The 144,179-nt window shown below is 41.8% G+C and overlaps 2 protein-coding genes and 1 long non-coding RNA gene across 14 annotated transcripts; 2 read left to right on the top strand and 1 right to left on the bottom strand.

The window, feature by feature from the left end:
- The first annotated feature begins 2,807 nt into the window (after positions 1 to 2,807).
- LOC132685048 (uncharacterized) lies at positions 2,808 to 9,249 on the top strand. The gene is made up of 4 exons (XR_009612921.3): positions 2,808 to 3,120; positions 5,962 to 6,098; positions 6,995 to 7,927; positions 8,442 to 9,249. It is a non-coding gene; the product is annotated as an uncharacterized LOC132685048 (long non-coding RNA).
- Positions 9,250 to 23,560: 14,311 nt separating this feature from the next.
- Positions 23,561 to 117,383, top strand: R3HCC1L (R3H domain and coiled-coil containing 1 like). 10 transcript variants are annotated; one of them, XM_078434694.2, is made up of 9 exons: positions 23,682 to 25,017; positions 27,281 to 27,440; positions 48,523 to 48,631; positions 83,858 to 85,680; positions 101,361 to 101,536; positions 106,725 to 106,795; positions 107,724 to 107,819; positions 108,315 to 108,455; positions 116,603 to 117,383. In XM_078434694.2, exons 4-9 carry the CDS (start codon positions 83,872 to 83,874, stop codon positions 116,668 to 116,670), a joined length of 2,361 nt encoding a protein of 786 aa, XP_078290820.2. In that variant the 5' UTR covers positions 23,682 to 25,017; positions 27,281 to 27,440; positions 48,523 to 48,631; positions 83,858 to 83,871; the 3' UTR covers positions 116,671 to 117,383. The 10 variants fall into 10 exon arrangements, with proteins under 10 accessions (XP_078290827.2, XP_078290825.2, XP_078290820.2 ...); XM_078434699.2 differs by lacking the exons at positions 23,682 to 25,017; positions 27,281 to 27,440 and adding an exon at positions 23,563 to 23,675; XM_078434698.2 differs by lacking the exon at positions 27,281 to 27,440 and having other exon boundaries at positions 23,682 to 24,005.
- Positions 117,384 to 121,289: 3,906 nt separating this feature from the next.
- Positions 121,290 to 141,119, bottom strand: LOXL4 (lysyl oxidase like 4). 3 transcript variants are annotated; one of them, XM_060641815.3, is made up of 15 exons: positions 140,603 to 141,119; positions 135,794 to 136,108; positions 135,076 to 135,254; positions 133,990 to 134,195; positions 132,573 to 132,611; positions 132,209 to 132,428; positions 131,156 to 131,342; positions 130,828 to 130,982; positions 129,948 to 130,115; positions 128,729 to 128,891; positions 126,241 to 126,484; positions 125,042 to 125,157; positions 124,224 to 124,360; positions 123,745 to 123,856; positions 121,290 to 121,418 (listed from the first exon to the last, which is right to left on the bottom strand). In XM_060641815.3, the coding sequence occupies exons 2-15, from the start codon at positions 136,071 to 136,073 to the stop codon at positions 121,348 to 121,350; spliced, it is 2,277 nt and encodes a 758-aa protein (XP_060497798.1). In that variant the 5' UTR covers positions 136,074 to 136,108; positions 140,603 to 141,119; the 3' UTR covers positions 121,290 to 121,347. The 3 variants fall into 3 exon arrangements, with proteins under 3 accessions (XP_060497798.1, XP_060497799.1, XP_060497800.1); XM_060641816.3 differs by having other exon boundaries at positions 131,156 to 131,339; XM_060641817.3 differs by lacking the exon at positions 135,794 to 136,108.
- Between the last annotated feature and the right edge of the window lie 3,060 nt (positions 141,120 to 144,179).

Below are 144,179 nucleotides of genomic sequence, written 5' to 3'. Positions count from 1 at the left end.
AACTAGAATGTATTGTGCTAAGCGAAATAAGTCAGAGAAAGACAAATATCATATGATTTCCCTCATACGTGGAATTTAAGAAACAAAACAGATAACATAGGGAAGAGGAAGGAAAAATAAGATAAAAACAGAGAGGGAGACAAACCATAAGAGACTCTTAAATACAGAGAACAAACTGAGGATTGCTGGAGGGGTGTTGGGTGGGGTGATGGGCTAAATGGGTGATGGGCATTAAGGAGGGCACTTGTTGGGATGAGCACTGGGTGTTATATATAAGTAATGAATCACTAAATTCTTCTCCTGAAACCATTATTATACTATATGTTAACTGACTTGGATTTAGATTAAAAAAAAAAAATTCCCGAGACTCAAACTAGTACTATTGAAAATGAATCTTTGGAGAGAAGGCCTAGGGGTCTGCATTTGAGCAAGCTCCCCCGGTGGTTCTTATTCCTACTCAAGTTAAAAACCTCTAGAGTTTTGCAATCACAAGGTTTCTTCTGATCTAAGATGTGGGGGTTACCGGATTAAGTAATAATTTAAATTATTTTGCAGTGATAAGTAAAATGGATGAGTGAGTAATCCAGAGGCCTGCTTGCGCTAACAAAGTGTCTGTGGAACAAAAGGTTAAAACACCCATTCCGCGGCCTGCTACCTAGGCCACAGCCCCGCGGCCATGCTGCGCCTGCATGCCCGTCTGCTTGCTCACCTCCTTTCTCCTCCCTCCTTGCGTCTCTCCCTTTCTTTTCTCCTTTTCCTTTCTTCCCTTCTCTTCCCTTCCCCTCCCCCATCTTCCCTCCCTCCACTCTCCCTCCCACCCTCCCTCCTTTCTCTCTCTCTCCCTTCCTTCCTTCTTCCTTTTCTTTTTCATTTTTATTTCCCATTCTTTCCAAAATCCCATTGGCATCTGGGTAAACACATCATTAGCAGTACATTCATTTGCACTTACCTAATACACTTTTTTTTTGATGAAGTCTTTCCGGCTCCCTCAATCAGATGTGAACATTTCCTGCTCAGAACTCTCAAAGCACTTTGAACCTGTCTTATGCCATTAATCATACTTTGCCATGTGGTGTTTCTAGGTCTACTTTATCGTATGCCCCTGAGCAAAAGGCTGCTTTATTCATTTGTATTCCCCCCTTCTATCGTGCCTAGTGTGGGGACTTGCACATGTTGATAATATTTTGCATGTATGTAGTATATCCTGGTTTAATAAGGATTTTCACAGACATTAGTGAATAACAGACACTGAATAAGAATTTTTTGAATGGATCAATGAATGAATTCCTCTATTTTCCTTATCCTGGCACTGAGCTTGTCTTATCTCCTGTCTAAGAGGCAGGCTTGTGCCGTGGCAAGGCCACTGAGCTTGGAATTAGAGGCCTGAGTTTGAAAGCTTTCTCTATCTCTTAATAGCTGGGTAGTTCGGGCAAGTTGTTTAACCTCTCTGAACTATGATTTTATCTGTAAAGTACATATATGACTACCTTATTTTCAGGGTTGGGGATGATGAACTACAATTACTTGTGAAAACATCTGGTACATAGCAGATAATTTAAAAATACTGGTTAAATGAAATTCTTTCCTTCTCCTAACCCTTCACTTGTATTAGAATGTCCCTTAGGACAAACACAAGCTTTTCTAAATCTTTCCCTCCTGATTTGTATGCTGGGTCTTGGTGCCCTGCGTACAAAGATGTGCAGAATACATTTTGTGGGCTCTTAAAAATAGTCAATGTGATAAGGTGAAATACATATGGGAAACACACAAACTGAAATGAACAGACTGTATTTGTCAGGATTCTTTGCTGCAAGGTCTATAAGCCCAACTCAAACAAGCTTAAAGGAAAAAAAAAAAAGAATTTATCGACTCCCATAAATGAAATGTTCTAGAGTGGGTCTGGGTTTAAGCACTGCTGCATCCAGGGGTTAAAATACCGAAGTTGGCATGCTATCTCCTTTTCTCCAGCTTCGGGCCCTGCTTCTGTGGCTTCCTTCTGAGGCCGGATCTGTCTAGTTGGTGGGAAGGATGACTCCTTCTTATGAGCCAAAAGGACTCACAACCTATCTTTGCATCTGCATGCAGATCCCATGGAAGGATTCTTATTGACCCTACTTGGGTCCTGTACCCACATATGGACCAGACAGTGGGTCCAAAGGATATAGTGCTATAGTTGACTCGACCAGAGTCATATGCCCACCCCTGTGGCCCATGGTGAAGGATGCAGTGGTTGACCAACCGCAGGAATGAGGGAGACACAGTCCGTCTAAAGGAAGGGATGTCAGCAGACAAAACTTGTTTCGTGAACAAGTAGAAAATACATCCTTTCCCATAAGGTGCTTGATGCTTAAAACTGCCTGCTTTGTGTTATTCAAGAGGCCCAGCTTCATTCACTGTTATTGGGAAAAATAAAACCATTTTGAGTGTCTCTAAGCCCCAGGCTCAGGGCCAAGGTCTGGGGTAAAGCAGTGTTAAAATAAAAAACAAATGGAGACCAGCTTTGAAAATTCCCTCAACAGACAAAAGCAGTTTGGTCATAAAAACAAAGCTTAATTTAGCTTATTTTGTGAGACTAACTTGACCTGGGTCATTGCGTGGTAATGCCTCTGAAAACTATAAGCAAAACTGAAGCTGCTTCCCAAGGTTGTTATGAGGTGACCACTGACCAATTCCCTATCATGTAAGGAAATTCTAACATTATAACCAATCATTGTGAAGAATAAGCAGTGACCTCTTTCTCGCTGTATATGTGCTTTCTAACAATAGACCTCTGAGCCCCATTGCATGTTTTGGCTTGAGTGCTCCCAGTTTGCAAACTGCCTTTTTTGGTGTGTGCACACTCAACTTCTACTAATGACTACTTTGGTGAGTCATCGGTATTGCTGCTGTTATTTCTGAACTTTTGACATTTCATGGTGTGAGAAGTTGAATTCAGAGAAGACGCCTGATGACTAGGAGGCCGGTGAGCAAACAGGTGCCGGTGCCCACAGAGCCTGCTGAGCCCCGGGCTTTTTTGCGACCCCAGAATTTGAGGGTCAGTCTCTCTTGGATCCAAGCTCCACTTTCTTTGTGTTTGGAGCTCTCGGACTATATTGTGATTTTATTTGTAGAAGTGTCTTGGTAAGTCACCCTATTCTGTTTAAAAGGGTGGGGGCACGTGACTCTCTGTGTTTTGGAACTGCTGTTGAAAACTAGGACCCTTCATAGTTAAGACATTTTAGGAAACCTAAAGGTAAAGACGGGTTCCACGTGGTCTATGAACCAAAATCTTGTGCCTTTTTGGAAAATGGGTGAACTTTTGGAACTGTAGTGGCCACTTTGGGGAAACTTTAACTTAGATAAGTTTATCTTAAAGGGCATCCTTAAAAGAGAGATTCCAAACGTCTCAGAAACAATGAAATGCATTCTTTGATTGGTTTGCAGAAGCTTCTAAAAGATTAACTGACTCCACAAACAGCTCTAAGTGGGTCTTGACAGCATGCAAGTAAAAAATCTTTAGTGAAAACTCTTTGGCCATTGGAATAAATAGCCTTAACTTAGTCCCTCTGCCAGAAATGTAATTTGAATACAATTATTCTTTTAAGTTTTTTATCTGAGACATGGTTAAAAAAATTTTTAAACAACAGCTATGAGATCTGTTTGTATGTTGATGTATGTCCATGTATATATATTATAGATATGTGATATTTTCCTACTTCTGGATGGTATTGCAAAAATTAATTTGTAAAGAGCTCCATTTAATTGACTTCAAGAAAATCAAGCATTTATATACATCAAACATAGTCTCAGAAATATAGAAAGTAACCTAAAAAAAATTTTTTTTCAGTTTATTTATTTTGAGAGAGGGAGAGAGAGAGAGAGAGAAGAAAGGAGGGGCAGAGAGAGGGAGAGAGAGAATCCCTAACAGGCTCCTCACTGTCAGCGCAGAGCCCAACACGGGGCTGGGTCTCACAACCCATGAGATCATGACCTGAGCTGAAATCAAGAGTCTGATACTTTGACTGAGACACCCAAATACCCCAAACCTAAATGTTTTTTAAGTTCACACAATCTGGGATGTTTGATAAATAAAAGCTAGTTTGAATTTGTTGGTTTAATAAAAGCAGGCGTGTCTTCAAAATTTGTAAACAAGAAAGGGGCTCCTGGGTGGCTCAGTCGGTTGAACTTTGGACTTTGGCTCAGGTTGTGAACTTGCAGTTCCTGAGTTTGAGCCCCACATCAGGCTCCCTGCTGTCAGTGCAGAGGCCGCTTCAGATCCCCTGTCCCCTGCCTCTCTCTGCCCCTCCCTCTTTGGTGCTCTCTCTGTCTCAAAAATAAATAAACACTAAAAAAATTCGTCAATAAGAAAAATAACTTAAGGTGATGGTTAGCTGTTTAATATGTAATTAAAGAATAATTGTTGAAAACAAGTAATTTAAATGGCTGTAAATAAAATGAATGTTCATACTAAGTTAAACTAAATAATGAATAGTCATTAAATATCTAAATTATTTCCAAAGATGATAAACATTAAATGTTAAATATAAGTTTATCTACTTTTAGCTTGAAAATTTCTTTTACCTAGAGACAAAAGCTATTGGGGCCCATTAATAAACATGTTTTGTGCCACATTGAAAAATTTACTCTGAAGAAAATATACTCCCACAGATTATGAAATGTATTTATAAATTTGCCAGTCCACAATTGCTTACTTCTTAGTGTTCACTAGGAACTAAGGGTTCTCATAATTAAGAGTTCTAATAATATAAGTAATTAAAACCACTAGAGATAAGGGTGAAAGAAAATGACTATATAGGCAAATAGGTAAGGAAAATAGAATATGTTTTGTTTATTTGTTTGTTTTGTTTTGGGTAAGGAAAGATATGGAGGACATAGGAATTTTTTTTTTTAAACAGAGTACTTTTGTCCTAAAGTAAAATGTTTGTTCTAGAATAAGAAGGGAAAAGACAAGGGAAAAGCTGAATGAATATAGAAAGTTATAGATGGTTTATGGAAAAAGAACATTGAGAAAGGAATTTTAGGTGTAGTCAAATAGGATTGGAAAAGATTTGAGTTAAAAAGAAAAGGAGAATTTTAATATCTAAAGTACACTGGTAGGGGCACCAGGGTGGCTCCGTCTCTTGATTTCGGCTCAGGTCATGATCTCCCGGTTGGTGAGTTTGAGCCCCGCAGCAGGCTCCACCGTGCTGACAGTGTGGAGCCTGCTGGGAAATCCTCTTTCTCTCCCCCTCTCTCTCTGCCCCTCCATCCCTCCAAAATAAATAAATAAATAAACTGTAAAAAAAAAAAAAAAAAAAGTACGCTGGTGAAAAATCAGCATTGATTTTCTCTTTGTTAAAATCACAAACTTTTCGATTGTCTGCTCTTAATAAAAAAAAATTGTAAGCGAAGTTTGTTCACCTTTAATGTCATCTGCCTAGAAAACAAAGACTATGTTTTGTCTTTATCAGGTTTTCGATTACTTAAGAAAAATTAGTCTTCTCTATCAAAAGAACTGTTTTTTACAACCATGTAACTTTTTGTGTATGTTAAATTGCATGGGAAGCATTGTCAAATAGGAAGTGATGCCAAACTTTCTTTAGATATATATTTGTATGAAAAAAAATTTTAACCTTTTTTAAAAATTTTATTTATGGGGGGAGGGGCAGAGAGAAAGGGAGAGAGAAAGCCCCAAGCAGGGTCTATGCCATCAGCATGGAACACAACTTGGGGCTCAATCCCATGACCCACGAGATCATGACCTACCTGAGCCAAAAGCAAGAGTTGGATGCTTAACCAACTGAGCCACCCAGGCACCCCTATATTAGTATGAAATTCTTAAAAATCTGACATATCCTAGTATAATGTTTTTAATGATAACTCCAGCTACTATCTTAAAATATTGTACATCACAAAAACAACCAAATTTAGTTGCCAATTACATCCTTTTGGTGTGTGTGTGTATATGTGAACTCTCATCAGATCTTTCACCACGGCCATTTTTAAGTCTTTTGCCATATACAGACAGCTTTTCTCTGAGGCTTTTGCAAAGTGTTCCTGCAAAAACGCTTCATGTTCAAAAAGATCCATGGAAAAGCCCCTGATGAGTATTCTAAAAGGTAGGTTTTTGATAACTTTAAGATCATAACACTAAACTTGGTAAGAATTTCTAAAACTTTTATGGAAAACAGATTGATTTATAAAGCTGCTGACCCAAGATGAGGCAAAAATGAGAATTAATTGTATAACATTGAATGAACTGATGAACATGATTATAATTTTTATGACTTCGTTCAAAACATTCTAGTTCTTTTTTTTAAAATATAATTTATTGTCAAATTGGCTCACATACAGTGTGTAAAGTGTGCTCTTGGTTTTTGGAGTAGAGTCCTGTGGTGCATCGCTTATATACAACACCTAGTGCTCATCCCGACAAGTGCCCTCCTCAGGTATTATGCTAGTTCTTTAATATAGTGTTTTCCGAGTTAAAGGACATTTTTCCTCCTCTCTTTAAGCTGTCTATACCTTACAGCAATTTGATAAAGTGTATTTTTGCAATGAAGGTTGAAACATTTCTGTTTTTCTCCTTCTCTGATCCCTCCAGAATTCTGAAACTCTTTTTAAATATTCTTTTTTTAATGACAGTATATGTATTTGCATAACTTCAGTAAGAATCTATTCTCCTTGTTACAAGACACAATTGGACAAGTCCTTGGCTTGGCTTCCAAGCCTTGCGAAGCTTTTGAAAGTCCAATCTGAGATTCCTTATGAAAAGTTCCAGCAAAGCAGATTTAAAAGAGCCTCTATGTTCAATTACTATTCTTGCTGCACTTAAGTAAATAATCAGGCCAAATTTATTGAAACTAGAGTTCATTTGCAAACAAATTAGCCTTACTATGGCTATCATTGGTAGAAATGGGGATGATTATAGAGAGAAAAATTATGTTTCAGTAATGTGCCTTTGTGGATATCAGATTTGATTGCTGCTAATTGTCTTTGAGGTTTTGTTTTCTAGCTATAAGCTGGACAGGATTATGAATTCTTCCAGTTTCCTCTAATATTTGGCTAGAACTCTCCAAACAAACATTTCCAATCTTCTCCCATTCTTTGGACTTGGAATCACTATGAAACTAACATCGCCCTTTTCCAAAGCCATGCAAGCTGAAGCTGGACAATTTGATGTAAACTTCAGGGAAACCACTGCAACAGCTCACGTGTGGACAATCTTCATGCCTGTGGCTGTGTGGCCACTCAGAAAGATCACCAGAGACATTCACACTGCAAACCAGAAAAATTTGTCGGATTGCCGCTGCCTGCCCTCGCTCCACCGGAAGATGCTTAGAACCCGACATCTAGACATCTTCTCAACTGGCTGTGATCCAAACTCAGAAGCTGAATTTATAATTTTCCCAAACTATTAACCTTTGTTTTTCTTATGTTTCTGTAGAAATGCCTCTCATTAAGTCACCTGATTGCTCACATCATGTAGAGGTCTAACTTAATTGGAAGGTCACCAACAATAGCACCTCCTGAAAGGAAACACCCTCATGTTCATACTGTCCTGAGTAGTCATGAGGATGCGTGTTTACTAGCATATCGTTTTGTGCTTATGTAAATAACTTAAAAAAAAATTATAACCTGTTTGCGTTATATAACTGGTTAAACCTTGGCTCTTTTGGGGAATCTCTACTCTGGGGAATTTCTCAATCCTTGGCTGTTATTCTTACAGTCATCATCTTAACCTCTCTGGCGCGTGATATACTCGTGAGGGTTTTAGATGCCTGCCGGCAGCCACTCAAATGCCAAACGGTATCCATCAGATTCAGAGAACGGGACGAAATCAAAAATAACCACAAATAATGAAGACAGTGACTACATGGCCCTCTGTCCTGACAACTCAGTGGGAACACTGAAGGTGTAACTCTTCGATCTGGCTACATCAGCAGTGGTAAGTGAGAACAGCATTCCACGGGTTGGTCAGCTGCCTGAGAGCGTGACCAAAAGGGAAGAAATGTTAAAATAAAAATTGAATGCAGACCAGCTTTGAAAATTCCCTAAGCAGACAACACCACTTCAGTCATACAAACTGGGCTTAATTTAGTTTATTTTGCAAGATGAGCTTGACCTGGGTCATTTCTTGCTTATGCCTCTGAAAATTATAAGCAAAATTTAAACTGTTTCCCAAGGTTGATGTGAGGTAACCACTGACCAACTCCCTATCATGTAAGAAAATTCTAATATTATAATTAATCGCTGTGAAGAATAAGCAGTCACTGCTTTCTCACCATATATGCTGCTTTATAATGATATTCCCCTGAGCCCCATTCCATGTTTTGGTTTGAGCGCTCCCAGTTTGCAAAGTGACTTTTTGGTATGTGCACAACCAACTTTTACTAATCACTACTTTGGTGATTCGTTGGTTTTAATTCTATTTTTTTTTTCCTCCTGAATTTTGACAACAGTGATGAAAAGCACCAGCTTTCTCTCACAGAGCTTCCAGTCCAGTGAGGTCCCCCAAACCTCTCTCTGCAAGGACTACTGCAGCTCCTAAGTGTTCTCTGCTCCATACGACCCTTGGCTTCCAGGAATGATTTCCAGAAGATTCCAGTTACGGTGCACTATCTGGGAGAAGTATCACATTGTCCTGTTATCGTCCATTTCGAACGATCAGTTTGTTGGCTGAAATAGCATCTCTCTTGGCAGAGATCACAGGATCAGAGACAGTGAGATGTGAGGCCAGCTCCCTCCAGAAGATTGTGCTCAGTTCTGGAGGATCCCACCACGGGAAGATTGGGGGAGTTTTGCAATTTTTTTGGTTTCATTTTGTATTTATAATTTAAAAAATGTTGAATTGTGGTAAAATACACAAAGCATAAAGTTTAGCATATTAGCCATTTTAAGCATGTAGTTCAGTAGCAATATGGTACATTCCCACAGTGGTGTAACCAATCTCCAGAACTTTTTTGTCTTGCAAAACTGAACCTCTGTAAACATTAAACAACAACTTTCTATTCTCCCTCCCCACCCCACCCCCGCCCCACCTCAGCCCTGGCAACCACCATTCTACTTTGTTTCTATGAATCTGACTACTCATGTAAGGGAAATCGTACAGTATTTGTCCTTTCGGGATTGACTTATTTCACTTAGCATATGTCCTCAAGGGTCTCTCATGTAGCGTGTGTCAGATTTTCCTTCCTTTTTAAGGTTTGTTAACATTCCACTATAACATTATATATGTTTATATGAATATATAATATTCCATGTGTTTATACCACATTTGGTGTGCACTTGGTTGCTTCTACTTTTTGGTTATTGCGAATAATGCTGCCAGAAACATGGTGGGGAAGATCAGCTCTGATAGGAGCCTGAGTGTTCTGGAGTTTGGCAACATTCCCTTGAGGTGGGGCCCAAGCACAGCCGTAGTGGGCAAGCCCTGTGTTTGAAGGGGACCTTCAACATCGCATGAGGCCTCAGAGCGCCCTCTTCTGGTGTAGGCTGAGGTAGAGGAAGGGATGGTTTCCTGGGCCTGAAGAAGTGTGTCTCCTGCCGAGAGGATCCAGGAGGAAGGGAAATGCCAAACTTTATCTTCCTCACAACACGTCCAGCCCTGGCCCTGATTTCACACTTTGTTGACCAATCTTTGGAACTCTTGTCGGGTCGTTCGAGATGACTTCCAAACTGTAACATTGAACTAGTTACTTTAGGAGAGCTCTTTACTCATTCTCCTAGACCCACCTCCCTCCTCTTCGGAGCCTCCATCAAGGCACTCCCAGCAGCGGCTGGCCACCCCAGCCCTCTCCTCTGGCAGAGCATGGCCTCCCTCCTCTGCCATCGCCCAGCCACAGTTTCACTTTTGTTTGCCAGAGTTGCCTACGTCAGACTTGGTGATTTATCTGTTTATCTGTTATCTACATGAGACTGAGGTTTGGAGCCAACCATATGCCACGTGCTCGGTGCCCTTCCTGGCACTGAAGAGGCAGGTGTTCGATGTGGCTTTGTTGGAAGGTGGAAAAATAGTAGTTTTACGTACTGACGAAACTGGGGGCGGCTTGGTGGTGCCCAGCACGAGGAGACTGTTAGCTGGAGGCTGAGCCAAATAGAAGTAGAGTGTCTAGGGGACTTTGAAATGGCTGCCAAAGACAAGGGAATTGCTTGTTGGAACCAGGCGACCCAGGAGCAGGTTTCACGGTGCGGTAGATCAATACTGTTCTTTCTAAGGAAACAAACAGAATCAATGCCACCTGCCCCAGGTCTCTGAGCAGATCTGAAAGCCATGGAGCTCATGGATGGGGGCTTCATGCTGACTTTGCAGAATACAACCATGTGTACCCATTTGGGAGACTGGAAGACGCTTTATTGAATTTCATACTTGCATTTGTACTCAGGCCACCGAGGACCCAATACACAAGCATATAGCGACAGAGGAACATACAACTGAAGGGTCGAAAGAGCCCTTTGTTCTTATGGCTGGCATTCTTGCCGCCATTCCCTACTCCTCTACAGCAGACATTGCCCATTGACATCCACATGCTTGCTGAGCAGAGATGTAGAGTCAGAATGTTCTCACTAGTGTTTCAGGCAGCCACAGCCAAACATTCATGGCTGGACTTAATGCAAAAGCTTTCTACCTCCCCTGATTTAATTCAGTCTAACATCATTCCAGTAGGTGTCCCTTCTACAGCTCTCTGGAAGCTGCTCTAGAGGCTTTGTGAGACTATTTGGGTGTTGAATAGCTTGAACTGTTAAACCTCCCATTCAATTAAAACACACTGTTCCTACTGCAGGAAAGGCCTTGGTTAGGTGTTGAGAAGGGGCTTCTTTAAGCAGGACAAAAATCTGCCTTCTTTTAATTCTTCCCATTGACCTTACGCCTGCCTTATGAAGAGCACGCAGTATGGTTCTGCCCTGTTACATGAGAGCCCTTTCACTACCTGCAGATGTCTGTGCCTTCTGTACCTCCTCCCTCCCTCCTTAGTGTTGTTTTTTTGTTTTGTTTTGTTTTGTTGTTGTTGTTGTTGTTGTTGTTAGTTTGTTTTCCCTAGAGGAAATCTAAGTGCTTCTAGCTGTTTCTTACAGAATTTGGTTTTCAGACCCTTCACTCTCTGGTTAACCTCCTGTGGTCATGCCCTAATTTGTCTACTTTCCTCTCAAATTGTGGTGCCCAGAATACACACAGAATACAAGCCAACACAGAGGGACATTTAGGTAAAGGCTTGATCGATGAAAAGGAGTTCGCCAAGTTGACAAGGCACATCAAGGTGTCTCCAAGCACAACTTGTTTGGGGGTGAATCATGTAGACTCTTACATGGACCAACTCCTGTTAATTTTCAGGATTTAACAATTATTCTTACAATTATAAAAGCTCAGATTTCTGAAGATGCTTAAAAAGCATGATCACTCATCTGATGATTCAATTGCCAGGCTACACCATGCCCTACACACAGCGGAGGTCTTGAGTATCTTCTCTAAGAGAAAACTGTGATCTTTGAAGGCAGGCCATTCCATTTTTTTGACTCCTCTGTTCAAGAGTTCCTCCTTTTCAGTTGGAACCTGCCTCCTTGTCCTGTTAGTCATTTTTCAGAGTTATTGAGGGTTTCATTTGCTCAGCAATATTCTAGTCATTGTGTGTGCATGGGTGTACGTGTGCCAGTGGACCTGAGTGCTCCAGGGGTGGGGGGGCAGTCAAGGCCAAAGGACAAGGACAAGTAAACTTAGATTTTTCTCTCCAAGGAAACGCCACTCTTGTGGGGGTAGCGGAAGACACACACCCAGAAATCACAAAAACCAAGGCTAACAAGCATGGGCTAAATATTGTGGATGTACAAAGGAAATGTTACTTCCAACGAAGAGAGCAGAGATGCCTTGTTCTTGTGTCTACACAACAGCCAGAGTTATCTCTTCAAAAACCAAATCAGATGGCATTACTGTCCTGCTCAAAACCATCCATGGCTTCCTGTCATGCTCAGAAGTCAGGCTGAGGTCCTCACAGTGACCTGTAGGACCCGGCATGGCTGGGCACCAGGCCACCTTTCACTGCCCATGTGACCTCTTCCACTTTTCTGCTCTGGTCACACTGACCTCCTTGCTGTCCCTTAAACCCCCAGGTTCCTGTCTTAGGGGGCTCTCAGCTGTGTGCATTCCCTCAGGCCTCCCTGTGGCTTGTCTCCTCACTTCATTCAGTCTCTGTTCCATTGCCAGTTGTGCTGAGAGACTTAAAACACACCTCCCGCCATCCTTCCACCCTGCCTTATTTCCTGAATAACATTTATTACTACCCCAAATTATGTTTGTTTGTTTATTTATTTGTTAATGTTTATTTATTTATTTTGAGAGAGACAGAGACAGCATGAGTGGGGATGGGCAGAGAGAGAATCCCAAGCAGGCTCTGCGTTGTCAGCACAGAGCCTGACGCAGGGCTCAAACTCATGAACTGTGAGATCAGGACCTGAGCTGAAACCAAGAGTTGGTCCCTTACCTGACTGAGCCACCCAGGTGCCCCATGTTTATTTATTAATTAACAATCTCCTAGTGGAATAGAAGCTATAGGAAGACATGGGTCTGTTTTGTTCCTGTCTTTTCCCTAGTGCAACAAATAGGGCCTGACATGTAACAGGTAGCAAATAAATATTGGTGGAGTGAGCGAATGAGTTAACCTTCTTGATAACTTACTCTAAAAAACTAGCAGCAGTTGATATTAACATCCTGTGTACTTGATTACAGTTTCTAGAAACAAGTACAATCTCTTTGAAAATGAGCCCAAATAGTTTCTCATTTGAAATAGTGTGGTATGTCCTACTTTTCAGGATTTCTCAAAGATTATAACTGTGGCTCTGAGATCTGCAAATTCTTTCAGCTGTCTGGGAGATTTTCCAGCTAGGCCTAGGCACCTAGGCAAATTGCATGCACAGAGAATTCACTTCCAGCATGAGGGTTACATTCTCAAGTCAGCATAGAAAGCTAAAAGTGACATATCATTGGAAGTTTCCTTGAATATCCTTGGCATTGCAACAAATCACTGATTCTTTAGTTGTGCACCCAAGGAATTGGTTTGTCTGCATTAGGAGCCCTGCAGTATGAAAAAACATGGATCTCTGAATATCCAAATCACTCTCATCTGGTTTCATGCTTTTCCTATAGGAGGCGTTTGTGAGTGCTTGAGCCAGACTGTCTCTTTTTGAATCCCGGTTCCATCACTTACTTATTGCTATATGACTATAGGCAAGTTACTCAACCTGCATTAATTTCTTCATCTGTAAAATGGCATAATAGGATATCCCATTTCATATAATATGAAATTATAATGCTTATAACTTCATATAACCTCATAGGGTTGTACTGAGGACAAAGTTCATTAATGTATATAAGGTCCTTAGAGCGGCAACTTGGCACATAGTAAGTATTCCAGTTAATATCAACAATTATTTTATTGTCTCCCATCTCATGTTCAAACTGGGACATGATCTCAGTGAGTGGAAAGGCAGGCAGAATGTGCTAGACTATTTGAATTGTAATTGCTTGCTCATTTTCTCTCTGTTTCTCTCTTTCCCCAAATGCCAATAGTTGAATTTGTGTGATGTGACCCTGCTGTAAATTGTTTAGGGGCTTTCCTTCTGTTTGGATTCTATACATTCTTGTATTGATTATCATATGATTTCTAGTTTGTTTGAATACCTTCATAAATACTGGAAAGGTGGGGAAAAAACTAACAAGGAATAGCTCAACTTCCTCGTCTCTGTTACCTGTACATTCCATATTTTCCACTACCAGTGAGTTCAGCCTTTTCTTACTGTTCTCCTCCGAACAGAGCTATTGTGTCCTTTTGGCTCCTTTTAGCTCTTCCTGGACAACTGGCTCCTTCTCTAGCTTCAGCTTTTTGAACACTATTCTTACAGATTCATGTTCTTTCCTTTCTTTTAGCACTGAGAAAGTAAAAAAAAAGTGAGGAAGAAAGGCAACACTGCAGAAAATTCATGAAAAATAGCCAGCCAGTTTTTTTTTTTTTTTTTAATGTGAAGAACAGAAAAAAGAGAGGAGGCCTGAGGAATTGGCATGAGGAGGAAGAAGCATTTGCTGTTACATACAGCAGAAGCTGCTGTCATACCCCATGTGATAAATTCCCAGAGGCCAGAGTTGTGGGAGCCATGCAGGGCTCCCGGAGCAGCCTGCCTGGGATGTAAGCTAACCATGAGGGTGTGTAAGCAAGATTTGGCCACATCTGGTCAGTTCAGTTATTACAGGTATTTGTTTTCCTTCTAAGCCCTGGGACAAAATTCCTTGTTTCTGACCTCATATTGAGAATAGTGAGGGAAGAGCTTAGTAAGCACCAGGTAATATTATTAATATTATCCTTTGACCCAATACTTGACCCATTCATTGATTCATTCATTCAACAAATATTTACTGAGCACTTATGTTCCAGGCAGAGTGCAAAACATTGAGGATAGAAAGAGGAAGCAGACCAGTCTCTTCCCTTAAGTCACTTATGTCTAGTGAGCAAGAGAGGTACAAACAGGTAACGCTCACAGAGTGGTGTAAGTGCAGTGTACCCAGTTGGGTGCCCCAGAAGCAGTCCCCGGCGGGGATCCCTGGAAGTACCAGGAGAGGAGTGAGCAGCTGAGACAGGGAAGAAAAGGAAGCCAGGACAGGGTGTGTTGATGAGCAGGTTATGGCTGCGAATGATTGGGGCTCAGTCACTTTGGGATTTCTCAGAGCTGGTGCAGAAGCTGTTTCAGTGTCATCCCATCTGAGGGTGAGAATCTGGAGTATTTGTCCATTAACTCCCCCCTTCTGGCTCGCTTTGCCCTCTGGCAGAGCACATATATGGCCATAGGCAGCAGGAAGCCATGGGCGTGTAAGAGATGATGGTGGCAAGAGGTGGTAGGCAGGGTTCTGACAGCGTCAGGGCACTGCACCGTAAGCTGCACTTGTAGGAGGAAGCACAGGCCATACCCAAGCCCCAGCGAGGAGCTCTCAGCTCAACCTGGTTGGGTCCAAGAAGTCTTCCCGGAAGAGGAGACAGTTGAGCAGTGTCCTAAGGCCAGAGCTGTTTGGCGATGGCACGGGCAGAGAGAGCCTGATGTCTGATTCCACTAAAGATTTCAGATTGAGAGTTCTGGCTAAGGTAAAAAAAAAAAATTCCTATTTATCACCCTACCCATGGGGTTTGGAGGTTGAGAGCACGATAAGAACTCAGATGGCTGACATCCTCACAGTGCCGTCCTCTCCCAAACTGGACAGTGAGAGAGAGAAGAGCAAGCAGTGAGCTTGTGTTTGCTTTTTGTAAGGAAAGCCCGAAGGCTTTTCTGGGTTTGCCCCAAACGTACCCTAGGTTTCCGTCTATTTGTAATTGGTTGCTTCCTCAGAACATCCTTCCAGAGTTGCCATTCCACAGCCCTGCCCAGCCCCCAGACGCTCGCTGCACTCACTCCTTCCTCAGCACCACCTCCCAGTTAGACCAAGGATGTGGCCATCAGCTGCCCAGAATTGCTCTCCCCACTTTCAGCTTGCCCTGAGCAGAGTTCAGATTGCACATTTCCCGACATTCAGAGAGACCCATTAATATTTAGCATGTTACATTTCCAAAGCACTTTGCTAACATGAATTGATCTTTTCAGCACCCCCTTGTGAGACAGCTCAGTACTGCTGGCCCTACTGGGGACCTCAGGCTTTGGGAAGCGAAGCTACTCAGGCTAGGGCCATGGTTGATGAGTGATGGATCCAGATTAGAATCAAAGGTCGATGACACCAGTTGTCTCAGCCTCCAGACAGAACTCCAGAGTGGCCCCAACACCCCCTCCCTGCCCAGGATGTCCTGGAACAAACCCAGCCTTCTGAAGGTTTAAATAGAATGGGGTTGTCATCTTTAAGAGTAGATTGCTTACAAACCAGCTACTGCTTATGGAGCCCTTTTTATGTGCCCAAAGCTGGGTGCATATCATTTAGTTCCCACACCCCCTGTCCACCTCCTGTGATGTCACTACTATTATTATCACTGTGTGCATCTCCAAACTGGGGCACAGAAAGATTAAGTAACTTGCTTAAAGTTGCACAGCTAGTAATTGCTAAAGTTACGATTTAAACCTAGGATATTCCACTTCAGAAATCTTTAACTACGACGAACCAGCTTGAGGGTGGGTAATAGGGACCTAGTTAAGGAGAATTACTCTTTGAGAAGTTCTGCTTACTCCCAGGCAATTCATCATATGCTTTGCAAGATTATTTCTGGAGGTAAAGGAATTGGAGGCAGGAGGTTGTCAGCTAAAGTGTTCTCGAGGAACGGGAGTGTGAGCTGAATTTGTTGGTCACTTGATTTTGTCTGGTTTTACCCTTGGCTTTCTACTCCTAGCCTTAAAGGACAGAGAAAATCAGTTCATCCAATGAAGTAGTGTGGGACCCGTGTGCCATCCACCGTACTTGATTAAGGTACTCACTCTCGTGGGATAGAGACAAACTTTAATTATGATTTGGTGGGGAGCATTATGACCAAGGACTATGAGAGCTCACTGGGGGAGGATGCAGAAGTGACTTGGTCCAGAGAAGTTTTGAGGAGGTGATGTGAGTTGGATCCTGATGGAGGTGGAGGAAGGAGAGAATGGGCATTTCCGGCAGAGGGGCCAGCATGCGCAAAGGGAGGGAGGTGTGAAATAATGTGGATGTTTGGAGAGTAACAAGAAGTTCTCTCTGCCCAGAGTTGGGCTTCTTAAGTGGGCCAGTTTCGAGCCCTGCTGCCCTAGATAAAGGATTGGATTTTGAATTCTAGGATATCCCTGAGAATGCAATTCTTTGTGACATGCCTAGCCAAATCCTTGATGTTCTGTTGTTGAATAGAAAAGATTATTTGTGTAACAAATACTATCAAGTTTTTACTATATATGTAAGGCACTGTCCTGGGTGCTATCAATAAGGAATTACAGTTTTTTTGAGTGATATGGGGCAATGGGAAAATAGTCTGGGACTGGGAAGGAAATAGAAGAAGGGATGCTTTGCCTCTACCACTGTCTTAAGGGAAAAAAGAATTAGCTTTGAAATTAAAAAAATCTATTTGTTCCCTACTCATCTCTGTCTCTTATGAGCACAACTTTGTGTAACGCATATGCCCCTCTCCTTGTTTAGCCCAAACCATTTCCCATCCCTTTTATGACTTAATCCTCACTACCCAATGAGGTAGTAGCTTTGTTGGGTCTCCATTTTGCAGATGAGGAAACTGAGGTACAGTGAATCATCTAAGGTTTATATTGTATAACGTTAGAAATTCTAAGGGCCAGAATTTACTAGACTATTCCTCAGTTATAGCTCTAAGTAGTCAACTTGTTCTCAAATCAGAATGAGCATGCTGTCACCAAGCCCTTCTCTCCAAGTGGGCACTATGGCATTGGATAGTTTAGCCATACAAACCTTGAGATCAGGGGGCAGATAGAATAGCCCTGGTGCTGGAAAGCTAATTGTGAGGTTGTGTGTGCGTGTGTGTGTGTGCGTGTGCGTGTGTGCACGCGCTGGCACAGCCACAGTTGGATAATAGCATCAGATGCTGTGACATCACAGCCTAGAGAGGCAACCAAAACAATAACTGCTGCCGTCCGTACCTTTTGTAAGGTGGCTTCGATCAGAGCTGAAGAGTTGAGGGAGAGTTTTCTGGGCTCCTAACTTAGGCTTTGGGGGTTTGGAGTCCCTGCTGCACATCAGTGTTTGCTATTCTGCTCTTCTTCATGAATGAAGTGGGAGCTGTCTGTTGACACCATGCCCTCCTATTTACCTAAAAAGTCTCATCCTTGCTCCACTTGATGCTTAATATCCATACAATTCTAGATAGTAGTAGCATTTACTGATACTAGTCATGAGGGCAAGATCCAAGTACCCAAAACCCCAGTAACATTCGGGTCCTTCTGTACTTATTGGCTGAAAGTCACCAAAGGAAAGAATTCAGACGTTAGGAGGTACCAATCAGGCCCACGTTTCCAAGGGATAGACTAATTTACTCCCTCTCTCCTGAGAACATTTTCTCTTCTATCTTTCATATCATATGAGTAATTATGGTATTCTCTTGGGAGGATATTGAAACTCCAGGGAGACTGTGAAATGTACCCCCAGCAGAATTTTTCTCACATATGCTTTGTTCAAACTGTCCAAATGGACTGCTCAGCTGGAGATGACCATGCCCTAAATGTTGAGCAGACAGGCAACAGGGGATCGCTGGGTCTGAGAACCAGATATCCGAGGACTTCAAAGGGTCATGCTACTGACACGAGGGACCTGGCATCAGGAACATCTGTATGAGAGGCAGTGTAATTTAGTGGTGGAGAGCTCAGACTCAAGAGCCAGACTGTCTTGGTTTAAACCTCAGATTTGTCACATATTAGCTGCATAGCTTTGGGCCTCAGCTTCCTCCAGTGTAAGATGATGGTGCTGTTCCCCAGAGTTAGATGGAAAAGGAAAGAAGCCTCGGTTCTTTTTGCTGCCACTGGAAAGAATTACAGGACAGTGAAATGAAGGTAAAGCAGAGCCAAGTTTTATTCAAGTACACTTCAAGGGAGGAGTGGGCCAGTCAGGAGAGACAGAGGCCCCTAGGAACTCCGAGGTGTGGGCTTATATCAATATTTTGGGGGGGGGGGGGGTGGGTCCTAGGGTGGCAACATCTGAGTGACAGGCCTGGATTATGTAATAATTAGCCAACCATGCATGTCCTCTCCCAAGATGCACTCAAAATACCCGCAGGGTGTAGGAAACCACAACATTATTTCTATTCTAGAGACAGAGGTCAAATAAGAACAAGGCTGCTGTTTCTGCACAAGTGCAAGGAGCCCAACAAACTTAACTCTTCCTCTGCCGAGGTGCTGTAACCCCAACCAACTGCTAGAGGGGTGGAATGGGGTGGTCCCTGGGCTGCCCCTAGGTTGGGGCCCGCCATCAGGACATCTAAGGTCCATCGTCCTGTCACTCATGCCTAGCTTCCTGCCTAACAGTAATAATAGAAGGTACCTTGTAGGGTTGTGTGAAGATTGACTCACACCGGACACGTAAAGGGCTTAGCACATCTGGCACACGTTAAGCACTTGTTATATATTAAGTGCTGTTATTTACTGAAGGGACAATCCTTTTCTCCTCTCCGGGTGTTTCCTTCTCTTCCTTAGGTCCTTGACCTTTTCCCTAGTTTGCATTTCTGAAGCCAGCTGCTCTGGTATCCTCCCACTCCTGGTCCTGGACGCAAAGGAGAAACAGCTTGCACACAGGCATTTTTTTTTCTGTATTGTTTACGGTATCACCTTAAACCAATACACCACAGTGCATTTTAATCCAAGAGCTAAGGGCCCTTTAAACCAGCCATTCCTTATTTATTCTGTTCCTAAAAGAATCAAGACCCTTTGGTTTCATGTTCCTTTATTGTATTTTGTGAGGCACTGAGCACATATTGGATACTATGTAAATGTGTAACAGTCTAACAATAGTAACAGACACATGAGAAACTGAAGGAAGCAAAGTCACCATTTTGAATTTAGCCTTTTATTGATGGGCTGAGTGATTTGGGAGAGACAATGTGGCTCCAAGGCTAAAGAGCCCACAGGGATTCAGAGGGCAAAGGTTTGAATCTCAGTCACAGCAGCAGCTCCAGTGACCCCAGGCAGGCAGCTTTCTTTCTCTCCACCCCAAGTTCTCTCCAAGAGTACTGGGCTTAATGCCACAAAACCAGCTCCCAGGATTGTTAGGCCAGAGATGCTTGTATGTGGTTGTGCAGACTACACATACCACAAGGGTGCCAGCTGAGAAAGCAAGTGGGGGCTGAAATGTAGACTACAGGTTCATCAATCTGTACACCCTGGTGATGGGCTATGTGCACCTGTAGGAAGGGGCACCTTTTTTTTTTTTTTCTAATTTTCACAAAGTTACTATATGGGCTAGAGAGGCCCTGTACGAAGCAATGTGACATTGATAGGGCACAGAGCTTAGCATGTAGAATGGATAAAATTGTTCAACACGCGGTTATTGAACACCTACTACGAACCAGGCCCATTCTAGAGGTTGAGGATATGGAGATGAATGTGAGCAATCTCTGTCCCTGGGTCCTCGCTTCTCTTCACCAGCCCATTGTCCCCTACATTCAATCCATCGGCAAATCCTGTTGACTCAGTCTGCAAAATAGCTGTCCAATCCACCCATTTCGTTTGACTGCCAGCATTTCATTTCATGATTTCTCACCTAGACTATAGCAACAAGTGGGCTCCCACTTCTATTGTGGGCCTCCAAACAAAACCAAGAGTGATTGTATCAACACATGAATCCGCTAACATCATCCCCTTGTTTGAACCTTTTTGTGTTTATAATTTAACCCAGGGTCCTCACTGTGGCCTCAAGGCTATGCATACCTGGTTCCAATGACCTCATCTTGTAGTCTGGATCACTCAACCCACAATTAGTCAGGGTTCTCCAGAGAGTTAGGAACCAATAGGATATCCATCTATCTAACTATATATCATCTGTATTTGTATTTCCTATTTATGGAAATATGTGTATATAAACAGGAGATCTAGATCTCCTACTAATGTTTTTTATGTATATGTACACTTATACGTATATATAGAAGAGATTTATATATTTTTTATATTGTGAGGACTTGGTTCCTATGATTGTAGAGACTGAGAAGTCTCACAATCTGCCCTCAGCAAGCTGGAGACCCAGGAAAGCTGCTGGTGTAATTCTAGTCTGAGTCCAAAGGCCTGAGAACCAGGGGAGCTAATGGTGTGAATCCCAGTCCAAGGGCAGGTGAAGACCAACTGACCAAGGCCTCAGTTCAACAGACAGGCAAGGAGGGAATGAATCCTCCCTTCCCCAGATTTTTGTTTTATTCAGGGATTTAGTAGATGGGATGATGCCTGACCACACTGAAGAAGGGAATAATCTACTGAGTCCAACAAATGCTAATCTCACCAGAAACATCCTTGAAGACACAACTGGAAATAATGTTTAATCTAGGCACCCTGTGGCCCAGTCAAGTTGACAAATACAATTAATCATTACACCATCCCAGTAAAACTGACCATTCTGTCCTTCAAACAGCCTACCTCTCTTGTGTATAGCCTGATTCCTTTGGTTGGAACACTTTTCCCCTTGACCATCTCTTTCTAACCCTTTGGGGCCCAGTAGAAAGATCGTCTCCTCAGAGAGGTGTCCCTGGAGCACCTTGTTAAAGTAGTGTAGTATTCTCTGTCCACTACCATTCATTGCCAGGATGTTTTGTCACAAAGCAGCCCAGCTCAATTTGTAGAGGTCTTTGTTTATTTTCTGTCTAATCTGCTAGATTGCAAGCTCCTTCACAGTAGGGACCAGGCTTTTTTGTTCTCCACTGTATACCCATCCCTTCAGCATCTTGCTAGTTTCTGGTGCATAGTAATAAATAACAATAAAAATTTGCTAAGTGAAGCTGTTACAAGGGATTCATGTAATAGGGGAGTAATCACCACGATACAATGTAGAGATGCATGAGATGATAAAGGCAGTGATGTGCTGGCAAACTGGCTCTCCAAAAAGGAAAACAAAACAAAACAAAACCCAAAGGCCCTCATTTGTCATTTGCTTATTTCCATGGTGGTGTAAATACTCCCATCACTGCTGATTTCAAGCTTCCAATGCTTTAGAAACTGACTTGGAAAATTCCCGAATATTTAACAGTTGGCTCTTCAAACCTGGTGTGATCTGGGTCTAGTGTTTCACTGGAAGAGAGGTTGGCATGGATGCAATGAATACCCAGGAAAGAGGCAGTATTTCATCTTGGCGGAACTCGGCAAACACTTCCTGGAAGAGGTGACACGTGATCTGTGTTTTGAAGGATGGGTGTTGGCTCAGGCCCTGTGCTTCTAAATTGGCTAACGTAGCCCTGCGCCCAGTAGCCCACATTCAACTGTTCCTGGCTCCCCTGTTTGCCTAAGAGTTATCAGCTGACTCCGTTCAATCCTCAGAAAATCCTTCCATGTGGCTGGTGTTCTGTTGGGTTTGCTGTTAGTCCAACAGAGGAGAATTAGGGTAGAAGTTAGCACAGGGAGAAGGGAAAGGGTTTTCCAAACAGAGGGACAGCTTTTGCAAAGGTGAGTGAGCAAGTGTGATCAGGAAGTCTGGTAAATCTAGATGTATGTGGGAGGGAATGGAAGGAGATTAGCTCCTGACAGGTTTTGTTTGATAGGCTGAGGAGTCCCACCCTGGGCTGGAGCAGGTGTCAGAAAGAAAGGGAAAGGGACTGATTGTTTTTCCTGTACAATTCTTATCGCAGCTGGTAATTGTGTTTTTTGTTGTTATTGTTGGTTTTGTTTTTGGCATGTAATCATTTGATTAAAATCTGTCTCTTCCAAGAGAATGTAAACTCCACAAGGGCAGGGACTGTCTTGTTTACTAGTATTTTCTCAGTACCCAGAATAATGCCTGGTGTAGTCAATAAAAAACACCCTTGTTAAGTGATTCAATCACCTGGGGAATCTTTGAAGTTTGCCTATGCGCATCTACCCTAAAATAAGATCTGTTGTAAGTCTCCTTTCTTTGAACCTCCCAACCACAATACAGGATAGGGAGGGCGGGGAGTAGTGCGGCTGGCATTCTCATTTTATAAAAGCTACGGAAGGGATTCACCTCCATACCTCTTCCCAAATTCAATCAAGTGGATCCTCTAGGGGATATTACCAAAAGTGTGACATGATTAAATTTTCCATTTGCATAACTGGGCCAGACAGCAGTAGGGAGGACTAGAGGTGCTGAGGTGCTGAGACCAGTAAGGAAGCCAATGCAAGAAATATTGCAGGTCTGAGTTAAATCCCTGGCAGTGGTCGTGAGGAGAGAGCAGAGTCAAGAGATACTTGGGAGATAGACTCTACAAAATTTGGTGACCGTGTGGGCATGGGTGGAAGAGGAAGCAAGAGAAGGAGAAATGTAGGTTGGAAGTTGAAGTGAATATTAGTCAATAGGGGATGGGTGGTTTGCTTCACAAATTGCTACATTTGAGATGCCTGTGGGACATGGATGAAATGCGGTTGTTTATGATGTTGGGAAGCTCAGGTTTCTCGGCCTGCACCTTTCACTTCATTGCCAGGAACTCTGGAGAACACTACTAATAGTTAAGAGATGGTTTAGAAAAAGAATTCTTGAAGGAGACTGAGAAGGATGGCGTGAGAGGAAGAAAGAAAATCCAGAGAGTGACATAGAAAATAAATGATGAAGAATGTCCAACAGCCTCAAATGGCGTCTAAAGGTTAAGTTAGAAGACCTGGAAATTCCTCACGTGAGTTTGGCAATTAAGATAATGATGGCCACATTGCCATTTTCTTCGGGAGCAGAACCTACACGGCAGAGCACGAAGGAGGAAGTGGAGACGACGGATTATATTGCCTTTTTCAAAAAAACTTGGCCGTTAACGGAAAAGGGGGGATGGTGTAAGAGCGGGACGGGAGGACGTCTGAGCACGTTTATAGCTAAAGCGAAGCCCAGAGGGTTGAGCAGACGGAAGCGCAAACCCCTTCTCGCCCTTGCAGCTCTGCCAGCCCTCCCCCCACGTGACCGGGAGGCAGCCTGCGCAGCCCCGGCCTGGAGGGACTACAGCCCCCAGAAGGCCCCGCGGCGCGGGTGGGGGGAGGAGTCGAGGCCTGGCGCGCGCCCCAGCGGCGCGAGCGGAAGAGCAAGAGCTTCGAGGAGGTGGCGGAAGCGGAGAGCGACGGCGCGCCCGGTAACGAGCAGCCCCACGTCCCTGTCCTTTCCTACCTCTACACCTTTAGCTGGGGCTGGTCGCTCCCACTTCTCCCCACACACTTTGGACAAGACTTCCTTTCTCTTTTTGTTAGTTACCGGTATTTTTTTCCCCTCACGTGACTCACGGGGCGGGTCTCCGTCTGGGGCGGAGGTTACTGGGAAGCTGCCGCCCTTCGACCCCTGTGGGCCCTGGGTTGCAGGGATCCTCCCGAGGCCCTTTTGCTGTCCTAGAGGCTGAGCGCCCGCTTTGGGGCCTCTTCCCAAATACTCTCTGCGGAGAGGACATTCCTTTCCCGGGTTTCAACAGGTACTGAGCGGGTCCGTGGCGATCCCCCCAGGGGTCAACGGGGCTGTGGGCCTCAGAGGCCGCCCCGAGAAGACCCCGGGGCTGCTGGCGATTTCCGGGCTGCGAGCATTTTGAGGGAGTCCGCTCGGCTGTCCAGGAGCCCCGGGCTATGGGCATGAGCTGGGAGTGAGCTGTCTGAACGGGAGGATGTACTTCCTGGTTTGTTGGGCGGCCCTCGGAAACCCCCAAGTCCGATTATTAAAAGTTTTCTTTACTCAATAAAGCCGCCTCTCAGAGTTGACAAAGGAAAGAAGCACAGGGTTTGGAGACTAATGTCCTGAGACGAGTCTCAGGTCTGTCACTTTCTGGACTTGTGATCTTTTGTAACCCGTTTTCCGCAGCCTCGGTTTCTAGATCTGAAAAATGGGGCTACTAGTCTTTGGCCTGCCTGCCTTCCAGTGTTGTGGGCGTCAGCGGATAATATGTGATACGTGGGAGAAAGCATGTATCAGATATAACTTTATCCTCCTGTCTCCAGTCTAGGTCAGTTGAATTTTAAAACCACGTTCATGTCTTTGAAACTCGATTATAAACATGACCATGCTCTTTGTGAAAAGCAAATGATTTAATAAATAAGGGGAAGTGACTTTGGAAACGAATACAAGCCATGCAAACGTTAAGCCATGTACCTCTTGAAGAGGTGACTTGAAGGCCCTGTCACCTGTGGAGTCCGTTTTAAACTTCATCTGCAAATTAAGGTCTCCCAGAGTTAGGACACTTCCCTACCCCCAACACACTCGCCTGTCAACCCATTTTGCTCAGTTACAACCTTCCTTCACCACAAAAGTGCAAGGATCTCAGCACTTTCTGTTCATCAGTTGTGCTAAACTGATGCCTGTCTCCAGCAGGTCTTGTATTTTTTTACCCCCTTTAAGATACTTCTGGTGCTAAGTCTAGCTCTAATTCTAACACAGTTCCACTAACCTTGTGTGCATAGTAGCTGAAATACTGGGGTCATCTTCATCTGTCCTAGGTATGTATGCTAGAAGTCTGTTTCCTCATAGTTAGAATTCAGAATATAAATAGCCCATATTCCAGTCTTCTGGCAGTTAAGATCTGAGACTCTAAGCAGGTAGATTTTTTGTCTTATTTTTCCCCTTGTAGAGAATGGGATTTTACAATCAATATAAGGGTTTGGAGGTGTAGTAATAAGGTAATCCTAACTTGTATTTATACTGATATCGTCGGTTGGAAAAAGCTTAAATGTGGTTCAAAAAAACAGGATGGCGGTACAGTGAATTAGTCCAATGTACAAAGTTGAACAAATTGCGTTCAAATCCTGGTGTTGTGACTTACTTTATGACTTTTGGCAAATTAGTTGACCCCCCTGGGCCTGATGACTAGTTTCTAGGATAGATACAATAACATTTATCTTGCAAGGTGTTCATAAGGATTAAATGAGATGTTAATATAAGAAACTTAGTAGTGCATAGAGTAAGTGCTCATTGCTTTGTTGCTATTGTAATTGTTGACTATGATGATCAAAAAATGATAATTTAGATAATGTATTTTCTTGAGATTCTTTTTTTTCCCCAAAATACTGTAAATAGAAGTTCTCATTCTGCAGTGTGTTTCTTAGCAATTGTATTTTATATAAAGATTATATTAGGCTATTTTTCACTTTTAGAGGTTTCTAAAATGCTATTGTGAAAAGATTGTTGTTTGGGATGTGCTTTGGTGCTTCATTTGTAACCTGTCGTAAGGATGCTGTTTTCTGTCTGCACATTGTAGCTTGTAGTAGAACAATTATCTGTGTTTATGACTTAGTTATTGACTATTGACTAGGACATAGTTTTATAGAGCCATTTTTTGGTCCTTCCCCTCATTCCTGCCTTTTTTTTTTTCTTTTTTTTTTTTTTTTAAGTCAGACTGTTTGACTCTAAAAGTTAGTTAGCTTAGTGGGTAGGTTCCAGAGAGCTTGGTGACCTCATTTTTTATTAAGGTAAAACTCTTAGTGACATTGGTGTACACATTTGCAAGGAGTGAGAGTTGAGAGAAACCAAGAAGGATAGTCTAATAGAGAAAATTGATCTGTTGGTCAAAGCAAAATCTTAGGGTTAAGAATTGAAATATTTATTTTTATTTCCTACAAATGAATTTTGACTACAAGATACCTGCAGACTCAGATTTTTAGGAAATGTTTCCTTTACTCTGTTTTAATGTGGTATCCTCTGGCTCTGCCCTGGTAATTTCATTCTTCCAGTTATGAATCTGCAAGATAACTATTTTTTCACTATAGACTTTTATACAAAGCTATGACAATAGTCATTTCCATTAAAAATTACTTTGTATGCTATAATGTATTATTTTTTCCTTTGTTTTAAATGCTTGTGTTCTTAAAGAACAAGAATCTTTGCTGTTTTGCTTAAAGAAGTTTTGGAAGGTAAACTCATTCTCAGCTTTAGCATCTAAGTGTACGTAGTGGATATGCTCAGTAATGACTGTGCTGAATAGTTCTGAGTAAGAACATTTTGTTGATTGTCGTATGTCCCTAAGGCATGCTGTTGAGAAACTATATGGTATTGTGGAAATAACCTAAGCTTTGGAGTCAAATCAAAGTTTGAATTCAGGCTCCACCACTTAATAGGTTATGACTTTGGTTCATATTATCATTCTGAGTTCATTTTCTTATCATCTGTAAAACAAGGATAATAATAACCAATCTCGCATGACTGAAAAGATTAGAGATTTTTTGAACTAGGCACATACTAACCAGGCTTAGCAAAAGGTAGATTATGTTAGCATTACTTTAAAAAATTTTATTATTATATTTTTATGATAATCATTGATTTTGGTCAAACATTTATAATTCATTCCTCTAATACTTCACATGATCAGTGTATTTTGTTTTGTTTTGTTTCTGTTAGCCAAGGTTAAGGTTGTTGACTGTAACCATCAACCCATGAAACACAGCAAAGCTAATTGGCCAAGATTTTCCAATCTGTGACCCTGTCCTCATTAGCTCCATAGATTAACCATTCACAAAATAGCTCGCCAGAATGAATGATAAAACTGGTATATTGTCGATTCAGTACTTATGTACTCATTAGACATAATAGAGTTAAGTGAGCTAGTGCCAGAATAAAAGTATAGATTTTTAATGATAAACCTGTTTAAATATAAGACTAGCCCTCACACTCTGTATAAAATTGGGGACCTACAGGGTGATCTTTGACAATCATTAACCTGAATTATAATTTAGACATTTCTTCTTTGTTGAACTGTATTTGTTGCAGACTTCCCACTTATAGAAGTGGAAAGAAATGGAACTAGGCTATTGGTAGCTTGAAAGAGAACCCTACTTCTATGCCACCCATCAGAAAATGTGGTCTTAGCTAGTGGAGAAAACATTTAGAGTTCCTTGTTGATGAGCCCAGCAGGATGGATGAAGTCTGGGTAAGTCATAAGAGTTTATTGAATTACGGAAAAATTCCAGTTGACAGAGCTTTAGATAGAAGAGAAGTTATAGGGTGTTGCTCAGCAAGCTGTAAGCCTGCATTTGAAGAGGGTTTTCTACTCTCTCAATAAAACATAGACCAGTTGCTTCCAGTCTGTGGTGTGCATTTTTCACTTGTCTCGTGCTAGCTTTCTATATAGCTTTCCATTCTTCAGAATCACTCTTCAGTTTTATTAACATTTGTTGTCCCTCTTATATCTTTTTTTTTTTTTTTTTTTTTTTTTTTTATGTCAAACATGGTTGTTTCCAGACTAGGGATAAAAATAGAGAAGCACTGTTGGAAACAGCAGGTCTGGTGTCTAGTATTGTGAGATTCCCAAATAACACTGTTAACCTGTTAATATAATGGTATAGATTTCTGACAGCTCCTGACCATTTACTTGGTACAGAGGCAAAAACAGAGGCAAAAACAGAGGCAAAAGGTATGTGGCACTCCTTAATAGATTTCCTTCTTAGGAAAGAATACATGTAGTGTTAATACTGGCTTGCAGTTGGGCTGTTTCAAGTTTTTTTTTTTTTTTGCCATGGAATACCAGAAGAGTATTAAAGAAGAGAAGCACTTGGATATAAATCCTAAACTCTCAAATTTATATCAGTAGTCCAGTATGTGTTTTCTTATCATCTATAAAATAGGGATAATAATACCATTCCTGCTAGTTTGTCAAGATTAGAGGGAAAAGGTAACAGAAATGTCTTGGAAATGGGGTAGGTAGCTGTGGGGAAGAAACTGACCAAAAGGCAGAGTCCATGAGAGTAACACAAACACCTATCCACGCATATACACACAGACATACGCACTGGAGGGAAACAGAAGAACACACATGATAGGCAGAGAATGAGGGTCTTCTAGAGACGGGAAGTCAGAAACACTGAGAGAGACAGTCTGAGGCAGAGTTAGAAAGAAGAATAATCAGAGATGTAGAGAGAAGGGCCACCTTAGAAACGATAGATGCAGAGAGGGAGACAGAATGCTGGAGGGATCTGGGAGGGCATGACCAGGAGATGGAGAGCTTATTGAGGTAGTTGTTTTCTGTTACCTGAGGAGACCTTCTAAATATTTGTAATTAGCAAGGAAAGGGAAGAAAAGTAGATATTAATAGCAAACAAGTAACATGTTTATGCAGTTTTTATTCTACTGAAAATTCTCCTTAAATTCTAAATTTATTTTGTATATTTGGCATGCTGACACCAGAATAGCTTCTGTTACAGATCTATTAACCTCTTGCTTGACTCTCTTCATAGTGTATTTTAAACACATTTTTAAAAAATTAAATAAAACTATTGTTTTCTTTTGGAGTGCTTGGGTGGCTCAGTCAGTTAAGCATCCAACTCTTGGGGCACCTGGGTGGCTCAGTCGGTTAAGCGGCCGACTTCGGCTCAGGTCATGATCTCGCGGTCCGTGAGTTCGAGCCCCGCGTCGGGCTCTGGGCTGATGGCTCAGAGCCTGGAGCCTGTTTCAGATTCTGTGTCTCCCTCTCTCTCTGCCCCTCTTCAGTTCATGCTCTGTCTCTCCCTGTCTCAAAAATAAATAAATGTTAAAAAAATTAAAAAAAAAAAAGCATCCAACTCTTGATTTTGGCCCAGGTCATAATCTCATGGTTTGTGATATCAAGCCCCACATTGGGCTCCATGTGCTGTCAGCACAGAGCCTGCTTGGGATTCTCTCTCTCCATCCCTCCCCTGCTCCTGCTGCTCTTTCTCTCTCTCTCTCAAAATAAATAAAAAACATTTTTTTCTGAGGCACCTGGGTGGCTCAGTCTGTTAAGCGTCTGACTTGGGCTGAGGTTATGATCTCAGAGTTCCTGAGTTCAAACCCCACGTCGGGCTCTGTGCTGACAGCTCAGAGCCTGGAGCCTGCTTCAGATTCTGTGTCACCCTCTCTCCCTGCTCCTCCCCTGCTCAGGCTGTGTCTCTCCCAGAAAAATAAACGTTAAAAAAAATTAAAAATTTTTTAAAATGTTGTTTTTAATTAAAAAAAATTTTTTTAATGTTTATTTTTGAGAGAGAGAGAGAAAGAGACCGAGTGCAAAGCAGGTGAGGGGCAGAGAGAGAGAGGGAGACATTGAATCCAAAGCAGCCTCTAGGCTCTGAGCTGTCAGCACAGAGCTGGTCTGGGGACTGGAACTCGCGAACCTGGAGATCATGACCAGAGCCCAAGTCGGATGCTTAACTGACTGAGCCACCCAGGTGCCCCTCCCCCCCAAAATTTTTTTTCTTAATAAATCTGGTACATGGTTGCTGTAGAAAACTTGGGAAATAAAGAATTAAAACAACAAAAAACAGCCTTATAAGCACATAACGAAGGCCACATTTTTCATATGTTTTTTTAGTCTTTTTTTCTAGGCATCTGCAAAGCTCTTCTACTTTCCTAAAGAAATCAAAAAGCTTTTTATGAGTCCAAATGATTTTATAAATTAACTGTGGTGGAATTAACTTTATGTACCAGTTTTGGCACTTAAATACTTCTGTAAACTATTTGTATACTTGTTTTTATTTCCTCCCATTCTAGATTAGATTAATAACTATATGTTATTTACCTTTGTGTTTTAAACATTTAGCAAAGTGTTCTACATATGTCAGGTACTCAGAATATATTTGACATGAATTGTTGAGTTCCCAAGTGGAAACTGTCTTATTTAAACAGGTCTGTCCAATTTCTCATTGGCAGATTAGACCTTCTTCAGTGTTGAGAAAAGCTTGATATTAGAGTGTATGTGTGCACGTACGTGTATAGGTTTCATATGAATGGAGCTACTGAACTAGGGAAGGGCACTTTTTCTGGTTAGCTTTTTGTGTAGCAAGCCACTCCAAAACTTAGCGGTGTAAAATACCCATTTTATTATGCTGTGGATTTTGTCTGAATTCAGACAAGGTAGTGAGGAGATGGCTTACCTGACCTTTAGGTGGAAAGACTTATAATTAAAAGCTGGTGGTGACCTGCCGGCTCCTGGAGGTGTCAGCATTCATGTCTGGGGGCTAATGTGGCTGTCCCACAGAACACCTGCCTACAGTTTCTCCACATAGACCAGTGGAGCTCCTTGAGAGCAAGGTGGTGACTGTTTCCTAAGAATGAGCATCCTAAAAGAACCACGCAGAAACTGTATTGCCTTTTGGGACCTACTCGTGGAAGTTACATAGTGACATAAACTTGTCAGAGTCAAAAATAGCAGTTACACTGAACCCACTTCTCACGGGAGAAGTGTCAAAGTCACATTGTAAGAAAGACTGGGGACAGGAGATAGGTGCCATCTTTGGGAAAGACAGTCTGTCACAAGCACTTAATTGAACTGAAAAATAGTAAGTTACAAATGAGTTAATACAATTATCACATTTTGAATTTCAGTTCATAAATTTCCTGTTGAGTCTTAGTAAGGATTTCCCCCACTGTTGATAGCATTTTTATTCATTTATTTTAAATACTTATACTAAACTTGTAAAAACTTTTAAACTCAGAGCTATTTTAAGTTACTTTTTTGGCTTTTGAAATCTGAACAAGATCTTACTTCTTTTTTTAACCCAGTTTGCAAGTTGGTCAGTATCTGTATTTGGGCTTTTTCACATCCCTTTTTAAATTTCAAGTATTGTTTTGTAAATAATATGGTACATGTTCACTGTTGAATATGTGGAATATCAGGAAAGAAACAAAATCCATGCATAATTCCACCTCTTAGATGTAACCAGTTTCAGGTCCATAATTTCTTATCCATGTTTCCTAAATTCAAACTGTTACGAGAATGGGAAGTCTTTAAGAAGTTTGTGGCAAACTGTTGGCAGCAAAATTCAGTCTGCACTGATGTCAGGCTACTTGTAGTCTTTATTTTACATAGTATAGTGATTTATACTTTTCCCATACAAATATTAATGTGTTTAATTAGAGTTTTGCCCGAAGCCCTAGTTGGAATATTTTGTAACATATGGAATATATACCATATTAACCTTTGTAAAATATAAAAAAAGTTCGTGAATTGTGAAGCCTCTCTGGCCCCAGGTGTTTTGGGTAAGGGATGTTGGACTGGAATTAAAAAAACTAGTGCCAGGGAAAGATGAATTTATAGCCTATTTAGTGGTCCTAAATTTTTTTATCCTATGAATCTTTTCAGAACTTTTGTGCTTTCATTTCACATTTTCATTTTAGGAGACTACCCAGAAGGAAAATTAGTAGTCTTGATTTGTTTATGTGGTGTGTAATTCTCTACAACTATCCCAAATAACAGTTTCAATCTCAGTGTGACCATCTTTCAATACATTCAGAATTTCCATTGACCTTTTAGGCCTCTTGACTCTTCTAGTGTAAGAACCAATGATTTATTAAGTACTGGAGTCAACAAGCCCCAGGAGCCATGTAGCTCTTGGTTTCTGCGACCATTGTTGTTAATGTGACGTTGCTTTTCTTTCACTTATTGCTGTAGTGTTTCTTTTTTGTACTGTGCTTCTTGTTTATTTCCTTGGGTAGCCTGAAACTTTTCTTTGCTTCTGACACTTGAGTTCAATGTCAAGGAATTTATCTTTGACTTCATAATGTCATATAGTTTTAATTTTTAAGTATTTCTTATTATAAATTCAATATGTGCTCATTATAGAGGATTTGGAAAATATATCCATATTTTCACCATCTGGAAGTAACTATTAACATTTAAGATTATTTCCTTCCTATGTATGCCTATTAATGTAATACAGATGCACTTAAATTGGGATCTCTTGCTATTGTATATAAATTTTGTATCCTGATTTTTTTAAAGAAAGGTAACATGTTTATGAGTAGTGTCTGGCAGTTTCTGGAACTAGCGTGAATTATATTCTGGGCAGTGATCTTTAAATTTGTATTCACTTTGAGTGGGAACCTAGGAAATGGGTTCAAATTCTGGCTTTCCCATTGCCAATCTGAATACCAGGGAAAGTCGTATGATGAAAACAGTGAGAATGGTTGTCCTGGCAGCTTTGTGGGCTAACCTCTAGTTGAGAGTGGCTGGCGAGTATTTCAATACAGCAGTAGTGGGGTAATGTGGAAACAGAAAACATGATAGCTCGTGGAGGAAGAACAGTAAATATGGGGTTGGAAAATTTGAAAGAATCAGAATATCTCAAAGTTTTGAGCCGGACCTAGCAGGTATATTGTAGTGTCATTGATAGTGACATTGGGAAAAGAGCTCAGATAGGCCTAGGGAGAAAGATAATGAGTTCAAGTGCTAATATAAATTTTAGGTTTTAGATCATTTGAGTGCTAGTTAAAAAAAATCTGGTGCTTTAAAACTAAAGAACATAGGGGCGCCTGGGTGGCTCGGTCGGTTAAGCGTCTGACTTCGGCTCAGGTCATGATCTCATGGTCCGTGAGTTCGAGCCCCGCGTCGGGCTCTGTGCTGACAGCTCAGAGCCTGGAGCCTGTTTCAGATTCTGTGTCTCCTTCTCTCTCTGCCCCTCCCCCGGTCGTGCTCTGTCTCTCTCTGTCTCAAAAATAAATAAAACGTTAAAAAAACCAAAAACAAACAAAAAAACCCAAAAAACTAAAGAACATAAAAATGAAAGGTCTCACTTTTAAAGTATTTGTTTTTGAGGCCGTACATTTATTTTAGCAAATAAGTATTCTTTGGAATTTGTCTTTTGAAACTGCTTTCAGAAACAGTAGAGTCAATACAAGAAAACCAGTCTCGTTGCTTGATGATCATATCCTTTGTTTTCAAGAGAGTATTTTCTAGCTTGATCACTCATCTTAATTACTTATTTCTAAGTGATATTTGACAGTTTCTAAAAATGATTCTGCAGAGGCATAAAACTTATTACCATGGTGGATATTTAAATGACTGTCATGTGGTTGCTGAAGACAACTTAAAAAGTCTTAAGCTGTGATAGCATCCTTAGAATAAAGTACTAGTGTATATTGGGTTAGGAGGGTGGGTTCTGGACAGCCTAGGTTTGATCTCTTTGATACACTAGTTATATGTTTTGAGCAAGTTACTTAACATGTCTGGGTCTCGGTTTCCTCATTTTTAAAATGGATATGGCACAGTACTTCCTGCTTCATAGGATTGTTGTGAGGATTAGCTCTTAGACTTAGAACTGTGCCTAATAAATATTAAGAGCTCAGTAAATACTAGCTATTTATTACCCTCACAATAACTACTGCCATTGCTACCACCACTACTTTATTTAATATGTGCGTTTTAAAAATCACTTGTATTCCTGTTTAATTATGTCACATACAAGTGGAATGATAGGCAGCTGGAGATAAAACTAGAGCTCAAAGATCTGACACATAGAGATGTTATTTTAGAATGTTGGCCTAGAACCCAGTGGGAGAAGAGTGGAAAAGACCAACAATAGAGTATTGAGGAATACTCACAATAAAGGAGAGGCAGGAGAATGTTTAGAGAAACAGAACGAGGAGTGTGCCTTAGCCTAGCGGTTATACTAATTAGGATTAGATTTGGTTGCAACCAAATAGCAGAGATTTCAACATCATAGAAGTGTATTTCGCCCAACGTCAGGAATTCCCAAAGTAGTCTAGGACTGGTATGGTCTGTCTGTCATGGTGTCATGTTGCACTTCTCTGCATGGATTCTGTTCTTTCTGAAGTCACTTTATAGTCTAAGTTACTGGAGCTCCAGCTGTTTCATTCACATTCCATCCATCAGAAAGGAGGAAGAAAAGAACACATTTCCTTCCCCTTAAGGATACTTACTGAAAGTTACACGTACCACTTTTGCTCATATTCTATTGGTGAAAATTAGTCACATAGCGACACCTTTCTGCTGGAGAGATGGGTAAATGTAGACTATTCTGAGTGGTCAGTGCCTGGGAATAAAGAACAGGAACAATCAGGATAATCCAAGTGTGGCTAGATGAAGAATACAAGGTAGACAACAGAATTAATTGTCTTTAGGACAGTTTGTCATTATTGGTAATCCTTGATAGAGTTTCTGTACTTATAAAAATTATGAATATAAAACCACTCTTGTCAGATTGCGTTAACAGTACTTTGTTTTTAGGGTATAATCCTTTACAAATCCTTGTTTGTTTGTTTGTTTTTTAAGTTTATTTATTTTGAGAGAGAGCATGCACTCATGCCAGAGTGGGGGACGGGGGCAGGGGGAGAGAGAGAGAGAAAGAGAAAGAGAGACAGAATCAAAAGCAGGCTCCAGGTTCACTGCAGAGCTTGATCTCACCACTGTGAGAACACAGCCTGAGCCGAAATCAAGGGTTGGACACTTAACTGACTGAGCCACCCGGGTGCCCCACAGATCCTTGTTTAATTAGGATTATCAGTCTCTCATAAGGAAAAAATTATGTGTATGTACGTATATGTATGCTTGTGTGTGTACAAACATACATATACATAATGTGTGTGTTTTATGTATCTCCTCTTAACATTGGCATTGGCCAAAATTACTCCACGTTGCCACAGTGTGCCTTAAAATGGTGGTAAATAAGCCTCTGATACCTCTCTTTTGTTGTCTTTAGCCCCTAATTTTACTTAGCTTTCCATCCACTCTCCAATTTGGTTGTTTTGGGCAATGTTTTAATTCGTCTCTGTCCTTTTATGTTACTACTCTCTCTCACTGCTGTTAATCGTACTTCCCCAAATAGATAAATGAGCAAATTTAATTAAATGTGTTATTTGCACTCTCCTGATCATTAATGAATTTGTAAGTAAGATCAGACCTACAATCTTCCTGGTATTACAATTACTGAATTTTGTCCACTCAAGTGGTAATTATTTGCCTTAAAATTTTTTTATTTTTAAAGCTTCTATATTTTGTATGTTTGTGTTCTTTCAGTACTAGGAAAAAATGTGAAGGTCTCCCAACAAAAAGGGAGACCTTTTTCCTTAGGATGTTTTTTTTTTTTTTTTTTTACTCCTTTCAATTGAAAATATTTTATTTATATATTTTTTTAAATGATGAACAATACATTTAAGAAATTCGTCAGTTGCTGTTTTTTGTATTTTATCAACAGACATATAGTTTAAAATAGACAAGCTTTAAAAGTCAAATAGTAAAAACAATTTATAACAAAACATAGTGAATCCCCATGCTTTCTAGTTTCTTCCCTAAAGGTAACCACTTTCAGCTCTTCTTCTGGCATTTATGTATCCATATTTCCAAATAATATATGTGTAGTGCTGTCTTTTGAGTCACCAATTTTTTCATTATATGTTAAGTTTCTATTAAGATAGAGAAAGTTTTACTGTTCTTTTTAAAAAAAAAATTTTAATGTTTATTTTTGAGAGAGAGAGAGAGAGAGAGAGAGAGGGAGAGAGAGAGGCAGAGTGTGAGTGGGGAGGGGCAGAGAAAGAGGGAGACACAGAATCCGAAGCAGGCTCCAGGCTCTGAGCTGTCAGTACAGAGCCTGATGCAGGACTCGAACCCATGAACTGCGAGATCATGACCTAAACTAAAGTCGCTGTTTAAGTGACTGAGACACCCACATGCCTCTGTACTGTTTTTCAACCACCATCACCACTGCTATTCCTTCTCTACCTTCCCAATTTAGTTATATTACAATGTCTGGTTAAATGAAATAGTTAATCTTACGTTTACGTTACTGTGCCTGTGCAAATTTTATTTGCTGATAGTGTCTTGAAATAGTAGCCTCTCAGTGCAGTTTTCCATAAGGTCAGTCACAGTAATGTGTTCTAATTTTCTTCCTTTTTTGGCAACTTCTCTGCTAGAGACCTTCGTTGTCCTCCTATCTACACCTAATATCTGGGCCTGCTTCACAGCTCATTTCTGGGGAAGATTTCCCTTTGTTATTCTTAGACTTTTCTTTCCTTTTCAATTAGATTCCCAGTATTGTAACTCTTAACCTTCCTTATTCCTCATTTACCCTCTTGCTTAGGTAGAGCACATCCTCTGGTAGTTGTGTTGGATTTGAAAGATGCTACTGTGGCAGAGAACATGGGGACGACAGCCTTCAACATGCCTGGCTCTGTCTTAGAGCTTCAGTCTGGATTGGTTGCCTTCTACTTCTGGTGCAGTTAGCATCCTGGAATCCCATTCACCAATATTCCTTCACTTCTTTTTTGTATTGAATATCCTGTTTTCCATATCCATGCCTTTCTTTGTTGGGATTTATTTCTTCATTTGGTGTTAGGGTGATGATACCACTATCTAGAATATCTGATCAGGCACATCTTGAACAAAGCAGAGTGTTAATCATACATAGTGGTTTTTGGGAGTGTGGAGTTCAGGGATTGGAAGATTTTAAGAGGTGGAAGTAGGTTAACATCATCTGTAGATGCATGGTTACTTGGGTGACATTGTAGTTCATTTGTTGGCCCTCAGGTGGGGGTGTTTATTGGAGTGAATCTGTCCCTGATTGTTTGGCTTAAAAGAGTGCCTTTTGGGTTAAGTTGTCCTTATCAATTGAATGGATTTGAAACTGATTCTCTTGGCAGTTTACCCTGGCTAGGAACAATCCGTCTTTTCCTAAATTTGTTAGAACTTTAAATTCTTAGTCCTCTGGTGATTTTCTAAGAAAGTGTATTTATTATATGGGAGGTAATTTTTAAGCCTTTCCATGTCAGAGTGTCTTTTCTTTCTGTCCTTACATTTGGTAAATCTAGTTTGTGTGAGTGTAAAATTCTAGATTGAGAATATTTTTCTGTGGAATTTTGAAGGCATAATTATTTCTCCTTGTCCTCTGTTGCTATTGAGAAGTCCTCAGCAAATTTGAGTCCTCTTCTTTTGTTTGGACCTACTCATTGGAAACTTGTTCAATCTCTGCTTTGTCCCCAGTATTCCGAAATTTAATAGTGATGTGCCTTGGTGTAGGTCTTTGCCTGTTTGTATGTAGTACTGGGTATTTGTAGGTATTTGTAGGTCCTTCTAATTTACAACAATTTACCTTTTCTTTTCTTTTTTTTTTTGCAGCTAGTGTGTGGGAATGGGAGTGGGGAAGGGTAGATCTTAGCTTTCAACCATGTGCACTTCATCACAGGTTTTAAAGACCTCTGCACTTCCAGTTAGCCCCTAAACCAGAGATCATCCCTTTTTACATTCTGCAGAGATAACCTCAAGTCTTTTTTCAGGGAGCAGAAGAGATCTAAGGATCTAACTGCTCCTCAGACAGCTTTCACTCAGTGCCCTTTCTCCATTTCACTTCCAATTCCAGAGGCGGTGCTGTCCATTCCTGATCCTTGTGTAGGTTTCTGGCTATAAATTGGTTTGGGTCTCAGCATTCTCTACTGTTGGATTGGGATTGGACTCCCCAGGATCTGCTGTAAATATTTGCATATGTTCCAGCTTCCAAAGTTTTGTTACTTTTTTCTCCTTTTTCCACCCTTGTTGTTTTATATCTTTAAAAAAAACAACAAAAAACACTTTACTATCTAGGCTGTATTAGAGGGCATCATCTTCATTTATTATGGGGTGGTCCTTGCCCTTAATTCCCTGACTTTGGTTGTGACTATTCCTGACTGGTTTATAAAGTAACAGCATTCTTCTCCGAGGAAGATGCAGGTGCCCCCTTTCTTGGCAATGAGGAGGTCAAGTGCCCATCTGTTCTGGAGGGCAACTCCTGCCAGGGAACTTATTTGGCCCTGCAAGGACACTAGGGAGTCAGCCACTCGTTCCATGTCTTCATTGAGTTCTCGGGACAGTTTATGATATAGTTCCACAGAAGAGCCTGTGCCTCCTACCCTCGTGGCCAGTCCCTATCCCTGTGGCTATTCTTGTCCCTAGGAGGACGGGTAGTAACACCGCTCATTTATACTGGGCCTTAAGACTGAAGGTTTATGAATGGGGTCCAGATTAGAGGCAGTCAGTAAGAGGAAGGTGAGTGCGAACAGGAACCTCTCGATGTTTTCCCAGCTTTCTGAGGCAACCTCTGCCAATCTGATGGCAAGGAGTAAGGACGGTCTATTTATTTTATTGGACTGGCGATTCCTCAAGCTTCTGCCGTTTGTAGACCAGCCAGCTTCCTGGGTGTGGTTTGAGTAGGGCTGAAGATCCTAAAAATGTAGGACTCTCCAGAAGGTCACTTTGAGCGGTTTTGTCAGACTTGGGTCAGTCTTCCGAGTCTGGGGCTCCTCAGGTTTGGCCTTCTTGACTCTGGAGTGGTGGTCCCATGGAGTGATGTCCGTGACCTTGAGGCAGTAGGGAGGTCACAGTAACGGTATGAGGCTCAGTCCACTGTGGTTTGAGAGGGTCTTTTTTCCAATCTTTGACCCAGACCAAGTCCCCTGGTGAGAAGGGGTGTACAGGGGATCCTAGAGAGATTGGGGCCCTATCTGTGGTATATCGTTGTAACTCATTTAGGGTAGCCTCTAAAGCTTGAAGTTCTCTTATTCCCTTATCCCCTATTTGGTGTAGGTCCTCTGGGAGGCTCTCTAGACATGGAAGGGCCTTCCATGTATTAGTTCAAAAGGGGAGAAACCTTGAGTTTCTGGTGTGCAATGGACACGCAGGAGGTCCAGGGGCAATAGGTTGGGCCATGAGAGGTCTGTTTCCTGACAGAACTTGGCTAAGGTTCCATTGAGGGTGCGATTCATCCGCTCTACTTTCCCTGAGCTTTGAGACCAGTAAGCAGTCCAGGTGATGTTGAGGGAGTTGGTTAAAGTTTGTATAATGTCCACCATGAACGCAGGGCTGTTATCACTGTGGATTGTGGCTGGTAAGCCAAACCGGGGGACAGTTTCTTTCAGGAGGACTCTAGCTACTTCCTGGCTCCGTTCCGTCCTGGTTGGGAAGGCTTTGACCCATCCAGAGTGTGTACAGACTATCACTAGGAGGTATCTAAGTCCTTGGCTTGGCTGGACATCTGTGAAGTCTATTTCAAGGTCCTCAAAGTGGGTAGCTCCTATTTGGACTCCTGGTGGGAGTCGCGGCATAGATCAGGCATTATTCTTGGCACAAGTCACACATTGTTTGCTTATTGTCTGACACAACACGGGCAGCAGACTGATGTAATATTGTTTTTTGAGGAGGGCCTCTAATGCAGTTTTTCCTAGATGGGTGAGTTGGTGGTATTTGCTGACTAGATGCCCTCCCATTGTTGCTGGGACGAAGATGCGTCCATCTGGCAGTTTCCACCATCCTTTCTTGGCCTGGGTGGCCCCTTTGACCTCAACCCATTTATTTTCTTTTTTAGTGTATCTGGGTGGAGGGCTGGAGTTGTCAGACACCATAGGGCCATAGTAAGGGCCATATGTCATGGCCATAGTAAGGGAGGGAGCTGTGTCTACCTCCTTATTTTCCAATGTCCTTTCTCCTTGCAGTAGACACATTGATCCCTTGCTGAGGAGGCTCTGGGCTTCCCCCCTTTTGGCAGCTGGACCTTCCTTGTCCTTTTGTTGTCCTTTTCCTTCAGAGCAGCAGCAAGGAGGCTGACCTTTTTTCTCATCTTTTTTTCGGCTTCTCTCTCAGCAGTGACCTTCCTGTTCATGTAGACCTTGTTAGCAACCTCGATCAACTGGGTGATGTTCATTCCAGTGAAGCCCTCGAGTTTTTGGAGCTTCCTTCTGATATCTGGGGCAGCTTGGGCCACAAAAAGAGGTGTTTACCATCTGTTGGCTTTCTTGTGCCTCGGGATCAAACGGGGTATAAATGCGGTAAGCCTTGCATAGCCTCTCATAATAATCCCTGGGGATTCCCCTTGCTGCTGGATGATTGATGGTATCTTGGTCATATTCATGGTCTTCTTAGCCCCTGCTCAGATACCCCAGAGGGGAGCCTCTTCGTACCTGCGGTTGTGGACTTGTCCTTCTTCTGTAGTGAAGTCCCATGTAGGACGTTCTTCAGATGTGGCTGTCCTAGCTCAGGTGCCAGGATCGACAACCCTGCCTGGTGTACGTTCTTCAAGGTATTGCTGAGCTCCTCTCATAATTCTCCGTCTTTCTTCAGTGTTAAAGTGTGGAGCAGCTGTTGGCAGTCTTACCAAGTTGATCAGTGGGTCTGAAAGAGGGACTCCATTAGGTTTGTGGTTTTTTGGAATATGATGGTGTGTTAAGTTTCCAGTTGAGATCAGTAGTGGGAAAGGCTGGTAATGCATCATGGAGCTGCCAGGCTGGAGGGTTTTGTTTTCGTTGTGTCTCTCAGGTTCCCGCGTCTCTCGTACTAGTATCTGGAGAGCGCCTATGCCTGGCCAAGGGCACAATCTGGCCGCTGGTTCTGGGGGAGAGAGGATGTGCCGAGTCTGGAGGTGGTGGGAGACCGAAGGTGGCAGAGTATCGGGAACCAGGGGGTTAGGTGCTGATGGTCTCAGGGGAGCATATGGCAGGGGCAAGACTGGTTCTTTTGCCGGATCACTGGCGAGAATTTGTGGAAGTGGGGACTTCTGTACCCTAGCCTGTCCCTGTTCATTGCAGGTAAATCACACCCAAGGGGGAAGGGTTTGGGCAGTCTCTAACTAGGAGTCGATATATGGGAACTGATCTGGGTGACCTGGGTCTCTGGTGACAACACGCCAGACACAGCAGACTGTTGGGACATCTAAGGTTCCCTGTGAGGGCCATCCTACACCAAAAGTGGGCTGTTCCAAATCACATAGGGGCCTTAACTTGCCGGGGGTCGTCTTAATTCCATTGTCTCCCAAAAACTCCTTCTTGAAGTTCTTGATCATAGTCTCAAGAACTGTGGGTGTGCTCTGTCCCGACTTCATAATGTTCCCATGAGACGGAGTCACAAAGACAGACAGAGGGATAGGGGTGCCCCCTGAAATGAGGAGACCAGTCAGATGCCCGTCTGTCCATGTCCCAAAGGAACTTAGGTGAAGTGGTCTCAGCTTTGTGACTTACAATCGGAAACTATTCTGATGCCGCCATAGACTGTATGGTGTTCACTACGGAATCTGACGGACCCACTCAGACTCCGTGGGCTTTTGGGGACCTTAAGGGTGCCTGCCCGTGGAGCCACACATTAAGTCCTAACTGAAGGACCAGATTGGGCTGCACATTCACTCACACACTCAGACCAGAGGTTAATACATTCCCTCCCTGGGAATCCCTACCTGTGAAACCTCTGAACGGTCTCTGGGAGGTGATCAGGCTCCCCTTCCAACCTGATGGGTGGGTCTGACTGGGTCAGGAGCGCCAGGCCTTACAGATGTCTGACATTGGGTCCAGATCCTCACCTACCAAGTCTCCTCGAGTCTGGTGGGAACAGCGGAGCGGGGCTGGCCTGAGGTGACCAAGCAGGAGAGTGCCGAATATCAGGCAGGGCGCGCCTTCTCCATTGAGATTACTCACCGCCTCGTCATTTTCCCCAACCGGTGGCAACAATGGGCCAGTGCAGTTGGGTTTCCCGGTCAGGGAACCAAATGTTAGAGAACCTGGTCTGGATCACCCAATGGAAGAACCAAGCGGCGCTCAGAGATCTTGGAAGGCAGGAGGTTTATTTCACACAGGCAGGCTCAGAGGAGATCATTCTCCAGAGGTCTGAGACCCGAGCGCAAGAATGGGGGACAATTTATAGTCTGTTACTTCCACATTAGTAATAATTTGGTGCACGCTGCAAGTGGGGTAGGAGGAAGAACCCGGAAGGGGAGTCTTCGGGCGGGGACTGGAATTCCCCTATCAGTCCTGTCTGGCCATCTTATAACATAATTTTTCCCTATCAGAATGATACTACATGATCATTATAATTTTAATAAATGAAAGGCAAGTAACAATATGGTGCTCAAAAACAATAATTAAATATGGGTCTGCAAAGAGGGTATTGTTATAGAAAATGAAGAATGCCATGCCTTCCTTGATTGCAGGCTATCCTTTTAATTTCTATAAGTAATTTTTAGAAAAAACATAAAAATGATTCATCTTCATTATAAGAAAGCTAGCAAATACTGGTAAGTATGAGGAAGAAAATAAAAATCACTTTGATTCCTCAACCCAGTGCTAACCACTATTAACCATTTAGTGTATATTTTCTAGTCTTTCCTGTGCATTTACGTGTATTTGTGTGAGGATGTTTAAATGGAACATATTACATGTATTATTTTGCTTCTCTCCCCATTTTTTCCCACCATAAATGTGTATATCTGTTACGTCAAGAGAATTTTTTGTGTAGAATCTAGAGTCCATATTAACATCTAACAGCTGCTATTCATTTGACTGCAGATTATGTGCCAGGTACTGTGCTAACATCTTTTTCTTTTTTGAGGGGTGTTTAATTTATGTTGACATTATTTCAGACTGCAGAAAACTTACAAGAATCTACAAAAAATTTACTCAGATACCTCAAACATTAACACTTTACTACTTTTCCTTTTTCTCTCCCTCTCCCTTCCTCCCTTTCTCCTCTTTTTTTCCTACTTTTCCTCCCCTCCTCTTATTTATCCTCCTTCTCCCTCTCTGCCTCCCTCCCTCCCTCCCTCCCTCTCTCTCTCTCTCTCTCTCTCTCTCTTTCCATATACATACTATCTATTTCTTGAACTGTTTGACAATAAGGTGCTGACCTATTTCCCTGTATACCTAAATACTTGAGAGTGCATTTTCTAAAAATAAGGTTATTCTTTTATGTAACCAAAGTATAGTTGTGGAAATCAGGAAATTAACATTGATTTAATATTATTGTGTAATCTGCAGGCTTGTTCAAATTTCAGCCCTTGTCCCAATAATGTGCTTTCATGGCAAAAGAAAATTCTAGATCATGGAGTGCATTCAGTTGTCGTATCTCTTTAGTTTCCTTTAATCTGGAGCATTTCCTCAGTTTGTATTTTTTTTCATGACATTGACATTTTTGAAGCGTGCAGGCCAGTTATTTTGTAGAATGCCCCTAATTTGGGTTTATCTGATGTTTTCTCATGATTGGATTCAGACTATCCATTTTTGGCAGGAGTACTGTAGAAATAATGTTATGCTTCTCAGGACATCATGTCAGGTGGTGTAGGATGTTGAATTACTGGTAATGTGATCTTAGATCACTTCATTAAAAATCCATCCTTGCTGATTTATACCTTTAAAAAAAAAAGATTTTTTTTTAAAGTGTTTTAAATGGTACTGTCTGCCAGGTTTTCCCGTGTAGTTACTATTTTTCCTTTTGTAGTTTTGTTGGTAAAATACACATAATATAAAATTTACCAGATTAGCCATTTTTAGGTATATAGTTCAGTGGGGTTAAGTATTCACATTTTGTTTCTAATTTTGAAATACCTTTGAGAAAACACTTTGAGACTTTATAGATGTTACTTCTTGAACTTTTTTTTAAATTTTTTTTTTAACATTTATTTATTTTTGAGAGTGAGAGAGAGCATGAGTGGGGGAGGGGCAGAGAGAGAGGGAGACACAGAATCAGAAGCAGGCTCCATGTTCTGAGCTGTCGGCCCAGAGCCTGATGCGGGGCTCGAACTCACGGACTGCGAGATCATGACCTGAGCCGAAGTCGGACGCTCAACCGACTGAGCCACCCAGGCACCCCACTTCTTGAATTTTTACTCACCAATTTTAGTATTGATTGGTGATTTCTGCCTGAATCATTTTCATGATGGTTCCAAAATAGTAGATTTAGAAATTCAACATACAGAATATGTAAATCTACCATATCTTCTACACTTATTTGTAATAATACTTTATTTCATAATTATTTATTTTGATGCTGTTCCTCTTTTGGCCTTGCTGTCCCTTCAAGCCGATTCCTGTCTCCCTTTGGCTTACGCTACTCATTCTTTGAGCACTGCCTCACTTTTTACTGCAACAAAATGTAGGCTCATCTTGCACTTTCCCAGCCTGAGCCCTGGAATGAGTTATTTCTTTAAGGAGCTCTGGTTGCTTTTGGTAGAGAATAGTTTTAAAAGCCGGGATCTGGACCCTAGATGCCCTCGTTGCTCTAGGCCCTCTCAGCAGGCACATGGAAACAGTTGTATTGTGGTGTAAGTGTGTGTCCGTCCACACACACTCAGTACATCTTCATCTGTCTACTGAAAGCAGTGAGTTTATACTGATAACCTCTGATTCCAACCCAGTACTACAGGGTTTATTCTGTCCTTCCTTTATTCTGTATTTAGAACTCCGTCTTCCAACAGGGAAAAATCTAGCCCTGTTATTCATATTTTTACTTATTGGCTCAATCTTAGAATAAACTTAAGAATTGCTAACTCATACCACTATTTAAAAGACACCTAAGCAGAGTTCAGTATTTGTTGATAGGTTTTTCTTTAGCCTAAAGGTATATACTCTAAATCTCCAGTGTCCCAATAGGGTAGCCACTACACATGAATTGTTTTGTAAGTGTAAAGTATACACTGGATTTTGTAAATTTAGTATAAAATAAGGAAGGTCAAAGATCTTATTAGTATTTTAGTAATATTTTTATGTTGATTATATACTGAAATATTTTAGATATATTGGATAAGATATATTAATAAAGTTAATTCCACCTATTTTATTGAAATGTGGCTATCAGAAATACTAAATTACATATGTGATTCTCATGTTTCTGTTGGACAGTGCTGATCTAAAAACCATGCTTAAAAGTTACTTGGATTTGTTTTCTCTCCCTAGCATTCTTCCCATCCTCACATGGTTATGTTAGTCATTTGAAATACAGTTCCGTTTTTTTTAAATTTTTTAATCTTTATTTATTTTTGAGAGACAGAGACAGAGCATGAGTGGGGGAGGGGCAGAGAGAGAGAGGGAGACACAGAATCTGAAGCAGCTCCAGGCTCTGAGCTGTTAGCACAGAGCCCAATGTGGGGCTTGAACTCACGAAACGTGAGATCATGACCTGAGCCGAAGTCAGACACTTAACCGACTGAGCCACCCAGGAGCCCCTGAGATACAGTTCTGAGTTTATTTTTATTCTGAGTTTTTCTCCCCATCCTAATTGATCTTCCTTATTTTGGAATATGTGAAACGTTAACATGGTTCCAAAAGTAAGAATTGTACAAAAAAAATGTATACTCAGAGCAGTGTTCCCCCCCTTTTTTTTTCCCCCTTTCCACCGTTTTCTACCCCACTCTGTAGATAACCAGTTTCATCATTTTCTGAATTATCCTTACTGTGTGTTTTCCCTTCGGGAATGATGAGATACATGTATATTTTCTGATTTCTTCTGTTTTACACAGAAGATATATACTATAGAAAACTTTTGTGCTTGGTTTTTTCATTTAACACAACATATTTTGGAACCCATTCCATATCAATTTATAGACTCACCCTCTCTCCGTCTGTCTTTTCCTCCCTCTGACAGTTGTGTATCACTACTGTGTTGTGAGGATGTTAACCATTCTTTTATGATGTTTCCAATATTTTGCATTTACAAACAGTGCTGCAGTGGCTAACCTGGTCATATATATTTTTGTATGTTGGAAATATATCTTTGGGTGAATTCCTAAAATGGTATGTTTGGGTCAAAAGTTTAGAAGCACGTGTAAATTTCTTAAATATTGCTGTATCCCCTTCTGTGGAGGTTGTATAAATTTGAATTCTTACCAGCAGTATGTGAGAGTGTTTGTTTTCCCATAACCATCAGAGTGTTGTTATACTTCTTAATTTTTGCTAACCTTAAAGGTAAGAAGTAGTATCTCCATATAGTTTTAATGTTTATTTCTTTTGTTAGTAGTGAGGTTGAACATGTGTTCATATGTATAAAGGTCATTTAAATATCTTTTTTTGTGTTTGTTAATTGTTTTGTATCTTTTTATTTATTTCTCTATTAGATTTTTTTTCTCCCTCAATTTTTCTGAGTTCTTTTTTTTTAGGGATACTAGCTATTTTAAGTTCTATATGTTACAGGTATTTTCTCCCAGTTTGTCAGTTGTTTTTTGGTTATGTGTGTGTGTGTGTGTGTGTGTGTGTGTGTGTGCGCGCGCGTGTGCATGTGTGTGTCTGTTTCTAGGCTTTTATCTAGTTTAATTTTTCAGTCTTTTGTTGCATCTGAATTTTGGGTTGTAATTGGAATACCTTTCTCTTTCCCCAAGGTAGAGAAGAATTTACACGTTTTAGTTGTTACATTTGGATCCCTGCTTCGTTTAGAGGTTTTTTTTTTTTTTTAGTGAATATTATACAAATTTAAAAATCTTCCAAATTTTTTCTTTAAAAAGTACAGTTTTGCCCCAGTGTTTTGAGATGTCATGTTTAGCATACATTAAGTTTCCATTGAGTTTATTTCTGGACTTTCTACTCTTTTGCACTGATCTGTCTATTCCTGTACCATTATCACGCTGTTTTAACTATAGAGGCTTTGTAGTATATCAAGGGATAGCTTTTAACATTTTTAATGTGTCATGTTACATCTTTATTTTTCTGTTGAACTTTAGTGTCAGCTGTCTATCTCTAGAAGAAAGTTTGTTCAAAATGGGATTTTTATTGGGATTACGTTAAATTCATAAATTACTTGAGGGAGAACTGACGTCTTTATGATGTTGAGTTATGTTGAGTTTTTTTTTATCTGAGAACAAGGAAACAAGCTTTCCATTTGTTCACATCTACTCAGGAATGTTTCAAAGTTTTTATATTGGTTTTGTACACTTGTTAAATTTTTCCATTTTTAAAAAACTCAATATATTTGTAGATCTTTATATCAGTTTTTATAGAGCTACATTATTCTTTCTAATGACTATTTTTGTATAGCTTAGATATACCATAATTTAACCTTACCCATATAGGTGGACGTTAAAGTTGTTTATAATTTTTCACTATTATTTAAAAAAAATTTTTTTTTTTAACGTTTATTTATTTATTTATTTATTTATTTTTTTTTTTTTTAAATTTATTTTTGGGACAGAGAGAGACAGAGCATGAACGGGGGAGGGGCAGAGAGAGAGGGAGACACAGAATGGGAAACAGGCTCCAGGCTCCGAGCCATCAGCCCAGAGCCTGACGCGGGGCTCGAACTCACAGACCGCGAGATCGTGACCTGGCTGAAGTCGGACGCTCAACCGACTGCGCCACCCAGGCGCCCCTAACGTTTATTTATTTTTGAGACAGAGACACAGCATGAACGGGGGAGGGGCAGAGAGAGAGGGAGACACAGAATCGGAAGCAAGCTCCAGGCTCTGAGCCATCAGCCCAGAGCCCAACGCGGGGCTCGAACTCACAGACCGCGAGATCGTGACCTGAGCTGAAGTTGGACGCTTAACCGACTGAGCCACCCAGGCACCCTAATTTTTCACTATTATAAATAGTTTTGGGAGAAGTATTATGGTAGAGGTCAGTTATTACCTTATGATAAAGTATTTGAAGAATTGCCTGGTCCTAAGCCCCTTTGATATGTAAAAGATTCTGAAATATTGTTAAAATGCTTTATACGTTATTAAAAGGTATACCTCCATCAACAGTGTGTGAATTCTGTCTACATTTACCAAAATAGGACCTTATTGCTCTTTCTTTAAGTCTGTCAGTTTGATGGGCAAACAAAAGTACTGTGTATTTATATATTTATTTTGCATTTCTTTGGTAACTGATATGATTTATTTTTTCTTTGCTAGCTGATGAGGTTTATTTTTTATCCATCCATCCAACCATCTGGCATATTCTTATTGAGCATCCACCATATGCCATCCTGTAAGTTAGAACTGTAGTTATGACTAGAAGTTGAGCATCTTTTTGTGGTTTTCATCATTTGTATTATTCTGGTTTTTTTCTTAAAAAAAAATTTTTTTTTTTAACATTTATTCATTTTTGAGAGAGAGACATAGCCTGAGCAGGAGAGGGGCAGAGCGAGAGGGAGACACAGAATCTGAAGCAGGCTCTAGGCTCTGAGCTGTCAGCACAGAGCCCGATGTGGGGCTTGAGCTCATGGACCGTGAGGTCATGACCTGAGCTGCAGTTGGACACTTAACCGACTAAGCCACCCAGGTGCCCCACTTTCTCTCTTTTTTTTTAAAGGCAATTGATATGCATTTCTGTCCCCTCAGACTAGTTCTCACAGGACTGAGAATGAGAAAAGATGACATTTTCTTATTCTGTTTGGTTGATGAACTACTAAAAAGTATTTTCATCTGTTTGTGTTTATTTTCATTGCACATTCTATGGTAGGTAAATGTGTTAAACTCTTAGCATTCACGAAATGAGATAATGAAAGTTAAGTGCGTAGACTAGTGTCAAAGAAGTAATTATATATTTTTATAAAAATAACTTTTATTATTTTCCAGGTGAGACTGCTGTTTATCAGAAGGAAACTTTTGTACCATTTGCCTTCAGATAAAATCTGTCTGCATGTTCTAGAGTTTTATTATTCAAAAAATAAATGTCATTTATTTGGTAAGTCAGTTGACTATACTTGTGCGTATTTTATAGAACTATTGTTTATTTACTCTAAATATTTATTTGCTTATATTTTGTTTCTTTTAGTGTCATTTTAATTGTAACTCATTTAAAACAAGTTTGAGGGTGGCAATTTCCTGAAGGACTGAGGGTCTCTTAAAGATTTTCTTCTATTCACTGTTGTTCTTAATTTTGGTGTTTGCTGTAGAGAGAACAGGGGCTGGTTAAATATTAGAATTAGTTCTCAAAGCTGGGATACTGGTTTTGCTTTGTTTAGTCTCTTCCACTGTAGGAACAGAGAATTGACATCCTTTCAAGCTCTAGAACTTCCCTCTCGTTCATATATGGAGCAGTGAAGAAGCTATGTTATTATAGAGGTGTGAAGAACTGACTCAGGAAGATTATATCTTCAGTAAAGCATAAAGAAGCAGAGTGAATAATGCTATGAAAGAAATTAGAAATGAAAAATAATGAGATAGCTAGTGAAACTGATTTTAATTATTTCATATTACTCTATAGGTGTTCTTTTTCAATTAAATTTTTTTCCAAGAAGACTTAGTAAGTTGATATAACCACCGTTCTGTAAGACTTTCTTAGTCACATCCTCTTACGGTCTTTTCAGTCTGTTCCAGCTTCTGTTTCTAATGTTTTGCCAGTGTTAATTGGGCGGCTGATATGTAGGGTGAAGGCTTTAGTGGCAATAAGAGGGTCAGTCATAGCAAATGTTAGAAGATAATTGTACTTGGGTGCTGCTGAAGCATGTGGCAAAAAATTGGAAACTGTAATGAAATGATACTGGTGACTTGAAGAATTTTCTTTTAAATGGTTTTACACAAAAATAATAAGTAAATATTGACGTTCAGAGCTTAAAGTATTCTCAAATGGAATCTAAGGATGAGGACTATAGCTACAGAAAAAAGGGGAAAGAAGATTCTCCTTTGATATCTTTTTTGGTGGTGTCTTTCCTTTTGTTAGCATCAGAAAGCGTACTTCTGATATTCCTAGAGGGGGTATATGGCTGCTATGAGCAGAGGCATGAGATTTCATTGTGCATGAGTCTGAAATGGCCCCAATCTTAGAGCAAACCAAAATGAGTTTTAATCTTGGTTATTTAAAATCTCCTTGTACCTGTCTTATTAGGAGTATTATTTTTTTTAAGAAGAAACTAATTTGCAACTGGCTATAAAGAGTGACATTGTGTCCGTGAAAATGGTGTACTAACACACTGCGCTGTCCCACAAGAGTACTTCTCAAGTCCCTGAACGCAGTGCTGACAATCTGTGAGGGCCTGTGAATCGTTGGGCAGCAGTTGGGGAAGACGGCCAGCAGAGTGAGGTGGTTGTGTGTAAGTTACAGAGGAGGTGGAAGGGGAAGAAATGAGAGAAGAGCAGGGCAACTCTGGTTCTGTGGGCAGTTGGAATGGAAGCTATTCTTGTTGGTGCTACTGAAACGATTGTGAAGTGAACAGCCAGAGGTTGTGTGTGAGGTGGAGGGGTTTGGTGGAGTAGAAAATTCTGTCATCAAAACTGTAAGGCTGTGGGGTGTCTGGGTGGCTCAGTTGGGTGACTGACTTTGGCTCAGGTCATGATCTCACAGCCTGTGAGTTCGAGCCCAGCGTCGGGCTCTGTGCTGGCAGCTCAGAGCCTGGAACGTGCTTCGGATTGTGTGTCTCCCTCTCTCTCTACCCCTCCCCTGCTCACGCTCTGTGTCTCTCTGTCTCTCAATAATAAATAAACGTTAAAAAAAATTAAAAAAAAAAACTGTAAGGCTGCATGTTCTGTTGATGAGAGTGTGGATTGGATAGATTTAAAAATTTTGAAGAGACTAGAAATATCACTTCCTACCAGGAAATGAGACTATAAAAGTCAGGGTGATAGGGATGGGGCTTATCTTTTCCAGGAATTATTGTAATGGTAGGAAGGCCAGTTACCATATCGAGATCCCCAAATGACTGGGCCTTTATCTCAGACGAATATATATCCTGTTATTTATTTATATATTAGACCTTACATACACATACCATCAACTAGTGCTGTTTAGAACCACTTGGCCAGCCATGGCAGTCTTCATCAGACATCAGTACATGGGTTTCTGAATATTTCTGGGTTGTGGAATAGACTTTAATGTGGGGCGAGTTATGGTTCACTATGGTTCAGCCTTTGGCTCTAGCTAGACTAGTTTCTGTAAGTGTCTCCAGAATATCACTTTCTGACTTACTGCGTCTTCATATTGTTCAGTCTTCTTGCAATGTCTCCCTTCAATTCTCTTTCTCTATACCAGCTTATAAAGGCCTAACTCCAGTTCCACCTATTTTATTACATCTTCAACCATTCTAGGCCCTTACTGATATCTCTGTGGGTTTTTATCATTTACTGCTTTTCTCTTTACTTAGCTATCATATATTATTCTAAAACATTTTTTTTTTTCTTGAGAGTGTGTGCTCGTGTGTGAGCAGGGAAGGGGAAAAGGAAGAGGGAGAGAGAGAATCTTAGGCAGGCTCCATGCCCAGCACAGAGTCTGATGGGGGCTCAGTCTCACCACTGTGAGATCATGCATGGCCCGAGCTGAAACAAAGAGTCAGATGCTTAACTGACTGAGTCTCCCAGGTGCCCCTAAAATGATAATTTGAAAAAAATATTTTATCTTCCCAATTAGATGGAGACAACTTAAAGGGGAGGCTACATTATTCACGTGGTTCAAACCATGTTATATTATTGTAGTCTTTATAATCTGTACTGTCCCAACATAGTATCTGTATCAGTACAGTATCTGCACTTAAAAAATATTTGACTCCAAGAAAATGCCATTACCTATTGTTAGCTTTTACCAGTCTTTAACATTTATCTCTCTTTTTGTATCATAAGAAAAATAGATTAGAATTGCAGTTTTAGTACCTGAGTCATGTTTGTTCAGTACATCGTACTTCTTGGAAAAGCCTTCTGTAGTGCTCTCTACAGGCTTCCTGATTTTTAAAGGAACATTGCTCTGAAGAGATTATATTCTAAGTTAATTACAGTATTTATTCTTGAATCTCTAATTAGTAAGCTTTCAATCTGCATATAAGAGAAGCTCTTATTTGTTAATTATCTAATGTTTTCTTTGCCTACTTTGAAGTGTAACTTGGTTTAGTTTCTCAGTTTCTCACCAGCCACATTTGGCCTTCACGCTTGCTAGCATAGCTTCAAGGAGGGGGAGAGAGACACAGATTTGTAACTATATCTCTAACATAGGGATTCCACCTCCTTTACAATTGTTCTATTGCTATTGCACTTTTTTTGTCTTTTTAAGCTTTTCTCTGCTGTTTTACCCCATTTTTTAGGAGGCCTATGTTCTAGTCTAGTACACTAGTTCAGGGACTTTGGAATCCTAACCAACGCTTGGAAGCTGTGCGATTTTAAGCAATTTAAGTTTCAGATTTCTCATCTGCAAAATTAAGATACCTAGCTACCTCTTAGTTTGTAGTTGGGATCAAATGAGATAATATAGAGGCACCTGGGTGGCTCAGTTGGTTAAGCGTCTGACTCTTGATTTCGGCTCAGATCGAGCCCCACATCGGGCTTTGCATTGACAGTGTGGAGCCTGCTTGGGATTCTTTGTCTTTCCCTCTCTCTCTGCCCTTCCCCTGCTCTTCTCTCTTGCTCTCTTAAAATAAATAAATAATTAAAAAAATGAGATAACATATATAACACTCAGCACAGATTAAGTCTGGTTGCTTCTACTTTGAAAATTTACTGTGTGGTTTATTAGCTTTAGTCTGTGAATCCTAAAGGGAAAGAAAGATCAAGTTTAATGCATGTCATGTTTGAGGTACAGCCCTCAAAGCGTTGTCAATTTCAACTCTGTTGTCAACTGTAGGATATTAGGGATGAAATCCAGATAGATCAGTAGAGGAACTAATTTCTAATAAGTCTAGAAATAACAGACCAACCTCCAGATGTCTGGTAAGGGACATACGTTTTAGGAGGGAGTTTTTCCTTCTCTCTCCCCCCTGCCACCAGGTATATATGTGGAATAAGAAGCAGAGCTTTCTCTCCACCTTTCTATTACATGTTATATTGCTGTTGTGTTCAGTTATATTACAACTTTGGTCTATATTACTGCCTTTTGAGTTGGTCAGTAATAGATGCACTAACATTAAACTGGGAATAGTTAAGTAGGTGAACTACCGGGATACCATGTTAGTGGAGTGTGAAAGAGGCTAAGCTACGGACTGTTTCCCAGCCTATAAAGCGTGAAATCAGTTGGTGCCGATGCATGGTGACTGTAGTCACTGGAGTGTAAAATAACTTGAGGACATGAATTGTGTTTAGTTGTGAGAAAAACCTTTTCATGCCATAATTTGTTTATGTATTTTGGCACCCCCAGGATCCTGCTGGAATCATGCATCCTATATCTTTCATTGTCTTAATACTCAGATTTCTCATGGAATGTTTCTTCATTTATGCAAACCATATTCTTGTCCAATTGCATGCAGAGATGCAGAGGCTGTAAATCTCCAGATTTATACTAAAGACTAATACTAAAATACTGTAACTATTATATTCTGTTAAAGATGACATCTGAAAATACCATCTTCTATAGGGATTTGGTGTACCAGTTTCTTCTGTTTGGAAACTCAGATTTGAAGTGCACTCTACATTCTGCTTTGAAGCTTCCTCCAGTCTAAGAATTGTGTTACCAGTTTCACTGGTTGCTATTCCCATGTTCACATGTGTCTCTGGAGAAAGGGAAGTATGTAGAGAAGGATAATGTTTTCAAATGGTTGGGGGAGTTGGTAGGAAGAAGTATAGCGATTATTCTTATGGGGAATAGAAGAGAGGGAGTTTCTCTCCTGACACCTGGTGAGGTTCTTCACCATATGGTTTTGAGGGTGAGGCAAGGTGAATGAGGAAGTTTCAGAGACTATAGTGAATTATTATTGTCAGCACTTTTAAGTCTGGAAGGTTATTGGAAATAGGCATGCCATGAAAGCATTAAAGTTCTTTCATTCTTACCCTTGTTGGTTTTACTGTTTTACTTCAGCGGTCTTTGAACTCTGGTTGCTTTGTATTTATACATTCTAAGCAAATTGTGAATATTTATGAAATTAATACATTATTGTGAGACACCATCCTGCTGAATGTCAAGCAGTGAATTGTAGCAGTTAAATGCAGGGACTTTGAAGTCTTAACTGACACTCAAAACTGTGTGATCTTAAGTTACTTAAGCTTCAGATTTCTCATCTGTAAAATTGGGATAATAATAACTACTTCATAGTATTATAGTTGGAATCAAGTGAGATCTTTCATACACACACACATATATATAAATGAAACACTTAGCATAGTCCTTGTCACATGGCAAACACTCATTAAGTGGTAGCTGGGTTTTTCTTCCTCTGCTACTACTTTTGGTACTACTCTACCACTTCTTTGGTTTTGCTTGTAGGGCCTAAACTTTCATGCAACAGAAAACATAATTAGATACGGTTCATAGCAGCAGATTGTGAAGAATATGTCATTGTTCTCTTAGACATGGCTTAATAGATCTTAACCAAATAGAAGCTCTATAAAAATACTTTTTTCATGAAAGGAAAGGATCGTTATTATGTTGACTTAAGATAGCTTTGCAAATGAATGTAAAAATTATTGTAAAATATATTTGGTTAATGCAAATAAAACAACCTATGAACTTAGGGAGTTTATAGGAATAAAATAAGAGTTCAAAGTATTGTCATTTCTTATTATTCACTTAAAACAAGCCATCTTTTCTGAGGAAGTGCCTTTTTCAAAATTAGTAAGAGAAATGTGTGTCTGGTGTTAAGAATAGTTGTAATAGAGATCTTGCCCAGTGTATGAGGCACATTTTTGTGGGAATGGGATGGAAAGTCTTTCTCATCATCTTATACTAATAGAAATGAGCATTGGTATGGATAATGTATTTGGTTTTGGTCTGCATTATGTGATTATTTTTGCAGCACAATTACCTTCCTGATTAAAGTTTGTCCAGCTGGTATATCCAGAACTTATACTGACTGAAAAACTGGGTAAGGCAACTATGATGGTGATAAAACTACTAGTTTTAGTTGATAGGAGACCTGGGTTCTTGTCTCAGTTCCTACTCAAATAACTGTAAGTCTCAGATAAATTCCTCAACCAATTCCTTATCTCTCTGTCTTCCTTCCTTCCTTCTTCCTTCCTTCTTCCTTTCTTCCTTTTCCTTCAAAAAATTTCTTTTCATGTTTATTTATTTTGAGAGAGACAGAGAGCAAATAGGGGAGTGACAGAGAGAGACAGGGAGAGAGAGAATCCCAAGCAAGCTCTGAACTGTTGGCACAGAGCCTGACACTGGGCTGGGTCACATGAACCGTGAGATCATGAACTGAGCAGATGAAGAGTTGGATGCTTAACCGACTGAGCCACTCAGGCACACCAGTTTTCTCATCTTTAAAATGAGGTGATACCACATGATTTTCAAACGTCTTTTTCAGCTCTAAGCTTTTGGCTATGTATGGAGGTGGCTTGGCAATCAGGAAATAGAGCAATGACACATTTTGGCCACCAGACAGACGGTAAAGTCCAGTCAGTGAACTTGTGCTATGTATTTGACAAGAATGTAGCATCCTTGCAAACGAGGTCACATTACTCTTCTATCCATTTAGTTTAAATAAGTTATGGAGCTTCTTGCTTTTCTGATTCTAGTTGGGTTGAATATCTTTCTGCTTTTGTTATTTTCAACCTTCTAGATAGGACTGGGACAAGTACATAAAGAAGGGAGAAGAGTAGAGGTTTATAGTTGTCAGGGATTCATTTAATTTTGTTCTCCAAGATAGCGAGTGGCTCTCGGATGACCTGTGGGCAGTTTTCATGGGAGGCGCAAGAGTGTGGGTGACCAAATTTTAATTTGTGGTCACCTTCCCCCAAAATACACCTGGCACACACACAAATGACACTCAACCCTATTTATCCCCACTCTCTCTGAAATCATAAAAATGAAAATGAAATGTCTGAAAAATAGAATGAGCACAGCACTTTTAATTAAAACCTAGATTCCAGCCGTTCTTTGTCACTTAATATCTATTTAGCCATGGCCATCACAACCTCGGATCCTTAGTTTCCTTATTTGGAAAATTAAGATCTTGAATTCTGACTTACGCAATCCTTTTCAGTAATGTAATTCTGAGATTCTGTAAAGAAGATTCTTTAATGTTTATGTGAAGGGCAGTGATATTTTTGATACAGCATTATAATTAAGTAGTATCTTGTAAAAATAGTCTATAATTTTTTTTTTTTTTTTTTGGCAAGGAACAGAAGTATAGGTGCTGTTAAGGCATAAATATTAAAGTATTAAAGTTAGCTACCATAAGAGCAAGAAGAACAACACTCTACTGAGACATTTTTATAACCCCACAAACAAATAAAAACAAATTCTCTAGAGTGCAGACTCAGGGTGCAACAAGTCAATCGAAAGGGGCCATACTAGGCGCCAGGCCAACCTGATTTGGGGTATAGTTGATAACGAAGCATTCATAGGAGAAGTCATTTGGGGATAAGTGAGCTTGAAAAAAGAGGACATCTATATCACAGAGGGAAACTATATCAAAAAGCTGGAGTCAGAGTCCATTTCTTCCAGTCACACAAGTGGAAATAACTTTGATACTTATATGTCCAGTTATGTGAGTCTGAGTTGCTGTCTGAGAGCACTGGATAATGTGGAAGGAACAAAGGGGGCATGGGGCCCAAATAGACTAGTTCAGATGAGTGTCTAGAAGGCGACAGAGCAAATGGATACAGGAGTGTGCTTGAAAACAGGCAAGGATTAGTACTTACACAAGAGAGTGAAGCCAGCAAGGCAGACCGGATAGAAAGAGAATTTTAGGATTATGAGCAAAAGCCAAAATTTTAACTTGTCCAGGGTTTAAGCACCATCCTTGGTGTTGGTAGACAGGGTCTGCTTGGTATATCCACAGCTCCACACATTTGAGGCTAGTGATTATGTCACTGACAAACTCTACATGGTTTGTATGGTTCTGATGGCTTTACATTCAGCTGGATACACATATTCACAGATCTGCTCACTAATACTGCGGAATTCATTACACAGAACTGGCTAGTAAAAAATTTGGCAGGCAAACTAGCTTTCAGAGTGCTCTTAGGAATGGAGCCCAGCTGTTCCCTTTGGGCTTTGAGCTGTTGGAATTCATTGGGTTAGCAGCTAGAAAGAATGAAACTGTAACATTTTTAGCCTAGTTCATGACAGCAAAGCAGAGGTGTTAGAATTTCTGTTCTAGAGGTTTACACTGCAAGTAACTTAACCTGATTGTGTGTCTTAATATTACTGGGCTTCTGACCGCTGAAATATGGCTTGGATCGATGGTGGTTTGGAGAAAGTAGAAAGAGGGCTATCCATCATTCGGAGGCTCCATAGAAGCTGCCTGATAATGCTGCTTTCACCAAGCAGCCATCTGTCCATCCATCCATCAGTAGGATGAAATGAGATTTAGCGGAACAGGCAGCCGTAACTCTGAGACACTTTCTGACCAACAATTGCAGCCCTGGCCTGAGTCTGACCACAAAGCACAGCACTGGGGTTTGGCGGGATGTGGCAGCAAGTGCAGTCTCATTCCCGTCAGTGCAAAGCCTAGAATGTGTTCAGTATGAGGCCAGAGCCCAGCCATACTTCACATACAAAATTTGATAAACTTGGGATGACCAGCAAATAGTAATTTTCATCTCCGTACTGTTTTATAAGTTGAACAGTCCTTTTGATGGAGAGTTTTTTGTTTGACTTGGAGAGGAAACAGAGTTAAGACCTGATTTCATTTTGCTGGAATCCCACCACAGTGTAACCTTTAACCTGTATCTTATATTGGTGGAATGCTCTGTAACTGCTAATGAATCAGGACGACCACCTTTCGAGAACACTGGGTGCTTCTGGCAATTCCCAGTTTGTCATGGTAATGAGGGAGAAGTCTAAATTAAATTGAAGTATAATTCAATGATTTTATTTCATACAAATTCTTTTTCCTATTAAGCTGAAATTTGTACCTAGGTTATTAGGTAGCAGAAATTGAATTTTCTTACTCTTACTTCTCTCTGCATTAGTGGTGTTGATATGAAGAAAAGAAAAGAAAATATGGACAGGAAAATGGGTAAAAGACTAGAAGCAAGAAGCTGGATTGCCCATAAAATGGATAGTCAGGTTCTGAGTAATTGAATATTAACTGTTGTCTTCTTGATTCCCCTGCTTTTCCAGGGCACTGAGCCTTCTAAGAGCCTCTTGGTTGGTACAGATCTTCCTTGACTTATGATGGGGTTATGTCCCAATAAACCCATCCTGAGTTGAAAATATCGAAAGTTGAAAATATGTTTAATATACGTTACTTACTGAACATCATAGCTTAGTATGGCCTGATTTAAATGTCCCTATTTGTATTAGCCTGTAGTTGGGCAAATCGTTTAACACAAAGCCTATTTTATAATGAAGTGTTGAACATAATAAGGTGTTGAATATCTCATGTAATTTATTGAATACTGTACCGAAAGGGAAAACAGAGTGGTTGTTTGGGTGCAGGGTGGTTGCAAGTATACCAGTTGTTTATCCGTGTGATGGCGTGGTTGGTTGGGAGCTGTGGCTCACTACTCCTGCCCGGCATCACTAGAAAGTATTGTACCGCGTTGTGCTAGCCCAGAAAAGATCAAAATGCAAAGTATGGTTTCTACTCGGTGCATATGTGTTTGCATTGTTGTAAAGTTGAAAAATTGTTAAGTCCATCAAACCATTGTAAGGCAGGGACTGTGGGTATAGCTGTGTGCTCATGTTGCCTGTCCTGGTACCTTTCCTACCATGGCCAGCTTCCTTGCCTGTTTTCTTGCAGTGGTCACTTCAGACCTCAGTTCCTGCTCTTTGTTCTGAAGCCTTGCTTTTCATTTCAGATTGGGGGAGGGGTCAGGGGAGTCTAATGTACCGGAGATGCCTCGGAAATGAGAGCCTTGGATGAATTCCTGGGCCTATTGATCCACCGGCAGTTTATGCATCCTGACATTCATAATCTCAGTAGGCTGCTGATGTTCCTGATTAATGGGCCCAGGGGCTGTCCATCCGTCACTTCACATTAATTACTGAAGAGGTGTTTTTCCAGTGATTTACCTGACAGCGGGCTGTGATAAATACCTCTAAGCAGAGTGGGCAGTGATTAATCATGGGGCCACACCCCTCCCCCCACTTTCCCTTCCCCCTAACCACAGGCCAGCACTGGGACCTGACCAAAGAGTGCCCCCTCCCCATAAGCTATCTATCTCCATAATTGCTTGTGGATGCATATTTATTGGGGCAATGGACCTGGCAGATAGCATTCTAGAATTTTTGCCAAAGATGATGAAAAATAAATCTTCCCAGTAGGAAGAGTAACTAATATGTTTTTACATGGGGCAGAAAAGTATATATATTGCCCACCTACTCTGCATGTGCTCAACACTGTGGTAGTTGCTCTGTGAGCTTTAAAGGGAGGAGAAAGTACAGTTTTGATTTTCGTGATTTTCATAGTCTATTTAGGGAGAATCTGTGAACACATGAGAAATTAGAGAACATTTCAAGGCACTAATATAATCTTTGGAGAATTGGGATAGAACTCCAGGGTTTCAGTTCTTACTTTGGCCTTAGAAAATGAAATTTAATAAAATACTTGAATATTGAGTATTTTCCATGTGTTGGGCACTTCATTCAACCCTGGAACTACGGAGGTGAGTGTGATGCAGCACAGAGCTTGGGGAGCAAAGTCTAGTGCCCTGGGCTTCAGTTTCTCAAGCTTTAAAATAAGCTTTTCTGGGAAGTTAAGTATTTTAAATTAATTTACAATTAATTAATTTAAATTTAAAATGATTTAAAATTACTTTAACTTCCACATTAATTTTTTTCTTGGAATATTTATTGAGTACTTGTGTTCCTGGAGATAGAAGAAGCAGGTGAAAAATAGCATTTGCTCTCAGGAACCTCTGTTACAGAGGTGACAGTCATAAGTGAAACATGTAAAGAAGAATATAAGGTAGTATATAATGTCATGAATACCATAGGTATGAATGCACATGAATTCGCAGATAGGTGAAGTCAATGTGTCTTCAAATAGTTAAACGGAAACACTGGACTTGAGATAAGCCTTTTGAAGGAATAGTAACTAGGAGGTACTTTTAAACTGAGGCAGTTCAAAGAGAGCATTTGAGAAATTGGTGTGAACAGATCATGAGGCTATCCAGTGTAGAATGGAGGATGTGTGTCTGAGGTAATAGAAATATGATTAGAACGGTAGAGTGACACCATATTGTGTAGAACCTTGAATGCCAGTTAAGATGAATTTATATCTTGTAAACTCTAGTGAGTCACTAAGGTTTTGAGCAAGGGATTTTGAAAAAAAAAAAAAAAAAAAAGGTGTGTTTTAGTAAAAAAAGTATTATATATTGATGTGCATAACATTGTTTGGAATTATCAGAGTATCTTAGAATATTCTCTGTGTCCTCTTTTCTAAAGTTGTTCGGAACAAAACTGTCCAGATGAAAAATATAGTTCAGTGGGGCACCTGGGTGTCTCAGTCAGTTAAGCATCTGACTTCGGCTCAGGTCATGATCTCACAGCTCCCATGAGTTTGAGCCCCACATCAAGCTCTCTGCTGACAGCTCAGATCCTGGAGCCTGATTCCTGTTCTGTGTTTCCCTCTCTCTCTGCCCCTCCCCCGCTCACGTTCTGTCTCTCCTTCAAAAAATACATAAACATTAAAAAAAATTTAAAAATATATATAGTTCAGTATATCTCCCTGAGTGCAATGCATAGATTGTCTGGTTTGGTTATACACAGAGAGTCGATAATAGAGTTGACAAAGGAGACTAAGTTTTACAGTCTTTAGTCATGCTAAGTTGAGTAAGTCAGTGGTAGTTTTAAGAAATGACTGTAGAATTAAATTAGGAAAGACTGTAGCCTCAAGTTTTAAGAAACAAATTGATCTTTAGTCTTACTAATATAACTTCATTAAGGTTGTGCTAATTACTCACTGACTTCTTAAAGCCAAGAATAGAAATTAAAGAGCCAGTGCTGTCATCTATATTTTGGTATGAATTTCTAGGGGATGTGATTTTTTTTTTCTTTAATAAAATTAAGATATAATTTTACATGCCATAAGAAAATTTACTTTTCTTAGAGTATATTGTATGAATTTTGACAAAAGCATGTAGTCCTGTAACTCCCACACAATTAAGATACAGAAGAGTTCCATCATTCTAAATATATGATGGAAGAATTCCATCGTGCCCTTTTGTAATCAACCCCTCATCTGAACTCGAGCTTTTGGCACCTATTGGTATATTTTCTGTCCCTCAAGTTTTGCTTTTTTCAGAATGTCTTATAAACGGAATTGTATTTCCCTAGTAATAAATGATGTTGAGCATTTTGTGGTGTGCCTATTTGCCGTTTTTATATCTTCTTTGGTGAAGTATTGTTCAAATTGTTATAGGATATTGAGTTTTGTGTGTCTGTTGTGTATTCTGGATAAAGGTCTTTATCAGATAGTCATTTTGCAAATATTTTCTCCCAGTCAGTGATTTGTCTTTTCATTCTCTTCACAGTGTCTTTGAAGAACAGAAGTTAAATTTGCTGAAGTCCAGTTTATTGATTTAAACATTTTTTTCTTATTTATGGATCGTATTTTTGGTGTTGTATCTAATAAATCTTTGCTTAACCCAAAGTCAAAAAGATTATCTCCTAGGTTTTCTTCTAGTAGTGTTACAATTTTAGGTTTTATATTTAGGTCTGTGATTCATTTTGAGTTAGTTTTGTATGTGGTGTGAGGTATGGATAGAAATTATCTTCTTGTTATCAGTAGGAAAATTTTAATTGTTTTAGCACCATTTATTGGACAGACTCTCCTTTTACCATTGAATTTCCTTTGTACCTTTGTTGAAAATCAATTGATCTTATACGTGTGGGTCTGTTTCTGGATTCCCCCCTCCCCCCCATTCTGTTGGTCTGTATATTTACCCTTTCTCCAATACCACACTGGTTTAATTACTGTACTTTATCGTAAGTTTGACATAAGGTGGTGTAAGTTGCCTTAACTTTGTTCTTTTTCAAAATTATTTGGGCTATTCTAGTGTCTTTGCCTCTCTGTATTTGTTTTAGAATGAGCTTGTTAATTTCTATAAAATTCCTTCTGAGATTCTGATTGAAATGTAAAGATAGTTTGGAGAGAATTGACATCTTAATATTGAGTTTTCCTATTCATGAACTTTATTTAGATATTCTTTGCTTTCTTTTATCAATGTCTTACAGTTTTCAGCATAGATTCTACATATATTTTGTTAGATTTATACTTAAGTATTTCATGTTTTTGAGTGCTGTTGTAAATGGTACTCTTTACATTTTTAATTTTTATTTGTTCATTGATAGCATATAGAATTACTACTTGTATCCTGTTACTTTGCTAAACTCACTTATTAGTTCTAGTAACATTGTTGTAAATTCTGTAGGATTTTAATTGTAGAAGGTTATGTCTGCAAAGACAGTTTTCTTTCTTTCCAGTCTGGAAAGACTTCTTCTTCTTCTTTTTTTTCCTTGCCTTATTGCATTGGCTAGAACCTTCAATTTCGCTGTTGAGTAGAAGTGGTGAGAATGATCATCCTTACCTATTTTTTTTAAATTTTTTTTTTTAACGTTTATTTACTTTTGAGACAGAGAGAGACAGAGCATGAATGGGGGAGGGTGAGAGAGAGAGAGGGAGACACAGAATCTGAAACAGGCTCCAGGCTCTGAGCTGTCAGCACAGAGCCCGACGCAGGGCTCGAACTCACGAACCGCGAGATCATGACCTGAGCCGAAGTCAGACGCTTAGCCGACTGAACCACCCAGGTGCCCCCTTTACCTATTTTTTGATTTTAAGAGGAAAGCAGTTGATTTTTCACCATCAAGTGTGATGCAAGGTAGATGTTTTAATCAGCTATTCATTTTTGGGTTTTTTGTGGATATCCTTTATCAAGGTGAGGAAATTCACTTTTTTGTTCCTAGCTTGCTGACGGTTTTATTAGTCTGTTGTTATGGGAAGAGGAGTTTTATTAGCCTGTTGTTATGTCTTGTTATAACAAAAACGTTACGGCATTTTTGGTGGTTTGGTTCAGTCTCAGTTTTGAGTAGATACTTTCCCCTGATCTCAGGAGTGGGGCTTTTTCAGTAACCTTGCCTCGATTTGAGGGGTAGAGGTGTTTTTGTTTTGTTCACTTCTTGTTTTGTTTATTTTACCTACCTGCAGTGGGCCTTCACCTGCTGCCTCAGGGCAACAGGATTTGCTTCCTTTCCCCAGCCTTACTTAATTTCTTTCATGTAGGGGAGATAGGCAAGAAGGATCTAGGTACTTTTCCCCCATGAACTCTTATTTCTTTCTCCCAAGTCTGCACCACAAGGCTGGATTTAGACTTCTCTGTCTCTTGCTTAGTCCTTAGTCTTTCTTTTGAGCCTCTGAAGTCTGTGGGAAAGATTCTGTGAGGGGGTGAGAGTTCACCTCGTTTCTGTGTTTGCTAAGGGTTCTGTCTTCTCGCAGTCCACATTTGGCCTTTAGCAATTTTTAAAACATTTTAACTGAGTTCTTCATACTGGCTTTTATGGTGTCCATTGTTTACTACAGCTAAGGAAGGATTCATGTTCCATCTCTTCTTGAGGACCCTGTCTTCTCTCCTTAGATTTTGGGTTAGTTGCTTGTCCCAACTTGCTTCTCTGATCTTGCTTCTCTGATGAGCTCAAGAAAATTTGTGATTGTGCACATTTTCCACCTTTGTTTGTTTGTGTTAAGATGGAAATGACATTCTCCATCTTTCTACATCATAATCAGTGTCCAGAAGTTCTGTTTATTTAAGGATGTGATTTTGACATGGGATTCTTTTGTTGATCAGAATACCATTTAAATCTGTCCTTTTCAATTTCTACCCCCCAAATTGTTATTTTTGTTTCTTCTTTCATTCATTCATTTTACCCAAACAAAAAAATTGTTTTTGATTCTGTGCTATATGTCCAGGCACTGTACTAAGTGTGGGGGGATACAGTGATGGACAAGGAGACGTAATTCCTTCTATAATGAACATACAGTGCAGTGGTAAAGACCAGACAACTAAAGAAGTAATTGTAATCAAATATAAGAGCTGTAACAGGAGTGGTGTATGGCAAAGGTCTAATCTAAAATGATTAAGTAAAGCTCTCAAGGAAACAATGAATAGAGGCCTAAAGATTACGTAGAAATTAGGCAAAGTTGGTTAGGCTGCAGGGAAGTAGACTAGGTAGAGGGAAGAGATTGTGTAGAGACTAAGATGAACCCTGCCCCCACCCCCCAAGCGAATAGTGTGGAGAGTTCAAGAATCTCGAAAGAAGTTTGATGTGGCTGTATGGCATATAAGGACAGAAGTGACAAAAGTTAAGAGAAACTCATTGGGAGCCAGGTTAAAGTGTCTTGTAAAGGGGCATTTGGGTGGCTTAGCCTGTTAAGCGTCCAACTCTTGTTTCAGTGCAGCTCACGATCTCTTGGTTCTTGGGATCAAGCCCCACTTAGTGCTCTGTGCTACAGTGTGGAGCCTGCTTGGGATTCTCTCTCTGCCCCTCTCCCATGTTCATACGCATATGTGCGTGCTCTCTCCCTCTCAGATATTAAAAGTCTTATAAGCCATGTTTAAAAATTGATTTTATCATAAGAATGATGGGGGGGGCATCTGAGTGGCTCAGTTGGTTAAGCATCTGACTTCAGCTCAGATCATCATCTCACAGCTTGTGGGTTCAAGTCCTGCATCGGGCTCTGTGCTCACAGCTCAGAGCCTGGAACCTGCTTCGGATTCTGCGTCTCCATCGCTCTCTGGACCCCTTCCCTGCTCACGTTCTGTGTCTCTCTCAAAAATAAACATTAAAGTTTTTTTTTTTTATTATTAAAAAAAAGTGATGGGAAGTCATTGAAAGGTTTTAGGGAGGGGGATGCCTGAGCAGCTAATTGTAAGGGTCATTCTTGATGCAAGGTGAAGAATGAATGGAAAGGAAGCAACACAGAGAGACTGGTTAAATGGGTTTTTATAATAGTCTAGGCATTTGTGTGAGTGAGTTTAACCTAGAGTATCTTCAGGGATGGGGAAAACCAGACAGATGAAAGAGATACTCAGGTGTAAAGATCAGTGGAACTTGTCAAGTGATTGAATATAGATAGAGAAGACTTTTGAGGTATATCCAGTAAAAGTCTTGGTATGTTTCTGCAGGACCTTCAGATTTTCTTTTTCCCTAAGAGAGAAAGCAGGAAGAAAAGATACTTGGTTTACTTTAATAAATACCACCATTCATGGCCCATGATTCAAAATTCATTGAGGTTGTGGGTGGAAGTCAGTCAGAAAAGAAGAAAAGGAGAAAAGGAAACAATGTGTAAGCTGTGGTGAATAAAGTTAGTTCTTTTCCCCCCGATTGTTTTTGAGAATTGAGAAAACCAGAAGACAGTTTGATTTCTTCACTGTTAATGTTTAGCCTGTTGGCACATAAACAAATAAAATCTGCAAACTGGCTTCCTTGCTCTTTTGGAACAAAAATAGTGTATAATCGATCTTCTGAAAGAGCTGTTCCATGCAGAGAGAAATTTACTATATTTAATCACGTAATTTCCTTGTTTTTCCCAGATGTTTTTACTCAACATTTAGTGTGGTAAATACTACAAAAACCTTTAGAACTAGCATTAGAGAGGTCAAGTCTTCTAAGACTCCAGTGTCACCAAGGTAGTGACCTTTACTACCAACAGTTGTGGCAAATTTTATACAGAACACGGTGGATGCCAACAGTGTTTTCATGGTATTGGAGCAGCAAAGTCTTAAGTTTTAGAAAAGGGAAAGTTAGTGATAAACAGCCCCTGTATGATTCAAGATTTCACTGGTTAGGATAGGAAGGTATGTGTAGAGCTCATGAAGGTAAACAATTTTCCTTATTTTACTTCTCAGAATGATGAAGTTAAAAATAATATGGTGTGTTATCACAATGTTAATAGGCAGTGGGATTCAGAAAATTCAGAGCTGTTTTGATGAGGATATGCTATGGGGTGCAGAGTTTTGAGCAGTTATTTCAGTGCTTGAATATCAGTCAAAGCAAGGTTTCAATTCTAGCTCCAATACTTACTAGCTAGATGTGCAACCTTAAGTCTTAGTGGCTTTATTTGTGAAATGGTAATAGTTGTACATACCTCAAGAACTTGTTTATGATTGTTAAATGAGATAATGTATATCAACACTTAGCATAGTACTTCATTCATTGACTTCTTTTGTGCAGCACAGATTTAAATTATGTTGCCATGTATAGTTCTTTAAACCCAACATATTAGAAGGTTTTTGTAATCTCAGAAACATTCATAGTCTTAGTGCTTTTTAGTGTTTCTCATAATTGGAATAATCCGTATGTTAACTGTAAAAATGAGTAATACTTACAAAATAGAGGGCATCATTTCTTTGATGGTGGTAGTAGTACATTGTGGTATGCAGGAATGAACTGGGTTTGGAGGATAGGCCTTTAACCTGGCTCTGGTTTAATTTTGCTCTCACTGTTAGTTTGCATATAAGATCTCTTTCTGTAAATAGAAATGTGCATGTGTCATATACAAGTTAAGAAAGGTGAAAGGTCTGTTTAGTAGGAAATTAGCTAATGAATTGAATTTAAAAATAGCACAATGATAAAGAATTCTTAACTTTCATTGAGAGTACACATACTTTCACGTATTCAGAGTCTCAAATTAAGGAGAAACATCCAGATTAGTACTAGTTTGTGTTAGGAACATTTATTGTTCTATGCATTTATTTACCTATCATTTATTGAATGCCATCCATTGCCAGGAATGGTGCTGGGCACTGAGGATCTAACATTGATAAGGCTTTTCTTGCTTTCAAGGAGCTCAAAGTATCATTGAGAGTCAGGTGCGCTAATAATAGTTTGGTATGGCAGCAGGGAGCAGAAAATACCTACCCCACATTTACTCAGGGAATGTTTATTGAAATTTGCAACGTGCAGCAGGCATTCAGAGAGATCATTTAGGGCTGCATCTTAAAAAGAACAGTCATCCTTGGCAAGTAGATCTTCAAAGGGTAATGGAGAGTCTTGGATTTGGACTCCCTGTAGAATAGGCACAGTGTAATTTCAGACAAGGCTAGACCCCTGACAACTTCCTGGTCAGCTTTGTCGACCCACTGGTGCTCCTCTGACTTTTCACTTCCATGACTCAATTTTGTTTTTTGGAGCAGCTTTTGAAATAGTGAAAGGAGGTAGTTAAGGCTTCTGATCTCCTAGACATCAGCTAATCGATGCAGTTATCCCTAATGATTTTTTTTTTCCCCAGGGACTTGTCAAAGATATTAAAGTGGAGGGTACTAAACACACTGGGTTTTTTATATTGTCATAAGGCAGCAAAGCATATTGCGAAGAGAGTTAGGAGCACACACACTGGAGTCAGATAATCTACATTAGAATCAGCCACATTCTAGTTCTTTGGCCTTCGATATATTAATTAACATCCCCTTGGCTAGGTTTTCTCATCTGTAAATTTGGATTTGTAATAATACTGCTTTGTAAGGTTTTTGGGAGGGTTGAGTGAGGATGTTACTATTATGCATATCGTCAAATAAGCAAATAATATCTGATCAGGGGCCAAAATAGGCATCATAAAGTTCACATATTAAAGTTCGTACACTTTGCTCAAATAAGAGGCATCTCCGATCCTTACAGCTTTTATTCTTATTTTGTATATACTTTGAACAATGGAATTTACAGCACTCATTATATTGAAAGAAAGAAAAATGCTTAGAGTGGCAAGAAGTGACAGGTGGAGAAGAGACAGAAACAATAAAAACAGGTGTACTGTACTAAAAAACAGTTATCTGGAGGTCACAATATAGTTGTGTTGTGTGTGGGCTGAGAACAGCCTTTCACAATGAATAAGGCCTTTCTGTGTTAACTTTATATATACACGGCCAGTTTAGCAGTTTAGATAATGCTTTCCATTAATGAATCTGTTTCCTGTATACCTTTGAGTAAGGTCTATGTAAGGTGCCCTGAATGAGTGTCTACTTGGTTGGAAACTTACTTTTTCAGTCCAGGTGTGTTAAAAGAAGGTGTAGAGTAATCGCTTCAACTATAGGTACTAATGTCACAAATTACTGTCTTTATTCTGTTAATTTGAAATGTAACCTATATTTTGTAAGCCCGGTATTCAAACCAGAAGTGAGAATAAACCTTCAAGTGGATGTAGGAATTATTTTGTGTTTTCAAGTATAAAATATGTCATTGTATTAACTAGTGCAAGTGCATTTACGGAAGGATGCGTTAAGAAAACTACAGCAGCAGCAGTTGTGGTTCATTAGCAGATTTTATAGTTTTTAAATATGAAACCATTTCTCTGCTGTCCAAGTATAATTTTTTATGTTATTATATCACACACAAGTGCCTCTGTGTTGTGTTTAGGTCAAGCATATTTTAAAGTGAATCTCTTTTGCAGAAGGACATTTCTTGGTTTTTCATTTGTGGAAATGTGCTCAACCATGGAAATAGAGGACCTTAAAGGTGTGGAAAGATTAGGTATAGTCCCAATTTTATTATTTTGCTAAACACCTGTAAGGTGGTATAACCTTCTGATGTTTTACTCATGTTTTACTTTCCGTTTTAGCTTGCTCTACAACAAAAAATCCCCATCATTTGACATAGAGAATGTTTTCTGTGCCTGCTGTGAAAATTTCTGACATGATTATGCTGTTTAGAATAGTATTCTACAAATTCAGTCAGTAAAACAACTTAGTGAATAAATTGATTTTAAGTTATAAGAATCTAAATTTTTTTCATTAAGGTAAAATAAAATAGATTAAAAAAAATAAGATCAGTGCAAATAGTAAAGATATTAATATGGGACTTTTTGTCAGTCTCATCTATGTATGTGAATCTGTACTGTGTCATGATGTGAAAGGTCTTGAACTGGAGTACAGGAAAAAATTTGAAGAAAACTGGCTTAGCAAGTCTAACAGGAATCTGTGCTCATAGCAGATAAGTCTCATTCACAACGCTTTTTAAAAACTTTTAGGTCTAGAAAAATATGCAGCAGTATGTTAATAGTGACTATTTAAGGTGAGGATACAGCTTTTTTATTTGTAGGTTTATTTTATAATGCTTTTGCATTAAGGAAAATACAAAAAAAACACCTTACTTTTTTAGTTAGCTTTATACTTTATTAAATATTTTCTTAAAATGAGATTTTCTTCTATCACAGACCTTTGAGCCATCTATTATCTTCAAAAAAGTAACCTGTTTAAAGAAATCCCCCTTTTTTTTTCTTTTACTTAGAGACTTCATTCTGCAGATAGTAGCCCAGAGTGACCTAGATAAAGAACTTTGTAATCTAGTTTTGTTATCAGAACACTGAACACTCTATAAAAGTTTATAAATGAATACTAACTGCTACATTCCCAAAATCATCATCCAGTACTGCAAAGTTATATATGCCCATTGCTGAAAAAGTAGAATTTATATGTTTGTGACTGAATTCAAATGACTGAAGAACTGATTTTGTACAGACTTGAATGAATCCTGAACTTTGCTAAGGTACAGGTAACTTTTTTTGTTTTTACTTCATTGCTGAACTTTTATTTATTTTTAAATTTTATTTAAATCCAAGTTAGTTAACATACAGTGTAATAATGATTTCAGGAGTAGAATTAAGTGATTCATCACTTACCTATAACACCCAGTGTTCATCCCAACAAGTGTTCTTCTTAATGCCCATCGCCTTTCTGGTCCATCCCCCACCCAGCACCCTTCCAGCAACCCTCAGTTTGTTCCCTGTATTTAAGAGTCTCTTATGGTTTGTGTCCCTCTCTCTTTTTATCTTATTTTTCCTTCCCTTCCCCTGTGTTCATCTGTTTTGTTCTTAAATGCCACAAGAGTGAAGTATTTTATCTTTCTCTGGCTTATTTCGCTTAGCATAATACACTCTGGTTCCATCCATGTTGTTGCAAATAATAAGATTTCATTCTTTTTCATCATCAATTCATATTCCATTGTGTGTGTGTGTTTGTGTGTGTGTGTGTATAATGTATATATATAGTACATATATATACATAATATGTGTATATAAGTATAATATATATGTATTATATTTTTATACCACTTCTTTATCCATTTGTCAGTTGATGGACATTTGGGCTCTTTCCATAATTTGGCTATTGTTGATAGTGCTGCTGTAAACATTGGGGTGCATGTGCCCCTTTGAATCAGCATTTTTGTATCCCTTGGATAAATTCTAGTAGTGCAGTTGCTGGGTTGTGGGGTAGTTCTATTTTCAATTTTTTGAGGAACCTCCATACTGTTTTCCAGAGTGGCTGCACCAGTTTGCATTACCATCAATGGTGCAAAAGTGTTCCCCTTTCTCCACATCCTCACCAACATCTGTTGTTTCCTGAGTTGTTAATTTTAGCCATTCTGACAGGTGTGAGGTGGTATCTCACTGTGGTTTTGATTTGTATTTCCCTGATGATGAGTGATGTTGAGCATTTTTTCATGTGTCGGCTGGCCATCTGGATGTCTTCTTTCAAAAACTGTTTATGTCTTTTGCCTATTTCTTCCCTGAATTATTTGTTTTTTGGGTGTTGAATTTGATTAGTTCTTTATAGATTTGGTACAAGTAACTTTTAGGAAAGATGTTGAATATGTGAACTTGATCTTTGTAGAAATACCGAGGCTCAAGGTATCTTAACTATCCTGAGGTGAATAATTGAGCACTTCAGAATATCACATTCTACTTAACACTACCCTTGTGTTTCTAACAATGACAGAAGAAGTATTGATAGATTTTCTAATCTTATAGTTGCTAATTTTTTGCTCCAGAATTTGAAAATTATTGTAAATGTGGCTTTACTACAATTGACTACCCATCCTGCTCACCATAATTGGTTTCTCCTTTCCTGTTGTTGGATCATTGTTTCTTACCTTGTATTTGTTCCCTAACCCATTCCAGAAGGTATTTATCTCTTCAACTCAACTGAAACCTTTGCAGTGTCACCAACAACCTCTTTCCTGCCAAGTCCAGTTGAAGATTCTCAGTTCTTCCTACTTGACCTTTCAGCATTTAATACAGATGACTGTTCTTGCCTTTTAAAATATTTTCTTCGCTTGGTTTCTGGGATACTACATGCTTCTGTTCTTCCTGTTTTCTTCTTCATTCTCCTTTGCTGGCCACATCTCCTCTTCCTGACATCTAAAGGTTGTAGATGGTTCAGTCCCTCTGGCCTCTTTCTCTGTTACCGCCTAGGTGGTCTTACTCTGTTCCTTGGCTTGAATCTTTATGATGATGACTCCTAAAATTTTATCTCCCAATTCTTGCACCTCCCTGAGCTTTAGACTTGTATTTCTGATTGCTTCCTTAGCAACTGCACAAGATGTCCAACAAGTGTTCAAATTTAAAATGCCCAAATCACAACTCTTGATTCCTCTTTTCCTGTTTCCTTCCCCCAGTCTTCCCTATCTTAGTAAATGTAACTGTCTTCATCCAGGTTGATGAGACCAAAACTCTCCCAAGTGACTCCTCTTCCCTTCACGTCCCATATAGTTATCCCACCAAGTTTTTGTTAGCTTTGCCTTCAGTGTATATCATTAATCTGGCTACTCTTGTGACCTCCTCTTGAAGTAGACATGCTGCATACCTCATAGTTCTTAGACTTCTTTTAAAAAAATTTTTTTTTAATGTTTATTTTTGAGAGCGAGCGAGAGAGAACGAGAACGAGCAGGGGAGGAGCAGAGAGAGAGGGAGACACAGAATCTGAAACAGGCTCCAGGCTCTGAGCTGTTAGTACACAGCCCAACTCGGGGCTCGAACTCACAAACCGTGAGATCATGACCTGAGCCAAAGCCAGACGCTCAACCGACTGACCCACCCAGTTGCCCAGGTTCTTAGACTTCTTTACAGATTTTCCTTCTTCTGCTCTTACCGTTTGTAGGCAGTTGGCTCACATTTTTGCCAGAATGATCTTTAGCAAAGTTAAGTCAGGTCATGTCCTCTTGCTGAAACCTTCTAGTGATTTCTCAAAATATTCAAAATAAATTCCACATTCCCTTGGCCTGCAGGCCCATACTTGTTCTGGCCCTTAGCTGTCTCATAGTGCCCCTTCTTAACCCTGTTGTTACCAAACCTGTTTTCCTGTTATTCCTTGAATGTTTCAGGCTTGTCTTGCCGTAGAGCTTTTTGCACTTGCTCTTCTTTTTCCTAACATTCTCTTTTCCCCGGGTAATTTGTGTGACTCAGTTCACCTCAGGTATTGACTCCTCAGAGTGGTACCCCCTGCTTTACCGTACAGTTTTCTCTTCTAAAATAGCAACACACCCCATCACTCTGTGTCTCTGTCCCTGCTTCATATTACTTCATCACATTTATCGCTATCAGACATTATGTGTTGAAATGTTTATTTTTTGTCTCCATCATTACAGTGTAAGGTCCATGAGGCCAAAGACTTTGCTTTGTTTCATTGTTGTGTTCTCAGTGCCTACGATGGGACTCGGTACATAATAGTGTTCAGTAAATGTTTGTGGAATGAATAAATGAATGGAGCCCCAATTCATTTGGGGAGGTTAGGGGTGTATCATCTGTTGAGAAGTCTCACTTGTCATGATTGAACCAGGTATTTATTTAGAGTCAGATGTAGTGCTGTAGCATTGTAGATACAAAGATAAAAAGATACTAACCCTACACTGAAGGAACTTACTGTTCAGAAGAGAGCCAGATATGCAAACACAAAACTGTAAAGCAATATGATAATTGTTTTAATGAAGGTATATGTAAAGGTATATAGTGGGAACTTACGGATAGTACCAGAGCATATCAGGGAGAGTCAGTGACAAAGTTACAGAGGAGGTAACCTTTAAGGTGAGAGTTGAAGGACAGGTAGGAGGCCATCAGGCAAGCATCTAACAGAGATGTAAGTCACAGAGGTGTGGGAAGGCAGCTGGGCATGATTCTGGTACTGCTAGGAGTTGGAACTGATGAAATAACAAAGTCTGAAATTAGGAGTGGCTGGAGATGAAATTCGGCACATAGGTAGTTTTAGGGGTGGCAGGAGAGTTAGATCACCTAGGGCCAAATACGCTATGCAAGATACTTTAAAGTTTGTGATAAAGAACCACTGAGGAATTTTGAACAAGGAAATGACCAAGTCTAATTTGTGTTTTAGAAAATTACTGGAAGCAGCGTAGAAGTAGAATGAACAGGGCTTGGTAATTGATTGAAATGTCAGGAATAATGACTTCCAGGTTGCTGGTGTGAACAACTGGATTGACAGTGATACCATTCCCCCAGCTGTGAAACTGGGGAGGGAAGAGCAGTGAATCTGAGAGGATGGCTAGAATTTAAAAGTACAGTATATAATAATTTTAGTGCTCAGGAGTCTGTTAGTTTACTTGTGTCACTTAATATATTTTGTATATTACATTTAATTATGAACGTTATTAAACTTCTAAGATATTTTTTATTTCTTACAAATGGACATATATGATGCTGAACTGAAGGATGTTGGCATCTCTTAGTTTTGCCAGTTTGCAAGTAGACCAAAGAGAATAAGAATGCTCTTGACAGAATAGTAAAACAAAGGAGGTTGTTTTATTAATATGCAAAGAAATGATTCAAAATGTAGGCCCTTGACAGTTTTAAACATACATGAAAAAATGCTCTTAAATTTGAGTTGAGGATAACTTTTACTACAGTTATGTTTTTTAATCAGTTTTATTTTCTGATTTATGAAATATAAGTAGACTTTACTTATTTTGATGCTTTTTTTTTTTTTATCATCATGAACTTACGAAACATTAAAGTGTTTTTGTCTGTGTCAGAGATAAGCTTATCTACACATTTATATTTTAGTTGATTTCTTGGTTTAGTATATTTCCTTGTTGTTGAAAGTGGAAAATTCTGGAACAGGCAAGATATAAGAGGAAAAGCACACTGTGTTTGTTCTTGTGGTGTTAAGGATATGGCAAAATCTTAGCCGAGTGCTATCACATTACATATGTATCATAGACCACAAATGGGAGCCACATATGTAATTTTAAATTCTCTGATAGTGGCATTTAAGACTACAAAAACAGATGAAATTAACGTTTTTTATTTAACCCATTGTATTCAAAATAGTATCACTTCAACATATATAAATTTAAAAATATTAATGAGACATTTTATTTTTGTTTGTCTATTTATTTATATTTTTGGTGTACCGGGTCTTTGAAATCCAGGGTTTATTTTACATGCACAGCACATCTCAGTTTAGTCTGGTCACTTTTCAAATGCTCAATAGCTACATGTCGCTGGTGGCTATGTATTGAATGGTGTTGTTCTAGATCATTCCTAGACCAAAAGGTAGAAGTTACTCAGCATTTTGCAACATTTGAGGGTATCTTTCCAACATCAAGTAATTTATGTACTATGTGTTTTATTTATTATACTGTCAGGTATATTAAAGAGGCCGCTCTTTTCTCCATGCATCATTTTCCTACTTACAGTACTTTTGTCCAATAAAGGTCTGTTTATCAATTTTCATTGCCTTTTCTTTCTCCTACAGCAATTTATGGTACTGACCTCTTATACAAAAATGATAGCATATCGTTAAATTTTAGGGATTTTGTTTTTAATTACAAAAAATACTACATTTATTGTAACAAACTTCAAACAATACAGAGTATATGTATAAAAAGATAGTTAAGTAATCCCTAATTCTTTTTCATCTTTCATTTTCTATTCTCTGAGGTGTAAACCACTGTTTTCAAAGGACGATATCCTATCTGTTCTTAGGAATATACATTTATGAGAAATTCTTAAAGTGAGGAAACTGATACTTGGGAAATACCTCTTAAAGTGGACCTATTTAAAATGAAGACTAAAGCTTCTTAGTAATAAATAAAAGATTTGTTTGGGACAATTTTCTGAAATAAAAACATTTATTTTACCACATATTTAGTAAAATTTGGGTTTTAATTATGGCTGTGCTAATTCTCAATTAAGAAGGAATGATACATTGGTACAATTTTTCCACTAAAATTGTGTGATAGTCTGATAGCATCCTTCACTTTGTTTGACTTTCTTAGTATTTATCATACAGACTAGACTAGTGCATCAGTTTTAGGAAAACTATTGAGAGCTTTAGCAGTTTCTCAAGGGATTTTTCGTAATCCTTTGACGTTTCCTTTCTTGTTTTTTATTCTGTCATCATCCTTGATGCATTCCGTTTTTCAGTTGTTACTGGTTTGATTCAGCCAGATCTACATTCCCCAAGGGTTTTGCTGTGGAATGAGTACTTCCTTCAGCATTATTTTCATAGACTTCCTGAAATCCTACACTCTTTTCAAGATTTGTATTTTCACTTTACAATTGAGTTGCATTGTGTTTAGTTTGTATTTTTGGGTGTTTAAAACATTAGACTGTTAGTAAGAGGTAGATAGGCAAAACCAGGATACATAGTTGCAGTAGTTGTTAGTGTTAAGTAGAAATGGATCTTATAGGTGGTCAAGGCACATTTGAATATTATTTTATTATAAGGGCTTTTGATTCTCTCGCAAACTTGTAACTTAAGGAACTGAACTGCCTGTTTAAATAATAGCTTTTATTGAGACTTTACCATGACTGGAAAATTTGTATTCATGTATCATTTTATTTAACCTGTTCAGTGTGCCTATGAAATAAGCCTGTTATTATAATACCTCATTTTATGCTTTGAGTAAACTGAGGCTTACAATGGTAACTTTTGCCCCAGTAAAGTTATTTGTCTAATAAGGTAAGGGCTAATCAAGTGTGGAGCTGGGATTCTAACCCAGGAAACCAGCCCATATTGACTGCTCACTCATGTACACGCACACACACACACACACACACACACACACGTGCAAAAAAAAAAAAAAAAGAGGATTGAATTGTAATTTTCTTTTTTTAACTTAGTATTATGTTTTGGATATAGATTCATTGTATGGATGGGCCATAATTTCAAGGAATTACCCCTGTTTAGATTGTTTGCAGTTTTTGTTTATTTTTTATTTTGCTAATGTTGCTGTTCTTGATAACTAAGAAGCTTAGATTATAATAACCGTGTGGGAAATAGAGGAGAGGAGGCATTGGGCCTGGGAGATATGAGTTAGAAACTGGGTTCACTTCCTAAAGCCTTAACTTCACAGAGTTGTATCCCACTCAGAGGATGTACTAGGAAAAAAATTACTCAGTGTTACAGAAAGAAAATAAGGAAGCTTGTCTATTTTCACCTGGGTTCTGAGTGAAGGGAAAAAGTGTTCTGAGATTTTGTAGCTACTGTTTTACCTCCATGTGGTTTGTGTTTCATACATAGAATTTTACTGAACAGTCCAGAAAAATCCAACTCTTAAAAATAGACATTAATGTAGAACCAGTTCATAAAAGAACACTTACAGTCTGGCTGAATGAAATTCCCACAGATAAAGCCCCACTGAGGTTGAGCTCACCACCCACCCAAAATTACCAAAAGAAGAAGAAGAAGAAGAAGAATCATGCCAAGACACATCAGAATTAAATCCTCAAGAATTTCAGAAAGTAGAACTATTACATAATAAATATTTAATATTATAATAAAAATTGAAGTATAAAACTAATACAAAAGTAAATGCCACAATTGTAATAATAAACATTAAAAAATAAAATGGAAATGTTAAAAATGATTAAAGGTAAAAAGAAAACAAGTATCAGAACAGTATCAACACAACTATTAAAAAAGCATAAGACCAGGGAGATCAGGGGAGGGTGGGGATAAATAGGACTTATATAATAAAACCTTAGTCATTAAAATGTAAAAACTGATAGGATAGGATAAAATGCAGAATATGCAAATTTGAAGAGAAAACTAGTGATGTGGAAGGTGAATCTGAAGGTATTGCCCTGAATGAATAGAATTGGTAAAAGACTCAGAGATAAAATACTCAAATTCAAGAAGCACAGTGGTGTTCTAGTAGAAAAATAATACTAAACACGCACTTAAAACACATAGTAGACACTTGAACACCAGGTACCTAAGAGAATATCAAGAGAATCACCAGAGAAGAAAGAGATTACCTACAAAGCAATGACAGACTGACAACAGATTTCCTAACAGTAACAACAGAAGTCAAATCTATTAAAGGATGGGAGCAGTGGAAAGATATTTTCAGACAAAAACTACAAGTACATATGGAAGATAGTGTGAAATGAAAACACCTGTACAGTTGTTTAGGAGACAGATACAAATAATAGTTAACTTTAGGTATTGAGAGAAGCACTCATGTTAAAATGCTAACAGACTAGAAATAAGAGTATGGAGCCTTTTGAGCAGTAGGGAAACAAACAAACAAACAACTTGGTCAATCTTAAAGTAGGGAAATAAGAAAACTACAAAAGTAGGATAAATGGAAAGGAAGCACAAAATAAAAAGGTAGAAGTACTTCCAGATATATCTATAATTGTAATAAATATAAATGCACTAAATTTGACAATTAAAAGACTGACATTGACAGAATAGGTAAAGAATACACAGTTCAGTTGTATGCTGTTTGCAAGAGATGCGTCTAAAGCATGGTAACAAGTTGAAAGTAAAAGGACAAGAAATGAAAGCTGCCATAGTTAAATTACTTTTAGACAACATAGACTCTAGCACCCCGGCCCCCAAATTCAGCAAGAGAAGAGATTGCTGCATAATGGTGAAGAGTAACAGTTTATCAGGAAAATAGAATAATTTTCAATTTAAGTATCAGGTAACATCAAAAAATGATATAAAAGTATAAAAATTAATATACAGACTCAAACCAATAATTCCACAAATATAGGTATTTCACAAATACACTCCAATGATTAATTAAGCAAACAGACAATAAGATATGATTTGAACAATACTTTAATAAACATGATTTAATGAACACACACACATGTAACACCCATGATTAATTAAGCAGACAAACAATAAGTAAGGTTATCATTTGAGTATGTGTGTAATCACTGTTAACATTACAAAAAGGAGACAATCAGACATTATAGCTCTCTGATGTGATGTAATAGGAAGCGCATAGTTGGATTTAGACATATTCTTGCTATAAAAAAAATTAAACCCAAATCCTATCAAGCCTCTAGATCACCACTTTTTAGGAAGTACAGAGACTATTTATAAGAGTTTATTGGACAATACTACAAGAATGCAGTCAGCAAACTCCACAGAATGTGAGAAATTCTATAGGACAAATAACCAAGTTTCTTTAACAAATGAATGGCAAGATAGGAAAACATAAACAGTTTGATTAACATCTATAAATTAAAAGACCAGTGTGTAGATCTTTTGGGATCCTGATTTTAACAAATCAAGTGTTCAAAAAAAAAACAAACAAAAAACAAAAAACAAAAACAGTTGGCCTCAGAAGTTGAGCACTGGATATATAATGATTTAAGGAATTATTTCTCTCTCTTTTTTTAAGTTGTGTATGGTTTTGTTAAAAAAAAAAAGAAGTCAGTCTTCTAAAGACAGATACTGAGGTACTTAAGGATAGAATGAAATAATATTTGGGACTTTAAAATAATCCAGTGAGGGTGGGAATATATGCACAGATAACATGAAGAAACAGTGGCTCTGATTTGAAGCTGAGTAATGGGTATTTGAGAGTCATTATAAATATTTTCTAATACGTGCTTGAAAATTTTTGTCATGCAACAGTAATAACAGCAACAACAAAAACTTTAGAATATAGCTAATTAAGTCACTAGCTCAGGAAGTTAATCAAAAAAAAAATGGCATTATCCTAAAGAAAATTGAAGAGATTGAGATGAGAGATGAAGGCAGAAATTAATGATATGGAAATGATACAGAGAAGATCCTCTTCCTGTTTATTAACATACATTAGTTGTGCCTTGCCTTCTTCCCAAAGGATTTTGAGATCCCAAAAGGGATAGAGAAATAAATGTTACCAGACATCTGGGATGGATTAATCATTCATTGTATTTGTACACCAGACTTAATTCTGTGTTTTCTGGAAAAGAGCAGAAAGGGACATATTTGCTATACCTGATAAAGGGACTGTGTAACTTTGAGAGACATGCTGTTTTCCCTTCTATTTTATACATGGGAGATGGGATAAGATGGTAATTACTTTCAACTTTGGTTTGCAAAAGTTAGAAAATGTTTTGCAAGTGGACATTTCCTGTATCCACCAGCTGTGAAAATCAAGATTTTTAACTTAGAAAATCTAATCTTAGCTTTTGTAGTGAGTGAAGATACATAGTTTACTTTTGCTTTCAGAAAAATGCTGAGGATTTACCGGTAAACGTGAGGGAACTTGCAGAGTTGGAAGATCATTTTGCAACCATTATACTAAAGATTGGGTCAGATTAGACTTGTTAGTGGATGCTAAATCTAGGGGAAATTTTGATGAGGAGTAGGATATTTGTATGCTCTTGAAGTGTTACTCCACAGACTGCTTTTAGTTGCAAGGGAGAAAATACACAGTAATTATACAGTAGAGAAATTGGACAGTACCTTGACCAGGTACTCAAAGCTAAAGTCACCATTGAAGGACAGATGGGAATCATGTGCCTCCAGATGTGAGGCTCTGAGAAGGACACATGACCATCTATGTACTATTCTGGCTGAGAATATATAACCTCAATCCAATCATGAGGAAACACCAGATAAACCCTAACTGGGGGGTGTTCTGTTAAAAAAAGGGTGGGAGAAGGAACAGTGTTCCAAATTGTCAATGTCCTAAAAGACAATGAAAGTCTGTGAAAGCATTCTAGAAGGTAGGAGGCTAAAGAGACGTAACTAAATGCAGTACCTGATTGTAAACCGGATCCAGTATTGGAGACGGAAATATACTAAAAGGTCTTTAGTGGGTCAGCTGACAAAATTGGGATATGTATGTTTGATTTGATAAAAGTATCCATGTTAAATTTGCTGACATGATAACTGTATTAAAATTATCAAAGAAAATATGCCAATTTATAGGAAATATACTCTGAAGTATTTAGGGATAAAGGGCCATGATGTCTGTAATTTGCCCTCAAAAGGTTTAGAACAAATATTTGTGTGTGTGTGTGTGTGTAAAGAGTGGAAACGTGTACGATTGCAAATGATAAAACAAATGGAGTAAAAATAACAAATCTGGGTAAAGGATTGCAGGGTGCTGTTTGTAGTATTTTTGCTTTTGTAACTTACCTGTAAATTTGAAATTATTTCCAAGTAAAAAGACCAGATATATGCTGTTGTTATGATGCATTCTAATGAACAAAGTGGTAGTGCTTAATTTGTTCTTGAAGAATGAACAGTTAACATGCCCATTAGGCAGTTTCTCTCAAATATCCTCTGTCTCTAGTGAGCCATTGGTAAGTACTGGATCAAATCAGTTCATGGTTGAATTATCCAGTGAGTGCCTTAAGTGCCAGTATTCTCTATTGTTGATTGAAGAAGGATCCATATGTTTTATATACCGAATGTGGGCCAACAGCATTAAAATTCTGTTATAAAAATTGTAAAAGCTTGATTTGTTCTATGCTAGTTTACCTATCATGAAGATGGGACAGAGAGGTACTTAGAGGAAGTTACTGATTATTTTCTCTCAAGAAATATTTGAAACTTTAGAAGCAGTTGGACAGGTTCTCACAAATGATCCTAGTCTTCAGAAGTATAGGATAGAAAAAAATGATTTGGCCTAAAATATTTGAAAGGTGTATATTAGCAGTTAACTGCCCACCATCATAAAGGAATCTTAAGTTTTTATCTCCTTCAGAAAATATAATTTTCTACAATATAATTGCATGCTGATGACCATTCCAGAATAAATTGCAAAGTACACCCCAAATAACCTGCCTGTTAAGAAGAAAACTGGACCAATAAAAAGCATTTAGAACATTGTAAAAAAGTTAAAACCATATTAAAGAGCGAAAGAAAACATCAAGTGCTATTAGTAAATATCTGGGTGGGAATTTTTTAATCTAAGACAGATTTAAAAACTTGTGTATGCCAGGCATCCCTTCTCCCCTTGTTAAAGGCCTTTCTTGCCTACAGTTGCAAAAAAAAGTTCACAAAAAACATAACAGGGCTTTAAACTGATTTGATATTATCTTAAAGGTCCACAAGATGGGGATGCTCCTCTTTTTTTCTATGTCTGTGAGAAATTATGAAAGAATTGTTCTAGCCAGTGGTGTATTGGAGAATCTCATACTGGTCTGAGAGCTGATTGTTAAAGTTTTAGGAATTTTGCAAACTGGTAACACAGCCATCATTAAGAATTAAATTACATAGCTTATTATTAAATAAATGGCATTAAAAAAGGTAATCAATATTTAAAATTCACTTCCTAATTATTTTACTGTGATTTATGTTCTTGAAGTTATTTATGAATCTCGAACCTTTAGGTTGAGCTACTGTATCATGGCGTGTTACTGCGTGTCTTTCCCCAATTCCATTTTCAGTGAAGTTACATCGATAGCTTGGAATTAGCTACGGTAGGAATATTTACATCACAGAGTTAAGCAAATGCCATAAATTGGGGCTTGATTTATTGTTTATTGCTTGTCTATATGTAAAGTGATGGAGAAAATGCTAATAATGCAAACTTAAAGTGTCAGGTCTTTATCTATTACATTGTACATAGCTCAAAAATTGAGAATATATTTTGCATTTCAGAAATGATTATTCACTTCAGCAAAGAAGTTACTCACATTGTTGACATCATTGATGCGAGTGAAAATATCAACCAGTCCTCTGAATTACAGTGGAAAGCTGGTTGCTAAACATTTACCAGCACGTTGCTGGTCATAGCCTAATTGAGTTTGGTGTTCCGGTAAGAAGTGGGTGGTATAAATTTCTTATACTGTTTTCAGCTTTAGGAAATCGTATCATGACATGTGGGCATTAACTTAAAAAAGGAAAATTATGTTTTAAAAGTCATTAGCAGTAGCACATAATAATTTTAAATTTGAAGCCTTTGATACATATCTATTGTGGAAGAGAAAAATAGAATCATAGAATTTCAAGTCTGAAGAATACTTAAATCCTGACTTACCTACAGATAGAAATTCTTTCTCTAGTGTATCAGTCAGTCATCCAGACTGTAGAGACAGAGCTCATTACCTGATTAATAGTGTTGGAAAGTTCTATATATGGAGCTAAACTTTGTTTTTCTTTAATTTCTACCAATTGGTTCTGGTACTGACTTCTGGAGAAGCATAGAATCATAGAAGAGAACATTTATCTCTTCTGTAGAGCAACCAGCTCTTCAGGTTTAAAGGTAGTTTGGATGTTTCCAGTTAGACCTCTTTAGCCAAGAAGTAACCTTTAATTCCTTTAACCATATTTTGTGTGGTATATTTTCTGAGCTGGACAATCTAAGATTGTGTTGCTTTTGTAAACATCCACATCAGTACCTTTTGAGGTTTATTGACTTTACAGATGAAATTTAGTTCTTTTTTTGTGCAATTACACACAAATCAGTTGTTCTGTGGTGTTTGATTTTTTAATCAAAGCAGATCTTTGTATTTATTCGTATTACTTCAGCACAGCATTCCAGATTGGAGAAATGATACTAAATTGTAATTTTATCATTTGGGGCATTTATTAACCATACTGATTTTATATCAGTTGCAGATTTGATAAGCACTCATTGTTTATTGTTTATATTCAAATTATTGTTTAAAATGTTGAATTTCAAAGGCCTGTGGGGACACAGATTATCTTTAAATAATCCTCTCTAAATTCATTTCTGCCTATTACTACTTTTTGCTGCAAGTCCACCTTCTAGTTCTATTAAGTAGCCCACATTTTCCATCTTATAATGCAAGAGTTCATCATGACATATGTTGTCAGATGCTTTGTTAACTGAGATCAAGATACACTGTCTATGGGCTCCCAGTGAAATACACGTTAGTACTTCTGTCTTTGTAAAGTAGGCATTTTTGAAAAATCCTGGCATGTCTAAATGTTAAGGGCCTATTCGTCCACAATTGGAAAGCTAGAAAGAAAATCTACCATGAGTTGTAGGTTAGATGATAATTAAGACCTCAAAAGAGAAAAGGAATGAGAGGATTTATGGGAACATTTGATGCTCAGGGCCACGGTAAATACCTGGGCTGAAAAGAAAACAGCCTGTGCCATGAGAGCAGAGCTTCTTCACTGAGAAGGTATTCTGGAGCAGGTGAGAATTGAGGGACCTGGAAATAGTTTCTCTAGTATTATCTATTTTCTTTGTAATGTGTGTGGTGAAATCTTAACAGTGAATGCTTCTGAGTGTATATGGGTGTTTCTTTGTGATGGACCTCCTTATTCTTTTTGCTATGGATACAGTAATACTTCATGGTATAATTTTGAAGATTAAAAACTCAATATGAAGTCATCTAGCTCATTTTCTTGTATTTTGTTGATGGTAGATAAAGCCTTATTTAACCATTTGTTAAGTTTTTTCCTTTTTTAAATTTCCATTGGCAAATTGTGGTGAGTTGCTCAAGAAGTTACTAAATGTGAGTTGTCGCATCACATTTCTTGGTCTCCAGTCTTTTTCATCCTGTCCAGACCCATTTTATTGCTGCTGGAAGAAAAATTTATGACAGGTCATTTGATTAAATAGTATTAGAATAATGATGTTCTTTTTCCCACTACCTATTCTCCCAAAAATCATAGTTCAAGAGCAACAGGTTCTAGAAGTTAGTCCCGGATTAGTTGTCTCATTTTCTAGCCTCCATTCAAGTTACTTTTAAAAATCATATTTATGTGGATACATTTATGTTAAACAAATGTGTTTTTAGAGGTCCTCCTTGAATATACTCTTCAGTGTAAATTCTGAGCCCCAGGAATAGGGAGATAGTAGTGTTTCATGAGTACTTAATAGCTGGCAGTCACTTTTCTGATAATCTTTTAATTTAGCCAAGTCAGGGCTACTTGTTAAAAAAGTAGAGAGGACTTCAGATGTAGAAGTAAAGGGTTTGGGGCATATGAAGAAAGAGAGTTACATGAATAAAATTCATGAGCTCATGAGTTATTTTGGAATTTACTTTCCTTAGTGGCATAACTTATTAGATTAATTATTTTATGGCAGGTTTTACTTTGTTTTAACTTGAGGGTTTCTATAGGATGGGTTAGTAGGCCCTCTACCTAGTCTTTAAAGAATCTCTTGGTTCAGCATGTTGTACTTCATTTTTGGTGATTGATTTATTCTGTCTTCTTGCAGATTGAGGTGGTGCCATGCAGCAAGCAGCAGAGAGATGCAGAGTTCGAGCCAGAAGGCCTGACATGGCACTTTATATACCGAAAGCTCGAAGGGGTATAGTGCTGCTTAAGTCAGGTGATGAAGAAAAAAGCTGTGGTCCACCTAACTCTGTGGTGAAAGAAGAACAAAAAGAAGATGGTCTCTTCCAAAAGGAGATCTTTAGAGGCAAATCTGAGACTCAGACACTAAGCATTAATCCTGATGATAAGGAACACAACCATAGGGAAGGAAAGAAGTTTTCAACAAAATTAAGAAAAGACACATGCCTTCAAGAAAGAAAGAAAGATAGGGTTTGTGTTAGGAGGGGACCCACAGAATCTAAAGAAGCATTATCCCAAGGACATCAGCAAAGTGTCCCAAATCCTGCGATGCTACCTAGTGCACCTTTACAAAGACACGTTAAACCAAAGAAGGTGGAGTGTTTGGAGGTCGAAACCACAAATGTGATAGGACCTGGGAAGTTGCTTCTATCTCAGTCTTGTTCAGAAGTGGGTGAGGCCCAGGTTCTAAACAAACCATTCCAAAATACGGAATTCTGTGATCTCAGTAGGCACAAAGTAAGTGGCAAAACGTTCAAAGGCAGAGATTTGGAAAACAGAATTGAAACTGATGTCAAGGTGGTGGAGATACTATCCCAGTTTCCTGGAGTTTTTAATTCTGTATTGAAACCTGAGAGTAAGACCGTGCCAATAAAACTAAGTTCTGATTCTGAAACTGTACCAGAAAGTATGCAAACATCGTGTGGAATGTTGACTCTCAGCAATGGAGGCATCACTGCCATTTCTGTTCCTGGAAGTGCGGACGGTGTCACTGATCAAACTTGTGTAGACTTTGAAGCTGAGAATGTTGGTGATACAGCCAACAGTACAGATATCATCTTGGCTCAGAGAGGTATAGATTCCATTCCTGAGACTTTGGGTCACATCTCTCATAAAATGACCATAGTCAGCAAATTAGAGAGTATGAATGGCATTTTTGATCCAACACTGATTAGAGAGTATGAGAAGAATGACAGTACTGCTGATGACTTGTGTATAATGTATGAACCTTCTGATACAGCTCTCCTTGCTCATGAAACAGATATAGATAATGGGCTGAAGAGTGTAGGTGACATTACCCATAAGGCATGTAAGATGGACATTACAGATGTCCTGTCTGATCAGATAACTGTGGGCAGCCCTTGTGTAGCTGCAGTTAGAACAGCTGGTGAGGCCTGTAGCCACACAAATAGTTTCTCAAAATATTTAGAAATGAGTGCAGATACAGCCCCTCTTCATGTAGCTGGGAGTGGGAATGACATAGAAAATTTCAGCAGCCTGACTGCTTGCTCAGATATTTATGCTGAGAGTATTTCATCTAGTTTCACAGAGTCAACAGGAAAGTTGATAGAGAGCTTGTCAGATTGTGCTTCCTCCTTACCTATAAAGAAGATTGCTGGTAGTAATTGTAGCACTTTTTTGGACTGTGAACTCAGTATGTTAAATGGGACAAAAGTACTTTCAGACAGTGCCTTGGGCATTGATCTAGATTGTACGGGTGATATAACAGAGGCATTGCATGAACTAAAAACTGCCGAAGAGTTCGAAACAAAAGAGGAAGATAACTCAGAGAATATAGAATTTGGTGTATCCTTTCCTGATACGGAATCTGTATCTATGGAAACATCTATGGAACCGAAAGCAACGGAAACGTCTCATGTGGAGGGAAGTACTGCTACTGAGGACAGCTGGGAGTCTCTGTTTAATGATGATGGTGACTGCTTGGATCCACGTCTTCTACAAGAGGTCTGTTCAGTGGAAGTTACTCGATGCTTACATAATTTATAGATTCATAGAGCCTGGTGTTTGGGGGGGTAATTTTGATGGACATTTGTGCACATTCATACATTCACTCATGTTACATTCAATGTAAGGGTTCCTGCAATAAACAAATAGGACTGTAGATTGAGAAAAGAATGTCTGATAGATCTTTACAAAGTAAAACATACCAAATTGAGTATCTATTATAACTAAGTTGTGAGAGATCTTACTGAATAGATTAAAGATGAGTTTAACGGATTCTGACTGTCTGTTGAGGAAATAAAGAGGGAGACTTCTTCAAAAGGGATTTTCTGCATTGACAAGATGTATTTTACCCAGGCCTATCTGAGGGGAGGAGAGTAATTTATTATTCACATTTATCCTATTTTTCTAGGAAATGTTGGGATGTTGTCAGACACTGGAGGGAAGGAAGTAGAGAAGGGAAGGGTAAAATAAGGAAAGGTATGATCGTTTCTTAAGTAGTTTATGCTGAGTTACAGAATAAATGATTGTTGAGTACATGTAAAGTATGAGTAAATAATGACATGCTGGCTAGTCAAGAGTTCATAAATACAACATGTTGGATTAGAAGTCATTTTAGAAATTATTTAGTTTCATCTTTTTATTTTCCTAATTTAGACATTCACTCTACCCAGTATTTAAATTCCTTGCCATAAATAAGAATCATTGGTGTTAAATAGTAAAACCACTTCCCCTTTCATTCCTTATAGGGGTGTCTGGAAGGAGAAAAAATAATTTCCCAATGAAATCACCAATTTTATAAATGAGGAAATTGAAGCTTAGTGGTCAGACCTTTAGGAAAGGCAGAATCAGGGTTTCCATTTAGTTCTCTCTTAATCCAATGTTCATGTTCTTTCTACCAGACCATGTTGTTACCTATAACATAGTTTTGTTTGATTCCAGAGAACCTTTTAAATATGAAGTGATTGGTTCTTTTGTTTCTCAGAATTAAACCCTAAGTACAGAAAAACGGTCCCATGCATGTGAAGACACATGTGAGAATGAAGAGGGTGTAGCCCATTGGACAGAGCTGACTTTCCAATACCAAGCAGTTCCTCTTCATTCTTAGGTGTTTGCACGTGCACATGTACCACAGGTAGCACTTCTTATGGTCAAGTCAGGAAGCACTATGTCCTAAATTATTCCTTAGAAAGAAATACAGAACAGAAAATAACTACAAGTGGCATCCATGAACCCCTTGAAATTGCATACAAAATTTTATATGTATGTGCAGTTTTTCATCAGATTCTCAAAGGCAGGGCTTCCCAAAGTACGAGTATCACCTGGAACTTGTTAGAAATGTAAACTCTTTATTTAGCCCAGTAGTGTGTATATTTGTGTTTTTCAGGTGACTCTGATGCATACAAAGTGAGAACCATTGCTGAAAAGGTAGTAACATACACTTGAATGTTTATCAGAATGTGAGTGTGATAACTAGAGATGGCTGTCCACACATAACTAGAAGAAAAACAGAAGTTTTAGACACAAATTTGGTTAATAAATACTAGTAATGTGGGAAGTGAGGTGGAATATAGAGAAGTTATTAAGGATCCAAACACTGGGGGCTCCTGTGGGGCTCAGTTGGTTAAGCATCTGACTCTTGATTTCAGCTCAAGTCATGATCTCACAGTTTGTGTGTTTGAGCCCCGCATTGGGCTCCTCACTGACAGTGTGGAGCCTCCTTGGGATTCTCTCTTTTTCTCTCTCTCTCTCTCTCTCTGCCCCTCCACTTCTTGTGCTCTCTCTCTCTCTCTTTCTCAAAATAAATAAATAAAAATAAAAACAAAAAGGATTCAAGCATTGGAAGGTCTCCATGTTCAAAGAGATTATCTGAGGGAGCAGAGAGCACACATGTGCACAGGAGAGAAGGAATAGCTTCCTACAAAAGAAAGGTATGGCAAGAGCCCTTTACACATAATGAGGCTCAGTAAATAAATATTTATTGAATGGATGTAGATGATAGGGCAGAGTTGGAGCTCTGTGCTTTTTTAGGGTGGACACCAGGGGCTTTCAAAACTTGATTGCTGCTGGAACTTGGATTCTGTATGGTAGCTTAGGGATACAGCTTTTATAACGGGGCAAGAGGGTTCAGGTGTGCAAGTCTGTTTTTCAGATCTTAACACTGTTTGGAATAGGTGCAGAAGAAAGTAGGCAACCACTCAGTGTTTTGAGGAGCATCGTAATATAGCCAAAGACGATACTTGTATGACCTAAAGCTTGGAATGGCTAGAGAAAGGAGTATGTAGTGTTTTAAGCTGGACAGCCAGTGCCTGGGTGTTGTGTTTGGATATCACACACTGGGTCGGTGTTTGGTAGGGAGTGAGGTCTGCGTTGAGGGATACGGGTTGATGAGAGCAAGAAGGAAGGAGGTAGATTGAGAATGCTGGTAGCAGATCCAACTCCAAACTATGATCTCCTGTGTTTTGAGTTTTAGGAGATGTAATAATAATGTTATTAAAAGATGTCACAAATTCAATAATGTTAATAGCCTTTTAGTGACTATTACTCTTAATTTATTTATATTGCTCTAAACATACTTTATTAAAGGTCAAATCAGAGTGTCTGTCTCTTGAAAACTTTCCAACCAATAATTTTTGGCTCTTTTCCCAGTGGGCCTGTTTCTTTGTTGACAGTGGCTACACATGGAGGTATGTCTAATACTTCTAATAGTCAGGGAGGTATGCTGTAGAGCAGGGTGTGACAGCCATTGGCATGTGAAGCAGTTTCCTGTGACGTTTGAACTTCTAAAACTGCCTGAGTGGGTAGAAAGCATAGATGGGTCATTACTGAACTCCTGGAACTACAATTCTTGATGAGTCTCTAAAGATCATGGTTTGGAATGCTCAGAAATTTACATTGGTAATTGATTTTTAAAAAAATGTTGGGATGACTTCTTTTAACCCTTTGAGATCTTGGTATAAGAACACAAGAATTACTGTTGTCTGGATAAAACTTTCATAGCTCCTGCTGCCTCCCGTACTGATCTGCAGATCTGTTGTTTCGTAGGAGGGTTAACCCAGCAACATAATATAGATATTGATAGACTGTGGCATCTGGTCCCTTCACTGGCCATTTCTGGCCTTAATTTGACACTGGTCATTTCTGGCCTTGGTTTAGGTAGGAGTCTCCTTTTGTTACAGAAGGCTACTAACAATATATAACCATGGAAAAAAGAAGAGTAAAGGGACACCACCCATTCCCAGACTATCTTCTTTTGTGTGTAGACTCACGTTTATACACTCCTTCTCTCTATAGACTTTTGCAAAGATGCGGTCTGTGTTTAAGTAGGGAACCTAAAAGCGAAAGGAAAAATTCATAATCCAACCACTAAAAGCAAATTATATGAAGTACAAAGGGAGGAAAGTCCTTCATATTCCACCCCCTAGGGACTTCATTAATAGTTGGTAGTTCATCACTTTGCAGTTAAATGCAAAGTTTAAGTACCTAGAGTTTGATAAACTATAGGTTGTAAATAGCTAGATATAATTATCACTACCATTTTAAAGGCACTGGGTTACATGCCAGCTTTTTTCTCAGCTTTATCTGAAGTTTCTTATATTTGGAGAGACAGCATTTAACCATGTGATTATCACATAATAATCTAAAGAATAATTAATGTAAAACACCCATATAAGAGATGTCCTAAATTGATTGTCTGATGGGTGATCTAGACAATGGCTTCAACAAAGGATTAGACCCTTGAGGGCTAACCTGGTTGACACTGGTTCATGTTGCTGAAGCCATAGAATTAAACAAGATTTGAAGCCCCACTTCAGAGATTGTTCTTATGTTCCTAATTTATATTTTTCTATTTTTTTAAAATTGATAGACTCTCTTTTTTTGAGCAGTTTTAGGTTTTCAGAAAAAAATGGAGTGAAAAAAGTACAAGGTTCCCATATACTTTATACTTCCTCACTATTTTAGTTTTTATTTTCACAGTATCTTTTATTAGTTGCAAATCATTTTGACAGACTTATGTTTAATATTTTTATTAAAACGTCTGAATTAAGGGCACTTGGGTGGCTCAGTTGGTTAAGCATCCGACTCTTGAATCCAGCTCAGGTCATGATCTCATGGTCTATGAGATCGGGCCCTGCATCAAGCTCTGTGCTAACAGCACAGAGCCTCCTTGGGATTCTCTCTCTGCCTCTCCCTGGCTTGTGCTCATACTCTCTTTCTCTCTCAAAGTAAATAAATGAACATTAAAAAAAATAAAACATCTGAATTAACATGTTCTTGACTGCCTAAGTGAGGATTCCAGATGCTGTATTTTCGAATGCAGGCACTTGGGACATCCAGTGAATAATCTGGTTGAATTATATATTCCGTTTATTGTTCAGTCCACTAGTGGATGATGACTAGATCTCTGGTTCATACAGAAAGAGGGGACATTAAGACAATACCATTGCTAACAGTTTGTTTATTTCTAAACCAAACAACTCCTAAAATGAAAAATCTCCCTTCTGAGCTCCATTGGGTTTGTTGCATAGTATTTTTTTCCTCTGAATCTGCATTCACATCAACAGCATTTTAATTCCCGATGCTTTTTCAAAACTAATGAGAGGTAAACAGTTCCTAGGCCTCTGTTGTCAGTACAAGGAGGGATTCTTGTCTGAAGCTTCAGAGATTCCTGGTGTGCCCTACTCTGTCCTTGGCAGTGCTTTCATGTTAGTGAGCTCCATGAGATGCCATATGTGGGGTATAGTTGGGGCAGATGGGGTAGGAATAGTGATACGACTCCTCCTAATGTTTGTTCCATTTAGTTCATTCCCTGTTGAGCGACGATAGCAGGGAGGGGAAATGGTAGGGTTGGCAAAGAGAACTAGAGTGAAAAGAAACACTTAATAACTGTATCCCAAAATTGAAAATTTATTTGTGTTAAAAGTTTGGTTAAGGATAGAAACATACTTTTAGGAGAATTAAACTCATCTCTGCTTTGATTTAATATAATCATTTGTATCAAAAATTGCTTGTAAGGCATGCTAGATACTCTGTTGCTGGGCTTTGGGAAGGAGTGCTAGAGGAAAAAAGGGACCCATCTATAGGCCTGGCTGCTGAAGTGAGTAGCCAGCAGTCAAAATATATTTAAATTCAGACTGTTTTGTTATGAATTTGGGGTTGGGGTGTAGGGAGGTATAAATTTGCAATAATGCCTAGATTTGGGACAGAGGGAATTTAAGTGCTAGTCAGCAACCTGTGCAGAAGATCTTTTGTATGAATTGACCAAAAACTGAGATTGTTGAGGAAAAGCCAAGAGGATGCCCAGGCATACTGGATACTAGGCTTAATGCACAAACACTGTGCTTCTGATCCTTCAGATGATGGGTCATACTATTATATTGCCTGCCCAGAACAAGACTGACTCATTTCTTAAAGCAGTGGTTCTGAGTCTGAAGTTTGAAGGTCAGAAGTACATATGTATTACCTGGTAGGGGCAGATAAGCCAGGACTAATACTCTCTAAAGTAATAAGCAAAGAAAACATTTTATTTGGGAGAATTGGTATGGGTATGATGTAGGATCTTAGGTAGCTAAAGGGAACATAAGGAAAAGTAGATCAGGGACTAGAGAAATCAAACAACAAGTGGAATGGCAATAAATGCTAACTTTATCTATTTTACAATTTTTCCTGGGCCTTGTGGGCAGCCATTGTCACTGAGGTTAGCTGTCACCGGTAGTTTGGGAAGGTTCAAACCTCTAGCAGTTTCCTATTCCTGGGTAGTCTGGTCTTAGATCATTCTAGTTCATCAGTGACATCTCTCAATCTAGTCATTTCAGTGATGCTGGGAAAAGGAGGAGATACAGATGTCTCCCTACCTTCTCAGTGTTTCCCTTGACTATAAATTTAATGTTTTCAGGGGACTGTATAGCGTCTTCTTAAGAGCTCCAACATCAGTCTGCCATGTTAACCTCTGTACTATCAGAACAGGAACCAGGCCCATATTGGTTCAGGATGTTCACTTGGTTTCTGCCCATATATTCCTATGTCCTACATCACCATCTATGGGAGGGAACTAGAGTTCTCAGATTTACCCTCTGGCCCTGAGGTCAGTAAACGATCATCTGAACCAATTGCTGGGGCACTATACATGTCTCATTACGGTAGCTTTTTTCTTATTTCCTTTTGCCCTTTTCCTTTTCTGCTTCCTTGTTCACTTCCTCCCTTTCTTCTCTTTAATTATGCCTTAATCCAAAGCTATGGACATGGCTTTCTCCCACCGATGATAATCAGAGGTATTGAGATATTACTTAACACCTATTCTAGAGAAGTCTTTAGATGGCACCTTAGATGGGGAGGACATTTGAGCCATTCTTGTTAGAAATTTAATGAAGCCAAAGTTTTCCTTTATGGCTTTGGTTTCTTGGTAAGTCAGTAGGGGCACAGCCTAGATACATTAGAAGTCTTATTTGCGGGTATGGAATTTCATCGGAGACATTATCTGTTCTTATACTTACTGTGTAAAATGTTAGAGTTTCAAAGTCTAAATTTATCCTTCTATTGAAAAGAACTCAAGCCCAAAATAGTATAAAAGAGGGCTAGAAGCTGTAATTTATACAGCATAGCATATAAATATTTATGCTATAATACTATAATGGTAGTATCTTTTTAGGAAACTCCTTATGGATGTTTTTGAACTTGGGTCATGAGAAATTTGAAAAAACTTGAAATACTTTTTATTTTTTTGAATAAATAGTGTTATTTCTCTGTTTGCCAAAGATAAGTCAGATGAGTAAAACATTTTAATTCTAGCTTTTGGTTTATTCATAGTACTATAGAGCACCATGAAAAATTTCTTGGCTATTACTCTGTTTTCTGTGATCCTAGAATACCTTAAATAGAATTAGATCCAGATAATTCAAAATCTTACTTTTTGTTTATAGCTTAAGCCTATTCTCCAGCCAAATCTTTTATCAAGGTTTATAGTAAATAATGACATTTTAAATTGATTTTGTTCAACAGAAAGTGAATTAGAAGCAGTTAAGTAGCCACAAGATATAAGTGGAAGAGAAAAACAAAAACAAAGAACTTGAATAACCTAACCTATGTAATTGAGAATTGACTATGTGGATTAATTCTTTTTTTTTTTTTTTTTTAAGTTTTTTTATTTATTTTAAGAGAGTAAGTGGGGGAGGGGCAGAGAGGGAGAGAGAGAGAGAATCCCAAGCAGGCTCCACACTCTCAGCACAGAGCTGTGGGTACTTTTAATTAAACACAATAAACCACCTTAAACTATAGTTATATCTATAACAAATTTAAATATGGGGTATCAAGTTACAGGGACAAGGACAACAAAGACTTTACCACAAGTTGGTTGTATAACGTGATTACATTATTTACAGAATTAATCCATGCAGTCAATTCTAAAGGCACCTGGGTGGCTCAGTCGGTTAGGCATCTAACTCTGGACTTCAGCTCAGGTCATGATCTCACAGTTGGTGGATTCGAGCCCCTTGTCACGCTCTGTGCTGACAGCACTGCTTGGGATTCTCTCTCTCCCTCTCCCCCACTTGCACTGTCTCTCTTCATTGATTTTAAAAAGCCATCGATTGTGAAATACGTCATCATTTTATGTATCACTAAACTTTCACACAACCCTTACCCTTTAGAATTTTTATTTTACAAAGAACTCTGTTAGACATAATTAGATGCAAATTTTTATCCTATATCATTTCTTACATAAAGAGAATGTAGGTGAAAGAAATTGGCTAAAGTTTTCCTAAAACTCATGTTTATAGTGCAACTCTGTAATGATTCCTTGATTCAGTCATTGATAGGACGCCTTTCCATCCTGTATCATGTTCTGTGCCATCAAGAACTTTGATGGTGCAACATTTCTTAAAAGTACATAAAAGAAGCAAAAATCATTGTTGCTGGATTCTTTTTTTTTTTTTTTTAATTTTTTTTTTAACGTTTATTTATTTTTGAGACAGAGAGAGACAGAGCATGAACGGGGGAGGGCCAGAGAGAGAGGAAGACACAGAATCCGAAGCAGGCTCCAGGCTCTGAGCCATCAGCCCAGAGCCCGACGCAGGGCTCGAACTCACGGACCGTGAGATCGTGACCTGAGCTGAAGTCGGAACACTCAACCGACTGAGCCACCCAGGCGCCCCTTGTTGCTGGATTCTTAAGCCTTGTTTGCATTTATTTAGAGCACTTATATCCAGATTTTCTTCCACACTGCTGACCACCCTTTCTGCTGGTTTTGGTACTGGTACTTTGATGCTTTTGCATATGCAGGCAAGCATTTTCTACAATATGCATGATTATAAGATGCATCCTGATGTCAGAAGTGTTAAAGTGTGAAAAAAATAGGTGTCTTAGAATTGATGAAACGTGGTATATAGTAAAACCTTGGATTGTGAGTAACTTGTTCTGTGAGTGTTCCACAAGATGAGCAAACATTTCTAATAAATTTTAACTTGATAAAACGAGCGATGTCTTGCAGTACGAGTAGTATGTGATGCCGAACATCACATGATCACAATCAAGCCATTTGTTCTTGAAATTTGCTTTGATATATAAGTGCTTTGGATTATAAGCATGTTTCCGGAACAAATTATGCTCGCAAACCAAGGTTTTACTGTGTATCCAACTGCCAAGTGTTACGACGTAGTAGTATAGGGAAGGGAGAGACCACTAAACTGGAGTCAATAAGGAAAGCTTTAAGAGGAGATAAAGATTGAAGCTAGGTCTTAAAGGAGAGGAAGGACCCAAAACAGACCAGGCATTCTAGGATGTGAAAATAGCCTGTAAAAAATATAGAATGTTCCCATACTTCGGTGCTGAATTTGTCACTATCAGAAGTTGAGATGATCTGTTTTGAAATTTTTCTTTTATAATTTATTTTCATTTATTTATTTTTATTTATTTATTTATTTTTTTTTAATATTTCTTCATTTTTGAGAGACAGAGCATGAGCCAAGAGAGGAGCAGAGAGAGGAGACACAGGGTCTGAAGCAGGCTTCAGGCTCCCAGCTGTCAGCACAGAGCCTGATGAGGGGTTCCCTCAAACCCACAAACTGTGAGATCATGACTTGAGCTGAAGTTGGTCACTTAACCGACTGCACCACCCAGGCGCCCCTATAATTTATTTATTTGGATTTTCTGCATAATTTATGTAAGCAGAGAAATTAAAATTTATTGGTAAAGGGAAAGAAAAGAGTGTCAATTTTTTTTTCAAATTTCAGAATGCCATCCAGAATCCTTTAAAAAATATATGTTGCGTAAATCAAATCCTTATTGGTGAGGGTTCTGTATAGAGTTAGTCCTGTTAATCATGCATTTGGACAAAGTAATTAACTTGAGGCATGTGCATTTTATTCGTTCCACAAATATTTATTGAATGCCAAGTTTGTGCATGATAATATGTGCAATAGGGGACTATCAGGATAAATATGATATGTCCCTTATAGTTGGACTATAGAATCCAGATGTTGATGAGGCAACTGGAACTCCAGCCTTTCTCTCCAGCCTTATACCGTGTAGTAGTTGGCCAAGGCTGCCATACTTCAGTGCCCTAAACCAACTGTAGCATAACCCGTGCAATGCCAGGGGTTAATGGTACAGATGAAGGTGTCAGCAGGGTTAGTTTCTTCTGAGGCCTCTCCTTGGTCTGTAGCTGGCCTTCTTGTCCCTGTGTCTTCACATGGTCTTCCTTCTGTGTCTGTGACCACTGTCCCTCTTACAAAGACACCACTTATTTTAGAGCCCACCCTAATGACGTTACTTTAACTTTGTTAACCTCTAAAAGCCTTATCTTCAAATACAGTCCTATTCTAAGGGTCTAGTTGTTAGCACTTTAACATATGAATTTGGGCAAGACAGTTAAGCCCATAACACGCCCCCCAAGTCCTGACATTATTCATTGTACCCACACAGGACTATTTGGTGAATAGTACACTCCTTGTGTGCCTTTGCACACTTATACTGATGGCAACTTTGTCTGCCTTGTCTGTGTTTTAATTACTTGGGCAGTGAAGAAGAGTTAGCAAAGTTCTCTTCTACCTTCTGATAACACTTTATTCATCTTAAAATTTTATTACATATTGAATTTGAAGTTCTTTTTCTAATGTATGTTTAAACATTCATTAAATGTTTGTTGGAGGGGCAGTTAGGTGGTCAGGGTAAGTTTGGAGGAAGAGGCAGGTCCAGCTGTAACATAAAGTGTCATGTAACAAGTATTACAGAAGTAGTGCAGCGGAGATAAATGCTGTAGAAATGTAGAGGAAGGGGCAGATTATACATGCTTTCGGATGTGTAAGGGAGGAATCATAGAAGAGGTGGTATTTGAGTATGTCCTTGGAGAATGGTGTCATATTTTGAGACATGCAGACCAACAGATGTCAGCCAGCACTTGCAAAATAATATGACCAAAGCAATAGACAGGAGGAAGTAAGATCTGTTTAGGCATAGTGAGTATTACTCTTTGGTTGGAATGTAGCATATTGTGTATTAGTTTACTATTGCTGTAATAAATTACCACAAACTAGTGTCTTTTTTTTAACATTTATGTATTTTTGAGAGAGTGTGCACGTGCATGTGTGCGCACAGGAGGGGCAGAGAGAGGGAGACAGAGGATCTTATAAGGCTCCTCCTCACTGGGCTCGAACTCACAAACTAAATTCCAAACCTTGAGATCATGACCTGAGCCAAAATCAAGAGTTGGTCGCTTAACCGACTGAGCCACTCAGGTGCCCCAGCACAAACTAGTATCTTAAAACAACACAAATCTATTATCTTACAGTTCTGGACGTTGGAAGTCCAAAGTGGGTCTCCCTGGGCTAATTAATTAAGGTGTTGGCAGGGTTGTATTCCTTTCCAGAGGCCATAGGGGAGTACCTGTTCTCTTGCCTTTTTTAACTTCTGGAGGCTGCCCACATTCTTTGGCCCACATTTAAAGCCAGCAAAGGTCAGTTGAGTCTTTCTAATATCTCATCTCTCTGACTCACTGTCTCTTCTCTGGGCTCTTCCTGCTTTTAAGGACCCCTGTGATTATAACGCGGTCCACCCAGATAATCCAAGATAATCTCCCTAATTTAAAGTCATCTGATTAACAACCTTAATTCTCTCTGCTGCCTTAATTCTCCTTTGGCATGTATCATAATCACAAGTTAAGGGAATTAGGACACGGATGTCCTTGAGAGGACATTATCCAGCCTACCACAGGTAGGTTGGGGCCAAATTATGGGAGCTTTAAGTACAGTCACTGAAGAGTTTTGATCAAAGGAATGGCATGATGAAAGTAGTGTTTTGGAAAGTTTAATCTATGCTCTGTATGCTATCTAGAATATACCACTAGAAAAATCAACCCTGGGGGCACCTGGGTTTCAGCTCAGGTCACGATCTCAGTTTCCTGGGTTCAAGCCCCATGTCAGTCTCTGTGCTGGGAGTGTGGAGCCTGCTTGGGATTCTCTTTCTCCTCTCTCTCTGACCCTCCCCCACTTGTGCTGTCCCTGTCTCTCAAAATAAATAAATCTACTTTTTAAAGAGAAAGAAAAGAAAAATCAACCCTGAATTTTCAGCTTTGTCATTGATCCTCCCTTCCTCACTCCTTCCTTTTCCCTTTCACCCTTCCCTTCCTTCTTCTTAGAATAGCTTATATCCACAAATGCTTAATCAGACAGAATTCATTGTCCTGAACACGAATACAGCACTGTTTCTGATTGTGTTCACTGTAAGACCTTTTCACCATGTTATGGAAGGAATACTATACTACCAGTCAGGAGACGTGAGTTATGACTCAAACTCTGTCAGTAATTTGATTTGTAATCTTAGGGATATCCTTTAGTCTCTCTGTGATGCAGTCCTCCCTCTTTGTAATCAGGATGATAATAGCCTGTCTGACATGCTCATCTGACAGAGATATAAATATGAATTTATTCCAAAATAACGTAGCATATTTTTATTTTTTTGTCACAAGTAGTTGGCTTGTGACTTTAGAACTTTTTGTTTTTCTTTTTGTATATTGAAGAACCAAGGATCAAACAAAAAACAACAAAAAATAAAAAGCTCAGTGATCCATGCCTAATTGACCTTCTACTCTCCTCACCCTTTTTCTCTACAGATAGATACCAGGGCAACTAAGTCATAGTCGGTCAGGTACTATTTTATAGACCTGTTTTCAAGACTGGACTGCTAGGCAATAAGAGTCTTAAAACCCTCACTTTGAGGAAGATAATTTTAATTTAGCTGAATGGTTTTGTGAAAGCTGGTTATGCATATGAAGGAATAACTCAGATTTATGTTATGCTTTATAAATAAACAAGACAGACCACTGGTAAAAATCCTAAAATGTTTGTGATTCATAACTCAAAATTGTTTGCTCTGAGCTGTTTGCAAACTCTCCGTTGGTCTAATAGATCAGAATGCATCAAATTCAAAACCTCTTCTTTCTATTGTTGCTCTATCAAAGTTTACATAGCCATCAAAAAGAAAAAAATATATATGCAGGTTTTACAATATGAAGGCTTCACATTGACAGTATAGTTGGTATTGCTTCAGTACACGTGACTCTTAGAGTAAATGTTTCACTTGTCTATAATAGAAATATGACGTAAGCTATAAATATGAACCTTACTATAATTAAAAATTTTCTAGTAGTCACGTGCAGAAAAGTAAAAAGAAAGAGTTGAAATTAATAATATGTTTTTAATCAGGGATATCATGTCAACACGTCATCAATATAAGAAATTATTAATGGGATATTTTACTTTTTTGTATTAAGTCTTTGAAATTTGATGTATATTTTATACATAAAACCCATCCAGTTTGGAGTAGCCACAGTTTTCAAGCACTCAGTGGCTACGTGTGGCTGGCAGCTACTGTGTTGGACAGTGTGGGTCTTCTGCGGATGTATCTACATAATTCATGCATGAAATTTTAGAGCCTTTCCTTAAAGCTGTCTATATCGCCTTGTCTAATCCCCTCACTTCCCTTCACAGTCTTGCTCTGATCCTCATTTCATTCCATATTGTTCTCCCTTAGACGTTTCCTTCTTCGTTGAAACATATTCCTCTCTCTTGTACTCTGTCACGTCTCCCTATCCTGTTTTGCTGAGATACTCAAGAAAGAAAGTGCTGTTAACATTATGACCTCCTACCGACCACCATACCCCCTCAAAATATGTGTTACCAGTAGATCTCACCAGTGTCAGTACCATGGGGAAATGAAATTAAGTTCTTCCTTCTCTTTGGCAAAGTCAGGAATCCCTGATAACAGTGGTGTCTGATAGGAAAAACTAGTCAGGAGTATATAACTTGTAGGCTTTAGATCTATTATTACAAAATACAGAATAAGAATCGTATGTTTTGCTATTACTAACACTTTGCATTTAACCAGTCCCAGAAGCCAAAACAGTTAATAGTTACCTCAGAAATGGGATATAAGTGTATAATTCAATTTTGCTGACTAGGTTAGGAGCAAAGGACCATAATCAGATGTTCCTGCTAGACCATCTTGCCTCTTTTCCTTCCTCTTTGTAATCATTTCTTAGAATTTATAATTCCTGGGTGTTTTGTAGTCATGCATTATTTACCTCTCACAACGCATTATATAGCCCCAGTTTATAAATGCACAGCCATGCAGTGATTTTGTTTTTTGCTAAGTAACTCAAAAAGTCAATGCCAGAAATCCAAAAATGAAACTAAGAAAATTCCATTTTTAATTGCATTTAAATACTATTTAAGAATAAATTTAACAAAAGAAGTATATAAGCCATGTATTCCAAAAACTACAAAACACTGTTGGAAGGTCTGAATAAATGGAAAGTATCCCATATTCATCTTTTCTTAATATTGTTGAGGTACTTCTCAAATTGACCTACATATTCAACAAATCCCAGCTGTCCTTTTTTTTTTCTTTCTTTTGGCAGAAATTGACAAGCTGATCTTCAAATTTATATGGAAATCCAAGGGACCCAGAACAGCCAAAATGATTTTGAAAAGGAAGGACAAAATAGGAACACTCAAACTTTCTGATTTCAAAGACCTATTATAAAACTACAGTAATCAAGACAGGGTGGCACTGGCATAAGGAGGGACTTGGAAATGTTTGCAGACCTTCCTGGTGTCTGGGGCTCTGAGTTATTTTAAAATGATAGACCAGCCCACTTTAGGCTTTGAAGATTTTTAAGTTCGGCTGATTTCTTGGTGCCCACTTCTTTCCATGCTGTGCCAGAGGCAAAACGGTTTCTGTGTCCTGTTTTTCTTTGGAGGAACTTGTTACTCTGTGGCTTTCTGGGTATTTTTGGTTGTCTTGCATACTCAGCTGTCTGGTGAATTCAAGAATAGTTATGATTTTATAGATTACTTAATCTTTTTCTCATTGTTATGGTGGAAGGAATACTCTCTTCTTGCTTTCTGTATCCTAAACAGAGTGGAAGTAACATGGTGCTTATCGTGTAATAGATTCAGCACTTAGTTAAAATTTGCATAAGTAGGTTGAATTCATTGAATACTTAGGTATCATATAAGTATTATGCTTAGTGTGCTGAGCACTTACAAATCATCTCATTTGATCCACACATCTATCTGTGAGGTATAGGTGCTGTTGTTATTCCTAGTTTTTTGGTTTTTTTGTTTTTTGTTTTGTTTTTTTAGTGAAACTAAAGCTTCATGGAGAAAAGGAACTTAGAGGCACAACAATACATATTTTTGTTGATTTTACCTAAGTCACCTTCCGTCTCTCCTCCCTCCCAAATAAAATTCTTGAGTCTTTTTTCATTTCTGCAAGGAAAGGAGAGGTGTCCTTGGCATTGCAAGTTCTCATTTCCTCATTTGATGGGCAGTGAGGCGCAGTATAAATGAAGGAAAGGCTTTGAAGGGATCTAGTTGGACTTTTGATTAACAGAGAGAAGACACCCTCAGGTCTGAAGGCTTTGGGTGGTCAGTACTAGCAACTAGGTTTTGTAACAGGTGAATGACAAAATGACTGTTACAGCTTTGCTGCCACTTTACATTTTCCCCCCTTCCCTTCTGCCTCTGGTGTGCAGTAGATAATAGCCTTCGGTTTTCTTATGGGATAGTAGAATTTTAAGTATTTTCCATTACTGTTAAATTTTTGTGCTAATCTGCTATGTGGGAATTCTTGTAGGTAGCCATCGTGCTAGAGACCCTATAATTCTACCACTTAACATTTGTCTTAACAAATTTCCTTTGTAGGCTACATTCAGCAAAAGGTGGACTAACAAAATGTTTTCATTTTTTTAAATTTCTGTTTTGTTTTGTTCACTTCCATAAAAGAAACTATGAGATGAGCCTGATCAATAAGCCCAGATAAAACAAATGTTATTAATTCATCTCTTCAGCTATTTTCTGAAATTTGTTTTCCAAGATGTACCATTTGTAACTCACCACATTAATCATTCTACATTTTCTCACACTCTGGTTGATAGATGCAAGTGAAGCTTCATGTATTGCCTATCTTTGTTGGAATTTCAGCATGTTTTAAAATATTCCACACGTTAATATAAACTGGATGATAGACCCCTGGCCATTATTGTATTCGTGAACAGCATTAGTGCAGAGACCGTGCTAAAGGTTAAAGAATTGGAATATGGAGACAAGGAGGAGTATTTATATATGATAGTATATTTTATAATGTTCTAGCTTGATGTAACAGCTACTTATATGCTGCTTCTTCCCTAGTTATCAGGGAATATGAAGAATAGAGAAAGCATCCAGGAACCTAGATTTGATTATTACAACCATGAAGTTTCTGATATTGACCTCAGTGATTGTGAATTTCCACATGTCATAGAAATTTATGACTTCCCCCAAGAATTTCGTACTGAAGACCTCCTGCGGGTTTTCTGCAGTTATCAGTAAGTACTTGCGAATGGTTGGGCATGTTTGGGAAGGTGTGATGAAGTTTTCTTAAAATGTCTTCTGAAAAATCATCTCTTTAGTTTGCATTACTTGTTGTTTACTTTAGCATCAGTTTTGTTTATTGTCTTTATCAAGTTGGTTAGAAATCTTCTGTATCAAGCCAGTCTTCTGAGTTCTTTAAAAATGCCAAAGTCGTTCTAGACCCCATGTTAGCATTTAAGAATGTCCTCAGTGATGACTTCTGAACGTCTTCATGGTGCATTTAGTCCATTTATATTTATTATAACTATTGATATATTTGGATGTATGCCTGCCATCTTTTTTTGTGTTTACATGTTTCATCTTTTTTTCTTCTTTCTTGCCTTCTTTTGGATTGATGAGGTATTTTTTTCTCATTCTGTTTTGTTTGGAAATGATACTTTGTTTCTATTCTTTGGTGGTTACTTTAGAAATTACAAAATGCATGCTTAACCTATCAGTGGCTAAAGTTAATATTTTTACACTCTTTCCAAACATGATAAGAGCTTTTAACTCCATTTCCCAATTCTATTTCCTCCCTTTCGCCACCCCCAACTAATATGCTATTGTGACTATTCTCTTAATTTTATTTTTAAACTCCATTTGATGTTACTATTTTATATATTTAGCATTCAGATTTATCCACATTCTGTGTTCTTTATCTATACGTCTTGCATCTCGTATATCTTCCATCTTAAATATTTTTCTTCCTGCACGGAACATATTTCCTTAGTATTTAATTTAGTAACAAATTGCTGTTAACAAACTCAGTTGGATTTTTTGTTGTTTTTTAATGGCATTGTTTCAACTTCAATTTTCAGACATTTTTGCTAGGTGTAGAATTTTAGGTTGACAGTCATTTTTCTCTCAGAAACATGTAGATTTATTCTACTGTTTCCCGTCTTTCTCTGTGGAGAATAAGAAGCCAGCTAAAAGTTCACAACTGTTGCTTCTGAATGTAATCTGTCTTTTCTCTTTGGATGCTCTTAGGGATTTCTCTTTGTCTTTGGTATTGTGCGTTGTAGTGTGATGGGGCTTTGCTTTTTTGTTTGGTTGGGTTGGTTTTTATGTTCTTTTGTTTTTTTTGTTTTTAATTCTTGAGATTATTTGAGCTTCTTAAATCAGTAAGTATTTTTCATTGGTTTTGGAGAACACCCACATTATCTCTTCAGATAGAGATAATGGCCTCTGTGCCAGTCTCTCTTTTACTTTCTCTAAGATGCCAAGAAAATATATATTCGACCTTCTCATTTAATCCTCATGTTACCTCCTTTATGTTTTCCATGTTTGTCTCTGTTATATTCTAAGTAGTTTCTTTAGCTCTTATTTCCAGTTCACTAATTTTTTCTTTAGCTGTGTTTAATTTTCTGTTAATTCTGTCCATTGAATGTTTAAATTTCATTTTATGTTTTTCTTTTTTTCAAAATTATCCATTTCTCTTTAAAATCTGCATGGTCATTTTTTAGTTTCTTTTATTCTAAAATATTTTCAAGATTTAAAAAAATTTCTTCAAGTATATTAAACATAAACCTGTGGTCTGTGTCTGGTAATTCCTTTACCTGATGTCTTTTTAGTTCTGCTTCTGCAAATTCTCACTTGTAGTGCCTTGGCTTTTTTGGAGGCTTAGTTAATTTTCTTACTGTGAGCCAACTCTTTTCCTTGGAATTTTATTTATGGGAATTGGAGTCTACAGTAGAAGAAGAGGATTTCTCCTGAAAGGATATGCATTTTCTTCTTCTAAGCACCAAGGGCCCTAACAATTCAGCAGCACTATAAATTAAATTATTGATTTGAGGTTATTCTGACCACTGAGATAGAAATAGTCAAGTGGAGAATGGTAAAAAATGATTGTTATATGTCTCAACTAGTTTATTTTAACAACACATATAAACACTTGCCAGTCTTTGATGTGGTGCCAAAGCCTTTTATTTCTTTTAAGTTATTGGTCTATTGATAAAAGAGTTCCTAAATGTTATCTCATAATATATCAACTGAAGTAGAACAAGAACTTTAATGTACCTTTAGAGTCATCTGAGTGCATATTCCTAATAGGTTAAAATGTTTGTCTTTTATAGCTGTTTGCCCAAGCGTAATTGGTAATTGTTCTTGGATTTTTTTAGTGACTTCACCATTCTCTAGTCTTCCAAAGCATTCAGTTAAGTTTTTATAGACACAACAATTCTTCTTTTTGACACTCATATTTCGTTGTTTAAATTTTATTAAATTATGTAGTGAAAATATAAATAAAAACTGATATAAGTGGGTTTGAAAACAGTTGCACTAACTCTAGTTATGTATATAGTTTATACATATATAGGGTAAGGTAAAAGAATCAGAAGTGTACCTCTGTATCTTTAGCTTATAAGAAGAAAATAAGTTTCAGGAATAAAGAAACAATCCAGAAAGAAAGTTATTAAGAAAAAGATCTTTAGGATCTTGAAGAAGTCAATACCAACAAGGATTATACTTTAACATTCTAATCCTGAGAATTAAAAATGAACTAAGTCCGTTGTCCGATGCTGCAAATTTAAAATTTGTAGCATCGGACAACGGACTTAGTTCATTTTTAATTTAATTTAAAATTAATTTAATTTAAAATGTGGGCGCCTGGGTGGCTCAGTCCATTAAGTGTCCGACTCTTGATCTCGGCTCAGGTCATAATCTCGTGGTTGTGAGATCGAGTCCCATGTCCGGTACCGCACTGGGTATGGAGCCTGCTTAAGATTCTCTCTCCTCCCTCTGCCCCTCTCCTACTCGTGCGTGCTCATGCTCTCTCTCTCTCTCTCTGAAAAAATACTCAATTCATATGTATCTTGAATTTTTAAGATTCTGTATCAGTTAAGGTTTAGCTCCCCACTTTTTCTTAAAGGGTCAGATAGGAAATATTTTAGGCAACTCTGCCATCATTGCACAAAAGCAGCCACAGACAATACAGATGAGCATGATTGTATTCAGTGAAATTCTGTGTACAAAAACAAGAACCCTATTTTTTTTTTTACAAAGTTCTAGAACAGATAGAACTAGCTAGCAGCCATGTACCTCACCTAAATTTGAATGGGGGGCGGGTATCAGTTCTATAACTAAAAGAAATAAGGGGGTGACTGGATCATGGAGGACATTTAATCTTCCTATACACCGTATGCTAAATTTATAGGTTTGCTCAGTCTAATTCATTAACATTATATTAAGACCCTGTATCAGGGCCTGTTGCACATAAAGTGCCTAATAGATTTTAAAAAGCAGTCAGTGAGATTAAATCCCAAATTAGAACTACCTTAGATTGTTATTAGTAATGATGATTTTTAAAACCAAGGATTAGTTTTGTTGATGTCTAGAATTTCCTGAAGGCTAGTTAATTCTTATGAATTATTAATTTCCCTTTGCTATATTTCTTCCTAATCTTACCTGCAAGTCCATTTTCTCTCAAACCTAAAAACAGTCCCAAAAGAGGAGAAGCATTTTAAAGGATTATAAAATTCCAGTCTAAAAGGCTCTCCAGAACCCATCTAAGGTCTTTTTCTAACCTTTTTGTAAACTATTATTATATAGACTCTTCTGCTATTGAACTTTTTTAGTCTCCAACCCCTGTGGTCATTTTATGCCATGGTCAAACTTACCCTTACATTCGGGAAATTCTCTAACTAACCTTGAAAGCCTCCTTCATTCCTTTTTTCCTCAAAGGAATTTTTTTTCTTGTCTGAAGGAAGATATTTTAGCTGTTGTCTTTTTCCTTTCTTTTTTTTTTTTTTAAATTTTTTTTTTTTTAACGTTTATTTATTTTTGAGACAGAGAGAGACAGAGCATGAACGGGGGAGGGCCAGAGAGAGAGGGAGACACAGAATCGGAAGCAGGCTCCAGGCTCCGAGCCATCAACCCAGAGCCCGACGCGGGGCTCGAACCCACGGACCGCGAGATCGTGACCTGGGCTGAAGTCGGACGCTCAACCGACTGAGCCACCCAGGCGCCCCTTTTTCCTTTCTTTATAGTGCTTTATAAAAATAAAGTCAAGGTCCTGGTACAAAAGCCTATAATAACGTCTTGAGAGTCAAATACCTGAATCAACTTTGTATTTTAGTCACTATCTTTATCAATATTAATAATCTTCCTGATGAATATTGCTATTAGTCATAAAAAATAATGAGCAACATTCATTTATTAAATGCCCGTAAGTGCTCAACACCGTGCTCTTCGTCTTGTCATAGATGATCTCGTTTCCATTTTTACAATAACTGGAAGGTACTATGCCCATTCTACAGATGAGCAGATCTAGCTTCAAGAGAAGTTAAATCTGCCCAAGGTCTCAACATGGCAGAACCCTGAGTCCTTATGCATCTGACCCTTAACCCTGTACCCTTTCTATAGAACCGTTGAACCTATGAGCCGTTTTAAGTTCCTAGCTGAGAAAAATAATGTCATCATTTTGATAGTCATTATGCTCACTAATAGCTCTGCTCCAAAATAAAGGCGTTTTTTAGTATTTCGTGGTCTTTCTTTTGATTCTGTCTAATCCTGTCTGATGTTTCTCTGAGCTTGATTTCTTCTATCCTGAATTTTTCTGACTTTGCCACAATTCTTTCCTTTTTTCCCCTTCGTACTTTCTTTTACAACTAGAAAGATTAGTCAGCCTCTCTGATTAGAGTTGTCTTTTTTTCTCTATTACTTACTTTTTTTTGTCTTTGGGGTTTTTTGTTTGTTTCTTGCTTTGAATGACCTGTTTCCCTCTCCCTCTCTGTCTCTCCGTGAGTCTACATTTGCATTAAATCCAGGTGACCTTCCCTGCCTCCCTCCTCTTCCAATATTCTTCTACCCCTCCTCTACTTTCTCTTTTCACCTCTTCTTGTTCTGTGCCCACAAGAACATCTCTTGTAAATAGTGCGATAAATACTTTACCTCCCCAAGGGACATGTGAGGATTAATTAGTTGATGTCTATAAAATGGCTGGGAACATAAAATACTCCCAGGTAGTTCTTTATGATGGTATTATTGCTTTTAAAATTCAGTGGCTTCTTCTGTCCTCCAAGCTGTTTTTTGTGTCATTATCCCCATTCCACCTGTGCTCGTTGAGTGTTTATCTCATCACGAAATGCTTTATGAGACTCTATTTGAAAGCTGTTTCATAGAAGTAAATTTTATTTTAAGAAATAAAATTGTGTTCTTTTGTTGCAGAAAGAAAGGATTTGATATTAAATGGGTGGATGATACACACGCCCTAGGAGTATTCTCCAGTCCAATTACAGGTACTCGCCCAGTGGATTGTGGTAGTCTTTTCTCATTGTCCCTTTTCTCCTGCTACTTGTTCTTATTTCCCTTGTATTGTAGCCAACTGGCATTTTATTCAGCCGGTTATAGGTGAATGGCAGAAACAGGTTTTTGAGGCATAGTGCTTTGGTACCCATGTGCTCCCTCTCTTCCTTTTCACCTTAATCCAGTGGTGTTTGGAATGAGAGCCAACTCCTTCCAGGGTTACATGCTGTATAATGGTCAGTTCGGATAGTACATAAGCAGACTGTAAGTAGAAATTTAAGAAACCAGTGTGACTGAATCTTAAAATTTTTGTGATGTTTTTCCCTCAGACAAATGAATTCGAAATAGCCCTTTAACCTTTCCAGTGAGAAATCTCTCACTGGAAGTTATAACTCTCACTACATAATACCTACTTTCTGAATATATGAGGGGGCCTTTTGAATTACATCATTAGCCTCATGATTGATGTGATGCAGAAGCATTCAGAGAAATGAGAGATGTTGGATCCTGTCCGAACCACTTAGAATAGGGATCTGCAGACTTACTCTCTAAAGGACCACATAGTAAATATTTAGGGTGTAAGGTCTCTGTCACTACTTAATTCTGTTGTAATAAGAAAGCATCCCTAAACAGTATTCAAATGAATAGGAATGGCTCTGTTTCAGTAAAATGTTACAAAAATAGGTGGTTGGCTGGATTTGGTCGCAAAACCATAGTTTGCTGATGATCCCTGATCTAAAATAATCACTTGCTGACTTGTTAATGGATTTTCTAAAGCTTGCCGTGGGAAAAAAAAAAAAAAAAAAAAAAGCATAACATCTAGACATCTAGGAAATAACTTTCTGAGAACTAGCCTTAAATTTTCCTTTGTATCACTCTTCTTCATGTCGTCTACTTCCTTACATGTATTCTTCTTTGCAGCTCGTGATGCTCTGGGTAGTAAACATACCATGGTGAAAATCAGGCCATTGTCACAGGCCACAAGAGCAGCCAAGGCCAAAGCTAGAGCTTATGCCGGTGAGCCTATAATCTCAGGGGCTTTTCTTGTTGGTAGTGTATTATTATTTTCTCCAGCACTTACTCCTCATCTAGAATTCTAAAGACCTATCACTTTTATTTTTTAGTGTTTAAGGTAGTATGTTCTTAAAGAGAAAATAGAAAAGGTTATGTTGGAAATCTGGCATTTGAGCAGCCACTTGGAGAGAGTGGGAGATCTGGCCGAGCAACGCAGCAACTGTTTTTTTGTTGTTATTGACATCCTTATCTGGTTTACCTCACTGTTGAGCTGTTTGAGTCACTGTAGAAGTTGTATTAATACAGATAATGAAGCCAGGATTGTTTGTGCTTTGCCATTTTAGTTTCCTCTGATGATCATCTATTGGCCCATATTAATTACTGCTGATGCAGCCCTTGTTAGTCTATTTTATATGTTAATTATGGAGTTAAATCACTTGGCACTAGAGTGCCTTCTCTTCCTTACTTCCTCCTGCCCCCTCTGTTTCTCCCATTCAGAGTTCCTCCAGCCAGCAAAGGAGCGTCCTGAGACTTCAGCAGCCCTAGCCAGAAGGTTAGTCATCAGTGCCCTTGGGGTTCGAAGTAAACAGAGCAAAACAGAAAGGGAAGCAGAGCTCAAGAAACTGCAGGAGGCCCGAGGTGAGTTGAAGTGATGGTGTTCTTCTCTAGTTCTCTAGAGCTCACTATAAGACATGTGGTTAAAAAAAAAAAAAAAAAAAAAAAAAAGGAACGGAGCCCTTTCCCTGTCATTTCCATTTCCTGGAAGCCTCCCAAGTGTATTAAAATTGTTTTCATGCCTTATATTTAGGGTGGAGACATTTCAGGATTTCTCTTCCTGTTCCATACACCAGGCATCCTAATCCATGTTTCTACTGTGGTTTTCTAAGAGATAGGTTCGGTCTTCTCAGCTCATCATCCATGGCTTTCGCTCTAGTTGTTGCTCCAAACTCTGAGCAAACTTTTCCTGTAAAGACATAGTAGTCTTTCAGACAGAAAACATTTGCTGTGGTTTTATGGGACCTTGATTGCCATGATATTATCTAATGGTTTAGATTGTAGGTAGAAGACAAATTAAGGAAAAGCCATCGACTGACACGGATGATGATAACTGTAGGAGGTATTTTTTCCTTTAAAGGCAGCTCTGAGTGGCTTCCTTCGAGTACATATGGATTAACCTATCTTCTGATTATTTTGCAGTACCTACGAGTTCTTAGAAAATATTTCCACTGATCCACAGCAGGGTTTTTCTTTCCCTGTAGTTTGGAGTTGAGGTTAAAATCTCTCTCTTCCCTCCTTACAGGCTGTTGACTTAAATGTAAAGGCCTGGGATTCTGGCTTTACACTTAAGTACTTTTTATCAACCTTCCAGGCTTTAAACAGTCTCATTGCCTTAGCCCATGATCTGTGGGATCTGTGAAGGCAATTTATTCTGAAAATTCCACTTACCAAAAAGTAACTTCATTTTTCCATTAAACGAATTGAAGTTTCAAACTCCTTGTTTATTGCCGGTCTAACAAGGCCATTAATACTTCCTGTCCACTCTGCTTTGGTGATAGCAGGCGGCTTGCGGACTCTCAGCTGCACTGGCCAGATAACCAGTGACAGAGTGTGTCATGGCAGGTGCTAGAGTTTCAGAGTTGAACCCAACTAATTTTTTGAAACCTTAATGATTATAATGAGGCAGTTTTGATTTTTCCAATGCATGTTCACTCAAGGGCCTTTTACGGACTATAGATAGTTTTTATACACGGCAATAACAGAACTAGAGTAAAGCAGAATGTGCAATGTCCTTAACCCTTTATTAATGGTTATCTCTGAGGAAAGTGTTTTCTCTGTGATAACCACAATTATCTCAGAAAATCACAAGAGGGTAATAACTGTGGTATCTATAAGGGAAGATGTGGCTCTTTTTGCAGTGTATTATGTTTCCCTACCCTACGCATGTAATATTACCTGTATTTCCACAGGTACTGCAGCAGTAGTCTTGCACAGATGTCATCTTGAGTATTCCCCTCTGTTTTTCTGTAAGCACATTAGCATGTAGCTTCATTTGAAGTGTTTGTTTTAAATGTCCCCTTATACAGAGGACATTTCAGTGATGCAGTTAAAAATGAGACTATTGGCTGAGTACCCTGTTACTTAACTTTTTTAAAGAAGGCCTTTATTTGTGAATAGAGACTCACTGTGATAAGTTCCTCTCATCCATTGGTTCTGAGGCTGTACAGATTATAGAAGATTCTTCCTTTATTATGCTTCAGAGCTCTCCCATTCTTCATATCTGAGAAAACGCATATGGAAAATTCCTGATATATCTCTTTCTGACTTCTTTATGCATTAAGCAGATATTCTTGTACCTGCCTGCATGGAGCCCAAGACTTCTCACTTAAAGATTTTTTCTCTCTGGAAATGAAAAGTACTGTTTAGGTATTCAACAGAACAGATATTTTTGCTCCAGACCTTTTTCCACTGGAGGGGGGAGGGATCAGTACAGCTTGGTGGATAACATAATAGATTCTGGAATCAGACTGCCTACGTCTACCCATAAGCTCTACAATTTACTGGCTGTGTGACCTTGAGCAGATTACTTATTCTCTGGAGGCCTCTGTTTCCTCATCCATAAAATGGACATGAAGTGAGATAATCTACAGAAGATGCTTAGTAATCTTCAGAACCTATAGAAATGCACTCTGTCCTGTTTCTATAGGTCTGTAATAAGTATGTGATATATGTTAGCTGCTGCTGTTTTTAGTAATAGTAGTAATATTATGAGTCTAGCACAGATTTCAGTGCACATTTTTTGTCATTACTTTTTTTATTTTAAATTTTCTGTAACACTCCAAAAACAACATTTGACATTCACTAAGCACCTGCCCTGTATAAATTATGCATTATGCTCCTACTTGGGAGAATTAGAGAGACGGCAAAATTTTGTTCCTCTACTTAAGACTTAGTCTAGTGAGGATATCTACCTTGAGTAAAGAAGAAAATAATTTTTTCAGCAGTTGTATAGTTAATATACAGTGTTAAATTAGTTTCAGGTGTACAATATAGTCATTCAGCAATTCTATACATTACTCAGTGCTCATCAAGATATATGTACTCTTAACCTGCATCACCTATTTCACATCCCTCCCACCCACCTCCCCTCCGGTAACCATCAGTTTGTTCTCTATAGTTCTCTATAGTTAGGAGTTTTTTGGTTTGTCTTGGTTTTTTCCTTTGTTCATTTGTTTCTTAAATTCCACATGAGTGAAAAATCATATTTTTTTATGCTTAACATTTCATAATCATATTGCTTAGCATTACACTCCCTAGCTCTATCCATGTTGTTGCAAATGGCAAGATTTCATTCTTTTTTAATGTCTGTATAATACTCCAGTGTGTGTGTGTGTGTGTGTGTGTGTGTGTGTGTGTGTATGTATCACCTCTTCTTTATCTGTTCATCTATCAGTGGGCATTTGGGCTGCTTCCATAATTTGGCTATTGTAAATAATGCTACGATAAACATAGGGGCACATGTGTCCTTTCAAATTAGTATTTTTGTATTCTTTGGATAAATACCCAGTTATGCGATTACTGGGTCATATGGTAGTTCTGTTTTTTATGTTTTGAGAAACCTCCACACTGTTTTGCTTAGTGACTGCACCAGCTTGCATTCCCACCAGCAGTGCCCGAGGATTCCTGTTTCTCCACATTTTCATCAGCACTCGTTTCTTAGTTATTTGTTCCAATAGTTAGCAGCTTTCACTGTCAAAAAATTCTTCCTTAGGTCTAACTTATATCTGTACAACAGTTTAAGCCAGTTTCCTCTTCTCTTTTCCTTGTTAGAAATAGGGAATATATGTGGACACCATTCTGTTCTAATTTTTAAAGATCAAAGGCAGATTATTTAGGAATAAGGGAATTTGGGCTGTAATAGGGTTTTTGCCATTAACATTAGCTGTGTTGCCATGGGCATGTCTCTTACACCTTTCTGTGCGCCAGTTTCCAACAAAGCAAAACTAATACCTAATTTACCCTGGAGAATTTTTTGAGCATAACCTAAGGTAACGTGTAAAAATGTTTAGAAAGGTGCTTTACAAGTTCAGGATACTATTATTTATGTGACTCTTAGAAAATTAATATTCATTATAATGAGACAGTAATGACACCTATGTAATTTGTACTGTTGCTCCCCATCCATTATCCATGACAAACAGTGCTAATCAGTTACGGCACTCTTTTTTGTGACTTTTGACTTGCCCATTGCCAATTGATCAGAATTTAGCATGGAAATTGAAATCTGTGTACCATCCTGATATAGTTCTCATAAGCAGTACTATAGAATAGCTAGGATTCCTCTGCCCACCCACTTGAAGAGTTCTCCTGTCTGGCATAGTGTCTGGTTCATAAAACAATACTCAATGTGCATTGACTGAAAACATGAGTGACATTGGTCACTTTTTCTTCATAAATCTTATTTCATTCATGATTCTACTCTGAACTCTTTCAAATCCTTTATGTTTTTCTTTATAAAGCCCAGAGTTGAACACTTCCTATGAAAACCTTGTAATTAATGAATTTGGGATTTGCGATTTTGAGGTTTAAATACTTCCTGCTAAGTTTCCTCACCCTACTTTGGTCTTCTTACCCTTCTAATGAGAAGTCTGTGTCTTAGTCCTTAATGAAAAATTAGATTCAGAAAACAAAGCTACTCTGGGAAGAAATCAAGAAAAAAGAAGTACCCAAATCATTTTAAGCAAATCATGTGTATATCTGGAGGATAAGAGCTTTTTAAAAGTTCATAGTCTTAGAACATGGAGAAGAGGTTTGTCAGTCTGACAGAGTGCATAACAGATCAGAGCTGCACTAAGAGTGGGAAATCAAAGCATAGATCATCCTCCATCCTTTGTATTTGACTTAATCATGTTTTAAACCAGTGATTCACATGAAATAATAAAACTACATTTTAAAGACCAGATTCAGGAGTATATGTAAAATTTCCCCATGTTTCACTTATCAAAACACTTGATTCCCACCTAAAATTGGAGATAGAAGATATCATTACATCTCAGAATAAGCTACTCTCTCATTTTCAAAGCTTGCTATAATTCTATTTCTTATTTCCATTTACTCTTGGGGGTAGGTGCTTAATTGACTGGTTCTAAAAGGCATCTTTTGGGTCACAGGCCTGAAAGGCAGAGTAAGTAAACAATCATTTGATCCCCTAGTTTGCTTAATTAAAGTCACTGAGAACTTAAAAGTAAAATCATCCCTATAGAATACTTAGTCAACTGTAATAAAAAAATTTAATTACAACTGCTACCTTTTGAAATTCTTTTTAGGCACTCCATTATTCTGCCTTCAATGGCTCTGCTGCATTGCTGACTCATAATCTAGGTCGTGTGGCATTTTCTTGGTGTCTTTTCTTTCCTAATGTGAAATTCCCTTCATTTCCAACCACATTTCTCTTTTCATCTTAATGTGATCTTTTTCTCTGAGATGCAGTATTTACCCGTATTTTTGCTGTCACTTGCTGTTTAATATTCTTATATCACAGGCCAGTATTAGATGAAAATGTTAATTAACCCTAGGATTAACTGACCAGTTTACCAACTATTGCTAAATAAAGAACACATAGTTCTTTGTGTTGACACTTAATACATTGATGAACATTCTACTCTCCAGAGTTAAATGCTCCCCTTAAACACTTATGTGGCCCAGACTGTCTTTCCTGGTATATTAATGATTATATAAATAGTTGGTAAGCCTAAAATCTAAAACCTTGCTAAAATTAAGAGGTTACTTATATTATTTCACCTTAATCTATCAGGTCTGTCAATCCATAAAAGAAGGCAATTAGATTAGTTTGACCAGACTTGTGCTTCAAGTCTGCGTGTTGATTATTCCTCTATAGGGAGTTTTGTGATGATTTTTCTCCATTATTTTCTTAGGCGTAGAAGTAGATTTTGAACGTTTTAATTTACATTCCTTTTCTTTGTTTTCTTTTGAGATGACACTGTATTGGCTCTTTTTTAATCTTTATCCCTTTCCATTCCCTGAGTGGTAAGTGGTGATTCAGTCAACTAGTTTAATAAAATCATTTATGCAATTTATTTATTATACTGGGAAATGAAAGTCTTTAGGGACAGCTTACATGCACACTTTAAGTTAATCATGTCATACAAATTCTTCTATTCTGCCTTTAGTTCCTTGCCCTTATGGCTGCTGTTGGGCTTTCTCTTAGTTTACTGTTTTCTGATTGTTAAAAGTAAAGTTAATAGGAGCTCTTCTCATGCAGTCTGTCAAGTTAATACAGGAGGTCCTTGCAGGCAGTCTATCAGATATTATCTGCTTTCCGTTCTTCCTCTCTCTCTCTCTCTCTCCTCTCTCTCTCTCTCTCTCTCTCTCTCTCTCGCTCGCTCGCTTTCTTTTTTTTTTTTTTTTTTTTTTTTTTGAGAGCAAGCACGGGAGGGGCGGAGAGAGGCGGGGAGAGAGAGAATCTCAAGCAAGCTCCACACCCAGTGTGAAACGACGTGGGGCTCCATCTCACGACCATGAAATCATGATCTGAGCTGAAATCTAGAGTTGGATGCTTAACCAACAGAGCCACCCAGGCACCCCTCCTTTCTCTTTTTTGTTTTTCATTTTCCCCTTTTCTTTGTAGATATTTTCATATGTCAGGACAGTAGAAAGTATGCTGGTTTAAGAATTAAAGGCCTGAGTTCCAGCTTTAGTTTTTCACTGATTATGTAACCTTAGCCAAGTCACTTAACTAACCCCTCCAAGCTTCCATTTCCTCTTTAAAAAGTATTTCTCTATTCAGATTCTGAATTACTAAATGTATGCCTCACATTGTTACTATTTCTTTGTGCTTCTCAGTCTGTCTCCCAGCCTTCACTGGTTAACCACCAGAGTTTCCTCATATATTATTTTACATGTATTTGGCAATAGAGATCCATAATCTTTTATTATAAAACATTAGGGTGGGAAATGTTTCAGTATTCTGAACTGTATTCAATTTTAGAAAGATAATATCGTTATCTTAATATATATTTCATAACACCAAAATCAGACACACTGACAGTATTTCTGCCACCAAGTGTATGATTGTTCCATTAAATGGCATATGTAAGACCATAAGCAGCCTTTTATCTTTTCAGGTTATATTTACTACCAAATGAATTTTGGCCCTAAACTTTAAAAAAAAAACAAGTTTAAAAAAAACCAACTTTTCCGAAGTGCTTTGAGTTTAGAGTTGCGAATTGTGGTGAGTGGTTTATTTTTCTACTACACCTGGATTTCTTTTGTTAAACTTCCCAGATAGCCACTCTGATTTAAATTTCTGAGCTTATTGAAAAGTTTGAGTTCTGGTAGTTCACTTTTCTGGTTTCTTCAGTTTTCTAGGAATCCAGAACCAATTTTTGATTGCTTTCATCCAACATTGCTTTTGCCTTTAGATCCCCTTCTAATAACTTTACCCTGTTTATGAGAATCAGAACCACAGTGCTTTCCTAAGAAACCCTGGAATCCTTTAGACAAGCCAATTATCCTTAGTGCGGTCTCCCTGGAGAATCCCAATCCCAATTGAAGCCTGTCTTAAAGCCAAGTCACAAGGCACTGAATTAATTAGCCTTCAGTTTGGAATTTGCTGACCCTCTTTTTTTTTTTTTTTTTGGTCTGTTATAACTTTACTGTTATATTCAGATAATGCCACAAGGTGGTGCCCAAATAGCAGTGAATTTCTCTATCTCACATTTCCAAATGCCAGTCAGCTTCCTGACCAAGTTCTTTGCCCTTAAAGTACAGTCAAATATATTCAGTAAAGGAATTTTGTAAGGGATTCTGCTGATTTGGAAAAGTATGTCAAAACAGCAAGTGTTAACTCTAAACTCACCTTGATTTCTGTAGTAATTCCCCTGGTTCATGACTTGCAAACTCTTTTACAGACTTTATTTGAAATAATAGCCCTTGAGAGGAAGCACTTAGGCTTATCATCTATATTTTATGGTAAATGACTAGCCATGAAATTAGAACTGGTATTGTGGCACCTAATGAAGTGCTCGGGTCACCAAATCATGTGTGGTCTGTATCATCTCAGGTCTTAGTCAAAGTATTAAATGGAAACCCAGCTTCTCTGTTAAAAATTGAAGATGGATTGCCCAGATTTCTGATTTTTTTTGTTTTGTTTTGTTTCTAGAAATAATTCTTTATTTCCCTCCATTATATGTGGTTGTTTTCCCATGTTGGAATTGTGTATTGCAGAAGGTAGGCTCTTGAAAATGCTCTAAAAATACTGAAATTTGATTTGCCTCTGAAAATTTTTTTTCTGTAAGACTGTAGTAGGGAGATCCAGCTAGAGCCCAGTGGCCACCATTTCCATTTGAGCAAGAAGACAGAAGAAGAATATTCAAACCTATTCTTCATCCCTATTGAAATATTTTTAAAGATCAGTGAAGTGGGAAGAACAGGCAATTATATTGAAGCACTAACACAGTTGAGAAATAGAATGAAAATAAAAACATTATCAGCAAGACTGGAGTCTGGTCCTGCTAGGTTCTGACTTACTCCACATACTTTTTATTTTTGTTAGCCTCAGATCTTTCTTTTTATTATATAGTACTAATAACATTGCTTCCACTTATAACGCACTTGGAAAGTTAAAGATATTAACTCTTGGAGTCAGGTAAGAGAAGACCAGGAAATTCTCCTGTCTCATGACTGAAGTTTGCTTATAATTTGGATTAAAGGAAAGTCACTGGTTATATGGAGCGTACTTCCACTTTTCATACTGTCCTTACTTACAGAGAGAAAGCGACTGGAAGCCAAGCAACGGGAAGATGTCTGGGAAGGCAGAGACCAGTCTGCAGTTTGAACATCACTTAAGGAAATGGATAGTTCCATGAATTCAGAAATTATTTCCATAGTCTTCGGATAGGAGGATCCTTCTAGAGTTCTGTGTACATGCAGAAGTGCGTGTTCGTGAAAGAACGAGATAAAGCCATTGAGGCGAGCACTGACTGGGTCTAGAAAGAAGGTGGACTCCTGTCTGTCTTTGCTTCTAATTGCAGTCATTTGGAATTGCCATACTGTGTTGGGCATAGAAAGGAGCCATCAGCTAGGAAGCTGACTTGTGGCAATTTGGATATGACTTCCAAGAGTCCTCTGGGCGTGGCAAGCCCCACTGTTACCATGGCTCACGTATCTAAGATGTCTGAAGCAGATACAAAACAGAGGATTCAAACCTGCCATGATGGGCCATTCCGGCCCTGAAAAGGTAGGGTGTTCTTTCGGGGCTCGCAGAGCTAAGGGGTGGCGGAGGGAACAGTGTTTGAAGTACTTGGTACTCACCGAATCCACACTGTCAATTCCAGAACTCTGGAGCTGGTGAGCTGCAGCAGATGTAGGCGTTTGAGCTCCAGAGTTTGTACTGAGCCGGGCGCCTGGGGCTGCTCCAGCTGCACAGCAGCCAAGGGCATGCCTGCTTCAGCCCTCTAGAAAGCCAGCCTTGGGAGCCGTGTGCTAGTCCCTGCTGAAAGTACTACCGTGTTGTGAGAGGGAGACATTAAAGCTCAGTCTATGACCTACGTCACTGCTATTTGTCACTTTCGTCATTCCCACAAAAAAACTGGGGAACAGCTCTCCTCGTATCTTCATCCCTATAAAGTTGTGCCTGGGTTCAGTGGATCTGTTGGCTTTATTGAGCCACACTGAGTAGACTGCTGGTCCTCTATCTCTCTGCCTGAGTATACTACAAAAATGCCTCTCTCGGGATGGGTATGTGGTAGCTCCCCTCCCCTTCTTGCCCTCCCTGGACATGCCCACCCGAGCCTCTTGCCTTCTCCCATTTCTGTCAAACCTGACATTCTGCAGAAGGCTTCTGGCACACAGCATGTTCTTGGTATCATCTTCTCAGCCTGTGCCAGAGGCACCTGGCAAGCAACACCAGATGATCCATTACAGTGAAGAGTTGCCAGAATAAAACAAACACCTCTGGGCAGTGAGGAATTTCCTAAAGGACACTGACGAGTCTGAGCCGCCAATTCAGGCTTTATCCATCTCATTCCTGCGCTCATTGTTTTTGGAAGGAAGTTCTGCACTGAAGAACTGGGAGTGCTAGACTTTAATAGGTTGAGCTAGCAAGACATAGTGTCCCATCGTGCTTTCATTGAGGGCGGCAGCCTCATATTTGTATGTGGTGCCCATGACAGTGATGGATTATTAGCACTGCCTAGAACATGGTAGAGTGGGGGCTCTGTTCAAATGTTCCTCAGATGACACTGGCCTTGGGTCTTAGCCCTGACCCAACTATCCCTTCTGCTATTCTGGTCTTGGAGGCTTCTTGCAGCTCCTCAGCATTGTTTTTCTCATTCTTGGTCAGTTCTGAAAGTGTCCCTTGTTCCTATTCAGGGCCTCCCTTTCAAGTTTAGGGGATTAAATAAAACCTTCTCTTGATCCTGTGTCCTAGTATCTGGTCCAGTGCACTTCTCTGACTTGTAGCCACAGGGCTTGTGCTCTCTGTCTTCACACAACAGACTTCTTTAAGATAGACAGGTCTGTTCGAACAGCATGGCTACACTGGAAAGGAAAGGCAGGGAATCGTAGCCAGGCTTCATACTGAATGGTACACTTCTGAGGTACACCTTTGCTCTGTTTTGATTCTTCAAGGCTAAGAGTGACCTTGGGCAGTAAAAAAGATGATTGTCCCTATTACTTGTCTTCCCTTTTCTAATAGCATTTTGGCTTTTAAGGGCGTTGGTAACGTAGAGCTGCATGTTTATTACCCAGTTTTCTTAATTACTCCTAGCTTTTAAGGTACTGTTGTCATTCTAATGCTGTCTACTCAGTGGCTAGTAGCGTATGCTTTTTTCCAGCTTGCGATCAGCCACCTCTGACTTTCAGACTTATCCTTATAGTTAGACCCAGAGAAGGGATTTGTATTTAGCCGGTACCTAAAGCTGTGAAGTGTTGCTGCTTCCACCATTAGTAGAGAACGTGCTGTTCTTTTCTTGAGAGAGAGACAGAGAGCGAGCATGCGCAAGGGAGGGAGGGGCAGAGAGATAGGGGGACAGAACTTCCTTCCAAGGAAGGAAGGATCCAAAGTGGGCTCTGTGCTGACAGCAGAGAGCCTGATGTGGGGCTCGAACTCACAAACTGTGAGATCGTGACCTGAGTCGAAGTTGGACAAGCCACCCAGGCGCCCTGAGAGTGTGCTTTTTAGGTATATTTTCCATTGATGTGTACGGGTGGAGGTAAGAGGACCTGCCACGGCCCAGCGTGGACTACACTGAGCTTGTGCAGATGGGAACCCCATCCATATGCCTTCACAAGCTGAGCCAACTGGAAAGCACCCTGTAGCTGCCCCTGGCTCCTTTGTTACATATTTCAGAAGACTATGAATGTACTCTGCTAGGTGTTTTTGTTGCTTCATACATGTTAAATGACTAAATCCCAGTGTCACCTGGTATCTGTAGTAGAAATGTACATCCCCTTTGAGTCCTAACATGCTCCCCATAGAGTGAAGGTCTTGGTGGAATAGAAATAAATTAGGCTTCTAATTAGTAAGCCGAGGTTCCTGGCACTTCAGCTTCTCAGACTACAGAATGCCGGGGTGAAAGTCTTCTGACATTTTTGGTTCTGTCTGGAATTTGGTGGTTGGTATTCTGTTAACATTCCTCATCTAGTTACAAGCCATGCCAGCCACCAGTCTTCCCACGTCCTTCCCTTTCAACTCGGTGGTGTAACAGCACAACCCTTGTATAGCTTTTTCCAAGAATTAGAACGGGCTGCACCTATCAAGTGTGTGATGTGGCCAGCAAGACTGAGACCGGAGCCAGTGGCTGGCTGCCTGGCCCGCTTCTTCTGGCCCTCTCGGCAACTGGATGCAGGAAGAAGCGGTGGGTACCTCCCTGCCTGAGTCTAGTCATCAGCCGCCACACGCTCCCCCACGAGCTGCACATTCTTTCACAGACCATTAGCTGCATGTGCGAGTATAATGTTTTTACTGTTTGGGAGAGGTTTGCTGGATCCAACAGGAAATCAGTCCTTCCCTTGTTTACCTAAACTGCCATGCCAAGATATAATGCTCCCTTTGCCTGATGAAGGAGTGGAGAAGGTAGAAGAGAAGGGGGAAGAAAGCACTTCTTTGTATTCAGAGAGGATAGCTCAAGATCATGTCCCTTTTTACCCCGTAAGGAGGGAGGGGATAGCTCACGTGCCGTGGGGAGGGGTGTACTGTTGTAAATCTGCCCCATCTGCTACTGTTCATTTCAGCTTTGCAGCCTCAGTTGTAAAAGTTTACGGTCCTTGGGCTTTTCCTTCTTGCCTCCTCCCTTTTGTCCCTTAACCTTTCCAGCCCACGTTTCAGCCCTGAGCCTGGGGAGAGAATTGGGAAGCAGACTATAGTCTGCTAACATCAAAGGCTGATATCAGAGAAGTGTGGTGGGACTGTTGTGAGTAGTATGTGTGCCCCACATGTACTAGTTACCAGCTCAGCAAGAGTGGAAAAGGTTAGATTTCATGGGCTGGGGACCCCAAAGAGTTATATAGCCAGTCTTGTCTTTGTAGCTGTCCATACTGAGCAACCTTTATTGGCACTAGGGCATCAGACCTGTAAGGATCATCTCTTAACGTGTATCTAACTTATTCCATGCAAAGTTCACTCCAGAAACTTGGTTGAGACCTGAAGTTGAGGCAAGTCCTGAGATGCACAGTGATCTTGAGGGAGATTGGATTGCCTGCCAGGTGTATGGCATATTTTCTCCTTGGCAGAGGCCCTGGCAGGGGCCGGGGTCCATGTTATCGCAGCAGCCTTTCTGCTTGGACTTCTCTTGCTGCTCTGTAGGAAGACCCTATCTGGCCACTTCTGCAAGTCCTGCCCCTTCTCAAGCACTCAGTAATTGGTGGTGTTGGCCCATCAGGAGATAAGGGGATGCCTGAGGCCTAAGCTTCCAGGATATTAGAAACACCCATATGTGCAGTAGGATAAAGCTAAAGGCACTAGAGCAGACTCTTAGAATGACAGGTGAGTTCTAAATGAGCGCAGATCAAACAAGGGATTCAATTCATCAACTTCTCTGCCAGTTGTGACTTTGACACAAGTTGTGTTGCTTTGAGCTTCTCGCAGAGCTAATCCTGCCTCCTGTGTATTTCTGTCCTTCGTCTTCTACTCCAAGACTTTTGCAAAGCACCGTTTAAATGGGGGGTTGGGTCACAGCCCATCTCTAAGGAACTGATTGCTCCTGAGCCAAGAACACTGGGGCAAGATCCGGGAAAGATGGGGTCTCCTTGTGGAAGAGCAGCTCATCTGAACAAAGCCTAGAGGCCACAGACCGTAGACCAAAGGCCTTTACGGGACAGGCCCAGAGTCATCCTGAGGGAGCAGTACCATTTTCGTTTGATGATCTTGCCATCGAAGGGCTTCCTGAGCAGTTCTTGGTGCCACTTGGCACTGGCCCCTTTCCTTCTGAGTTAGGGCTCTGTGAAGGGCATGGCTCCAATAAGCTGAGGTATCTGGTGTGTGGGCAGCAGCCGGAAGTGTGCAGTGATGGCCTCAAATGAGGTTGTTCCTGAGACGCTGCTCCTGCTCCAGGGAGAGCTCTGCATTAGCTCGGTAAGAATCTCCTGTGGACCAAAGAAGAACAGGTAAGTGGCCAACCCTACCGTGCTCTCATTCCCTCCCTAACAGCTTCACTCACTCACTCACTCACACACACACACACACACACACACACACACACACACATTCTGCCCTGCTCACCCTTTACATTAGGTCACTCATGGGCACAAACACCAATCCATTTTGTAGAAAGAGACCCTGACGTGTAGTTTCATGGACATAAGAAAGGATAGGCTACTGAGTGGAAAGGGTTGTGCTGGTTATTCTTTTTTGCCCGTCCTCCATCCCCAGATTCCTTCTCTACCCTTTTTGTATTTTTTTGTGCTCTACAGAATTGGCCCCTGGAAACTGCCTCACCCTGGCCCCAAGCCTCTGGTCTCTGATTTAGGTCAGTGGGGAGCAAGAGCAGGAGATCAGCAGATGGCAGGTGGGAGAGGCTGGGGTATTTCTTCTCTGTTCTGTGGTGATGGCCTCATCAGCTCCCCCTGACCCCAAGCTCGAGCTTTCTCCTGGCTCCTTCCGGTGCCCCTTCAAGCCAAAAGGTGTTAACAGTTTTCCACTGTTGCTATCCTCTCATTTCCTTAGTCCTATTCACATCTAATGCTTTCGTCCTATTCACACACTATATAAATAGTCCTTTCATGAAATACCTTTGTACTCTTACCTGGTTTGCCCTAGCTTTCTGCAGGGACCCTCACAGTGGCCAGAACAGCACTATTTTTCTTTCCTCCCTCACCGCCTGGACCCCCAGCAGCCTGCTCTCCACTGTGCAGTCTGAGGTTCCAGTTCCGATGTCTCTCACGTCCCTGTCTCCTTTAATGGCAGCAAAATCAACCCAGTCACACAATTTCAAATACTTGGACTATTTCCTCTTACTGTCTTCCATCTGTTGCTAGACTCACCTTTTGAAACATAAATCTGATCTTTTTGCTCCCCTTGACTGAAATTTGTCAGTGGTTCCCAGAAGCCCACAGGATAGTCGTCCTCTTAGCAAGAACCATCATAACCCTGCCCGCAAAGAGCTTTAGCGGGTTTGAAGTATATAGCTCCATTTTAAAACAAAGAAAACGTTTTTGTGGTTGAGATTTTCCTTCAGTCTTACAGCTCTACAGAAAGTGGTGGACTTAGACTTAATTTTTTTTAATGTTTATTCATTTTTGAAAGAGAGCCCAAGCAGGGGTGGGGTGGAGAGAGGGGGGGACACAGAATTTGAAGCAGGCTCCAGGCTCTGAGCTGTCAGCACAGAGCCCGACACGGAGCTTGAACTCACAAACCGTGAGATCATGACCTGAGCCAAAGTTGGGCGCTCAACCGACTGAGCCACCCAGGCGCCCCTTGACTTGGATTTAGATCCCGATGAAGCCTTGTCCCCAAATCCAACGAGGCCAAATCCTATGCTCTTTTCTCCAGTTCTTCCTTTCTTCCCTGACTTCTGCCCCTCCTTTTGAAACCCAGCTCAAATGTCACTTTCTCTGGGAAAACTTGTTCACCCCCAGGTCGTTGCTTTCTCTCCATGTTTGCTCAGCATTGGTTCATACTGATTTGGAGTACTCAGTATTAGGGTTATCCATTTGCATGCCTGCTTACCCTGTTCACCACTGAGCTCCACATTTTACTTCTATTTATTTTCCTAGTTCCTGGCATAGTGTTCAACACAGAAGTGGGTCTTAAATGTTTGCTGACTGAATAAACCAGTCTTGCCCCACCTTACCCCATATGTGCAAAGGTGTGAATGCAAACACCCCATAGCAAATATAGGCATTTCATAACTTGAAGATGGATTGCTACTTTCCTTTACAGACCAGGGGAGCAACCACCTCCTCACTCTGTCCCCCACTGAATCATTGCGTCTTCCTCTGTCCAATTCTACCAAAGTTGCAAGTGTGCTGAGCCCTATTCCCTGTGGCCTATGCTGTGCTCACAGCTGGGGACAGCAACCCAGCTGGCGGACTTCCACTTTTGCCCGTGAGGCATTCAGCTTAAGGTGGGGACAGCTAAGAAAGACCATGTGAATGGGGGAGTGAACAATAACGGGCCTGGCAAAGAGAAATCTTGACTTGAAGTAAGAGAAAAGACCCCCGGATAGATGGGGGACGGAGTTTATAATCCACACCACCTTAAGGACAAAGAGGGACACAGAAGTAGTTACTGGGTGAGGCTGCCGGTGGGACCAGCTGGATCTAGAAATTTACCTGGGAAGATGTCAAAGGAAACTCCTCTCTATTCCATCCCTGACCTTCTGCATGCCCAGTCCAGTCACACACAGACATGCATGCAGCCTCCCCTGGCTCCGAGCCCACAGATGCTGGCCCCACACAGGCTTGCACTTACCTGTGTGGCAGTTGTGCAGCCAGACCCGGTGCCCGTCATACTTGCAGCGGCACCGCATCATGTTGTTAGAGAAATCAGACTCTGCCACCTCGTATTTGGGGTTCACAACCACCTGGAGTGAGAGAGGGGGACAGTTGAAAGCAGGTGATGTGGCTTCTGAAGCTGGGAGGCTGGAATAATCCTTTATATTTCCTGTCATCTCACAAAGGGTATTTCTGTTCTTCACTTCATTCGTCCTTACAGTCACCCAGAAGGCCGGCACTCTTGTTCCTATTTGACATTGTCCATTAAATCAAGACTCAAACCTAGGATCCTCTGGATCCTCATTCAGTGTTCTTTCCCCATAGCAGAGCTCCTTCAAGTGCCAGGCCTGTCGGAGACCCTATTTGTGAGACTCTCTTCCTTCATTTGACCTCAGGAAACTTCTGGAATATGTGCAGGAAATGGAGTTCCTGTGGGGAATCCCCAAACCCCCTTACCTGGAAGATATAATTCCCAGGGCCCACATCTGTGATGTCCACCCACTGGCAATCAATGTCATGCCGGTAGGTGTCCCAGCAGCCGACAGTCACTCCCTGCTCCCCAAAGTTGGCACACGCATAGCGCTTCTGCAGTCCTGTGGGGAATGGCGCTGACGGTTAGTGAGGCAGTGATAGGTGCTCAGGACCAAGCATTCTGCTCAAGTTACTGTTTAATCCTCACGACATTCGTACCATTCAAGTGCAATCAGATTAGGGACCTGCGATTCCGTTACATAACTTGCATGACTATCAGAGCCAGATTTCCTACTAACCATGAACCCAGCTCTAGCAAACCTCCATCCATGGCAGATTATTTCTTTGGATGCTCTAGTGGAAATTCCTGTTGGCCCAGGAAATACGGTTGGAAGGTTCCAGCCCTACATGCTAAGGATACATCGTCCAACCCTTTGAAGAGCCAGTGTTTGCCATGCTGTCCTTAAGGGCTGGGAACTGTGGGTATGCAAGTAGGAATCTGACGATCTGTGCCCTCAAAGAACTTAGCCCAAGTGAAATAGCCCTGCAACTACTATCCAAAATAGTGTTAAGTATTTAGAAGCGGTACGAAGTGCGTCGGGAATGCAGAGGCAGTGGACCTTCCACCTAAGATGTCAGAAGGTAAGAAACCGATCTTTCTGAATTGCCTGGAGTGCTGACTGTTGCCAGGCCAGAGTCTCCAGGTGTCTGAGGTGGCTTCATCTGAGGGCAGAAGGGAGCCTCACCCTGAAGGGGCTGAGGAGTAGAACACAAGGAGGAGATGCTGACAGGAAACCATATACCTGTGGGGCAATTTGTGTCCTCCAGGCAGAAGCTGGCCTTGTGCCCCTCAGCCACCTTGGAGCCATTGAGAGTGAGTAGGTCATAGTGGGTGAAGACCTCAATGCTGTGGTAGTGCCTGCGGAAGGGAAAGAGCTGTGAGCTTGAGAACAAGAGGAGAGGGTCCTCTCTGGAGGAGCTGGCAGGTCAGTGCCCTTCTCCCTTTCCAACCCAAGATTAGTGGGACCCAGGGTCTACTTTCCCGTCATCCCCGCCAGGCAGCAAGGCACAGCTGCCCCCACCCTCTAGGGCGTTAACCCAGGTGAGGAGGGTAAGTGCTGCCCTGGTAGCCTCCGGGAGGCTGGTGCCTGGCTACCAGGCCTGATCGGAGGCGGCAGGAAGGGACACTTCGAGGGACCAGCCTAGGAGCCCAGCCGCTGAGGAGCGGGGCTCACTCTCCTCCCTGTGAGCCTGCGACCAAATTGCTACCATTGTTTCCAATCCAGTTCTAATGACAACTGTGTTCATGCTGCAGGGAAAGGTGCTCATTATCTCAGCAAGGCCAAGTCCCAAAGTCGCTGCCCCTTCCACTCAGCTTTCCCCACCCTGCTGTGTCCTGAACAAGAAAATACCATTTTTCCATTCTGCCTTTGTTACAGGCATCGTCTGTCCTGTGTGGGCTGGAGACTCCTGACAGGAAAGAATGCCCATTGTCTCCTTTTAGTAGTGTTCACACTTTTCTTTGGGGGCCTTGCTCTGCTGTGGCAGAAACCAGCAAACTTTTTCTGCAGAGCTAGCATCCTGGATGGGATGTCTATTTTGGGTCTCCAGGTTTCTAGGAGTGCCCACCTTATGTGGTTTTCAAAGACAAGGCCCAAAGTCCAATGTAGAGAAATTGTCCAATATTCCAACAGAGACCAGCTCAGCTGGCAATGATTGCTCCCCTGGCCGTTCCTGGGGAAACGCACCCTTTGAGCGCCATCAACTGGGGTACATCCAGGACAGGCAAGGGAGTGACTGGCTGGCAGGGCCGGTAGATGCTCCTGGGGCTCCCTAGTGGCTCCTGGAGGCAAAGCCAGTAAGGTGTCTAGGAAGGAAGGCTCTTAACCCAGAGTGCACACCCCTCCGGGAAAGTGAGTGGGGTCAGGGAAAGACCAGACTGGTTTGGTTCCTGGACTCTGCTTTTTGTCCCTCCAGAGCCAAGGCAGGAGCAGGCGCTAACCTGTGGCACTGGTGCCAAATCCAGCTGTGGCGGCCTGTCTTGGGACGGAAGTCAGCCCGGCCCAGGTTGTAGATCTGTGAGGAGAAGCGCAAGAGGCGCCGGTGCCCGTAGGGCCAGTCCATGAGGTCGGCAGACTGGGACAGGCAGTTCTCTTCGTGGGCACAGTACAGCTGGCTGAGCGGGCGGTCCTCCAAGTAAGCCGTCTCCTGCACCAGCTGGGCATTCATCACAAGGTCCGGAGCACCTGGGGCCACAGGAGGCACAACGCCGTGCGAAAGGTAGGAAGGCGGCCAATTTGCTCTTGGGCATAGGGAGACAGGCATGCCCCCAAACCAAGCTCTTGGAGGAGCTACCAGAAAAGTGGAGCTCTACCCAGAAGAGTAGGGAGGTTTAGGAGTTAAGACTGGGGAGTTCTAGCAATAGAGGAACGATCTATTGCCTTGGCCTGGGAAGCAGGTACAGTGTCACTGTTAAGCATGATGGCTTTGGAGCCAGGCTGCCTGGGTTCAAATCCTGCTTAATTTCTGACTGCACCATTAAGCAGCTCTGTGACTTGCTTCACCTTTTGTCTCTCATCTTCCTCATCCATGAGAGAGGGATAATAATAACGCCAATCGTGCCAGTACCTGGAACGTGCTTAGGTCATTGTCGGGTAAGCACGCAGTGGATGTAAGCTAGTCTTTCTTTTGTCAGGTGCTTCTCAGCTCCCGGGGGCCTTTGTGTAGCCTGGCTCACAGTCCCTCCTCAGCCCCGCTGCCTCCAGCTTGGCGTCCTCAGCTCAGTCACTCCCTCTGGGTCTCAGTTCCTTCAAGGAACTGGCAGGGAGGGTCGGAAAGGTTCATCTCTGGGCCTGCTCCTGAGCTCTGCCATTCTGATCCATTCTGCTGAAGTTCTAGGCCTGTGCCTCCTCCAGAGCTCCTGTTCTAACAGGATTGCTATCCTGGGTATTCATACCAGGCCATCCCGCGCTCTCTCCTCAGAGGCATCGTGGACATTTCTGGTGCTTCTCTGTGCATAAAAGTCCCCGTTGCTGGAAAGGCTGCTCAGTGCCTCTCCTGTTCCCTTCCTGTCACAGGGGCTCTTACCCACTCCACCCCCCGCCCTTGGAAACCACATGTTCCCTGTACAGAAATGTGGAGAGCTGCAGCTTTTACCATGTAACATCAAGAGAGAAAAGTTGCCCATTCTCAATGCTTGCTCTTGCAAAAGCTGGGTTACAGTTTAGATTTTTGGTAGAGGCATCCCCTGGCGGAGCCTAGGTGCTGAGGCTGGTGAGACGGGGCTGCTGGTTTATTTCAGTGTGTGTGGGGGGGGGGACGGAGGGTGACAGCAGGAACTGGCTGGGTTGCCAGATGATGCCTGTACTGTCACTAAATGCTCCTGAAATTCCTGTGGTGTGTTTTGGAGAAAGCCAGGCTATGCCCACTGACAGACCCTCGTGCTCCTGAGGGAAAGAAGGAGAGCTTTCAGAGAGACTGAGAAGGAGAAAGGGTAAAGGGGAAAAAAGGAGTGAGAAAAACCATGGAGGAGAGATAGGGATGGTCCCACAGGCAGCAGGTTGCCTGTCTGTGCTCAGCTGTTGTGAAGTGTCCAAAGCATTCACCAGGCAGTAGACCAGGGAGGGGGTGCAGGGTTCCCAGGATGGGGACACACTGGGGAGCAGGCCCCCAACGTGCTGTGAGCCTTAGTGCTGGGATGGCCCACTCTGGTGCCACATGATTGAAGGCGAGGGTGCACTGGACAGAGAGGAAGCCCCAGGGCTCACTGACAAAGGTCAAGGCTGTCTTGGCATGCAAGTTTGGCCGGGAAGAAAGTCAAGTAGTTGCACGCGTTGGTGCCAGCTTGAGCCTTTGGACTGGCCACAGTTATCTTGGCATCGGCCTGGTTGGCAGATGTCAAACAGACGCTGCCGCCCTGAGAATCTGGGTGTGGGGGGCGGACCGATGCCTCAGAACGGGCTTGGGCCTGTTGGGCAAACCCCACAGCTCCGGGGGAGGACACACAGCAGAGCCTTAGGCCGTGCACGCTCCTCACAGTTGCATTCCCCGTACAACAGCTTTCAGACTCTTCTTACTACAAGCTGCACCACGAAATACATTTTACGCCGTGGCCCAGCGCACAAACCCCAGCGCACATCCCAGGATGACTGCCCTTACTAAGTGTGACACATTCTCTCGTTTTCTATCCTGTTTCATTTTTTTTTTAACGGTCACGACAGGAAAATTGAAAATCACTGTTGGGTATCCTGGGGTTTTCTCATATTCTCTGTTTTAATCCTCACAATAACTCCACGAGCTGGGCAGGGCAGGGCTGGATCCTCACGTGACAGGGGACTTGGCCACACACAGCCGGTAATGGCAGAGCGGGTGCTCCAAGTCCCGCCCTCCTACCCCCCACCCTTCCAGGGTTGGGGCTGGGACCAGCTCTCCGGCCCTCCCGGAGCATGGGCTCACCAAACAGTCCCACCGGCGCTGTGAATGTTACTCACTGTCTGTGCAGGAAACTCCGGCCGAGAAGCGCCCCGCACCGTGGGAGCAGTGCACCGGCCCGTGCCGCGAGCACTGCTGCAGGGCAAGCTCTGTGCCTGAGCAGCGCACGCCGCTCATCACCACCTCTCCGGCCCCCGGCGTCCCCTGCCAGTACCAGGTGTCCTGAGAAAACAGCCAGCAGCCCCCGGTTGAGGCCGAGGGGTGCTTTGGAAGCCTCTCCTCTGATGCTCGTGCTCTAGAGCCCTGTCGGACCACCCCTGCCCAGCTGTGTCCGGCCTCAGCTCAGAAGTCTTCAGGGATGGGACGCTTCCTGCTACTGTGCGCCCCTCCGAGAGCAGAAGTTTCTTCCGTTGCACTGAGGCAGGAAGATTCTTCCGCCACTGGCCTTGCCCCCACCCTGTTCCACACGGCTGCCCTTAGCTATTGGAGAGGGGGGCCCTGTCCCCTGTCCCACTCAGGTGGCCTGCCCGGTTTCTCCAACTGTGCCTCGTGTCACCCTGGGCGGTCGGCTGTGGGTAGGGTTGGCCCCAGTTCTCTAAGTGAGGAATACCCGGCAGCCCCACCGGCCAGGCGGGCCCAATGGAGGACGAGGTAACATCGCAGCCGCGCCCCGGCCTTGTGATTTTCTTTCCTTGGCGCCTCTCGAATCTCTCTGAATTTACCCCCAGGACGGCCACTAGCCTGGGCCACACCAGCGTGACTTCTTGGCTGGGCTACTGCCATGTTAGGTTTCCTGTATCCATGCTGATCTCCACCCCAACAGTGTACCACACAGCACAGAAGAGATTTTCGAGAAACGTGCACTGCAGACTTCACGGTTTGCCTGCCACCTCCCTCACATATCACACCACTGGCCCTTGATAGCCCCACTCTGGCCCTGGTCCCTGATTTCCCCAATGGGGGCAAGCCTCTGTGGGCCACAGGGTCTCTGTGTGGGCTGTTTATCCCCACCCCACCTTCTCCCGGTAACTTCCAGTCATCTTTTCTACAGACAACATACAAAAGTATGTGTCTGTTGTGTGAATGTTTTCTGGCGACCGCCTTGCTCACTTTACTGACTGTCCCATGAAGCAGGGGCTACGTCTTGTTCTCCACACTGTCCCTGGCGCCCAGCATTCTATCGGCCCCCCAGTTTCACTCAAAAATTCATCACTGAATGAATGCAGGAAGGGTTAGCACTTGTAGCACAGGACGTTGGGAAGCACAACAGGAACCTACCTTGATTGCGTGGCTGGCAAAACCCAGGCCGAGCTGTCGGCAGGCCACCATGGCTTCGCTGAGCCCCCAGTGATCGCTGCACACGGCCCCCCAGCGCTGGACTCCGTTCACCTCTACCTGCACCTCCACCACACCCTCCTCAGGGCTGCGCCCACCGGCCAGACGCACCTGCAAGGGTCACAGGTGTGTGAGGAGTACAGTGGCCTCGGGAGGAGAGGGCTCAGGATAGCCAGGCTGGATCTGCCTGGCCTAGCTCGCTGTGCAGCCCTGGGCACGACACTTCTCTGGGTTCATCTCCTCTGTTCCTTGGGGACGTTTTGCTAGTGTCTGATGTCCCTGCCCACAAGGGACACCTGACTCCAGGTGCCTCACCTGCTCTGGTTTTTGTGCTCCTCTTACCTGCAATTCTACCATTAATGATGGCTTTGCCAATGGCAAAGGGCTTTCATATCTATTGTCCCATTCACAATAACCCTGTGAGATAATTAACCCCAATTTACAGAAGAAAGCCATGATCAGAGACACGAGCGAGCGACTTGTCCACCATCCACGTCTGCAGGGCCCTTGAACTCTGACCTTCCCACGCAGGCTTGCCAGTGCCTCTCCCAGCACTGACAGTCCTGCGGCCCTCTGTCCTAGCCACCTTCGTTCGCAGCCTCACCGGGGGCCTGAGAGGCTGTGGTGGGACAGCGTATCTGCCTCAAGGGTGCCCGCCACCATTGGACATCTCTGAGGGGATGTGGGCCAGGCCAGGGGACTTCGAGGAGAGGGCTTTACAGACTGGCTCTGAGAAAGTGCCCACTGGTCTGATGTATCCTGGGGCTCTCTCTCAGGGCTTCCCATCCCCCCAGCCTGAGGTCATGCCCAAGTCTGAGCTCACCTGATTCTGGAAGCCCATGTTAGGGACGTTGCACCTGACGGCGGCATCATTCTCGTGTTGACAACCATTCTGGGACCCTTCCAGGGAGGGGCAGTCACTGAGGGTCCGCTCATACCCCCGGCAGCGCACCTCACTCAGGTGGATGGGCCCCAGTCCTACAGGGGAGAGGGAGAGGTGCTGTGCAAGGCCCCATCTCTGTAACCCCACACCTGTGGTTTCCCCTCCATAGACAGCGAGACAGACCTTCCTGTCCTGGGCCCTGGACACCAAGCGATCGAGCCACGGCACATCCAAATCCTCCCGCCCCACCCCAGGCCTCCTCACCTACCTTGGCCCAGCTGCGCCCCAAAGAGGGCCTCCCGAGCAGAGCCAAAGCCAAGCTGACGACACACAATGCTGGCGGAGATGAGGTTCCATCCGTGGTCACAGACTGTACCCCACTGGTGGTTCCTGAGCACCTCCACCCGGCCTTCACCCACCTGGGCCCCAGAGCGGAGGCGCACCTTCGGCTCCTGCTGCGAGAAAACTAGCTTCAGGGCAGGCTGAGGAGGGGGCAGCAGGCAGGGGCTGAGCCATGGCGGGGGCCTGGGCCGGGCCCCTTCAAGCTGGGCGAGCCCATGATAGGGAGTTCCAGTCCCACCTCTGACAGCTCAGAGATATTACTTCCAATAAGCCATTTTTCTCAAGTGCTCTTTCTTCATGACAAAGAACCACCACACTGGCGGTAGTAGTAACAAGGGAACCTTAGGAGTTGGGGTTCTTGGGCTTCTCAAGCCTTCCTGATCTCTGGGGCGGGGGGCGGGGGGTGGGGGGTTGTTCCTTCCTTTTGTCCAGCCCTGGCTTCTTCCCTGTTCTTTGGGGCTGAACTAGATCGATGCTTCCCAAAGGGGTGTATGAGATGATTTGAGAGCTGCGCGGGGGCATGGCATTAATTAAGCTGACTCACACAGTGGGGAAGTTACTCCTCCGGTCCCTCCTGTTTCATGGAGGAGGCCATCCCACTGTGGGGCCGCCATGTCTGTAACACCTCACCGGCACTTAGGCGTTGCTTTTTATAACAAAGGGCCAGGCTCAGGTTCAATACCTTAGGGCCTCAAATGGGTGTTAGCTACGATGTAATTACTGTTTTTATGGTTGCCTTCTATTCATGACAAGTGATGTCAGCTTTCCATTTATGGTCGGGTTATAAATGGTTCCTTTTAAATAAATCCCAAGTTTCTACCATGCTGTGTCCTCCTCCCAGTCTGCACCAATGCCTCCTCGGTGGGGGCGGGCCTCCCCTCCCCTCCCCTCCCCTCCCCTCCCCTCCCCTCCCCTCCCCTCTGGCCTGTCCTGGAGAGCCCCTCCCCACCGGCTCCTGCTCAAACCCAGCCCAACCCACCTCTGCCCAGGATTCCTTGCGCCCAGGCTTTGCCTTCGCAGGGCGGAAGCGGGGCCCTGCCACACAGCTGACCACAGCGTGCATGCCACCTGGGCAGGCTGGACGCAGCTTGCCCCGTGCTGGAGCCACCTGCACCTGGCAGTTGGCCATGTGGGGCTCTGTCCCCAGGCAGTTGACCTGGTGGATCCAGAAGGAATTCTTCTGTGTCAGGCTCTTCAGCCTGGAAGACAAGGGAGACTGAGGGTGGGGAGGGGTTGAGGGAGCTCAGGAGTCAGGGAGGCCAAGGCACTGCGGAGGAAAGGGATACGCCCTCCCCCTCATGCCACACCCCTCTGCACCCTCCCCTAAGGATGCTGCTCCTCACCTAGACTTGGGGTCCTTCATCTTCAAATTCCAGATTTTCCTAGGTGGGAGAAAACAGGTGGGGATGGAGTGGGTGCAGGAGACCCCCTGGGCCCTGGCTCCTCAGAGCTGTTCTTGAGTTTGCACTGGAACTCTGTCTGTAAACTTGGCCGCATTATGTCAATGCTGAGCTTCAGCCCTGGCACGGGGTCTCTGCGCAGACACCGATGATCTCCATTTCCCAGGGAGAAAAGCGGGGCCTAGCAAGGTACCTCGGCTAGTCCCCAGTGGGGGTTTCTTCGGCACTGGACCGCCCCTGAGTGGGCAGCCCCCAGCTCACCCTCTCCCCACATGCAGATGAAGGGGAGCCTTGAGGGAGCGCCCTGAGAAAAGGGGAGAGGTCCTGGGGGGCGGGTGCAAGCTGGAGACCTTGGTGGTGGGGGCTGCCCACTCAGAGGCTATAATCAGGGCTGCCCTCCTCCTCATGGGTGCTGGGCCAGTCAGCCAGGCCCAGAGGTGCAATTACCAGGCAGTAGGGAGTCAGGGGCCCTCATCCCAGTCATCCCCAGGGACGGAGCCACGTGCGCCTGGTCTTTGGGAGCAGGCCCAGGTAAGACAGAGACACAGGACAGAGCCACCAAACCAACTGGGGGTGTGCAAGGGGGCGACCACTCGGATGCAGGGTGGGGGCTTTTGCCCTTGACAAGAAACACATCTAGTTTTCACTAGCACAGAGCTGGTACCATTTAGAGGCTGATGCAATCTTGTGACAGTTCTGTCACGTTTTTGACAGAGTATTTTTATGTTTCCTCTCCCAAATGCTGCCCCACCCCATGTCCTGCTCACACGCAAAGCAGTCAAAGCCTGGCTCAGATCAAAGTGGAGGAAATTCCCTGTGGACTGGCTCATCGAGGCCCGGGGGCCCTACAGAGGGCCCACAGCGTGGAGTTGGCAGAGCGGAGACCAGAGCTCAAGCTGTGTATACTTGTGGGCACCACCGTAAGTATCTTCAGTCAAGCCCAGTTTTTAAGCAGGGACACAGGTTTGCGTTCAGTTGTTTTCATCTGGGAAGCTTTCTGTACTACGGTCAATTCTTTTCATACGATTAGCAAGTAGAGTGTTTTTCTGTTCCGAGGTTCTTCCCAGGTTCTTCAAGTTCATTCTCACACTCCCTCTCATTATTCTGAGAGGCCCGGAAGTCCAGCCGGGACTGTTTCCCTCCCAGCCCCACACCCACGGCCATGTCCTGCCACAGACGCCACCCTGCCCAACTCCCTGAACTCTGCAAGGTCCCACATGTCACAGCCATGCGCACGTACTCATACGTGTCTCTCTCACGCACAGACGCACACACATATGCTCACACGTGGGTGCACGCACTCGGCCACTGCCCCACAGCCCCCTGACCCCCTCAGCTCTCCGTCCAACTGTCCTCCTACCTGTAGTAGTGACTGTTGACAGGTGCCTCGCTGGGGAAGCCCAGCATCCCACACACCACCTTGCTGTTGTTCCTGGTCCAGCCCTGGTCACACACCTGCCGCCAGTGTCCCTCGTACCTCACCTCCACTGCTCCTTCGGTCACCAGACTATGCCGCTTGGTGCTGGCGAGAATGGGCTTGAGCCGCACCTCCTCCAGCCGCCGGCCCTGCAGGGTACAGTCACTGTGGGCCCCAGGATTTCTGCGCCCACTGAGCCTGCTACAAGGTCTTCACATGGGAGAGCCGGGGCTCAGAGCACTTAGAGATCACTCCATCCAGGCTCTCAATGGACAGACCAGGAAACAGAGACCCAGAGATGAGGTCATCTGTCGAAGCCACATAGTGAGCACAAGAGAACCTTGGTTTATCTACGGTCCTCTCCTCAACTCCAGAGAGAACCAGGCAGGTCTGTGCTCCCCCTGGGATCAGGGTCAGGCCCCTTGGAGTTTGGGAGGCTTCCACTGGGCACAGAGGGGCCTTCTCTGTGTTACCCTGGGGAGAGCTGAGGATGGGCATGGACCAGCTGTTTGAGACTCCCAGCAGGATCTTTGGCCCATGGGACCCCCGCCCTGGCCCTGGGGTGACTCAGACCATAGGGACCACCCCACCCTGGCCTGCTGCATTTGTGGGCCAGGGCCAGCTGTCCTTAGACTGGGGCTGCCTGGCAGTGGAGGGTAGGAGCCAGGACCTGCCCTGCCTGCTCCTGTTGTTTGGCTTGAGCTGTTTTTAGCTCGAGGTTGTTTGTGCCGGGAAGAGGCAGCAATTGTGGCCGGGCCTTGTGGGTGAGGCAGCCCCTCACCCCTGCTGCCTCCCTTGTGGGGAGTAGCTTCAGCGATCCCCAATAGGCCCAGCCTGAACCCCCAGCCTGCCCTGCTGTAAGCTGGGCCCTCTGTCTATGCACCTGTTCTGGGCCACCAACATGATGTGGGGTTCCAGGGACGCTTGTCAGCCCACTCTGCTGCTTTTCCCTTCCCTCTTCCTACAGGTTCATCACCCATCCCGTGACCCAACACTTGGCTCCGGCCAGGGCCTGAACAGCCTCCTCACCTGGGGTCCAAGGGCATTGGAGACCCTCTCAGAAAGATAGCCACGCTGGCGCTGGGGGTGACACACCACCCCAATGTCCTCCGAGTGACTGCAGTCACTGACACCCCAGCCGTTGGACATGCACTGGTCCAGGGAGCTCTCTGTGCCCATACAGCGCACATTGTCCAGCCAGATGGGTCCTGTGGGCAGGAGACAGGTGATGCTTAGGGACAGAGAAGCAAGTCACAGGTTGTGCCTCCTTCATAGGACCCCACAGTTATCAACTGTCTTCTTCCAGAGCCTGAGTAGAAGTGGGGAAGAGGAGTTGGTTCTCCTGGGATCTTGGTATCTACAGCCCTACTTGCTGCCTCCTTTTGGCAGCAGGTCCTATAGAATCTGTTTTTGGAAAATGCCAGGTAGGTTTAGTGATTAGATCTATCCACCCATTCATCCATCCATTTGTTCACTCAACATTTGCTGAGCACCTACTGTGTGCCAATCACTCTGTAAGAATGGAGTAGGGTGGTGGTGGTGGTGACCTCACTGTAGGTGAGAGCGGGAGGGTCGGAGCAAGGGTCTCGTGCAGCCAGGGCACTCAGGAAATACCTCATGGACGAGGTCATTTGAGCTGGGTATTAAAGGATGGGTAGGAGTCTGTTGAAGCCTCAGGATGCTCAGCCTTTGAGAGAAACCCACTATCATCTCCTTGTCTTCCTGCTGGGCAGCACCAGGCACTCACCCTCCCCTTGGCCATACTTGGCACTGTGGGCCCAGGTCAAGGCTGTTTCAAAGCCCAGTTGGCGGCAGGCCACCGTGGCCTCCTGGAGAGCGAAGTCATCGTCACACACAGTGCCCCACTGGCCCTGGTACAGCACCTCCAGGCGGCCCTCCTCTGGCCTGCTCCCTGGGCCCACCAGCCGTAGCTTCGTGGTGCCCAGTGACTGTAGCCTGCAAGGAGGGGCCTGGAGCAGGAGCAGGAGCAGCATGAGCAGGGAGAGGGCAGCTGGTAGGGACCACATCGTGGTGACTTCAAGGGCAGCTGGGGCCAAGGCACCTGAGGAATGAGTAAACGTGACAGTGATCACCACCTCTACCCCTGACAGTGATCACCACCTCTACCCCTGACCTAGGCCTCTTCTGCTGGCTGTCAGGGACAAAAGATGGCAGGGCCCCTCCAAGTGTGTGTGCGCATATGTACATGTGTGTGTTGTGGCATCGGTGGAGTCTGGGCTCTGAGATTAGGCAACTTGGTCTAAACCCACTGTTCACTGTCCATGTGACCTTGAGGAAGTTTAACCTTACTGAGTCTCAATTTCCTCATCTGTAAAGTGGGGATAATAATCCTTGTCTCAGTGTTGAGAGTGTTAAACACTGTAGGTGAAGTGCTTAGCACAAACCTACCACACAGCACTCAGTAACTAGCTGTTCTCGATACAGTCCTATATGTTGGTAGAAGGGGTGGCCTACCCTTTGAGTCATAGGGGAGTCCCCAGGGTGCCCTCAGGTCCAGAATAGCTACCCCAGGGGCACGACTCTTGCACCCTGGCCACCCTCACCATGGAAGGCACATGGAATGCTAGAGGGGAAACAGTCATTTGAGGGGGATCCAGGCCTCTACCACTCATTTGCTGTATGGCTTGAGCAGGTGTCTCAAATTCTCCAGGTCCTAATTCCTTATTACTAAAGTGACAAAACTAAGCCAAAAATTGTCTAATACTTCCTCTAGCTAAGATAGTATATGATATCCTCAATCTCTGGGTCCATCTAGACACGTGATTCACTGATTCAACAAACATTTTTGGAATACTTGCCTCAGGCCAATTATTAGGCCAGATGCCAGGACACAGAAGAGAAGACCTCAAACACTTACCCCCTGCTCTCATGAAGCTCAGAGAAGGGGAAGCAGGGAAGGCTCTCAGAGAGGGGATACTTAATCAGGGCCTTGTTGGCTGAATAAGAGTTCTCCCTCTGTGGGGAAAGGGGTATTGCAGGTAGACAGAAGAGGGGGTAAAAGAGGAAAGAGGGCAAGAGCAGAAAGCGTCCTCTCTTTCCCCAGTACTGTAGTATTGGAGGCCTGGAGGGGGCAAGAGTGGAGGCACAGGCTGGGGCCAGATAAGCAAGGGCCTTGGGCACCATGAGAGGGTTGCTCTTCATTCTGTAGGAAGTGAAGGGCCACAGGAGGGTTTGAGGCAGTGAGCACACACCAGAGACAGGGTTCCTGTAGTCATGTCAGGTGCTCTTTGGATCCCTAGAGGGGGCTGAGGTTAAGGGCTGGCCTTCTCCCCCTCATACATTAGCAGCCTGGGTCCCGGGAACAGGGTAGAGGAGGAGCAAAGGGGAAAGCGTAGAGCTGGTTAGGGCTGCCAGAGTGTCCACAGCCACCAGTGCTGAGGCTCCTCCACCGCCAGGCTCTGCAGCTGGTGAGGGGTTGAGGCTGGCCTGGAACAGGGTGGAGAATGTTGGGTCCTTGACTCCCTGTTCAGTGCTTGAGTCTTGGGAGAGCTCGTTCTGGGGAGACCCCCTCTTCCACGGCCACCGCTGCCACTAGGAGACCGCATAGCCGGTCAGTCTCAGCAGGGAGGGCCTCACAGGGCCCGCGCCACTCCTGTCCCCACAGACTGGTAGTCTGGCTGGGAGTCAGTCCTTGCTCCTTCCTGCACACAACCCCTCCCCCTTCAGCCACTGATCCTCCTGCTTTGGTGAGCCCAGAGCTGGGTGGAGGGGGCTCCTAGGAGTGTACTAGATGGGCTCAGGAAGGATGCTCCGTGGGGACGGTGCCCCCAGTGCCCAGATAAGTGCCAGCTATGTATGTAGGTGACACCAGGAAATATCACGGCCGCATGGATGACACTGCACAGCGTGTACACGTACAGACCAGGAGTCAGACCACCTGGGTTCACATTCCACTTCCAACAATTAGTTTCTGGGTCGTCTCGGGCAAGTGATTTAATTTCTCAGTGCCACAGTTTTGCTTCTGTAAAATGGGGATCGTAAATAGCACCTACCTGGTGGGATTCTTGTACAGATTAAATGAATGATGAATACATGTTAAACCCTCAGAAGAGAAGCTCTCCATTGACAGGTAACTATTATCAACAGTAACTGTAACAGCCACTATAGAACCATTGGTCTGGCTTGGTCGCAGCCCCTCTTGGATAAAGGAATGGAGGCTACGCCCTAAGTCATCAGCAAGTCCCCCGTACCCTTCTTTGTGACATTCTCCAGATGTGCCCCTTTTCCCTTGGAGCCCAGGTTCTCCTTGCTCCCCTCCCTGGGGCGGGGTATTATCTCCTCTCCATCCTCACCACTAAGTCTCTTCCCACCAGGATCCCTCCTGCACTTCCTTTCCAGACTTAAACACTGTTTTCTTCATGTGACTCCCCACTCTGGGGCCTGTGGGGCTCCTGACCCACTGTCACCATGAGCAGCCTGCTCTCTGCTTCTTGGGGTGTGCCATTGCCTCCTCTGAGCACCCCTAAGGAGGAGGTGGACAGCTAGGGACTGAGCCAAACCCAAGTCACTGTGGGTGGGGACCTTCCACAGATGGTGAGAGGGTGAGAAGGACTGAGTTCAGGGCCCTCCAGCTGTTAGGACCCACTGGGGCGGACCTGAGAGATGACCCCGCCCCCTGCCCTTGCCCCCATCCCCTGGGAGCCCTCGCTCTGCCACCAAATGGCTATGTGACTTGAGTTAGGGGCTTCCCTCTCTCTGGGACTCAGATGCAACACCTATAAAATGAGGGTGTAGCACCAGGGGTCCTGCTAGTGATGGGCCAATGGGTGGGCCAGGCAGGTCTGCTGTGTGGCTTGTGGCTGATGTCCCACAGCACCGTGGAGAGCTTACTGGAGGCTGAGCATAGTCCAGGGCCGGTAGGCTCCCTCCTCACCAAGGGGCCTGCCTGGAGGTGGGGACAGGCTTCTGCTGCAGGACCCAGGGATGGGGGCGGGGCGAGGCTTGCTGCCAGGAGAGCTCCCAGGGGGGGTAGAGGGGGCCGAAGCAGGAACTGAGAGTCCCTCTTCCCAGCCTTCCCGCCACTGCAGGGCCCCCTGTAGTTTCTGCTCACCCCAAACTTGCCTTCTCACCATTCTCCAAACATACGCTTCCATTCTCTGCTTCCACATCCCAAGCCTCTGCTCTCACTGCCCCTTCTATTTGGAATACGCTTCCCTCTGTCCCTGATTGTTCAGTTCCGACACCCAGCTCAAATGCTGCCCCTCCACAGAGCCCTCCCGGGCCCTCACCTTCCTAGCACTCTAGGTGTTTGCTCCCTATCTCCACAGCCAGCCTCCACAGTGTCTCCCCGGAACTCTTCCTCCAGTGCCCAGCACAGGGAACAGGACCAGGCTGGGAAACCTCCGTCAGAGAAGGAAACAGCCTCAAAAGTGGCAGTTCTTTTCGCAAGCGAAGGAGAAGGGCACAGGGTAGGAAGGTGGTGGTAGTGGTGGCAGGCGGTTAATAATAATAATTAATTATTAGAGTACATTTAAAACTATCCATGGAATACTTGTCTCTACTTTATAGATGCGAAGCTGAGGCCCAGAGAAGCTAAATAACTTGCTCAGCTGGGATTCAAACCCAGGAAGCCAGGCTCTAGAAGCCAGGCTCTCAGCCACAAGAGAGATGGACGCCGGAGGAGGAGGGGAAGGAGGAAGGGAGGCAGGGAGATGAATGAAATTCCACCCTGGTGCTGGCTGATTGATGGCCCAGCCGTGGTGTGAGGGCACCGGGGTTGGTGCCAGCACTGAGTGCAACCAAGTGACAGATCCAGGACCTTGCCAGCTTGAAGCGGAGAGGCACCTGCTCCAGGTGCTACCAGGGGACTCTGGCACCTGGCCTGACCTGGCCCCTCTAGGATGGGCTGGAAATGCTCAAGGGTGTTCTGGAGAGAGCATGGGGTGGGTGCTGCCCTCATGGGCACCAGCCTCAGGGTCACTTGAAGCCCTTCTCTCTGGCTTTTGGGGATGGGGTCCCTCCCTGGGATCACTGATTACGGTGACCTGAAGCAGTGCCAGCAAATGGCTCTGAGCTCTACCATCCAGGCACAGGGCGTGTGGCAGTCAAAGCCCTCTGCCCACCCTCATCCTCTGCCTCCCCACCCCCTAGCATAGCCAGCTCTGGTTTATTTAGTTGAAGAGATTTGCTCCACCCTGCCTCTTTGTCCCCCAAGTCACAGGAATGACATGGGAACCCACCTTGCCCCTTCCCCTGCCTCCTTCCTGGGTGAGAGGGCAGAGAAATGGTTACACTCAGCGTGTTCACAAACAAGACACGCAAGCACCCCAGGCCAGGGCGCACCACCCCGGGCGGGCCTTGGGCCAAGCTCCCTAATTTGGTCACTTCCACTGGAAGCAGGTTGGTGAGCTACTAGGGGGCTAGGCCAACTGTCCATGGGACCCCTATCCCTCCTGACCCCTGCCTTCAGGTACCCTCAGAAGCTTGAAGCCCCACAGAGAGACAGAAGTGGGACAGACAGGACGGCAAGAGACAGACCCGGGGCCAGGGGCCAGGCGCAGAGTGGGGGGACAGGCGGGGGGGGGGGGGGGCTCACCAGCTGGAGCACGGACGGTCGGGCTGGGGCTGGGGCCGGACTCCGCGGCCGAGCAGCGCTTACGGGCCTCCCTGGGCGCCCTGGGGCCTTTTTATCCGGCTGCTGCCCGCGGGCGCCCCCCACCCGGCCGCCCGCGGAGGAGGCCCCACAGGCCCCGCCCCCGGGCGGCCCTGTCGACGCGGGAGCCCGGCCCTGTCGGCCCCTTGGCCCTGAGCCCCCCGCCCCCCGCCGGGCCGCGGGCCAACGCGCAGCGGGCGTTCACACGCCTCTGGCCCGGGAAGTCCTGGGGTCATGAAATTGCAGGGGGCAGCGGGGCGGGGGGGGGGGGGGGGGGGGTGGGCCGGGAGGGCTCAACTGTTTCCCCTGGAGGAAGCTGGCGCGCTGCAGCAGGAGAGACTGTGGGAGGATCAGAGTCCCCGCGAGAGACCGGCGGCGCGGCACCAGCGCGCTGCGTTTGCCTGGGGGTGCCTGTGGCCTCGGGAGCCCCAGTCCCAGGCGCAGTTCCCTCCTCTGCCAAGCCGAGTGACATGCCTGCCCCCCAGAATCCCCCCATTTAGTGAGCCGCTGGAGGTGTCAGTGCCCAGAGCACAGTATCCTTCACAAGGGAGTGCCTCACTGTCATAGGGACCACTAGACTCCCTTGGTCGGGGGCGGCTAGCGAGGGAGAGGGGCGCTCAATTCAAGGGAGCTCCGGATGGTGTGGTGTCTGGAGTAACAGGTCCACTCCTTTGCCCTGGTCCCTTTAGATTTATTGAGTATTTCGTGGACACTAGGTCTCTGTTCTGCCCGTTGTAGAGTTGTGAACGCTGAGCCCCAAGAGACACAACCTGCTCCCCCCAGTTATAAACAGTAATTGGGAGAACTTAAATCCTCCTCTACAACTCCTTACAGAGTTGAATGAGGCAAGTCCTGGCCCTTGACAGGCCCATAGCTGGAGGGTAAGTGGTGTGTGTGTGTGTGTGTGTGTGTGTGTGTGTGCGCGCGCGCGCGCGCGCGCGCCCCCCATGGGGAGCAGGGAACTATAGAATAAGACAAAAGTAAAAAAGGCTGAAAGAGGGGAGTTCTATCACCTTAATTGAGCTCCCAGGCACCTGAATCCCAGCCTCTTTCCTCCAAATTCTTTCCCTTAGTCCTGGTCCTTCCCAGTGCCTCAGTGCCACCCATCTATAAAATGGGCAGAGAGTTCCAGCCTCCTAGCTTCCTCCCTAGGTCCAGATCAGTACAGCCTGGTATCCCCCCTTCCCCCAACCTTGTCTGAGTGTCCTTCCAAAGCCTCATTCAGCAGATCTTTATCGATTTTCTCCTCCTTGCTAGATAGGGTGCTGGGGTGCTAGATACTGCTGGGGTGGGAGGGGGCTTCCCCGTCTGGTAGGGGAGGCAGACCTGTAAACAAACACGACCACAAGGCAGAATGTGATAAGGGCTAGGATAGCAAGGTGGACCTTTCTCATCCCTGGGTGACAGCCAGGTCACACTGACCTGGCTGCTAGAGGACTACTGTCCACCCCTGGCCGCCCACATCCCAGATGTCCCCCCAGTGCCCCTGCCCCGCCCCAACAGGGCCCAAAGCATTCCCTGCATGAATCAACAGGAAAGAATGCTCCCAGCTTTGGGTCAGTGGCAGCAGCAGCCCAGCCCCACCCCTGGGGACAATGAGGCAGCTGTGGGCTGGGGTGCCAGGTATGCCTCAGCCCCCTCCTCATGCCCAGCCACCTCTCATGCTGAGCCAGGAACAACACAGAGGGATCGGAAAACGTGGGCTCCACCTGCTGCCAATCACCCGCCCAGGCCTGGCTGCCCAGAACTAAAAATACCCTGGAGGCCCCGTGGCTGGCCGGGGCTAGAGCCCAGGGAGTGAATGGATGTGTTGCCCGGAAGTCCAGTCCGTTGACCTACAAGACTCTGGGCAGAAGCTGAGGCTAAGGAGCAGTAAAAGGAGGAATCTCCCAGGGCGGGGGGGGGGGGGGGGGGTCACTGTTAGGCTCTCTTATTGACAAGTAACAGGCTTGGTCCCAGGCCCAGCCCTATGGCTTACTGGTGGTGGGATTTTCACAGCTGAGTGGCTATCTCCTCTCTCTTAAATTCGATTGCTGTGGGGGTCAAATGGGACAATTCAGTTCATCTCAATAAACTTTGACTTGATGGAGACTGCCTGCTTCCTCCTTCGTGCCTGACTGTACTCACAGCCTCAGCCAGAGCCAAGAACCTCTTGATATACAGGTCTGTGTCTGCCTCAACTCTGGGGGCCCTGGAATTTCTTATATATCTCTAAACCTAGATTCTGTCACATGGCTCAGTGCATAGCAAGCACTCACTATATGCTGGCAGATTGAGTAAGTGGGCCTGCCTCGTGCTGGTCCTTGAGCTAGACCGGGCAGTGTGTGTGTGGGCGGGGGCACAAACAAGCAGATATGATCCCTGTCCTCACGGAATTTGCAGGGTGGGGGGCGGGGAGACAATCAACCAACAGATGAGACATTGTCATCATCAGAGCAACTAACAGGTGCAGAGCAGTTACTCTGTCATCTCACTGAATCCTCTTAAAATCCCTATGGACAACACTTTCATCACCCTCCTTTACAGATGATGAAACTGGGCACAGAGAGGTTAAGTGATTTGGCCAGAACCACACAGTCCTTATCTGCAGAGGGTAGCAAGTGGTAAATTGTAGCAGACATACAGTTAGCTCTGTGCCCTGGGTACCGAGTGGGGAAGTTTGAGGATTGAAGGCTTCATGGAAGAAGTGCCTTGGCTGATTGTGGGTCTGTCTCTATCACTCTGCAAATTCACTAAGTAGAGAGGTAGGAAAGTGGGATAGTCATGAGTAAAGCTTTGGAAGCCATGGAGCACTGGATGTCAGAAGTTACCCCATCTGCCCTCCCCCAAGCCCCCAGGGCCCAGGGCATAAGCATCACCATCTGCCCACCCCTCCCAGGGTGAGGAGCTGAGAGGCTGAACAGTAGCTAAGAGGAGTCTCTTCCCCACGGGGTATTCCTCAAACCCACCCAAATAAGGGCCTGTGCTTTCCTGCCAAATGGGAAGGCCAAAATCTCCTGCAGAGAGCTGTGACCTGGGATGTTCCCAGCAGCCCGGGGGGAACCTGACGAGGGTACCCAGGGCCATGGCTGCTGGACAAGCTTTCCTCCTCGGTGGCCCTCGAGACTCGGTCTGGCCCCACCTCCTTTGACACTCAGTATGGCAGAAACTGTACAGTTTGGGAATTGCGGGACCTGAATTCTTGTTCTGACTGTCTGAACTGTGTGGCCTCAGGCAAGTCCTTTCGCCCAGTCCAGGGTACAGCCTTCTGCATCCATTTGTGCTGCCTTTGTACCCTGGCCCTCTGACATCCAAAGGCCAAACTGCTCTCCTCTCTTCCTGCATCTTGGCTGTCCCTGACTTCAGTGACTCCTGAGCAGACTGATCTTGTCGTGCCTTAGCTCAAGAATCCTCAGTGGCTCACTGTTGCCCACAGGATATGGAGAATCCACTTTTCTTCCTCCTTTTCCCTCTCCTCCTTTCCCCTTTTGACTTCATTTTTTATATTCTACCTGTCTTTAGGCCTCGCTGTATCCCAGCT

The sequence above is a fragment of the Panthera onca genome, chromosome D2 (genome assembly GCF_046562875.1).
Source record: "Panthera onca isolate mPanOnc1 chromosome D2, mPanOnc1 haplotype 2, whole genome shotgun sequence".
Lineage (NCBI taxonomy): Eukaryota > Metazoa > Chordata > Mammalia > Carnivora > Felidae > Panthera > Panthera onca.
This window is presented reverse-complemented; position numbering and strand designations above follow the sequence as displayed.

Excerpts from the sequence above, each read along its gene's own strand:
- R3HCC1L (XM_078434701.2), top strand. The coding sequence starts at position 83,872 with ATGCAGCAAGCAGCAGAGAGATGCAGAGTTCGAGCCAGAAGGCCTGAC. Across the intron at positions 85,681-101,360 it reads ATCCACGTCTTCTACAAGAG|TTATCAGGGAATATGAAGAA; the intron begins GTCTGTTCAGTG and ends CTTCTTCCCTAG. Across the intron at positions 106,796-107,723 it reads ATTCTCCAGTCCAATTACAG|CTCGTGATGCTCTGGGTAGT; the intron begins GTACTCGCCCAG and ends TCTTCTTTGCAG.
- LOXL4 (XM_060641815.3), bottom strand. The coding sequence starts at position 136,073 with ATGTGGTCCCTACCAGCTGCCCTCTCCCTGCTCATGCTGCTCCTGCTC. Across the intron at positions 132,429-132,572 it reads ATGAAGGACCCCAAGTCTAG|GCTGAAGAGCCTGACACAGA; the intron begins GTGAGGAGCAGC and ends CTTGTCTTCCAG. Across the intron at positions 131,343-132,208 it reads GCAAGGAATCCTGGGCAGAG|CAGGAGCCGAAGGTGCGCCT; the intron begins GTGGGTTGGGCT and ends GTTTTCTCGCAG.